The 126304-nt window shown below is 44.4% G+C and overlaps 4 protein-coding genes across 9 annotated transcripts; 3 read left to right on the top strand and 1 right to left on the bottom strand.

Annotated features, from left to right (window-relative positions):
• The first annotated feature begins 10725 nt into the window (after positions 1–10725).
• On the top strand, positions 10726–41978 carry LOC129818525 (dihydropyrimidinase-related protein 2-like). Its single transcript, XM_055874520.1, has 14 exons — positions 10726–11064; positions 22633–22721; positions 22921–23105; positions 23713–23877; positions 25416–25477; positions 26269–26349; positions 32143–32211; positions 32335–32455; positions 32609–32765; positions 32934–33075; positions 33237–33407; positions 34373–34552; positions 35324–35498; positions 36120–41978. The coding sequence occupies exons 1-14, from the start codon at positions 11017–11019 to the stop codon at positions 36209–36211; spliced, it is 1737 nt and encodes a 578-aa protein (XP_055730495.1). The 5' UTR covers positions 10726–11016; the 3' UTR covers positions 36212–41978.
• Positions 41979–44058: 2080 nt separating this feature from the next.
• adra1ab (adrenoceptor alpha 1Ab) lies at positions 44059–57482 on the bottom strand. 2 transcript variants are annotated; one of them, XM_055874519.1, is made up of 3 exons: positions 57311–57482; positions 51138–52508; positions 44059–46864 (listed from the first exon to the last, which is right to left on the bottom strand). In XM_055874519.1, the coding sequence occupies exons 2-3, from the start codon at positions 52063–52065 to the stop codon at positions 46314–46316; spliced, it is 1479 nt and encodes a 492-aa protein (XP_055730494.1). In that variant the 5' UTR covers positions 52066–52508; positions 57311–57482; the 3' UTR covers positions 44059–46313. The 2 variants fall into 2 exon arrangements, with proteins under 2 accessions (XP_055730494.1, XP_055730493.1); XM_055874518.1 differs by lacking the exon at positions 57311–57482 and adding an exon at positions 53973–54699.
• A 21090-nt stretch (positions 57483–78572) lies between these two features.
• On the top strand, positions 78573–86161 carry tmem230a (transmembrane protein 230a). Of its 4 annotated transcripts, none has more exons than XM_055874515.1 (4): positions 78573–78757; positions 82707–82821; positions 82985–83107; positions 85663–86161. In XM_055874515.1, the coding sequence occupies exons 2-4, from the start codon at positions 82720–82722 to the stop codon at positions 85801–85803; spliced, it is 366 nt and encodes a 121-aa protein (XP_055730490.1). In that variant the 5' UTR covers positions 78573–78757; positions 82707–82719; the 3' UTR covers positions 85804–86161. The 4 variants fall into 4 exon arrangements, with proteins under 4 accessions (XP_055730490.1, XP_055730489.1, XP_055730492.1 ...); XM_055874514.1 differs by lacking the exon at positions 78573–78757 and adding an exon at positions 78764–79188; XM_055874517.1 differs by lacking the exon at positions 78573–78757 and adding an exon at positions 79195–79326.
• A 1326-nt stretch (positions 86162–87487) lies between these two features.
• On the top strand, positions 87488–115578 carry igsf9a (immunoglobulin superfamily, member 9a). Of its 2 annotated transcripts, none has more exons than XM_055874513.1 (22): positions 87488–87955; positions 92068–92162; positions 92317–92511; positions 95941–96087; positions 96677–96825; positions 96944–97061; positions 97953–98094; positions 98262–98407; positions 98518–98660; positions 100531–100671; positions 101248–101364; positions 101761–101911; positions 106516–106627; positions 107473–107663; positions 107825–108039; positions 108360–108444; positions 108809–108979; positions 109346–109382; positions 109756–112443; positions 112623–112708; positions 113362–113527; positions 113757–115578. In XM_055874513.1, the coding sequence occupies exons 2-21, from the start codon at positions 92102–92104 to the stop codon at positions 113505–113507; spliced, it is 5241 nt and encodes a 1746-aa protein (XP_055730488.1). In that variant the 5' UTR covers positions 87488–87955; positions 92068–92101; the 3' UTR covers positions 113508–113527; positions 113757–115578. The 2 variants fall into 2 exon arrangements, with proteins under 2 accessions (XP_055730488.1, XP_055730487.1); XM_055874512.1 differs by having other exon boundaries at positions 87490–87955; positions 109753–112443.
• Positions 115579–126304: the final 10726 nt, after the last annotated feature.

The following is a 126304-nucleotide window of genomic DNA, read 5'->3' as shown; positions in this document are numbered from 1 at the left end:
GCATAATCTCAATGTATCAGATCAGAGCCAGCAGGGAGAAGGGAGGGTGGTATGGCTACTAGCCAGTACTCATACCTCAGCCTATAACATGCAGTCAGTTCTCATATTCCAGAGCCTCAAAACACAATGTTTAGCTGAGTGTGCCTGCACAGTCATTTGTCATGCAATGGAGCTTGTCCTGTCACTGAATGTCCCCAGGGAGGCCACAATCCTGGTTCGGCTGACTGGCACTTCAAATCAAACTTTATTTGTCACGTGCCGAATACAACAAGTGTAGACTTTACCGTGAAATGCTTACTTTCAAGCTCTTATCCAACAGTGCAGTTCAAGAATTAGAAAATACTTACCAAGTAGACTAAAATAAAAAGTTATAATAAAAAGTAACGCAATAACAATAACGAGGATATATTCAGGGGCACCGGTACCGAGTCGGTGTGTAGGTGGGGGCGAAGTGACTATGCATAGGTAACAAACAAACAGCGAGTAGCAGCCATGTACAAAAGGGAGGGGAGGTCAATGTAAATTGTCCGGTGGCGATTTTATGAATTGTTCAGCAGTCATGGCTTGGGGGTAGAAGCTGTTGAGGAGCCTTTTGGTCCTAGACTTAGCGCTCCGGTACCGCTTGCCGTGCGGTAGCAGAGAAAACAGTATAACTTGGGTGACTGGAGTCTCTGACAATTTTATGGGCTTTCCTCTGACACTGCCTATTATTCAGGCCCTGGATGGCAGGAAGCTTGGCTCCAGTGATGGACTGGGCCGTTCGCACTACCCTCTGTAGCGTCTTACGGTCAGATGCCGAGCAGTTACCATACCAGGCAGTGATGCTCTCGATGGTGCAGCTGTAGAACCCTTTGAGGATCTGGGGACCCGTGCCAAATATTTTCAGTGTCCTGAGGGGGAAAAGGTTTTGTTGTGCCCTCTTCACGACTGTCTTGGTATGTTTGGACCATGATAGTTTGTTGGTGATGTGGACACCAAGGAACTTGAAACTCTCGACCCGCTCTATTACAGCCCCATCGACGTTAATGGGGGCTTGTTTGGCCCACCTTTTCCTGTTGTCCTGGCACCACACTGCCAGTTCTCTGACCTTCTCCCTGTAGGCCATCTTATCGTTGTCGGTGATCATGCCTACCGCTGTTGTATCGTCAGCAAACTTAATGATTGTGCTGGAGTCGTGTTTGGCCACGGAGTCGTGGGTGAACAGGCAATACAGGAGGGGACTAAGTACACACCCCAGAGGGTCCCCAGTGTTAAGGAGCAGCGTGGCAGATGTGTTTTTGCCTACTCTTGCCACCTGGGGGCGGCCCGTCAGGAAGTCCAGGATCCAGTTGCAGAGGGATGTGTTTAGTCCCAGGGTCCTTAGCTTATTGATGAGCTTTGAAGGCACTATGGTGTTGAACGCTGAGCTGTAGTCAATGAACAGCATTCTCAGGTAGGTGTTCCTTTTGTCTAGGTGGGAAAGGACAGTGTGGAGTGCAATTGAGATTGTGTCATCTTAATCTGTTGGGGCGGTATGCGAATTGGAGTGGATCTATGGTGTCCGGGAGGATGCTGTTGATGTGAGTCATGACCAGCCTTTCAAAGCACTTCATGGCTATGGACGTGAGTGCCACGGGGCAGTAATCATTTAGGCAGGTTACCTTTGCTTCCTTGGGCACAGGGACTCTGGTGGTCTGCTTGAAACATGTAGGTATTACAGACTCGGTCAGGGAGAGGTTGAAAATGTCAGTCAAGACACTTGACAGTTGGTCCGAGCGTGCTTTGAGTACACATCCTGGTAATCCGTCTGGCCCAGCGGATTTGTGAATGTTGACCTGTTTAAGGTTTTGTTCATCGGCTACTGAGAGGGTTATCATACAGTCATCCTAAACAACTGTTACTTCTGCCTCTTCCTGGGGGGGTGTACTACAAAGCAGGACCAATGAGTTAGCTAGCTAACATGCTTAAATATTCATAAATAACTTTTGATTTTTTAGAGAGAGAAGCTTTCATGGTGTAATTGACTCAACAACCAATAACACATATGTTTAGCTTTCTGAATTTCTTAATGAACCAGAAAATCAATAATTATTTCTGGTTGTTTATTAAAGTTAGCTGCATAACTCATTGAACCTACTTTGTAGTTTGCCCCTCTGGGCAATATCCCACTCATGTTGTTTCTCATATCGCTGTGTTAATGCTTGTAACATGATTGTGGATCTCTTTATAAGCTCCATGACTATAAGGTGACTACCCTGAGACTTTCAAAACTCCGATACTTTCATGCCCCCCTTCTCTCTCTCACACACACATACTCACACACATCCTGTCTGTCACTAAAATGAGACTCATAGACTAGATGTAAAATATTTAATGTAACTCCGGGACACACAAATTAGTATGAAATGTAACGCTTGGTATGGTTACATAAGACAAAAGGAGGGTGGTTGGTCGAGGTGGATGAGTAGACGTATAACGCGAACGTCTAGTAGCAACTCAAGGTTGCGTGTTCAAATTTCATCACAGACAACTTTAGCGTTTTAGCTGAATTGCTACTTAGCATGTTAGCTAACCCTTTAACCTAACTCCAACCCCTAGCCTAGTTAACGTTAGCCACCAGTGGTGGGCCGTCAGGGCCAGCAAGGCCTTCTCTGCTGGCCTAAACGTCATCAGAATATAATTTTTTTTTAAATATAGTTTCCCACAAATATGTATTAAATTATTCCCCAGAGTAAGAGTTATACTCTTCATTTCATAGCTTTCCTCTTGGTTGCACTGCTTCCAGCCCCAGGTGGAGATTTGGAGGGCTGGTCTTTATGTTAGATCTTTTATCCAATCATATTCAGCCATCATGTGTTCCCAGGGGTCTAAAATCTGCCCTCAGGCCTTCAGAATCAACAGTGCGGGCGCTTGTAGCTTAAAGTGAATGGAAATTAAAATTTTGTGTCAACCAATCAGCTTTAGAGTTGGATATTGTACGCCTGCTGGCTGGCTCCAGTGTTACACAGGAGCCAGCTAGCAGGCGTAGTGCGTGCACGTCTTTTGATTGGATTACCAATATTGAGAGGCAGGTCCTATGGGCAGGTCTATGCAGAACCTCAGAACTAGCAAACTGAATTTGATAAACAAATTAATTTGCGTACTACTAAGCTGTTTTTTCAACCCACAATGGCTGAAGGAGGAGAAGATATCGATTTGGTCGAGGATATAATTATAACGCCATTCTCAAAACGAACTTTTCAAGAAAAGTTAGACATCGTATGGAGAGGTCGCCCGACGCCGACGCTACAAAGCCTGTCACAGGCGGGAAAGGGTGGCTAATTGAGTGTTACGAGAATTATGTTCTCAATGTTCAAAACCCAATTCAATTAAACTACTCAGTCTGCCACCCAGAATTTGTAAGATACTGGTTGAATGAAACAGACGGAGGCCCAGCTATGATAGTCAAAATGTTTATTCACGAGTCCGTTGTACAAAACCATTCATTTTATACTGGCTCCTTACGCACATACTTTCACACACAAACAGTAGATATCATACGCACATACATATCAATACCCAGCCGACAACGATTAGGGACCGTGAGAAGCACTCCCTGTCCTTTCCCAAATCTCTCAGTGGCCCCTAGCCAAGGTCGGCACCGAATCTTGCTCAGACAGTCTGTGTTTAAGATACTATAGAGACATATTGTACAGATATATAACTTTACTGACTAAAACTACACACATCATTAATACTCATTTTATGATTCTAATCAATTTCATACCATTATATGGTTTCAGGGTGGAATATTATAATCATTCATTTAAACATATAAATTCCATCAACAATGAGTCAGAATGCTGTTGAGCAGTATCCAAGAAGAGTCCACCCCCACTGCCATTCTTCTCTAACCAGTGGGACATGGGGCAGAACAGTAATTGATGGTAATCAATGAAGGGGGGATTTTGTTTGGCATTCCTGAGATACAAATAGAAATGATCCTAGAATTCAGTTCTGCATGCTTTGTAATGATGCACATCATACACATCATTAGTCATTCAAAATATGCATGTACATCCTCCATTTTTTAATTTAGATAATATCAGTAAAAACATCAATGAATGTAGTTTGAGTGTGTTGTATGAAGTCTGGCCTGTTGAGATGGGGAGGGTTATGTTTTTACTGGAGAAGGACACAGAGCCGGCCATCACCCTGTAACCCATGGTAACGCCACAAGCTGCAATAGGAGGAGCTGGGGAACTTGCCGCCTCTGGATTGGCTGGAAGCAGGTGTTCTGAGGTTCTGTGTGGGGAAGGAGGAGAAGATGGGATGGGTTAGGAGGCGGGATGGAAAAAGAGTGTGTGTGTGTGTGTTACCAAAAGAAAGCAGTGATCATTGCTGTGCACTACCTGTTAATCCAGACACATAAAATACATTCTCTAACCACTGGGGTAATGGATGCAAGTGCATCAACTTCAGAGTTGTGTTTTCTGTGACAGTGTAATTAGCAACAGTGCATAAAATGGATTTACAACTCTTTGAACCCCATCTGTTTCGTAATGCCAGGACCAGAAGGCAGACATGGATCCCAGTGGCTGTCTGTTTTTGGGCAACTTCGTTATTGACCTAAAAGTGGGAGGTGTGGTCAAGAAACACTGGCATATTTTATCATCGGACCCAGCTTTGCCGGCTGAATTTAAATATCCACCACCTATTGTGTTAAGGAGAGGTCCCAATTTACGCGATGAATTGGTTCATGCCAACTGCCAGCCACAAAAGAAAATTAGCCAAACTCTTTTACGCCCTCTTCCGAATGGTAGCTATAAATGCAGAGGATGTGCACAGTGCAACAATATGATGAAGTGTGAATATTTCTGCCACCCACACACAGGAAAACGGTTCCAAATAAATTACATTATTACGTGTTCCACCACCCATATTATTTACATTATTAAATGTCCATGTGGGCTCTGTTATGTTGGTAAAACCACCCGCTCTCTCAGAGTATTAGTGAACATAAAAGTTAAATCAGGAGAAATGACAGGGATTATCCAGTCGCTGTACATTTTAATGACCTAAAACATGACATTTCCACCTTTAGATTTTGTGGCATAAAGAAAGTTAAGATATCAGACAGGGGAGGAGATATTAGTAATACTCTGAGTAAAAGAGAATGTTTTTGGATTTTCACCCTCCAGACATTATTTCCTAAAGGACTTAAAGGGCCTATGTATGTTATGTTGTGAATTTGAACATGAAATATGTGTATTTTGTAGATTATTCTGACGTTTTTTGTGATGTACCCAATGACTAATGTGAAACTTGCTATGTCCTCATTGAGATTGTCACGAATATTACCGAAGGTGACTCCCCTTCCCGTTCGGGTGGCACTCGGCGGTCGTCGTCGCCGGTCTACTAGCTGCTACCGATCCCTTTTTCCTTTTCGTTTATGTCTGTCTAATTGTTTTCACCTGTTTCTTGTTTGGGTTTTAGTAGGGGTACTATTTAGGTTAGTTTCGCCCGCTAGTGTTTGTGCGGGCTTATTTTGTGTATTCACGTTTTACGTCGTGAGTGGATTATTTGTTTGTGGGATTTTCGCTATTCCAGCTTTATTTAAACAGTGGTCTGTGGGTTGTTTTGCGCCTGTGTTTTGGCGTCACCCTTTTGTACCTGTTCCTGTTTTATGCTGTGGACATTAAAGCGTTTTGTACCCGGAATATTTTGCTCTCTCTGCGCCTGACTCTGCACCCATCATTCACCTGACGTTAGAGATTTTAACGACGTGTTCAATACGCCTTATTTATACACTTTTGTAATATTTATGAAATGCATATTGTTATATTTGGTAGCACTTATTTGTTTTTCCTTTGCCTACAACCCCCTTCGATGTGTAGAACGGATGTGGGTGGGGCCAGGTCTACATAAGGGTGCAAATTTTAAAAAATCACAAAAGCTCTGACGAAGGCCGTGTGGCCGATACGTAAGCTTATTAAATATCGGTGATACTATCAGGAGCAGTGTGCGGTTTCCTTTTTCTTTCATCTTGAGCTAAAAGTTCAAATGCACTTCGTCTTCAGAATCTATTTGAGTAAAGTTTTTTTGACATGTGTGAGCAGGGGAGAAAGAATTCAGAACATGAGCAACTCCTGCCAGAGCTCTCAGCTCACCTGCCACTTGTGCGGCAGACTTGCCCAGTCACACAGAATGGGGTGGTGCTGAAAGGATAGCTCCCTTCATTGTTGAGCTGGGTGTAAAGTAGCAATCTGTGAGATATGCTCTGACTGCCTTTTGACCCCATTCTGCGGACTTGTTCAGAATTCAAATTTTCAGTAAGCCACAATTTAACCCAATACAATAGTTACATTTATTAAAGTTGTTTTCTCACCACTAACCTTTCAGGTGCAAATCATAGTAGGACCAGTGTATGAGGCTTTTGATTGACACCATAGTGACCATACCCCTCTAAGTAGTAGGCTACACTTCATTGATAGGGGCAACAGATGAGCTTTGATGAGATTTGATTGACAAAGCATTGTCCTATGCCAGTGAGTTCGCTGTTCATTTTTGGGCATGACTTCCAGACACATGGCTTTACTCTAATGTCCTCCAGCCATAGTCTAGTTTATATTTTCTATGTGGGGTTCTAGGTTGTTTTTTCTATGTTGGGGTTTTTGGTATGATTACCAATTGGAGGCAGCTGGCTATCGTTGTCTCTAATTGGGGATCATACTTAAGTAGCTTTTTTTCCACCTGTGGGTAATGGGATATTGTTTCTGTGTAGTTGCCTGTTTAATACTGCATTGTCATCACGGTTCGTTTGTTCTTTATTTAGTTTTTTTGTATTTGCTAAAGTTTCACTTTCATTAAAATTATGTTGAACTCTACGTACGCTGCGCCTTGGTCCGATCATTACTACGAACTTTGTGACAGAATATCCCATCACCAAAGGACCAAGCAGCGTGACCAGGAGGAGCAGGGATCCTGGGCCCGGGAGAAAGAGAGTGGAGGACATCATGGACATGGGAGGAGGTTATGGCAGGGGACAAGACCCTGCATGGAAGCAGGCGGAGGCAGCGAAGGAGGATCAACGGCGACTCTGGGGTTCGCAAGCGCAACGCAAGCACGAGAGGCAGCCCCCATCTTTTCGGGGGGGGGGGAACACACGGGGTGGTTGGCGGAGCCAGGTTTCCGACCAGAGCCAACTCCCCAGACTCGCTTTCAGGATCGTGTGACCGTTCAGGCACCAAGTTATGCAGGAGTAATATGTCCTTAACAAGTCGCATAATAAGTTGCATTGACTCACTCTGTGTGCAATAATAGTGTTTAACATGATTTTTGAATGACTACCTCATCTCTGTACCCCACACATCCAATTACCTGTAAGATCCCTGTCGAGCAGTGAATTTCAAACACAAATTGAACCGCAAAGACCAGGGAGGGTTTCCAATGCCTCGCAAAGAATGGCACCTATTGGTAGATAAAAAAGCTGACTTTGAATATCCAATTAAGCATGGTGAAGTTATTCATTACACTTTGGAATGTTGTATCAATACACTCATTCACTACAAAAATACAGGCGTCCTTCCTAACTCAGTTACCAGAGAGGAAGGAAGCTGCTCAGTGATTTCGCCATGGGGCCAATGGGAACTTTGAAACAGTGACAGTGTTTAATGGCTGTGATATGAGAAAGCTGAGGATGGATCAACAACATTGTAGTTGCTCCCCAATACTAACCTAATTGACAGAGTGAAGAGAATGAGTCCAGTACAGAATAACAATATTCCAAAACATGCATCCTGTTTGCAACAATGCACTAAAGTAATACTGCAAAGCAATTAACTTTTTGTTCTAAATACAAAGTGTTATTTTTGGGACAAATCCAACACAACACATTACTCAGTACCACTCTTCATATTTTCAAGCATAGTGGTGGCTGAATCATGTTATGGGTATGCTTGTAATCGTTTAGGACTGGGGAATTTTTCAGTATAAAAAATAAACAGATTGGAGCTAAGCACAGGCAAAATCCTAGAGGAAAACCTGGTTCAGTCTGCTTTTCACCAGACACTGGGAGATGAATTCACCTTTCAGCAGGACAATAACTTAAAACACAAGGCCAAATCTACACTGGTATTGCTTATCAAGAAGACAGTGCATGTTCCTGAGTGGCCGAGTTACAGTCTTGAGTTAAATCTGCTTGAAAATCTATGGCAAGACTTGAAAATGGTTTTCTAGCAATGATCAACAACCAATTTGACAGAGCTTGAAGAATTTAGAAAAGAATAATGGGCAAATATTGTACAATCCAGTTGTGCAAAGCTTTTAAAGATTTACCCAGAAAGACTCACAGCTGTAATCCCTGCCAAAGTTGATTCTAACATGAATTGACTCAGGGGTGGGAATAATTATGTAACTGAGATATATCTATATTTAATTTTAAATCAATTTGCAAACATTTCTAGAAACATGTTTTCACTTTATTATTGTGTGTAGATAAGTCAGATGTTTTTATTTTATAATTGTTGAATTCAAACTGTGACACAACAAAACGTGGAATAAGTCAAGGGGTATGAATACTTTCTGAAGGCACTATAGTCTTGTGAGTGTGCATAAAGTCAATGCAAGATCGGGTCAATGCAGATAGTCTGTGTAACCATTTAATTAACTATTTAACAGTATTATGGCTATTTTGCTGTCTAATGGCTTGGGAGTAGAATCTGCCAAGAGCCGATGCTCCAGTATCGTTTTCCGGGCGGTAGCAGAGTGAACAGTCTATGGCTTGGGTGGCTGAAGTCTTTGGTAATTATTTGGGCCTTCCACTGACACTGCCTAATATAGAGGTCCTGGATGGCAGGGAGCTCGGCCACAGTGATGTCTCTTTTCAGCCTCCTGAGATGGAAGAGGCGCTGTTGTGCCCTCTTCATGACTGTGCGGGTGTGTGTGGACCATGTTAAGTCCTTAGAGATGTGGACGACAAGGAACATGAAGCTCTCGACCCATTCCACTACAGCCCCGTCGATTTGAATGGGGTCGTGCTCTCGCCTCTTTCTCCTGTAGTCCACGATCAGCTCCTTGTTCTTACTGATGTTGAGGAAGAGGTTGCTGTCCTGGCACCACACTACCAAGTTTCTGACCTCCTCCCTGTAGGCTGTCTCATCGCCATTATTGATCAGGCCTACCACCGTCGTGTTGTCTGCAAACTTGATGATGGTGTTGGAATCGTGGGTGAGCAGTGAGTACAGGAGGGGGCTAAGCACGTACCTCGGAGGGGCACCTGTGTTGAGGGTCAGCATGGCGGAGGTGTTGTTGCCTACCCTCTCCACTTGGGGCTGGCATGTCAGGATGTCCAGGATCCTGTTGCAGAGGGAGGTGTTCAGACTCAGGGCTCCAAGCTTTGTGATGGGTTTGGAAGGGACTATGGTGTTGAATGCTGAGTTGTAGTCTATGAGCAGCATTCTCACATAGTTATTACCAATCTTTTCCAGGTGGGAGAGGGCAGTGTAAAGTGCAATTGAGATTGCGTCACCTGTGGAACTGTTGGGGCGGTTTGCAAATTAGAGTGAATCCAGAGTGTTCATGGATTATGGTGTTCACATGTGTCATGAGCAGCCTTTAAAAGCACTTTAAAATTACAGATGTGAGTGCTACAGGGTGATAGTCATTTAGACAAGTTACCTTTGAGTTCTTGAGAACATGGACAATGGTGATCAGCTTGAAACATGTTGAGATTGGTACAAAGAGATATGGAAAATGTCTGTATAGGCACTTGCCAGCTGGTCTGCGCATGCTCTGAGAACATGCCTTGGTATTCTGTCTGGCCCTGCAGCCTTACACGTGTTAATCTGTTTAAAAGCTTTACTGACATCAGCCACGGAGAGCAAGAGCCATCAGGAACAACAGGTGCTTTCATGTAGGATGGTTTTGTTTTCCTCGAAGCAAGCATTAGTCATTTAGCTCATTTGAACGTTTTTCTTCATTGGACATCTCACAGCTGGCTTTCATTTTGTAATCAATTATCATCTGCAAGCCATGCCACATCTGACGAGCATCGGAGCCGGTGTAATATGATTCCAGCCTTCCTCCTATATTGTCCTTTTGCATGTTTGATGTATCGTCGAAGTTCTAGCGGGCTTTCTTGTATGCGTCCATGTCCGTGTCCCGGTCTTTGTGAGTGGAAGCTCTACGGATATTGTTTGTAATCCATGGGTTTTTATTTGGATGAATTCCTATAGTCACCGTGCGAACAACTTCGTCTATGCACTTATTGATTAAGCCCGCGACTGATGTGCTCTCCAAATACCCTCTGATTTACCTTCCATTTCCTATGTAGACTAACACACTTATTTATGTTTATCCCTTATTGTATAGGCTGCAATCAATGGTTTATCAATATTATGTGATTTAATAAATCTAAAGTAAAATTCTTTATATTGTTCATTAGCTATAACGTAATGTTATAAATGTATGGTGTTTTTATACCTATACATTGCTTCAGGATTGATCTATGATTTTTGTATGGTTATCATGACGTTTTTAGGCCAAATTCTTCAATGATAAAATAACTCAAGGGAATATGACGTCATACCATAGAGAATCGACAGCTAAACCGTGGAATTTATATTCAGGGCAGGCAGCAGGGGTGTAGCTAAATGTGTAGCATACTGTACTCCCTAATTCAGGTTGAGAAATGCATAGCATAGTGCCTGATTTATCAATGGATCAGGGCGGGGCTCTGCGCATGCACGTAGGGCTTCGTCAAGAGTGTCTGTCCCTCCCTCCTTCGGTGTGTGAGTCCGTCTGGCAAGGTTTGGCGCATCAGCGGAGAACAGGAGAGAGAGAGGACGTGATTTGGAGCTGCGGTTCTTTCCCTAGATTCTGCGAGCAGTGGCCTCCCGCTTTAGGACGCCCGACTCCTTTTGGAATTGTACACTCTCTTTGCTGCTAACTTCTCTGCCTATTCCACACCGGCCTTATCCACCCGGCAAACCGCACTATTCTGAACACCCATTCCATTGATAGCGGTCCATTAAGCGCAGCAAGAACAGAACTGCGAAGATGTCTGGGCAAGGCTATCAGGGCAAGAAGAACATTCCCCGCATTACAGTGAGTTAGGAAAACATGTATTCATTCCATTGAACATTGTGCATCTATTGCTACAACTATCCGTTTACCAGTCAAGCAAAGATGTGCATCGCTAAAATGAGGCTTGTGATCCGAATTAGTTGAAGCTCTCTCGGGTAGCTTTAGAAAGCTACATCTCAAAGGTGAACGACCTGTTTGCATAAACTGTGAAATGCATTCTGCACGAGCTCTTGGTAATACATGTGTAATGAACGGGTCTTTAGGATTAAAATGGAGAGGCCAAATTTATGAGACTATGTAAAGAAATTATCTTTCAAATGACAATGGGCTAATTGGGCTACTACAGTTTTGCTTATCGGGTCAACACGCGTGATCGTTCAGAGCATAGGCTATCTTTCAAGGACTTAATTTATCTCAATTGTCTTTATTTGACAAGATGAGAGCCTGAGGCTAGCTGTCCACCTTTGGATAGGCCAAATCACATTTGGCTCTTGTAAGACTCTTCTTGAAATCAATGTTGTCCTTGAGTCATTTCCACATGTAAAATTAATTCAGTCGCACGGCTGTGGTTTCGTGGTCGCGCATTATAGGCGACATTTCCATGCCGATGTTCTTTGTTAGAGAACGGTATCTGGCCGGTTATCACCGTTCGCCAACGGGTGGAGCAAATGCATTAGCTTTCTCGCTTGTGCCCATCCGCTGCAATGTCGGGATAGTTTTTCTGGACAATTCCAACTCCGGTGAATTCGATCAAATTGTTATTTCTATGTAGGCGGGTTTAGGACATATAGCTCGTTATTGTTTACGGATTTTGTGTGACTCTGGACGAGGCAGCAACCATGTCTCGCACCAGATTTTAAATCATGGCGAAGAGAGAATATCATAGGATAATGAAATGAGAAGAAGAATGAAAGGGGGGCGGCAGAGGGTCCAGTTTCCTGCCTTGTCTCTCAGCCTGCACACTAATGAACGGAAAGGGGCAAACATGACTATTGGCTCCCGCATGTCTTTCCATATTTATTCGTCTCCAGTGGTCCATATGAACTCCCCAACTATTAATCCAACATTCATGCTTCCCAAACACATTGCAATGAACATATGCTTCAATACACATTTGAAAAACAAGTCTAGGCCTTTGTCGTAAAACCACAGACCTACTTCTCCATGTAATGGATGTCCTGAAGATCTATAACAGTCTAAGCTTTTATGGGGAAAGTGCCTCTCTCCTCATTGCGTGTGCATGTGAGCTTTTTTTGTGGACAAGAAAGCAATTTGAAAGGGGCTTTGGCTGGCACCCCGGTTGGTTACTCCAGCAGGCTGTCAGGCTGGCTGAGTCTGACAAAACTGCTGCAGGTTTGGCCTAAACCCTGTCACATCCCACAGCCTGCTCATATGGATAGGGCAGCCACCAGCCATGACCCGGTGAAGGGAGCAGGCTAGGGCTACCCCACCTAATGATCTATTCACATAGTCACACACACACACTATCATTCTGCGGCGCTCAGGCCCTTCTACTGAGCATGCACCCTTCCTGTCCTCATCCCTCTCTGAGCTCCTGTTGCTAAACTCAGCCATTGCCCAACATGAGGATGACGTGAGAGACAGAGAAATAATAGAGGTACGCCTAAAGTGGCCCATCTTTCATACTGTAAGAGCGAAATGGATAGACGGACAGATGAACAGGGGTGACTGAGAGCGCAGTACCGAGGGTGACAGAATGCAGTACCAAGGGAGCAGCCGCAGTTGTGGGTACGTGTGCCACACCCCTGTGGCAGGGAGCAGTGAGCACACTGTTGTCTGTCTGTCATGTAGACAGCCTGTCACACTCACATTTATGGAACCAAACAATCCCCCTCCCCTTACAGTCCAACAATCTTCTGCTTATCCAGGTCATATCCTTGTTATTTCATGTATTTATCAATTGTCATAACACAGGATCAGCAGCCAGTCAGTGTCGTCACTCTTTCAAGGTAGATGTATATCTATGTATATATCATATGTGTATGAATGTGTTTGCGGTTTTATATCCATTTATCATCCTCACGCTCCAGGCTTTGCTCTGTCTTCACCCAGTTCTGGAGTAGATTCCGTGAAGAGCGTAACAGTTAGTGTTAGATCTGTAACGGCTCTCTTTCGGTGAGTGAGTTGACCAAGGCGCAGCGGGTGATGAATACATAATGTTTTAATGACAAGACGGAAAAACACAAAACGAAATACACTTGAATGATTTACAAAATAACAAAACGAACTAGACAGACCTAAACTATGAACTTACATGAAACGAGGAACACAATAAACAGGAACGACCGAACGAACGAGACGAGACAGTACCGTGTGGTGCAAAATACACAGACACAGCGACAATCACCCACAAACAAACAGTGAGAACCTCCTACCTTAATATGACTCTCAATTAGAGGAAAATGCAAAACACCTGCCTCTAATTAAGAGCCATACCAGGCAACCCAAAACCAACATAGAAAGGGAAAACATAGACTTCCCACCCAAAACTCACGCCCTGACCATCACACACATACAAAACAACAGAAAACAGGTCAGGAACGTGACAGAACCCCCCCCCCCCAAGGTGCGAACGCCGGGCACACCAGCACAAAGTCCAGGGGAGGGTCTGGGTGGGCATCTGACCACGGTGGTGGCTCAGGCTCCGGACGCTGTCCCCACACCACCATAGTCACTCCCCGCTTCTGTATTCCCCTCCCAATGACCACCCTCCAACTAAAACCACCTAAATGAAGGGGCAGCACCGGGATAAGGGCCAGCACCGGGATAAGGGGCAGCACCGGGATAAGGGGCAGCACCGGGATAAGGGGCAGCACCGGGATAAGGGGCAGCACTGGGATAAGGGGCGGCAGGTCCTGGCTGAGGGACTCTGGCAGGTCCTGGCTGAGGGACTCTGGCAGGTCCTGGCTGAGGGACTCTGGCAGGTCCTGGCTGAGGGACTCTGGCAGGTCCTGGCTGAGGGACTCTGGCAGGTCCTGGCTGAGGGACTCTGGCAGGTCCTGGCTGAGGGACTCTGGCAGGTCCTGGCTGAGGGACTCTGGCAGGTCCGGGCTGAGGGACTCTGGCAGGTCCGGGCTGAGGGACTCTGGCAGGTCCGGGCTGAGGGACTCTGGCAGGTCCGGCCTGAGGGACAGCTCCTGACTGTGGGGCAGCTCCTGACTGTGGGGCAGCTCATGACTGTGGGGCAGCTCATGACTGTGGGGCAGCTCATGACTGTAGGGCAGCTCATGACTGTAGGGCAGCTCATGACTGTAGGGCAGCTCATGACTGTAGGGCAGCTCATGACTGTAGGGCAGCTCATGACTGTAGGGCAGCTCATGACTGTAGGGCAGCTCATGATTGTAGGGCAGCTCATGACTGTAAGGCAGCTCATGACTGTAGGGCAGCTCATGACTGTAGGGCAGCTCATGACTGTAGGGCAGCTCATGACTGTAAGGCAGCTCATGACTGTAGGACAGCTCCTGACTGTAGGGCAGCTCCTGACTGGCTGGCGGTTCTGGCAGCTCCTGACTGGCTGGCGGCTCTGGCAGCTCCTGACTGGCTGGCGGCTCTGGCAGCTCCTGACTGGCTGGCGGCTCTGGCAGCTCCTGACTGGCTGGCGGCTCTGGCAGCTCCTGACTGACGGACGGCTCTAATGGCTCGGGACAGACGGGCGGCTCTAATGGCTCGTGGCAGACGGATGGCTCAGAAGGCGCTGGGCAGACGGATGGCTCAGAAGGCGCTGGACAGACAGATGGCTCAGACGGTGCTGGGCAGACAGGCAGTGCAGAAGGCGTTGGGCAGACGGCCGACTCTGCCCTGCTGAGGCGCACAGTAGGCCTGGTGCGTGGTGCCGGAACTGGAGGTACCGGGATGACGGCACGCACTTCAAGGCTAGTGCGGGGAGCAGGAACAGGGCACACTGACCTCTCGAAGCGCACTATAGGCCTGGTGCGTGGTACCGGAACTGGAGGTACCGGGCTGAGGGCACGCACCTCAGGGCGAGTGCGGGGAGAAGGAACAGTGCGTACAGGGCTCTGGAGACGCACAGATGGCTTAGTGCGTGGTGCCGGAACTGGAGGCACTGGGCTGGAGACACGCACCATAGGGAGAGTGCGTGGAGGAGGAACAGGGCTCTTAAAACGCACTGGAAGCCTGGTGCGTGGTGTAGGCACTGGTGGTACTGGGCTGGGGCGAGGAGGTAGCGCCGGAAATACCGGACCGTGCAGGCGTATTGGCTCCCTTGAGCACTGAGCCTGCCCAACCTTACCTGGTTGCATGCTCCCCGTAGCCCGTCCAGTGCGGGGAGGTGGAATAACCCGCACTGGGCTGTGTTGGCGAACCGGGGACACCATGCGTAGGGCTGGTGCCATGTAAGCCGGCCCAAGGAGACGTACTGGTGGCCAGATATGTAGGGCCGGCCTCATGACATTTGGCTCAATGCCCAATCTAGCCCTACCAGTGCGGGGAGGTGGAATAACCCGCACTGGGCTATGCACCCGTACAGGAGACACCGTGCGCTCTACTGCGTAACACGGCGTCTGCCCGTACTCCCGCTCTCCACGGTTAGCCTGGGAAGTAGGCGCAGGTCTCCTACCTGCCCTCGGCCCACTACCTCTTACCCCCCCCCCCCCCCCCCCCCCCCAAGAAATTTTAGGGTAGTACTTGCGGGCTTCCAGCCTTGCTTCCGTGCTGCCTCCTCATAACGTCGCCTCTCCGCTTTCGATGCCTCCAGCTCCGCTTTGGGGCGGCGACACTCCACTGGCTCTGCCCAGGGTCCTTTACCGTCCAGGATCTCTTCCCATGTCCAATCCTCCTTTTCCCACTGCTGCTGTCGTTGCTGTCCGTTAACCCGCTGCTTGATCTGGGTTTGGTGGGTGATTCTGTAACGGCTCTCTTTCGGTGAGTGAGTTGACCAAGGCGCAGCGGGTGATGAATACATAAAGTTTTAATGACAAGACGGAAAAACACGAAACGAAATACACTTGAATGATTTACAAAATAACAAAACGAACTACAGACCTAAACTATGAACTTACATGAAACGAGGAACACAAACAGGAACGACCGAACGAACGAGACGAGACAGTACCGTGTGGTGCAAAATACACAGACACAGCGACAATCACCCACAAACAAACAGTGAGAACCTCCTACCTTAATATGACTCTCAATTAGAGGAAAACGCAAAACACCTGCCTCTAATTAAGAGCCATACCAGGCAACCCAAAACCAACATAGAAACGGAAAACATAGACTGCCCACCCAAAACTCACGCCCTGACCATCACACACATACAAAACAACAGAAAACAGGTCAGGAACGTGACAGATCAGAGGATCAGGAGCCATAGTAGCCCTAACAGTAATGAAGCTAACTCGGATATAGAACATAGACTCTGTACCAGAGAAAGAGAACATGAGGGCAGATAGAGAGAGATGAAGGAAAAAGAAACTGAGAGAGTAAGAACAAAGTACAGTCAATCTAACATACTAAAACAATTTACTACAGTGGGGAGAACAAGTATTTGATACACTGACGATTTTGCAGGCTTTCCTACTTACAAAGCATTTAGAGGTCTTTCATTTTTATCATGGGTACACTTCAACTGTGAGAGACGGAATCTAAAACAAAAAATCCAGAAAATCACATTTTATGATTTTTAAGTAATTCATTTGCATTTTATTGCATGACATAAGTGTTTGATACATCAGAAAAGCATAACTTAATATTTGGTACAGAAACCTTTGTTTGCAATTACAGAGATCATACGTTTCCTGTAGTTCTTGACCAGATTTGCAGGGATTTTGGCCCACTCCTCCATGCAGACCTTCTCCAGATCCTTCAGGTTTCGGGGCTGTCGCTGGGCAATACGGACTTTCAGCTCCCTCCAAAGATGTTCTATTGTGTTCAGGTCTGGAGACTGGCTAGGCCACTCCAGGACCTTGAGATGCTTCTTACGGAGCCACTCCTTAGTTGCCCTGGCTGTGTGTTACGGGTCGTTGTCATGCTGGAAGACCCAGCCACGACCCATCTTTAATGCTCTTACTGAGGGAAGGAGGTTGTTGGCCAAGATCTCGCGATACATGGCCCCATCCATCCTCCCCTCAATACAGTGCAGTCGTCCTGTCCCCTTTGCAGAAAAGCATCCCCAAAGAATGATGTTTCCACCTCCATGCTTCACAATTGGGATGGGGTTCTTGGGGTTGTACTCATCCTTCTTCTTCCTCCAAACAAGGCAAGTGGAGTTTAGACCAAAAAGCTCTATTTTTATCTCATCAGACCACATGACCTTCTCCCATTCCTCCTCTAGATCATCCAGATGGTCATTGGCAAACTTCAGACGGGCCTGGACATGCGCTGGCTTGAGCAGGGGGACCTTGCGTGCGCTTCAGGATTTTAATCCATGACGGCGTAGTGTGTTACTATTGGTTTTCTTTGAGACTGTGGTCCCAGCTCTCTTCAGGTCATTGACCAGGTCCTGCCGTGTAGTTCTGGACTGATCCCTCACCTTCCTCATGATCATTGATGCCCCACGAGGTGAGATCTTGCATGGAGCCCCAGACCGAGGGTGATTGACCGTCATCTTGAACTTCTTCCATTTTCTAATAATTGCGCCAACAGTTGTTGCCTTCTCACCAAGCTGCTTGCCTATTGTCTTGTAGCCCATCCCAGCCTTGTGCAGGTCTACAATTTTATCCCTGATGTCCTTACACAGCTCTCTTGGTCTTGGCCATTGTGGAGAGGTTGGAGTCGGTTTGAATGTGTGGACAGGTGTCTTTTATACAGGTAATGAGTTCAAACAGGTGCAGTTAATACAGGTAATGAGTGGAGAACAGGAGGGCTTCTTAAAGAAAAACTAACAGGTCTGTGAGAGCCGGAATTCTTACTGGTTGGTAGCTGATCAAATAATTATGTCATGCAATAAAATGCAAATTAAATACTTAAAAATCATACAATGTGATTTTCTGTATTTTTGTTTTTGATTCCGTCTCTCACAGTTGAAGTGTACCTATGATACAAATGACAGACCTCTACATGCTTTGTAAGTAGGAAAACCTGCAAAATCGGCAGTGTATCAAATACTTGTTCTCCCCACTGTATATAACCAAACACACGATCCCTATAGATACACACAAATAATGTTCTTGTATGCTACTTTCTGTCTTTCAAGTTAAGTAAATTGTGATTTTTGGGGGGGATTATGACAAACACCCCCACAGAAAGGCGTAAACACACACATTTGTTGAGATTGGAAAGTCAAAGGGCAGCAGGCAGGCCGCAGTACGAGGTTTTCATCACCAGCTGGAGTGGTCAGCTGCAGACTAGGAAGCAGCACACCTCAGAGACGCCTCATCAAGTATGAATGTCATTCTAAAATCACCACCTGGGGCTGCATTCAAAAGATGATTCATCCAACTCTCTCATGCATAGGATTAGGTTCATTTACAGTCACACACGCACTCACTCAAAGTTACCGTTGGAAAATGCGTTAACAGAAATAGATTTTGGGATTTATTGTTTTTTAAGGGGAGAACTCTAAAGGGTTCCTGTATAAAAACTGATGGACTTAACTGCAGGATGGACATATCATGAATAGTTTAATGAGAGAGGTCTTCGTGTTGTTCTCAGGCTCTGGGGTCAAGAGTTCAGGAGTCAGTGGAATACCTGGGATAGGCCACTGTGGATGCCATTTTATCCAGAAGCCTCTGGCAGTGTCCGAATACCCCTACCAGCATTCTAAATAGTATGCATTTTGGGTATGCGAAAATACAAGTTACAGTGTATAGAATGTGAAATTCAGTATGCTTTAAATGCCATGATTTCATACTAATTTCTGCTTTTAATTTAGTAGAATTCGCTGCACATTATTGAGGAAGAGCATCGTTTTTCAAGACTCGTGTGTTTTTGACAACCGCTGATAATCAGACAAGAGGACGCAATCTACCAAAATGAACAAATGGTGGGATTCAATGCAATTGCACATTATATGACAACTTCACAGTGTGGATGAGCCTAGTATTGATATTTGTGTGTACTGCATTAGTTTTTTACTAAACGGTATGCTCTAAATAGTATGTAGTTAGTACGATTAGTACACCGTATGCAATTGAAGTAAGCAGTAGGCAAGCCAGATTTCAGACACGGCCCCTGTATCTTCCTGTTAGATCAGTCTCTGTTACTAAAGACAGTCCAGCCTAGCGCTGCTCATCTCCAGCCCGCCATTCTCCCACAGTAATCTAATAATGCACTGTGGCCCGGGGAATTCCGTGTTCACACATTACACAAAGCACACTCTTAGTTCTAAGGGACACCGACTGCCTGCCAAGAACGCTTTTTTTCCTTCTATGCTGTGAGATATAATCCAGCAAATCCCCATTCATAAACCCTCCAATGTGAGATAGTGTTTATTTATGTCCACTTCAGCAGCTGGGCACAGGAAGATAGGGGAAGGAATGGTGCCCCAGTGCAACTTGGGATTTCTCCCAGACAAGCAAGGTTTCCTTTTTATATAAGAGGATCCGGCGACCGCTACACAGTACATATTCAGCCAGATTGTTGGCTCAACTAAATCCATGCTTCTAAACTGGAGCGTCTGTACAGTCGCAGTCATAGTCTGTGTGTCTTAAACCAGACAGCCACCCAGCAGCTCCTGCAGTCTTTGATCAGGGGGACTGTCTGGCTATTCCAATTCCAGGAGACATAGAGCTGACGGGGCCTGAGGGCGGTTTCCTGTTCACCCATCCACTGGAAAGAAACTATTGGATCAGTAACTATTTGGATTAGGCGTGCTTGATGCTTCTCCACTCCAGCTCATGTTCCCTGGGAGTTTTCCACTGGGAGAGAACAACACATGCTGTTCCTTGGTTACCTAATTTGACAGCATTTGTCTTCAATCGAGGAAGGTTGCTCAGGCCCAGTAGAAATGGGCCCTGTCTATTGCTTTCATGCAATGTGTGAATAACTTCTTTGCCTAATGGTTTCAATTTTAACGTTTGATGTCACGTCTTTAAGTACACGTCAGTAGTCTTTAATTCTAGCCCTCTAAAACATGATACATTGGATTGATCTGCCACACAGCGTGAAGAGAGGACGGTTCAATGCAACATCAATCCATCAGTCTATCTCTCTGGTTGACCTCTAACCTATCCAGGCTCTAGTCTGGTGCTGGGCTCCGTTCAGATTTGTTTTTTGCTGTTTAGGGAATTTCTGAAAACGGCTTCTACACTTAAATCTCAATTGAATAAGTTGTATTAGGGCCGTATTAGTTGGTCAGAGATGAATTACCTGTTGTTGATATTAAACATTGACCAACACCCTAGGCATATTATTCGCCTAAGAGTTAAAACCCTGTTCAATTGAGTCAACATCCTGTTTGTGTGTGGATAGAACTGGTTCTCCTCCAGGGAAGGTCACTGTCATGTTTGGCTCAGGTCCAGAACAATCAAAGAGAGATGCTCTCCAAAAACATGATGTCTGATGGACGATCACAGGGCAAGCAGATTGGGTACTGACTTTGACCTGCAAATGCTTCTTTAAAAACAAGAACAGCTAGGTAGGTTAAAATAAGAAGAAACATGAAATAGGCACATTTATAAACTAAACACCGTAGATTGAGTTTAAAAGCATTTGACTGTTGTTATCATTGGACCTTTACTAAGAGTGACAGAGAATGACTTTCATTGTAATCCTGACACAGTGCCACATTATTCTGTAACCTTTCTTGCCGTTTTTGGTAATGTACGAGTATCTAAAAATGTAATTATAGTTTTTAGATCATGGCTGTCTCACACATAGTTGTATGAATGTTTATGAATGCATTTCAGTAAAGGCCTCCAATTTACAGTGCATTTGGAATGTATTCATAGCCCTTGACTTTTTCCACATTATGTTACAGCCTTATTTTAAAATGGAATAAATCGTTTTTTCCCCCTCATCAATCTACACACAATACCCCATAATGACAAAGCAAAAACAGGTTTCTACACATTTTTGCTAATGTAAAAAAATATACCAAAGTATGTCAATTAGAGATGTGTTTTCTATTCTTTAGTCCAAATGCATTTCGGGCGGGGCATTGTGAACCCCGTTGGAAAGCATTTCTGCTTGAGGCCAGGGCTTCTAGCAGGGAACACGCTAGAGGCTGAAACTCAAACAGAGCAACCTTTGTTTGTGGAGGGGGCTAAATGCCTCGTGACCAGAATTGTGCCTCTCCACTTTTGGAGAGTAGGCCGTCACCACTGGGGCAACACAGGGAGGTGCCAGGGGGCCGCGTCTCAGTCTCGCACAGAAACAAGTGGCCTGGTGACCGAGGTATTGAAGACTGATTCCCAGTGAGGATGCCGGAGGGGCGTGGCGTGCTCTGCTGATAGTCATTGATTCATCAGTGCATTCCTCACCCTCATTTTGAGCCATGCGGGTATCATCCTACCTAGTCAATTATCAATTCGAAGATGCATATTCCGTATTTTGTTCCTGGTCACGACATGCTGTATTCAGCCATCTGTAATAAGCACACTGTACATCTGCGTTCCCTTTATCCCTTCCTGTATTAGAATGTGCATGAAGCATTGATCACGCAGTCTCTCTTTAAGACTCTGTCAAAGCAGTCGTCCTGCTTTCATTTCAGGCTGCTGCTCAACTCAGATCCTCCCCCGCTGCTGTATCTCTGTGTCTTTGGTTCCTATGTAACTCCTGTTCCCTCTCTCATATTGCTCTGCTTCTCGATCTAACTCCTTTATTCTTACATACCCAATCACTTTCTGTCCCGTTCTCTGTCTCACTCACATACTGTAATGGTTGAACAAGCTGCACCCAAGACCTGGTGCCGATCCAAACTATCCCTGCATGGAACTGCTTCTTCCTCTGTGGTGTGCGTGCGTCGTGTGTGAGAGAGAGAGAGACTTACAACACAAGCCATCCAGAATCAAATAGATCATGCCAGCTCAACACAATCAGTTGGGGCAACCATAAACATTGTGGGAGGATAAGTTGTTCCTTATCATCACAGAACTCACTTGGACGAAGCCTAATATCCCCATGACGCAACAAGGCAGAACATCAGATAATGCTGTGACAGTGACACATGATGTGACACTGCCCAATACAGCAGAGAGGCAGTCGGAACGTCCCGCCATGGTGGGGGGGATGGCAGGGACATGTAGGGGGGTTAAGTCTTTTGGCTTGTCTTTAGTATTTTACATGTCTGTATTTAGTATATTAATAGCACAGTGTTAGCTGATACTTCCTGTAAAGAAAGTGGCTGGTGCTGCGGTGGTGCCAAATACAATACTCACCATCATGAGCTCATTTTAATAAGGCCATATAAATGCCCAGGACATTTTTTGTGCGTTACATTCTGGTGTCTGCTTTCCCACACTGACATTAAAGGCTTTTCCTAAAGGAACGCTTACTTCACTGTGTTAACTCTGTGAGAATGAAGAGAACTGGACATGTGTATACTAACTAATGAATGAATGACAGTTGGCAACCCATCCCTTACAGGATTAATTGACACATAAAGAAACGTTACCATGATTCACAGTGAATTCTTCATCTAATAATACTTTTTTCTAAATGATCTTCTAGAGCGACCGTCTCCTGATCAAAGGGGCGATAATCGTGAATGATGACCAATCCTTCTGTGCTGACGTCTACATGGAGGATGGTCATATCAAGTGAGTTTCACAACGACGACTACATGCTCTACTTCTCAGAGGTTAACTACCTCTGCACCATCCTTACCATGCGTTAGACTTTTAACACCGGTCGTTGTTTGCTTTTACAGACTAAATTGCAGTCCTAGCGATAACTATATAACAACTCTCTCTCTTGCTTTCCCTTCTCTCTCTTTATCTCTCTTCCTCTGACTCCCAGACAAATTGGCGAGAACTTGATAGTGCCCGGTGGGGTGAAGACCATCGATGCCCACGGGCGCATGTTGATGCCAGGGGGCATTGATGTGCACACACGCTTCCAGATGCCCGACCGAGGCATGACCTCGGTGGACGACTTCTACCAGGGCACCCGCGCCGCTCTGGCAGGGGGCACCACCATGATCAGTATGTACACTACCACCTACCCACTTTCTGTCCTCCCCCTCTCAAGAGTCATGGGCAGGGCACAGTGCCAGCTCCATCTATGGCAGCACCAGGTCCTGACCCCATAAAGTCTCATCTGCTACAGACTAGCGTGCCACCAAGTGCTGCTGAGTGCTGTGAAAAGTGGACTAGGGAGGACGTTCAAAACTTTTTTCAAGTTGTTTATCCACTCTCCTCCTAATTGCTCAGTAACAGCAAGGCCTGCCTGTAGCGTCCCTAGAGTTCTACTGAATATCTTAGCTGCCTCAGTAAAGGTCAATCTCCCTGCTCAGCAGTTACACAGACTCCTGAAGAGTAAGGTGGCTTTATCACATCGTGCAGAATGCTGACTCCTGCTGACAGCACTGCGGAGTCCACAGAGCCATCTCTGTAAATGGGTCACGTCACGAAACAGAGGCTTACTGGGTCACAGTGCAGTACAGTACAATCTGGTGGAAAAAACATGATGCAAGATCCTGATCTAGGCTTTTAATCTGACCTACTGCATATCATAGTTGAATGCGACCAGAACAATAAGAATGAACCAATTTACGAAACAATTGTATGTGTGTGTGTGTGTGTCCACTAGTTGACCACGTGGTTCCGGAACCCGGGGTCAGTTTGCTGTCTGCCTTTGAGCAGTGGCGTGAGTGGGCGGACAGCAAGTCGTGCTGTGACTACTCTCTACATGTGGACATCACTGAGTGGCACAAGGGAGTCCAGGAGGAGATGGAGGCCCTTGTCAAGGACCACGGTACAGACACATCCACATTAACATCTCATAATGTCATATAGTACATTTTGATTGGTTGTGTTCATGTTTTCTATTTCTGTATGGTTGTTAGATTTCCTACATGTACAGTACCAGTCAAAAGTTTGGACACACCTTGGACACATTCAAGGGTTTTTCTTTATTTTTTTACAATTTTCTAAATTGTAGAATAAAACTGAACACATCAAAACGATGAAATAACACATATGGAATCATGTAGTATCCAAAAAAGTGTTATATTTTAGATTCTTCAAAATTGCCACCCTTTTCCTTGATGACAGCTTTGCACACTCTTGGAATTTTCTCAACCAGCTTCATGAGGAATGCTTTTCCAACAGTCTTGAAGGAGTTCTCATATATGCTGAGCACTTGTTGGCTGCTTTTCCAAACTCTGCTGTCCAACTCATCCCACACCATCTCAATTGGGTTGAGGTTGGATGATTGTGGAGGCCAGGTCATCATATGCAGCACTCCATCACTCTCTTGATGAAATAGCCCTTATACAACCTGGAGGTATGTTGGAACATTGTCCTGATGAAAAACAAATAATAGTCCCACTAAGCACAAACTAGATGGGATGGTGTATTGCTGCAGAATGCTGTGGTAGCCATGCTGGTTAAGTGTGCCTTGAATTCTAAATACATCACCTACAGTGTCACCAGCAAAGCACCATCACACCTCCTCCATGCTATACAGTGGGAACCACACATCCGTTCACCTAGTCTCACAAAGGCAGGACGGTTGGAACAAAAAATCTCAAATTTTGACAATTTATACTCATCAGACCAAAGGACAGATGTCCACCAGTCTAATGTCCATTGCTCGTGTTTCTTGGCCCAAGCAAGTCTATTCTTATTATTGGTGTTTTTTTGTAGTTGTTTCTTTGCAGCAATTCAACCATGAAGGCCTGATTCACACAGTCTCCTCAGAACAGTTTATGTTGAGATGTCTGTTACTTGAACTCTGTGAAGCATTTATTTTGGCTGCAATTTCTGAGGCTGGTAACGCTAATGAACTTGCCCTCTGCAGCATATGTAACTCTGGGGCTGCGACTGCACTTGAAGAAACTTTCAAAGTTCTTGAAATTTTCGTATTGACTGACCTTCATGTCTTAATGTAATGATGGACTGTCGTTTCTCTTTGCTTATTTGCACTGTTCTTGCATTCCAGGTGACTACCTTATGAATCTGGTTGAGAGAATGCCAAGAGTGTTTAAAGCTGTCATCAAGGCAAAGGGTGGCTACTTTGAAGAATCTCAAATCTCAAATATATTTTTATTTGTTTGACACATTTTTGGTTACTACATGATTCCATATGTGTTATTTCATAGTTTTTATGTGTTCACTATTATTCTACAATATAGAAAATAGTAAAAAATAAAGAAAAACCCTGGAATAAGTAGGTGTGTCCAAACTTTTGCCTGGTGTACTGTATGTCATAGGTTTCTGGTCTCTTTGCCTCTCTTTGTTTCTCATCCCAACTCTCTGTACCTTCTTTTGACACGTGCTCTCTTCCCTCAGGTGTCAACTCCTTCCTTGTCTATCTGGCTTATAAGGATGTTTTCCAGCTTGCTGACTCTCAGGTACGACTTACCTTATCATATGGTAGCTTTGTTTTTAACGTTGGCCCCCTGTTTGTCTTACAGGAAACACACATCGATCGCTACCGCCACAAAGGACATGAATGGTTAAAATAATCTTTAAGAAAAAAGTATGAAAGGAATTCACCTCTTTTCACACCGCATTAACTGTACTGTTAAAAGTTATGGGACAAAATCATGCTGAATGCTTAATTACATGCACTGTAAGACTTTATATACTGTAGGTCTCCAGCCCTTCCCACCCAGCATATCCCATGGCCTGCTCTGGGCTGAGTTGAGGAGGGAGGGTGGGGGAGGTTGAGGCATTCATTGTGTGTGTCTCCAGTGGGAGTAAGGGATGATGAAAGAATGCACCAGTCCAAGTCTTTGTGTCTGACTCATGGTAAAACAGATTCATCTTGGACTGGAGGCTCCTTTGAAAAGGCCCGCGTTGGTCTTTGCACCTGTGTGAGGAATGCGTTCAGGCTGCTTGGCCAGAGCGTTTCATTCTATTTTGTGCAGGTCTCCCAAGGCAACCTATGGTAGCTCTTTATTATATTTCTGGCTTTTGGGAGATGACTCATACAAGACTCACACATCGCTCATACATCAGTAACAGGTTCCCCTCTACCACTGTTGTATTTGAGACCTTCAGAGTGAGTTTTGCATGGTGTGAAATTGGCATTATTGTTCACTTTGCTCAGCTATCAGAGTATCCTCAATGAACTTTACCTTGTCTGTTCTATGATCCATCTGTGGTTGTCTCAGGCTGCTGACATGGTTATTTCCTGTAGGTCTATGAGGTGTTCAGTGTGATCCGGGACCTGGGGGCCATCGCTCAGGTCCATGCTGAGAATGGAGACATTGTGGCTGAGGTAAGACCTGAGGCTAATGGGGTAAGGCGGTTTTCTCTCTCTAAAATGGCGCCGGAAGAAATGGCAGCAGTTTTACGGGCGCCCAACCAATTGTGCTATTATGTTTTTTTGGGGCGTTATTTGTAACTTATTTTGTACATAATGTTTCTGCAACCGTATCTTACGGCAAAAAAAGAGCTTCTGGATATCAGGACAGCGATCACTCACCTCGGATTAGACAGATATATTTTCTTCAACAAGCAGGACGCACAGGACATACTCCGAACACCCGACAAGGCCAACATTCCAGTTACTGGCAAGAGGAAGAGACGCAGGTATAGAGGACACAGAGCAGGGGGCCTCGTGAGGATTCGCAAAAGGCGTGTGGGAAAGCTGCCGTTACCGTCAATATTACTCGCCAACGTGCAATCATTGGACAATAAATTAGACGAGGTACGATCACGAATATCCTACCAACGGGACATCAAAAACTGTAATATCTTGTGTTTCACGGAATCGTGGCTGAATGATGACATGGATATTCAGCTAGCAGGATATACGCTGCACCGGCAAGATAGAACAGCACACTCCGGTAAGACGAGGGGGGGGGGGGGTCTGTGCATATTTGTAAACAACAGCCAGTGCACGAAATCTAAGGAAGTCTCTAGATTTTGCTCGCCTGAAGTAGAGTATCTTGTGATAAAATTAAGACCACACTATTTGGCTAGAGAGTTTTCAGCTATACTTTTCGTGGCTGTTTATTTACCACCACAGACAGATGCTGGCACTAAGACCGCACTCAGTCAGCTGTATAAGGAAATAAGCAAACAGGAAACCGCTCACCCAGAGTTGGCGCTCCTAGTAGCTGGAGACTCTAATGCAGGGAAACTTAAATCAGTTCTACCTAATTTCTGTCAACATGTTAAATGTGCAACCAGAGGAAAAACAATTCTAGATCACCTGTACTCCACACACAGAGACGCGTACCAAGCTCTCCCTCCATTTGGTAAATCCGACCACAATTATATCCTCCTGATTCCTGCTTACAAGCAAAAATTAAAGCAGGACGCAACAGTGACTCGGTCTATAAAAAAGTGGTCAGATGAAGCAGATGCTGAACTACAGGACTGTTTTGCTATCACAGACTGGAACATGTTCTGGGATTCTTCCGATGGCATTGAGGAGTACATCACATCAGTCACTGGCTTTATCAATAAGTGCATCGATGACCTCGTCCCCACAGTGACTGTACATACATACCCCAACCAGAAGCCATGGATTACAGGCAACATCCGCACTGAGCTAAAGGGTAGAGCTGCCGCTTTCAAGGTGCGAGACTCTAACCCAGAAGCCTATAAGAAATCCTGCTATGCCCTCCGACGAACCATCAAACAGACAAAGCGTCAATACAATGCTAAGATTAAATCATACTACACCGGCTCCAACGCTCGTCTTATGTGGCAGCGCTTGCAAACTATTACAGACTACAAAGGGAAGCACAGCCGCAAGCTGCCCAGTGACATAAGCCGACCAGACGAGCTAAATCACTTCTATGCTCGCTTCGAGGTAAGCAACACTGAGGCATAAATGAGAGCATCAGCTGTTCCGGACGACTGTGTGATCACGCTCTCCGTAGCCGACGTGAGTAAGACCTTTAAACAGGTCAAAATTCACAAGGCTGCGGGGCCAGACGGATTACCAGGACGTGTGCTCCGGGCATGTGGTGACCAACTGGCAGGTGTCTTCACTGACATTTTCAACATGTCCCTGATTGAGTCTGTAATACCAACATGTTTCAAGCAGACCACTATAGTCCCTGTGCCCGAGAACACGAAGGCAACCTGCCTAAATGACTACAGACCCGTAGCACTCACGTCCGTAGCCATGAAGTGCTTTGAAAGGCTGGTAAGGGCTCACATCAACACCATTATCCCAGAAACCCTAGACCCACTCTAATTTGCATACCGCCCCAACAGATCCACAAATGATGCAATCTCTATTGCACTCCACACTGCCCTTTCTCACCTGGAAAAAAGGAAGACCTATATGAGAATGCTATTCATTGACTACAGCTCAGTGTTCAACCCCATAGTACCCTCAAAGCTCATCACTAAGCTAAGGATCCTGGGACTAAACACCTCCCTCTGCAACTGGATCCTGATCACCAACAACGACGAGACAGCCTATAAGGAGGAGGTCAGAGACCTGGCCGGGTGGTGCCAGAAGAACAACCTACCCCTCAACGTAACTAAGTCTAAGGAGATGATTGTGGACTACAGGAAAAGGTGGACCTCAGCATGCCCCCATTCTCATCAACAGGGCTGTATTGGAGCAGGTTGAGAACTTCACGTACCTTGGTGTCCACATCACCAACAAACTAGAATGGTCCAAACACACCAAGACAGTCGTGAAGAGGGCACGACAAAGCCTATTCCCACTCAGGAAACCTAAAAGATTTGGCATGGGTCCTCTGATCCTCAAAAGGTTCTACAGCTGCAACATCGAGAGCATCCTGACTGGTTGCACTGCAATTGCTTGGCCTCCGACCGCAAGGCACTACAGAGGGTAGTGCGTACAGCCCAGTACATCACTGGGGCTAAGCTGCCTGCCAGCCAGGACCTCTATACCAGGTGGTGTCAGAGGAAGGCCCTAAAAAATGTCAAAGTCCCCAGCCACCCCAGTCATAGACTGTTCTCTCTACTACTGCATGGCAAGCGGTATCGGAGGGCCAAGTCTAGAACAAAAAGGCTTCTCAACAGTTTTTACCCCCAAGCCATAAGACTCCTGAACAGGTAATCGAATGGCTACCTGGACTATTTGCATTGTGTACCCACCCCCAACCCCTCTTTTACGCTGCTGCTACTCTCTGTTTATCATATATGCATAGTCACTTTAACTATACATTCATGTACATACTACCTCAATTGGCCCGACCAACCAGTGCCCCCGCACATTGGCTAACTGGGCTATCTGCACTGTGTCCCACCACCCCCCACCCGCCAACCCCTTTTTTACCCTACTGCTACTCTCTGTTTATCATATATGCATAATCACTTTAACCATATCACATTGTACATACTTCCTCAATCAGCACGACTAACCGGTGCCTGTATATAGCCTCGCTACTGTATATAGCCCCGCTACTGTTATTTTTCACTGTCTTTTTTACTGTTGTTTTTATTTCTTTACTTACCTATTGTTCACCTAATACCTTTTTTGAGCCGTTGGTTAGAGCCTGTAAGTAAGCATTTCACTGTAAGGTCTACACCTGTTGTTTTCGGCGCACGTGACAAATAAACTTTGATTTGATTTGATATTGTCATACCGACCTTCTCAGTATTGCCGGCTTAGTACACAAGGGGGCGCCAAAAAAACACAGAATGCTAACAAAATTAGCACAATTAGTAACGAATTTCCAAGGGGGTTGCTAGCTAAATATGCTAACGAGCGAAAACGAAAATAAGCAATTTGCAAAGACAGTCAATCCAGCTCATATATATATATAGATGTAATTTTTGGTAAGTTTGGACATTTACAAGCGAATGTGAACGAGAGACATTGTGCAAATTGTGGCAGCCCAGGGGAGTCAGAGGTGAAACACACAATAAATAAGACAGCGAGAGTCTGTTTTGCGGTGCTTAAACAAAAGTTGTTCTTTAATAAAGGTTGGGGGGAACGAGGAGGGGAGAAATACAACTGAAAGGCTTCGCATGTAACGGGTGGGTCACTGTGTCCAGTGTGGCTGTTCCTTGGACCGCCTGTGTTCATTTTTACATTTTACATTTTTATTTCACCTTTACTTAACCAGGTAGGCTAGTTGAGAACAAGTTCTCGTTTGCAACTGCGACCTGGCCAAGATAAAGCACAGCAGTTCGACACATACAACAACACAGTTACACATGGAATAAACAAACATACAATCAATAATACAGTAGAAAAATCTATATACAGCATGTGCAAATGAGGTAGGATAAGGGAGGTAAGGCAATAAATAGGCTATGGTGGTAAATTAATGACAATATAGCAATTAAACACTGGAATGGTAGGATGTGCAGAAGATGAATGTGCAAGTTGAGATACTGGGGTGCAAAGGAGCAAGATAAATAAATACAGTATTGGGATGAGGTAGATTGGATGGGCTATTTACAGATGAGCTATGTGCAGTGATCTGTGAGCTGCTCTGACAGCTGGTGCTTAAAGCGTCCATATGAACAAAAAAGAGAGTGAGAGTGATGAGTCTGGGGTTTCAATACTTGCGCCAGGAGTCGTTGTGTCTGGGAATGGGTCCTCTTGCTTTGGGCCCAAAGAAAAGGAAGAGAGAAAAGTTGAGTCAAACATTACCTAGTATCTTCTTTGTCATCTGATCGAGGTGCTTATCATACTCACTGCTGTTCTTCTGGGGTATAGGAGTACCCTCTGCCTATCTACCCAAGCGCCCGAGTGACCGCACCTCATTTGGGGTAACGAGGGAACGGTGGGACCAATTCCAGGTCCAATTGGTTGCAGCACCTGGACTGGGTAGTATGGGTGTTGAATCTCCAGCCCCAGTCGGTGCCTGTAGAGCTGTCCATGGTGCTGACTCACCTTGGCCTCTGTAGCCCTCTGGAGCTGACTAAGGTCCTGCTCTTTCCTTGTAGCTCCCTGCTGGCCAGCTCATATATATATATATGTATTATTTGGTAAGTTTGGACATTTGCCACAAAATGAACAACGTTTTGACACATGCTTGTCTAAAGGACAAACTGTACTTGTGTACACACTGTCTTTGGAGTCTGGAGTTGCTTGGGCAACGGGCCTGCCTGCTCTGCTCAGAGAAGGGGTGGAGCAAACGGAGAGGATAAAAAAAATGCAAGGAAATCAAGATAGCACTGGTACCGTCAGCTGTACAGATAACTCATCCAAAGGATTTTGACTTCTCAAACACGGCAGAAAGCTAACAAGAGGACCCATGATGCCCCGTCACCTTATTAATTCAGCTACTTACTTAGATAACTAGAAAGTTAAACTCAGAATTCAGCATTTTTCACGCAGAAAGAAGATATAAAACACAATAAATATCTAGCTGCGTTTTGTAAGCGCACATCTAAAATGCTTCTTATTCTAATTTCTGCTCGGCATCTGACAAATGTTGTGTTTTAGTTTCACTTCTCTACTCGGATGAGAATTCACAAACAGGCATTCTATCACCAGACAGCACTGACTGATGTGTAGCTACTTTTCTCTGTGTAGCCAAGTTTCACTTCAAGCAAAACATTAGCAAATGTACCTGGCTACATTCTTTCTATGATAAACATTAGAAGTATAATGGCCATGCATTGTTTTTGCAAAACATAACTTGTTTTTTCATTGTAAGCTTATTTACTTGTGTGGCTGCCAGCCAAATAACTTTGCACTTGTGTTGTCATCTGATGAAAATTAAGCTATTTTCTGCCGAATGTGTTGCACTAATGTATTTTTTGTGAAGGAAAACTATAGTTGCACGTCCCTGATCACTCTATTGAAGCAACAAAAACACTGTTGACTTTCAAAATAAAACGCGACCCCTGTCAATACACAGCCGGACTGCACAGCTGGGCTCACCTGCACCCACTTTATCCCGTTGTGCTATTTACAAACAAACAGGTGACTGGCTTTCAACAGTATTGACGGTATGGAAAAACCATCGCGTGGCTATTCCCAAATACCCCGGTATATGGTATATACAGTATACCGCCAAAGCCCAGCTAACAATACACCATTTACTGGACTATCAAAACCCGATCTAAAATATCTACCACTGGACATTTCTAAATCGTGCCTGTTCTGTCCATTCAGGAGCAGCGTCGTATCCTGGAGCAGGGCATCACTGGACCTGAGGGACACGTCTTGAGCCGTCCTGAAGAGGTATAATGCATCTGCATTTGACCTCAAAGTTCTTTACCTCTCTGTTTTTATCTTCCCTTTATATTTTCAAAATGCGTCCTTGCATGGTCACCTTGACCTCTGAACCCTGGGTGTGTCTTTCAGGTGGAGGCAGAGGCTGTCAATCGTTCTGTGACAGTAGCCAATCAGACCAACTGTCCCCTCTACATCACTAAGGTGATGAGCAAGAGTGCTGCTGATGTCATCGCTCAGGCCAGGAAGAAGGGTGAGAGACTGTTGCTAGGCTGTTGCTAGGGTACAAACATACAGAAAGATGAAGGGAAGATGCATGTGAGCCAAAAGAAGGGAGAGGCACGATAATAGGTCAATAACATCATTCATATTTGTAATCACATGATGTTTCTGATTGGCCTTGCAGGCACGGTGGTGTACGGGGAGCCAATCACTGCCAGCCTGGGCACAGACGGCTCACACTATTGGAGCAAGAACTGGGCCAAGGCCGCCGCCTTCATCACGTCCCCGCCCCTCAGCCCAGACCCGACCACGCCCGACTATCTCAGCTCCCTGCTCTCCTGGTGAGAGCACTAACTCAGCACCATTACACTGGATTGGGCCATTTGGACAAATATCCATATTCATATGGTGTAAACTGTTATCATGGTGACAATTTAAAGTAGGACAATCATCCCACTCAGACTCCAGGTGGCACAGTCTAATCTCTTGTCCTGTGTCTTCCTCACCAGTGGAGACCTTCAGGTGACGGGCAGTGCCCACTGCACCTTCAACACTGCCCAGCGCGCCGTGGGCAAAGACGACTTCACCCTCATCCCCGAGGGTACCAACGGCACTGAGGAGAGAATGTCCCTCATCTGGGACAAGTGTGTGGTGAGAGACTACATGTTATATATATAGAACATACAGTATACTCATATACAGTACATAGTATATACAGTATAACCTACAGTGTACATGTGTAGAATTTGTATGCATTGTGTGAATTTGCACAATGAACTGCCCCATTCTCTGTGTTCCCCTGGCTCATTCAGGTGACAGGTAAAATGGATGAGAACCAGTTTGTGGCGGTCACCAGCACCAACGCTGCTAAAATCTTCAACCTGTACCCCCGTAAGGGCCGCATCGCTGTGGGCTCTGACGCCGACCTGGTACTCTGGGACCCAGACGTCACCAAGATCATCTCAGCCAAGAGCCACAACTCGGTCAGTCAGTCACACACACACTACGCACAAATATTATACCTTCAGAAAAGCGCAATCTACTGTATATCCAGCCATATGGTATTACACATGTGGTATTACACCACAGATTCATCTTTGGGAAACTGCCCAAAATTAAATAGTTAAACTTTGAACATTCAAGTGAACTTGAGGTTAAATTGCAATGGTTCTATGAAATTACCATATTGGTATTTTTATGGTCATCTGACTCCTGACCACATATGATTGGTTGGGTTCCCCAGCTCTAGGGCGTGGGCCTTATGGTAACTCAGAGGAGTTATGTCACCCCCAAACTCTGCCAGAGTACGGAAACGTGTCATTTCTGATTGTTAGCAGCCAAATCACAGTGTGCGTGTGTATGTCCATGTGCGTGTGTGTGCTTTTGCAATCTAATTGCTCTACCTCTCTGTGTTCTATGGTTTCTTTCTTTCCATTTGGTCAAGAAATGGACTAATGTACATGGGGAAAATTGGTAATTCAGAGAGACATAGTGTGTGTGTGTTGGGTGGTCCAGCCTCTTGGTGATCTCATGCTTTTTCTAAGCCCTGTGGAGCCCACTAAATTGCCATGACCTCACTCCTAGTCGGCCAGTAGTTTTTACGAGGGTGGTCACACTCCACACTGCTCTCCACTGCCCACACCATCCTTGTAAGTGCCTGGTAACTCTGCTCCTCGCTGCCTGGCTAAATCAATGGTCTGTGATGATCAATGATGCTATCTCAGGAGGGTTTTCAATTGCCATTTATCTAACCTTTGCAAAACCCATAGGGGACACTTAATGATTTGAACATTGGCCCACTATAAAACAGCAGCTCACTGGCAAAGGATGGAGGAGGAGGGAGGTCCACCACACTAGTACTAAAATCAATCAACTCACACAAATCATAAGAAAAATAATATTTTGTACTACATTCTACCTCTCCTCTCTCCCCCTGTCGCTCTTCCAGAATGTGGAGTACAACATCTTTGAGGGTGTGGAGGTGCGTGGCGCCCCCCTGGTAGTGATCAGCCAGGGTAAGATCGTCCTGGAGGAGGGGAACCTCCACACCACCGAGGGGTGTGGCCGCTTCGTGGGCCGGAAGCCCTTCTCTGACTACGTCTACAAGAGGATAAAGGCCCGCAGCAGGGTAAGGCACTGTTTTGGAACTGTGTCATCGTGGTGTGCTGTCTTTTGCATTGATGTGTTTTATTTCCAAGGGAGTGGGTTCCCTTTTCAAATACCCTGTATCATGTTAAGTTGTTGACTCATGATAAGATGAGGGTATTTGCTGACAAGTTGGATGTTGCGTTCCACTATAAGTAGCAGGGTAAAAGTTCTGTCACTGCAACGGATTTCCATCATATGGATTTTTTGGTTGTACAGTAGTTATTATATATTTTTTGAGGTGTATATATATATATATATATGTATGTATGTATATATATATATATATATATATATATATATATATATATATATATATATATATATATATATATATATATATATATATATATATATATTTTTTTTTTTTATCAAATTGAAAAGGACTGGAGCTGGTCAAACTCGCAGTTTAATGTACAAAATGATCCTCTTTCCCTAAAAGCTTTTTACATGAAAGGGGAAGTTAATTTACTAGAAAGGGGAGGTTAATTTACATGAAAGGGGAGGTAAATTTACATGAAAGGGTAAGTTCATTTACATGAAAGGGTAAGTTCATTTACATGAAAGGGGAAGTTAATTTACGTGAAAGGGGAAGTTAATTTACATGAAGGGGGAAGTTAATTTCGCCCTGCAGACAATCGATCTGAGATCGACTTAAGTTTTAGTCATGGTGTTTTTTCGGGGGTTTAACCCATGCAGTAGGTTCGGGTTGTTTGATCTTGACTCTTGATTCTGCCTCCTCCCTGTTCTCCAGCTGGCTGAGCTAAGGGGTGTTCCCCGGGGGCTTTATGACGGGCCTGTCTGTGAGGTGTCAGTCACACCCAAAACTATGACTCCTGCCTCCTCTGCCAAGACCTCTCCAGCCAAGCAGGCAGTAGCCGGCGCCCAGCCTGTCCGCAACCTGCACCAGTCAGGGTTCAGCCTATCTGGTGAGGATCCATGAATCCATTCACTAGAGATATCTGACATTATACCTATCATAGTTTGTTACCCCCTTTTTCTCCCCAATTTCGTGGTATCCAATTGTTAGTAGTTACTGTCTTGTCTCATTGCTACAACTCCCGTACGGACTCGGGAGAGGCGAAGGTCGAGAGCCATGCGTCCTCCGAAACACAACCCAACCAGGCCGCACTGCTTCTTAACACAGCGCGCAACCAACCCGAAAGCCAGCCGCACCAATGTGTCGGAGGAAACATCGTACACCTAGCGACCTGGTCAGCGTGCACTGCTCCCGGCCCGCCACAGGAGTCGCTAGTGCGCGATGAGACAAGGATATCTCTACTGGTCAAACCCTCCCTAACCCGGACGACGCTAGCCCAATTGTGCGCTGCCCCATGGGCCTCCCGGTCGCGGCCGGCTGCAACAGAGCCTGGGCTCGAACCCAGAGTCTCTGGTGGCACAGCTAGCACTGCCGATGCAGTGCCTTAGACCACTGCACCACCCGGGAGGCCTATACCTATCATAGTTTTGATGATAAACTATGATATGTTCATAACAATGAAAATGTCATAATACAGTGATATTGACTTCCTCCTCTTCTGTACTTGTAGGTGCTCAAGTTGATGACAACCTTCCTCGGCGTAACACCCAGCGCATTGTGGAGCCACCTGGTGGCAGGGCCAACATCACCAGCCTGGGTTAACCCCTCCCATTGGCCACCAGGGGAAACGAGGGCTTGAGGAGAGGGCCATCAGGGACTAGGGGCCATTCCACCAGGAGCCAAACCAATTCTCCCCTCCTCAATCTCTCTCCCCCATCTGCCGCTCCCCACTCTCTCTCCCCCGACACCCCACTATAAAGGAGACACCTATAAAAAAGATTTGCCTCATTTGAAGAAAAAAAGAGAGGAAAACAACAGCCCTTATTTGAGCACTTTTGACTCTATTATTTAGTGTTCTCTACTGTACTTTCTTCCTGCCATGTATCATTTAGTTTAGTCAAGACAGTGCATGTCGCATTTGCACGGAGGAAGTCCAATCTGCTTCCGTTCGTCTTTTTTCATTTTCAATGTAGTGTAAATGAAGTATGGAGACACATGGGTAACATGTTCTACATCAGATTAGTTGCACTAACATTATGTATTGAACAGACATGGAAGAGATAAGTTGCTTATGCCTTCCTCAATATTGATCTTTTCCTCTTTTCACTGGTTTGTGTTTGTTCTCTACTGTTTATACAGCCTTGCCCTCCACTGTGCTTGTCATCTCCCACACTGTTAGGATCAGTACAGCACTGGCTACGATCAACACAATTTATTGACTTGTCCATTGTTATTGTTTAAAGCTGGTAGTATGCTATCCTCGTCCTCAGGTTACGGGATGAGGCATGAGATTAGTAGTAAGCTGAACCACTGTTGAAAACCTTAAAGGAACTTCTCACGGGTGCTCATCTCATGTCATCCCACCAGTAGATTTGTTTGAAGGAATAAATGGAATGAAAAAACATGGTCCATATTTAGAAGCTGCTGGTGAGCCAGGAAAGTCCAGTAGATTAGGAGGAGTTTTGGCGGGCGGTGGATAGAGCGCTGTCTCCCAGGGAGAAGCCGGCATGGAACTTAACGGCCCATGAGAGGAGATGTGACTCAAATTTAGGATGTTGGGAGGAGTGTAACCGGGCGGCAGCGAAGGAAGGAAGATTTGTCAGAATACTAGGGAATGCCCAATTTTTCATAGCCTCATTCAACTCACCCTCTCAGCTACGCTATAGTACAGTATGTGCCCATATACCTCGCCTGAAGGGGATTGTAATCTATCACTGTAATGGGATCTTTGAGATTCATACACCATTTAATTGACAGTGTTGCAGGCAGCATCCCTCCCTCTGTTCTAGAATGTCCCAGTACCAAACAGTACATTCAGAAGACTGAACGTTTTTCTGCTCCCGGCCTCCTCTTTTTAATTCATGCACTCCCCCTTTTCCTTTTTAACTCTTTATGTGCCTGAACCCACAGAAGTTGTACTGATAGTTCGATTTTGTATTATTCTTATTATGGTAAGCGAAGGATGTAAGATAAAAATGTAAAATAGCTGATGTTAACCGATACAAAGGTGCCAGATTTTTGTTATTTTGTATTCCACTGATAGTGCTCCTTTAAAAACAACAATGCTTACGTAATATGTTCAAATGTTTTAGTTTTTAACTGTTGTTATATTTAGTGTCATTCTGTAAGCTGTGGTCTGAGGCTGAACACTATTCATTTGAGCTTGAAAGTAGACCTGGAGTAATGCATATCTAACTAATGTGCAGTGTTAATGTGTAAGGGATGGGACACACACTGGTCCCAGTGCACCACTCCTTGGGTCTCAGACCTGGAGTGCTGGTAATGGCCCTTTGTTTTGCATGGTCTGGTTTTCATTAAGGCAAAGCAGTCTGGCAGCTGTTTTCTACCTTCACTCGCATGTCAGCGAGATCCTGGCCTAAAAGTCGCTGTTCTTTCAGTGTTCGCATTTTGCAACACACTCACTCACACTGTTACAGACACACTCACCCACACCGTGACAGACACACTCACCCACACCGTGACAGACACACACACTCACACTGTTACAGACACACTCACCCACACTGTTACAGACACACTCACCCACACTGTGACAGACACACTCACTCACACTGTGACAGACACACGTACTCACACTGTTACAGACACACTCACTCACACTGTGACAGACACACACATTCTCGCGCTGTTACAGACACACACACTCGCACGCATGCACTCACAGAACAAGTGGTGTCTGTATGTCCTTCCAGCACTGTGCTGTGGCTTGGACCCTTGGTTTTCCTGGCTGTGTTAAGGTCTCATAGGAAGCCCTTAGAAGGTAGAGTCTTTTTCAGGGTAGTAATGGTATCTGTGTTTAAGGAATCCATAGCAGGGAAATGAAAGTTTGACACTTCAGTGTGACTGCCTACAAGGAATGAGATTAGACAGGGATGGGAGGGAGGTCTGCTTGTTAGTGTTCAATCACTCAGGTGAAAGGGTCACTCCAGTCAGCGTTTGGATGATCTAATGCAGCCAGATGACTATATCTCAGAATTGTGCATATGCATACAGTACCAGTCAAAAGCTTGGACACCCCTACTCATTCAAGGGTTTTTCTTGATTTGTACTATTTTCTACATTGTAGAATAATAGTGAAGACATCAAAACTATAAAATAACACATATGGAATCATGTAGTAACCAAAAAAGTGTAAAACAAATCAAAATATATTTTATATTTGAGATTCTTCAAAGTAGCCACCCTTTGCCTTCTTGAAAGTTTTGCACACACTTAGCATTCTCTCAACCAGCTTCACCTGGAATGCTTTTTCAACAGTCTTGAAGGAGTTCCCACATATGCTGAGCACTTGTTGGCTGCTTTTCCTTTACTCTGCGGTTCAACTCATCCCAAACCATCTCAATTGGGTTGAGGTCAGGTGATTGTGGAGGCCAGGTCATCTGATGCAGCACTCCATCACTCTCCTTATTGGTCAAATAGCCCTTACACCGCCTGGAGGTGGGTTGGGTCATTGTCCTGTTGAAAAACAAATGATAGTCCCACTATGTGCAAACCAGATGGGATGGCATATCACTGCAGAACGCTTTGGTAGCCATGCTGGTTAAGTGTGCCTTGAATTCTAAATAAATCACAGTGTCACCAGCAAAGCACCATCACACCTCCTCTTCCATGCTTCACGGTGGGAACCACACATGCGGAGATCATCTGTTCACTTACTGTGTCTCACAAAGACAGGACGGTTGGAACCAAAAATCTCAAATTTATACTCCTCAGCCCAAAGGACAGATGTCCAACAGTCTAATGTTCATTGCTCGTGTTTCTTGGCCAAAGCAAGTCTCTTCTTCTTATTGGTGTCCTTTAGTAGTGGTTTCTTTTCAGCAATTCGACAATGAAGGCCTGATTCACGCAGTCTCCTCTGAATAGTTGATGTTGAGATGTGTCTGTTACTTGAACTCTGTGAAGCATTTATTTGGGCTGCAATTTATGAGGCTGGTAACTCTAATGAACTTATCCTCTGCAGCAGAGGTAACTCTGGGTTTTCCTTTCCTGTGGCTCACATGAGAGTCAGTTTCATCATAGCGCTTGATGGTTTTTGCGACTGCACTTGAAGAAACATTCAAATTTCTTGAGATTTTCCAGATTTACTGATATTCATGTCTTAAAGTAATGATGTACTGTCGTTTTCCTTTGCTTGTTTGAGCTGTTCTTGCCATAATATGGACTTGGTCTTTTACCAAATAGGGCTATCTTCTGTATACCCACCCCTACCTTGTCACAACACAACTGATTGGCTCAAATGCATTAAGAAGGAAATAAATTCCACAAATTAACTTTTAAGAAGGCACACCTGTTAATTGAAATGCATTCCAGGTGACTACTTCATGAGGCTGGTTGAGAGAATGCCAAGAGTGTGCAAAGCTGTCATCAAGGCAAAGGGTGGCAACTTTGAAGAATCTCAAATATAACATACATTTTTATTTGTTTAACACTTTTTTGGTTACTACATGATTCCATATGTGTTATTTCATAATTTTGATGCCTTCACTAATATTCTACAATGTAGGAAATAGTAAAAATAAAGAAAAACCCTTGAATGATTTAAACTGTACTGTCTGGCATGTAAGATTAAGGCCGGGATAAGTCTCCGTCCTCACATGTGAAGAGTAGGCTACATGGCTGGGCAAAAACTCTTTATTTTCTCTTTGCCTCTTCACTTTTTTATCATTCTCATTGAGATATTATGGTCATCATTATTCAGATTTTGGTTATTATTGTGATTATTTTTGTCATTATTGTTTTACTATGATGACTAACAATATTTTAGATTTTAGATTGTCCAGTTGTTCTTCTCATCCCATGGAAAACCCTGGCCAATGTATTGATATTTTTTCAGCGTGAGTCTCCCACTTGCTTGCTTGGTTTTGGAATGCATTTCTCTCAAACGGAGGGGGATGCAGGGTTAAAATGATTCATACCTCTATTCCCATAGACTGGAGGGTGGAGCAAGGGGCCTGCCAAAGCACAAATAAGATCTGTCAGCCAGAAGCGCATGAGTCCTCCTGAGACTCAAAGTATGTCTGCTCGTTTCTACCCCTCTCTCCCTCTTTCTCTCTCTCTGGCTCTTCTATTGTTGCCCTCTGTTGCCTTGACTACGAGGCCCTTGAGTCACCCTAGGCCCTGATTTTTGTTTGTCATGGCAACGGTTGTAAGATCGGAATTTGCCCATAGCAACCCCTCCGGACCTGGTGCTACTAGAAGAGCATGTAGTCTGTGGCAGACTAGCTGTATGGAAGCCATGCACTCTGTAGAACTCTGTAGAACTCCTTCCACACCAACATTTTCTTCCCTACCCTGCCTTTCTAAACTGAACTGCTGCTGCAGAACCACACTGTTTCAGTGTGTCACCGTCTGTATATAAGCTTTTGGTTAGTTGGGTGGGATCCACATACCTCTGCTGACCCAGGATTCGTTGGCCCTTGAATTGTGTCTTTAAGATTGCACCACAAGCTTCACATCACAGCAATTACACAGAGCTCCTCTACAAGGCCACAGATATCTACCAATCACCCAACGCTGGTTGTGGAGCACCCATGCCTAAAGCATTGACTCAGAAATTGTAAACCAGCTGTCAACGCTGGCGCTGCCATCGTGTCCCCACAATATACTGTATACACACAAGCCCCTTTTATACCTGGTTCTAACTTTTGTCCTGATCTTGTACACATTCACATTGTGCTCAAATTTTTTGACAAGTGTCTGGATATCTTACAAGTGTAGACAGATCTAGACAGGGAAACCATTGAAATAATTATTCCTCCCTCTAAAATCATTGACAGTTGGCAGCATTGACTGATTACATCAATATGTGTCGTAAAATACATTTTATTTTGAAAGAATAGCTGTGGAATAATTTGCATAAAGTAAGGGACCGGGAAATCTTGCCACAATGCAGACACAGTGGACAGATAACAGACACAAGGTAATACCATGTGTAGACACATGTCTGGAAATGTGGGCACAATCAGAATGTAGACAAGATCAGGACAAAGCACCCATGTTAGCTCCAGGTATAAACAGGGCTGTAGACACACACATGCAAGCATTCCTTCTTCTTGCTCTGTCAGTTTGGATGTTTTTCTTTTCACATCGCTAATAGGTGATGTAAGCGAAACACAGATTGAGAGTTTTAGGTTGGAGGTTGATAATGCTGTTCAAATCCCACCCCACACCCCATGTCTCCCCCCTCCACCTAACCCCCTCGGATTGTGAAAGTGAAACTGTGTGATGGTGTTTGTCTTGATGGCTGTGGGGTTTTGAGGATGCTTGCTCTCTATGGAAAGTGTCAAATCCCATGGATGGTGATGTAAAAACAATAACCAAAAAAAATAAAGATCAAAAACAAAACTCAGCCTCTGGCTTTTTTGGTGATTGTTGTGTGCTGACCTTAGGAGGTAGAATGTGTTCCCTCTCTCCACTCCTCACCCTTGGTAATAGCGCATCACATGGCCACTGATCATGTTTGACAGAATTTTTTTAATGTTTTATTTAACTAGGCAAGGCAGTTAAGAACAAATTCTTATTTACAATGATGGCCTAGAGACTTGTTCTTAGTCTCTCAAAGAAAATAATTTGTTTATATGCATTGTTACTTTTTTCTAAACTCCTCTAATTGTCAGAAAAGTGTTTTTATGTAACTTCAACAGATTTTCAAGAATTTTCCTGAAATGCTTTGTGCTATGTCTACGTGGGTTAAATGCCAGGGATTCGATCTAGGAACCTTTCGGTTACTGGCCCATAGCTCCAACCACTAGGCTACCTGTCGCCCCGACATTTGATTTGTGTGTAGTGTTTAAGTCTAGCCCTATAGTGCCCTGTGTATTAAGGATACTGTGCCCCCCAATATTAACAACAATATTACAACCTTTGTGTAGGAAAGACCATATGAATATGAATAGTAAGGCTAAACATCCAAATCGGTCAAACAATTATACTGTAAATTAAACTGCATACAGAAACATTACTGAATGTTCAATACTCTCCAATGGGCCTCTTGCAAAGATAGAGACGTCAATGTTGCCTCTCTACTTATTCAGCTCATGTAGGACGGCATTGTAAGCATTAATTTGTTCTTAACTGACTTGCCGAGTTAAATAAAGGTTCAATAAAATAAATAAATGTAATGTAGGCCAGGTTTTCCCAAAGTCAGTCCTGCCCCCGTGCACGTTTGTGTTGTTGCCCTAGCACTACACAGCTGATTCAAATAATCAAAGTTTTGTGATGAGTTGGTTATTTGAATCAGCTGTGTAGTGCTAGGGCAACAACAAAAACGGCCCTGGACAGACTTTGGGAAACTGCTGTAGGCTCATCAAATCCCCACAGGAAAAATGGTCTGCTCAGTCCTATGAGCGCAAGTACACTCTCATGACACAAGATGGCAGTATGTCCCCTAGTCTGTTTAAAGGAGTAAAATACCTATCCAGGCGTTGTCATCCTATTGTGTTGTTTTGTTTGGTATCATTTAATCTATTTTTATTTGATAATTGTTGTGTCATTTTGAGTTTACCTTTTCCATATCACTTTAGAATCTGTTATCTGAATTAAAATCTCTCCTTCATTAACCAACCCTGGAACTGTGTGACTAACAACCGGACTGTGTGACAAACAACCGGACTGTGTACCTAACAACCGGACTATGTGACTAACAACCGGACTGTGTACCTAACAACCGGACTGTGTACCTAACAACCGGACTGTGTACCTAACAACCGGACTGTGTACCTAACAACCGGACTGTGTGACTAACAACCGGACTGTGTACCTAACAACCGGACTGTGTACCTAACAACCGGACTGTGTGACTAACAACCGGACTGTGTACCTAACAACCGGACTGTGTGACTAACAACCGGACTGTGTACCTAACAACCGGACTCTGTGACTAACAACCGGACTGTGTGACTAACAACCGGACTCTGTGACTAACAACCGGACTGTGTACCTAACAACCGGACTGTGTGACTAACAACCGGACTGTGTGACTAACAACCGGACTGTGTGACTAACAACCGGACTCTGTGACTAACAACCGGACTGTGTACCTAACAACCGGACTCTGTGACTAACAACCGGACTGTGTACCTAACAACCGGACTGTGTGACTAACAACCGGACTGTGTGACTAACAACCGGACTGTGTGACTAACAACCGGACTGTGTGACTAACAACCGGACTGTGTGACTAACAACCGGACTGTGTACCTAACAACCGGACTGTGTACCTAACAACCGGACTGTTGGAACCTCCCTGTATTTTGGTGTCTAACAAGTGGCTATATGGATATTTGAAATCATAACATACTAAATAAACTGAGTGTACAAAACATTAAGAACACTTGCTCTTTCCTTGACAAACTGACAAGGTGAATCCAGATGAAAGCCCTTATTGATGTCAGTTGTTAAGTCCACTTCCATCAGTGTAGATGAAGGGGAGGGGACAGGTTCAAAATATATTTTTAAGCCTTGAGACAATTGAGACATGGATTGTGTATATGTGGCATTCAGAGGGTGAATTGGCAAGATTAAATAATTAAGTGCCTTTGAACAGGGTATGGTAGTAGGTGCCAGGCGCACCGGTTTGTGTCAAGAACTGCAACGCTGCTGGGTTTTTCACATTCAACAGTTTCCCGTGTGTATCAAGAATAGTCCACCACCCAAAGGACCTCCAGTCAACTTGACACAACTGTGGGAAGCATTGGAGTCAACATGGGCCAACATCCCTGAGGAATACTTTCGACACCTTGTAGAGTCCATGCCCCGACGAATTGAGGCTGTTCTGAGGACAAAAGGGATGAGGGGGATGCAACTCAATATTAGGAAGGTGTTCCTAATGTTTGGAATACTATGTATTGAGGGCTGACTGACAGCTAAAAAGGCCATGCATTCTTGATTATAATTATTCATCACACAGGCAAAACAACAGGTGACATGTCTAATGTTTCATTGAGAATTGGTGCAGATACAGTGAAATATTCAACTATGATTGGGGATAGGCATAATAATAAAGATTTTCTGTATTTTACACAATTTCCATTGCATTTAAGATTGAAATGGGTTACACAGACTCTTACGGACTTTATTTTTACTGATCAATGAACTATAACATCCCACAATACATAGCAGGTATTTGGCTCATTCTCTGGGTCTAGTGTGTCGGACTATCTAGCTGTGCATGTGTTTGACGGACATGTTCTTCTGCTATTTGAGTAGGTAAAGAAAGAGACCACTGTCACAAGACACAAGCATACACACCAGCAGCACAGTAGCTACTTTACATAGTAAGAACCGAGCACGTGTTACATTTTTCAGTACAAAGCACTGTGAAAACTGCAGTGGTAAGCTTGTCATAAATATTGTCCACAAAAACGTAGCAGTATGAACTGTAAATTGAACCTATGTATGGACATCATCCTCAAATAATCATCTTCGGTGACCTGAAGCACGTTTTCATTCAGTCTCTGTCAGGGTTAGGTAGGTTACTTTCTAAATGTAATCTGTTACAGTTACTAGTTACCTGTCCAAAATTGTAATCAATAACGTAACTTTGCGATTACCCAAACTCACTAACGTAATCTGATTACTTTCAGGTACTTTTGGATTACTTTCCCCTTAAGAGACATCAGAACAAGACAAAAAGGATCCATCAAACACATTTGGTGTGTCATCATAGTGGTCTCTAACTTGTGGTCAGACTCGCTCAGTTGGAACAATCTTAAACTTGTACCTTTTTTATCAATGCTGAATGTCAGAGGAAGGCCCTAAAAATTGCCAAAGACTCCAGCCACACTAGTCATTGACTGTTCTCTCTGCTACCACATGGCAAGCGGGACTGGAGTGCCAAGTCTAGGTCCAAAAGGCTTCTTAACAGCTTCTACCCTCAAGCCATAAGACTCCTGAACAGCTAATCAAATGGCTACCCGGACTATTTGTATTGACCCCGCAACTCGCTGTTTATAGTCTATGCATAGTCACTTTACCCCTACCTACACGTACATATTACCTCAATTACTTCGACTAACCTGTACCCCCGCACATTGACTTGGTACCAATAGCCCCTGTATATAGCCTCGTTATTGTTACTCTTGTATTTTTTAAACTTTAGTCACCATTTTCTTAATTCTTATTTTTCTTAAAACTGCATTGTTGGTTAAGGGCTTGTAAGTAAGCATTTCACGCTAAGGTCTACACCTGTTGTATTCGGCGCATGTGACAAATTCGATTTTATCTTGATTTGAGAAATCAGAAAGGTGTCAATGTATTTTTTCGCAAACAGCCTTTCTGAATTTTAAAGTAATCCAAGAAGTAATCTATTTTTTCTAAAGTATCTGTAATCTTACATGTAATCAGCTACTCCCCAACCCTTGTCTCTTTACTGACTCAGTACTCTTTATTCAGTTTCTGTACTGACACTGTGTATCCTTCTGATTCACACTGTACATCGATCTACAGTGGAGCACATACAGTACAGTACATCTCTATCTCCAGGTGTGTTACAGTATCTTCTTCAGTGGGTGTACTCGCTCCCATTTCCCAAAACATGAAGACACATCAGCTTTATGTGAATAGCTGTACTGACTGATTCCAGCAGATCTCGAGAGAGATGTCTTAACTTCATGCCAATAAGTGCCACATCTCTTCCCAGAACTTGGGGGAATTTTAATTACCCAGAATCCTTTAGTGTTCCCAGTCAGACAGCCTCTCCTCTTGCTCCCAGGGAGTGGCAATGGACTTTCGTTTGACATGTAGCACCAGGGGCTGAGGGGCTCTGACAAGCAGCACCCTGTTGGGACGGGTTCTCCCCCGCTGCAAAACACCACACCTTCAGCAGGCTTTTACTGTGGACCCGGGTACTTTGGGTATGGCCTGGCACCCCCACTGAGGAAGAGGAGCCAGAGAAGGTCTTCCAGCAGCCAGAGGAGGAGGCGTGAGAGGCTGGGGAGGCTGCTCGGCGTGGCTGGGTGGGGGGAGTGGAGGAGCTGGAGGAGGAGGGGTGAGGCTGGGATCTAATAAGAGACGATGGATCAGGACTGGGACTATAGGAAGGAGAAAACCCCAGAGACTTGGAGCTCCTGCCACCCTGTCTGAGGCAGCGTCCATGCAGAACGTTGAGGAAGGCCCTCTGGAACTCCTGGCTGAAGCAGGGATAGATAATGGGGTTGATACAGCTGTTGAGGTAGCCCAGCCAGAAGGTGATCTTAAATATGGTGTCAGATGGTCTATACGATGGGAATATGGAGCCTGTGGAAAGAACACAGACAGAAATCACACACAAACGGATCTGTCAATATAGCAAGTACAGTAGTTCAACGTCTATATGAATCATGAATCATTTGCATGACCTATTGACCCCTATCTGATTTGAATACAGCACTAGGATGAGCAGAGGCAGCTCAGACATTCTGGTGTTCACTGTGTACTTACTTCAAGGTTATCTGATAAGATGGATGTAAGGCCAACATACGCTATCAGTCAAAAGTTTTAGAACACCTACTCTTTCAAGGGTTTTTCTTTATTTTACTATTTTCTACATTGTAGAATAATAGTGAAGACATCAAAACTATGATATGGAATCATGTAGTAACCCAAAAAGTGTTAAACAAATCAAAATATATTTTATATTTGAGATTTTTCAATTAGCCTTCCTTTGCCTTGATGACAGCTTTGCACATTCTTGGCATTCTCTCAACCAGCTTCATGAGGAATGCTTTTCCAACATTCTTGAAGGAGTTCCCACATATGCTAAGCACTTGTTGGCTGCTTTTCCTTTACTCTGCGGTTCAACTCATCCAAAACCATCTCAATTGGGTTGAGGTCGGATGATTGTGGAGGCCAAGTCATCTGATGCAGCACTCCATCACTCTCCTTATTGGTCAAATAGCCCTTACACCGCCTGGAGGTGGGTTGGGTCATTGTCCTGTTGAAAAACAAATGATAGTCCCACTAAGTGCAAACCAGATGGGATGGCGTATCGCTGCAGAATGCTGTGGTACCAATGCTGGTTAAGTGTGCCTTGAATTCCAAATGAATCACAGTGTCACCAGCAAAGCACCATCACACCTCCTCCTCCATGCACCATGGTGAGAACCACACATGCGGAGATCATCTGTTCACCTACTCCGCGTCTCACAAAGACATGGTAGTTGGAACCAAAAATCTCAAATTTATACTCATCAGACCAAAGGCCAGATGTCCACCAGTCTAATGTTCATTGCTCGTGTTTCTTGGCCCAAGCAAGTCTCTTCTTCTTATTGGTGTCCTTTAGTAGTGGTTTCTCTTCAGCAATTCGACAATGAAGGCCTAATTCACGCAGTCTCCTCTGAATAGTTGATGTTGAGATGTGTCTGTTACTTGAACTCTGTGAAGCATTTATTTGGGCTGCAATTTATGAGGCTGGTAACTCTAATGAACTTATCCTCTGCAGCAGAGGTAACTCTGGGTCTTCCATTCCTGTGGTGATCCTCATGAGAGTCAGTTTCACCATAGCGCTTGATGGTTTTTGCGACTGCAAGTTCTTGAAATTTTCCGTATTGACTGACCTTCATGTTGTAAAGTAATGATGGACTGTTGTTTCTCCTTGCTTATTTGCACTGTTCTTGCTATAGTATGGACTCGGTCTTTTACCAAATAGGGCTTTCTTCTGTATACCCCCCTACCTTGTCACAACACAACTGATTGGCTCAAACACATTAAGAAGGAAAGAAATTCCACAAATGTACTTTTAAGAAGGCAGACCTGTTAATTGAAATGCATTCCAGGTGACTACCTCATAATGCTGGTTAAGAGAAAACCAAGAGTTTGCAAAGCTGTCATCAAGGCAAAGGGTGGCTATTTGAAGAATCTCAAATCTAAAATATATTTTGATTTGTTTAACACTTTTTTAGTTACTACATGATTCAATGTCTAAACTTTTGACCGGTAGAGTACCTGTTTCTCTCTATCTGAAGAGCGTTGTCTCTAAAGGTCTAAAACATTCAACTCTTTCATTCCTATAGTCTGAGAATCTCAGGGGCATTAGCTTTGACATTGAATATTGTGCTCGCAGGTCTGAAGTTCTGCTTCTATTGAAATGCATGACTCCAGTAATGCTTTGCTGCCTTGGAAAGATGAAGGGTGATTGTGGGGCGCCGGCTTACTGCGCACAACACCATGCCCTTTATGGTTGTTGTTTATAATGGCTTTGGAATAAAAGAATGAATAGTGTTTTTGTTCATTTCATTTCTTCCCTGAAGTATAACCCTATTCGTTTGAGCACTGGTATTTCATTTGCTCTGCTTCTCCATGGCGGTAATTGAATTCCTGATGTACAACTAAAGAAAACACAGACAAGTATACGGAGCATTCAAGAGCGGAGACCAGGGTCGTAGACTCTGTTGCTATGTATACAATAAAAGCCCAATAAATCAAAAGGCTATTCCAACATCGGACTCATTGAATTACCATCAAGAAATTGTGTAGAAATGAATTCTAAAGTAGGATTAGAAGTGCACAGAATCTGAATGGATTCAGCTCCACTTCCCAAGACCAAAGGAGGTGTATTCGGAACCAAACCACCAGCAGGCCTTTTGATAACCTGTTAATTTACAGTAAATTAGTTCAACCCCAATCTCCATATAATCTTGAATTACAGATCTGTCGGATCCTTAATCAAGGATATTAAAGTCTGCGTAGCCATTATATGGTATTTCATTAATCACATTCTCACAGGCTTGTGGGGGGTATTAACGATGTTGATGACAGCTGTGAGGCAACGTTGGGTTTGACTACATCTATCATCACATGATCATATGTACTGAGTGTACAAAAACATGTTTTTTTTTACCCTCAGTTCAGCCTCAATTCGTCAGGGAATGGACACTACAAGGTGTCGAAAGCGTACCACAGGGATGCTGGCCCATGTTGACTCCAATGCTTCCCACAGTTGTGTCAAGTTGGCTGGATGTCCTTTGGGTGGTGGACCATTCTGTGGAAACTGTTGAGCGTGAAAAATCCAGCAGCATTGCAGTTCTTGACACAAACCGTTGCACCTGGCACCTACTACCATACCCTGTTCAAAGGCACTTAAATATTTTGTCTTGCCCATTCACCCTCTAAATGGCACACAAACACAATCCATGTCTCAATTGTCTCAAGGCTTAAAAATCCTTCTTTAACCTGTCTCCTGTCCTTCATCTACACTGATTGAAGTGGATTTAACAAGTAACATCAATAAGGGATCATAGCTTTCACCTGGATTCCCCTGGTCAGTTTACGTCATGGAAAGAGCAGGTGTTCTTAATGTTTTGTACACTCAGTGTATAGCTCTTATCTTTCAAATCACTGAACAATTGTTATACATGACTCATCCCATGGCTATGCTAACACCAGTGTTTTTGTAGCTGAATTTCTATAATAGAGGGTTGCATTTGTTTACGGCTCCTAACATTGTTTTTGGTGTACTGTAGCAGGAAATATGCAGAAAATAGGTCCTGTGGCTTAGTCTCCCTCTTTCAGTCTCAAAAACATTCATTTCCATTCAATTTTGTGCTTTTCCATTGAGAGGTTAAGATTTACATTTCACAGTTGAATAGAGTTGAGTGGTGGGGTTGATTTTTAAGAGATTTGGAAGGGAAGCTTCCCTGACTAGAAAATGACACATTGTGAGTCAGGCATTGGCAATCACACTCTATCCAGTAAGGGGGCTTTATATGCTGCTATGGGAAATCAGTTCTAGGGATTATTTTCTTGAGAAAAATGCAAATTCATTCAGTGATGTTATTCTAGTGATGGGGGGAAAAATCTATACAGTAGAGTATCGAAAGATTTTTTTTTACGATATTATATTGATTCTATGACCAAGTATCTACAAAAAAAAGAGGTAGGTAGTTAACATTAGCTAGGGTTAGTCGGCTGTACAGATGTATGATCATAATTTGATCTCCCTGTTGCAGGAGAACTTTCCTGCAATGCAGGACACCTAAAACTTGTAGTGTATTTGAAGTTTAAGGTTTATGAAGTTTGTGATTTTCATTTTTAAATTTCAGACTTGATTTTCCCTTACGTATCAATTTCAAATCTCAGGCATTTCTTCTTCTCTAGCTTCTCATTCATCTTCTTTTTAAATGGTGAGCCAACATGTTTTTAGAGCTTTTATTTCCACGACTGATCAAAACTTGTTTTCTCGTGACTCTCTCTTGTCCCGCTGCAGCAGACATGGTGAGCACTATGTTTGGAATATCAAATTGCATAAAATCGTAGTATCAAATCGCAATGCATATAGAATTGTGAGAATCATATCGGCACCTTAGTATTGTGATAATATCGTATTGTGAGGTCCCTGGCAATTCCCAGCCCTATGTTACTCCCTATGATACTGTTATTCAACAGTTGTTTAGACTTATGTTTTTCATATTAAACGTCTCTGCATCTGCTTTCATTTTCATATCGCATTCTCTTTTTCATTTCCATGCAATTCAAAACAAAGGCATGTAGCAGCACATAGGGAGAGCAAGGAAAGGCATTGTGGGATACCCACCAATGGGCATAACCAGGAAGAAGGGCAGCCAGCAGAGAACGAAGCAGCCAACCACAATGCCCAGAGTCTTGGCTGCCCTCTTCTCTCGGGAGAATTTCAGCAGGTGCATTAGGGCGAAGGTGGTGCGTCTCCGCCTCATGATGCACTTCTCTCCCTCCTCCTCTTGCCCCTCTGGCTTAGCAGGGGCATTTCCCCGATGGATCCTCAGTGTCACTCCCTCTCCCTCCGTGTCCATCCCCCCCTCCCTCTTCCTGCCCTCCCTCAGGTCTCGAGTCTTCCGCTTGGCCACCACATACACCTTGCAATACATGGCCAGGATGACAGCTAGTGGCACATAGAACGACCCCAGGGCAGAGAAAATAGCATAACCCGGTTCCTCTGTGATCCGGCACTCAGTCTCGTCCTCTGGGTCGGGCTCCTTCCAGCCGAAGAGTGGACCTACGGATATGGCTGCCGAGAGGCCCCAGAGAGCTGCCACTGCGACCAGGCCGCGCCGCCCAGTGGCCATGGCAGGGTAGTGCAGCGGGTAGCTGACTGCTAGGTAGCGGTCAACAGAGATGACACACAGGCTTAGGATAGAGGCAGTGCAGCAGAGAACATCCAGGGCGGCCCAGGCACTGCAGAAAGACCGGCCAAACACCCAGCGGCCTAGGACCTCCGAGGTGGCAGAGAACGGCAGCACAGTGGAGCTCAGGAGCAGGTCTGCCGCCGCAAGGTTGGCGATGAAGTAGTGTGTGACGGAGCGTAGGTGGTGGTGGCACACCACAGACAGAATAACCAGGATGTTACCGAGAACCCCGAAGATGACAAACACCCCCATCACCAGGCCCAGGGTCACCGCCTTACTGATATCCACCTCAGCGAAGGAGGAGGAACTGCAGTTGGGACAGCTTTCTGGCACAGTGATATTCTCATCTGAGGGAACCATTTTGAGTATATTTACGGTTCATTCACTAGTTGAATGTCTTTGGGATTGACTGTCATGTTTTGTTAAATCAGAATTCAGCCATGCAAACTTCAGCACAGGCGTTGGGAGTCCACCATTTGTATCGCCCCTTCTTGTGACTCAAGACTGGAGAAGTTGGTACCTCGTCAATCACAGGTCTTTGATGCTAGGAGGCATGAGCCCTTGCCAATGCCTGCACAAATCACATGACTTTGGCAGTAACATTAAAAACACTGACAGGTCAGGATAGTGAATCTTCAGCATTGTCACTGCTTGTTGCGCCATCTGTCTTTGGAGTTTGGCTGCAGGGCTTTCTGGGTCATAAAGTCAAGATCCAATATGTTTATGGTGTCTCTTTCGCGATGGGACTGAAATGGCATGATAGAAACTTGCTGGAGGGATGTTTTCATTGAACAGAAGTCCCACTAAAAACACAGTAGAAAGAGAGCAGTTAATAAAAAGGCCATCCCCCAGGCTCCATCCCTGTTTTACAGAATGGCAAAAGCTATATGTATTCACTGTTGCAAATAAGACTGAATAAGCCTGAGACTGAGTAAGCATTCGTCATAGCACAACCATATGCCAGGCATCCATTACATAAAAGGATATTCAAGATTTTGATAATAATCCTAAATAAAACCACAACACAGCAATATATATATATAGATATATATATATATATATATATATATATAAGATGATGGGAGTGCTGTAAATATGGATCAGACTGCCAAATATCTTCTTCCTCAAGAGTGAGGTTCTCTGTAAAGATTTCCTCACTTCACACATCATTACAATGCCGCCAGAGTAAACAAGAGGTCCCGCTTCAAGAAACACAGCATTTTCTATTTACTTTTCATCCAAATAACATTACTGAAATGTATCTGTCGATTCGCCTCCTGATACATAAAAGCATTAACTTCAAACACCAGCTCCACTGACACAGAATCATTGGTAGTCAAGACATAACTTATGAGGGAAACCAACAAAGCATAGAGGTTAAAAAAATAAATAGATATATAAAACAAAAGCACATTTTCATAAATCAGGCAACACGTGCTGGTCTCTGTAACGGGCTGTGTGTGAGTACTGAGACAGGCTAATTTTCACACACAGCTCCTTATAGTTACTCAGCAGCTAGATGACAGGCCAGGGATTGAACTGTACAGAGGGCAGTGCATTAAAGTTCTGAAGGCAGCGGACTGATAATTCCACTCGATACCACTCTGGGTGTACGTGTTGGAGATTTCGCATGTCATTGGATGAGATAAATGTTGGTGTAGCAGGAAAGGGGATAGTGATAGAGCCATCGCAAATTAATGCCAGTCAAATGGACCAGCAGGATCAAAGACAAGCAAAGAGATGAGTTGTTATGCCAGGTTCACTAATATGGAATGAGTATTGTCATTTTTCTTTGAGCTGTTGGACTTAATAAGTGTCCAGTTCTGACAGTTCGGGGAGTTGGTACAGTATGCCTGCCTGCTCCTTAGAAGCCTGGGAGGTGGGCCAAAATAGGTTATTTTGATGCCCAGAGGGTTTGATATGAGATAAAAAGCACTGGCTGGGGATCTAAAGCTGGCTGTGCCTTAGATGGATGATTACATGACCATACGTATGGGAGACCTAACCTACCTCTAGGTGTGTGTATGACTCAGTATGACTCAATACGAGGATGACTGTCATGATCATGAAGCAGTCTGTAGAGCAATACATACTATTGGTGTATCCACAATGCACCCTTACATATACGGTACAGTATATTTAAAGAACTGGAGTTAAAACAGCTAAAGGACAACTAAACATTCAAAGACAGTTGATGTACAGTAAAGATGATTGATTAACCCAAGACCCACAAACACTAAAGACCATTGAATGTAATCTCTACTCACTAGAGAAATGCAACCTTATTTCTTCAGGAGACTTCAGGGCACCACCAACCAAAGACCACTGAAACGTCTAGTTGTGTCCTGTTCATTGCTCACAGTCGCAACATTTCTTCAGTTATCTGTGAACTTCCAATACATTTCATAAGGCTGTCACATATTGCTGAATTCTCTTGTGCTATAGTAAGATTAGAAGATAGCATTGAGCTGGTCTCAGAGCATCTCACATTATTTTTGACATAAATCTAGGTTAGCTAGCTGGCTAATGTTTGCTGGGTTATGGTTAATGTTAGGGTTAAGTTTAGGAGTTAGGTTAAATGTTTAAGGTTAGGGTTAAAGTTAGGGGAAGGGTTAGCTAAAAAGGTTACATTTAGGGTTAGGGGTAGGGTTTGCTAACATGCTAAGAAGTTGCAAAGTAGCTAAAAAGTAGTAGGTAGCTGGAAAGTTACTAATTAGCAAAAATGCTAAAGTAGTCCGTGATGAGATTCGAACTCGCAATAGGTCTCATAGGTAGTAGCCTACAACTGCAAGGTTTTTTTAGGACATTCAATTTACTGTTGGATGAATACATGGCTGCAGCAGCAGATTAGCGATCTAGTTATGTGTTTTAAGTGTCCACTTCCTCAGGTGTTAAACCCCAACATAAATGTACATAAAGATGTAATTCATCTCGATTGAAGAAAAGAAATCTGGAATTGATGAAGTCCTAAAATATAGCATCTATAGTCTAATTGTTAAACCAACATTCCTGACAATCACTGGATCAGGTTCCATATCAAAATATTTTGAACCATGCATTCCTGCTTGGAAGTGTTCGATGAAAAAATGTATTTCTTGAATAAGATGATTAGTCATGATTTGGGTCCAACCAAATCATGGGCTGGTGCCACCAGCTGTAAAAGTAAGTGGCACCAGTGACACCAGGGAAAAATGTTAGTCTGGAGCCCTGTGATATTAATAATGCATAGGGGAGGTGTTGATTCAGGGGAACACATACGACAGGCACTACTTTGCAATATAGCAAAAGTCGCTTGGCTTTTATAACGTATAAGGCTTAAGCGGCCAGGCAGATAAACAGAAGAACAAGAAGAAGCACAGAGTGACAGCAGAGAAGATGCTGAGAGAGAAGACAGCACAATAGGAGGCAAACAAAATGGCTAGAGCAGAGTTGTATCTCAAGTGGTGTTTTTACATGTTGTATTTGTTATAGTTGACGGTGCACTGTGACGTGGGCTGGTGTGGATAAAATGCCAGGGCCAAATTCTTGTCCCAGTCCGCCCCTGCTAGTATGTCAGCAATCTATATCTTGAAGTCCTAATCAGTATGACTCTTTTTGAAGCAGAATATCAAACTCTGCTAGACAGCTAGTGCTGACCAGGGGGCAACCTCAATCTCTAAATAATTATCCTTAGACACTACCTGAAAATACATGCATGTTCACAAAATATGTGTCCTCAGTATCATTTGTATCATTTGAGTGCCAATCTGTTCTATCATGTTAACTCTTTGTCACTCATAGTCATGTAAAATGTTTGACATGACAATTCCATAAGTAGTTGTCAAGAGAACAGAAACAGACTGGCGCTGCACCCAGGCTTTATAGAATTTAAAGTTATCATCATGGAAGTTAATATTATAGGCCTGTTTCATTTTCCTGTGGCCATATGTTGTTTTGTCAGCTTCCTTTGTCCAGGCCAGCCTAATGATAAATGATCCCTATGCAATAAGTGCATATTCAGCAAGCTTCATTTATACTAAGCGTCTAAGTACACGCACCTGGCACTTACGAAACACTTGGCAAGTCACTTTTTGGTGCTCTTTAAACTGTTTGGAGACGCACATTTCCTTTGTTCTGTAGCCTACTACTTTGTCTTTGACGCAAGGTGAAATATTAAATCAGAGCCTGATCATCAATTGAGCCTTCCCACTGGGCACAGAAGTCAATTCAACGTCTATTTCATGTTGGTTCAACGTAATGTCATTGAAATACATTTTATTGGCATGTATTTCATTGAAATTACATGGAAACAACATTGTTTCAATCAGTGTGTGCCTAGTGGGTTTGAACTCTCATTGATTGGGATTGTTATCATTGATTTGACAGATTTTCCCACTTTAGTCTCCATAAAGAAAAATATTAGCATGTCAAACAAGCATCAGGTGTTTTGCTATTCTGCACATGCCTATCAGTGAATATTGCAGCCTTCATATGCTACATTTACACAGGCATTTACACAGGCAGCCCAATTCTGATATTTTGCCCAAATATTGGCAAAAGAGCTGATCTGACTGGTCAAAAAACCAATTTGTGGAAAAAGATCAGAATTAGGCTGCCTGTGTAAATGTAGCCTGAGACTATTGTGTGCACAAACAATGGTTTGAGCTATTCAGTGCTATTGAAAAATGATTGTTTTGGTAATGCCACAAAAGCTTTCTCATAGCACAGGAAGTCCTCATAGTTGACTGATTGTGCCCCGTGTAGCTCAGTTGGTAGAGCATGGCGCTTGCAATGCCAGGGTTGTGGGTTCATTTCCCACGGGGGGCCAATACAAAAAAAGTATGAATGTATGTACTTGTAAGTCGCTCTGGATAAGAGCGTCTGCTAAATGACTTAAATGTAAATGTGATTGTCTTGTAGAAATATTACATATTGAATTTTTTTATGGTACATTATAATTGATTGATTTATTGCATGTTTTGAGGAGCAATTGTGAAACAAATTCCACATATTGGAGGAGTAAGGAAAGTGATGTGCTTCTTAGGCAGTGTTCTGATTGTTTATACTCTACTAATGTCATGCCTATCTCATAGCATTTTCAAAGGTTTTTGATTGGCTATTTGTAAAAGTCTCACATTTTTGGGAATTTTAATTGAAAGCAAGTAGATGTGAAATGATGCAGGACATTTGAAAAGGCAAATGACTGAGGGCAGACCATGCATTCCAATTATAGTCAACAGTTCTCATTACATTTCCTCTCAAACTGTTAAAAGAGAAAAACGAAAGTTATAAAATCTTTCAATAATATATAACCATTATATTTACTTGTTACAATATAATAGACAAAAAGTAGACTCATTTAATAGACAAAAAGGACAGCATAATAATTAAACATTAATAAGTAGGCTATAGACATAATTAAAGCAAATGTTAGGTACATTACTTTTAATGTATTTATCTGAGACTAGTCTCTGCACTAGTCTCAAATATCCAATAGGTACAGGCAATTGTTGAATTTAGTTAGAAATAACAGAGTTGACTCACATTCCCACCAGCTCGTTTTGAAAAAGAATTCAAGAACAATATTTCATCAAATTAATTTCATGCAAAAATGGGAATGGCTTACCTTGTTATCCCTAAATGCCTCCCAAACGAGTACCGTTCTTTGACAGTACAAGTATGATCAAAGCAAATATATTTTTCGTATGGACTGGACAAACTATTCAGACGGTAGGCTATTTATGGCTGTTATGTCGAGACGCCCACACCCGGTGTAGCTCCCTGTGGAATCTGTCTGCTGCTGCTGCCCTCAGAGAAATGCACCAGCTAGAGACGCGCTTCACCTGATATTCAACACTGTGTGAGACAACACCCTCCTTTCTTTCCCACCCCTACACTCCACCACCCAACATCTCCTTTTTACATTTCATAGTCTACAGTCAGTAGCATAGGCTATTTAACTATTTTTTTTAGGGAGTCATACTGAGACCAAGGTGTCTTTTACAGATGTGCCTTGGATTACATAAATTACAGAAAATACACAAATCAATTTAAAAACAAAATGGTCATAAAAAGCAAACACATTCATCAGGGGCAGCAGGTAGCCTAGTTAGAGCGTTTGGCCAGTAACCGAAAGGTTGGTGGATCGAATCCCCAAGCTGACAAGGTAAAAATCTGTCATTCTGCCCCCGAACAAGGCAGTTAACCCACTGTTCCTTAGCCGTTATTGTAAATAAGGATTTGTTCTTAACTGACTTGCCTAGTTAAATAAGGTCCTCAATCAGCTTTCTGAATTGCCCGAGAGGCATCAAATTAAAGAACATTTTGAAGATTTTTCCACAAATAAGGTGCAAGAACTCAGTAGAGACCAAAGGAATTTCCAGAGTTAACCATCCCTGAGACCGGGGGTGGTAACTCCTATGTCTAAAGTAATGATGTTACATACAGTGGGACTTTTTGTAAAAGGACTTTATAAATGAAAATATAACAATGTATCAACCTATGTGACATCAAAGAGGGCCAACCAACTTTCTGGTAGAGAATGCAGTGATGAGTACAACAATTGTTGCTTAAAATAAAGAGCCGTGCGTTCTGATAAACTGCATCTAATCGCTTTAATGAAATGGCAGCTGCGTTCATACTGATGATGTCAACAAAGTCTAGGACCGATAGGAATGTCGACTGAATAATCTGCTTTCTACTATTTATCGAGAGACAGGACCTATTTCTATAGAATAAGTACATTTTTATTCTCAGCTTCTTAACTAACTCATCCATATGCTTTTCATAAAGACAGCTTTTCATGTATCCAAATGCCCAGATATTTGTAAGCAGAGATACGATCAATATGGACACCATCCAAAGTACATTGTTATGCGGGCTAGAGATCAACATATGCTTAGTTTTACCTGCCTTCAATACTAATTTCAGGTCAATAAAGTAGTTCAGATAGAGCCTGGACAACCGGTGGGGCAATAGCATACACAACAGTATCATCGGCATACAAGTGTAGGTTACAGTTTGTTTTACAGACATGTCGATATTGTTAATATAAACAGTAAAAAGTACAGGACCCAGAATCGACCCCTGCGGGACACCTTTTGTAATATCCAGGAAACTTGATTTAACACCATCAGAAGATACACATTGAGTTCTATCTGTCAAGTAATTTGTAAACTGTTAAATGCAGCCTGGTCTAGGCAAATTGAGGAAAGCCTCTGAATTAGCAGTGAGGGATCAACAGTATTGAAGCCTTTGACAGGTCAATGAAGAGGGCAGCACAATGTTACCTTTTATCCATATACGTAGTTAACCACATCATTTATAACAAGGGATCCAGCAGAGATAGTGCTATGACCTGGTCTAAAACCCGACCGATATAGAGTATCAGTCAAAAGTTTGGACACCTACTCATTCAAGGGTTTTTCTTTATTTTTACTATTTTCTACATTGTAGAATAATGGTGAAGACATCAAAACTATGAAATAACACATATGGAATCATGTAGTAACCAAAAAAGTTTTATTACAAATCAAAATATATTTGAGATTTGAGATTTTTCAAAGTAGCCACCCTTTGCCTTGATGACTGCTGTGCACACTCTTGGCATTCTCTCAACCAGCTTCATGAGGTAGTCACCTGGAATGCGTTTCAATTAACAGGTGTGCCTTGTTAAAAGTACATTGGCGGAATTTCTTTCCTTCCTAATGCATTTGAGCCAATCAGTTGTGTTGTGACAAGGTAGGGGTGTTATTCTGGATGTTCCACAGCGCTACTGGCAGAATATTCTGTGGACAGATGAAACTACAGTTGAGTTGTTTGGAAAGAACACACAACACTATGTGTGGATAAAAAAAGGCACAGCACACCAACATCAAAACCTCATCCCAATTGTAAAGTATGGTGGAGGTGTCACGGCCGTTGTCTAGGTGGAAATGACCGGACCAAGGTGCAGCGTGGTGAGCGTACATTTTCTTTTATTTAGAAAGTTGCCAACAAAACAAGAAACAAAGAAACGACCGTGAAGCTTAACAGGGCTATAGTGCTACTAACAAAGTCAACTACCCACAAACACCAAAGGAAAAAAAGCTGCCTAAGTATGATTCCCAATCAGAGACAACGATAGACAGCTGTCCCTGATTGAGAACCATACCCGGCCAAAACATAGAAATACAAAACATAGAAATAAACTAGAATGCCCACCCTAGTCACACCCTGGCCTAACCAAAATAGAGAATAAAAGCCTCTCTATGGCCAGGGCGTGACAGGAGGGAGCATCATGGTTTGGAGCTGCTGTGCTGCCTCGGGGCCTGGACAAGCTTGCTATCATTACCGGAAAAATGTATTCGCAAGTTTATCAAGACATTTTGCAGGAGAATGGAAGGCTATCTGTCCGCCAATTGAAGGTCAACAGAAGTTGGGTGATGCAACAAGACAACGACCCAAATCACAGAAGTAAATCAACAACAGAATGGCTTCAAAAGAAAACAATACGCCTTCTGGAGTGGCCCAGTCAGAGTCCTGACCTCAACCCGATTGAGATGCTGTGACATGACCTCAAGAGAGCAGTTCACACCAGACATCCCAAGAATATTGCTGAACTGAAACAGTTTTGTAAAGAGGAATGGTCCAAAATGCCTCTTGACCATTGTGCAGGTCTGATCCGCAAAGCAGAAATGTTTGGTTGAGGCTATTGCTGCCAAAGGAGGGTCAACCAGTTATTACATCCAAGGGTTCACATACTTTTCCCACCCTGTACTGTGAAAGTTTACACGGTATGTTCAGTAAAGACATGAAAACTTGTTTGTGTTTTATTAGTTTAAGCAGACTGTGTTTGTCTATTGTTGTTTGAAGATCAGATCAAATTTTATGACCGATTTATGCAGAAATCCAGGTATTTCCAAAGGGTTTACATACTTTTTCTTGCCACTGTAGGGCACAAGGGTCACCAACTTTGTGAAGGGGGAGTGCATGGGCCGCCTTCCAAACCTTGCGGATAGTATCAGATATAATTGTCAGGCTACAACTATGGGTTAAGGATTCAGAAATCAGAGGGGCAGAGTGCTGCAGCAAAAATGGATCAAGCATATCAGCTCCAGTGGATTTTGTTTTTACAACAATCTTAAGCAAGGCATCTATCACATAATAGACAGTAAATTGTTTAAATGAAAACAAAGATTCAATAGAATTTGACGGGTTAAACGTTGAGTCAGCTAGAGGCTGGCAGAGAGAAGAATAGTCGATTGACTGACTAGGGCCAATTAAACCACAAGTTCTCTCAAATAAAAAGCCAGCCAAGATAAAATGATTATTAAAAACATAACTTATTCTATTCTTCTCAGTTATGATGCCAGAGTCAGAAAGAACTTGCTTAGGCAGGGAAGAAGATACATTTGTACGCTTCAGTGCATTTACTGTTTTCCAAACTTTAGAAAGATCACCAAAGTCAGAGATAGAGCTTAGCAATAGCTTGATTTAGCTTTCTTAATCGAGATACAACATCTGTTTCTCAATTGTCAGAAAGATTGCCAATCCACTATAAAGTCAGTTGTCCTTGATGTCTGTGATGTCTGTGAGTATAACAGAACTCATATGCAAGGCAAAAACCTGAGAAAAAATCCAAACAGGAAGTGGAAATTCTGAGGTTGGTAGATTTTCAACACAGCCCCTATTGAACAAACAGTGGAATATGGATGAGTTTGTACCCCCTACGGCTTCCACTAGATGTCAACAGTCTGTAGAACCTTGTCTGATGCCTCTACTGTGAAGTGGGGCCGAAGGAGACAGGAAATATTCAGGTCTACCATGACCTGGCCATGCTCTGACCATGCGTGTTCATATGAGAGGGAGCTCTGTTCCATCGCATATCTGAAGTCAATGTAATTCTCCGGTTGGAACGTTACTGAAGATTTATGTTAAAAACATTCTAAAGATTGATTCAATACATCGTTTGACATGTTTCTACTGACTGTTATGGAACTTTTTGACATTTCGTCAGCTTTTAGTGAACGTGCTTTCTGACTTTGGATTTGTTTACCAAACACGCTAACAAAAATAGCTATTTGGACATAAATGATGGACATTACCGAACAAAACGAACATTTCTTGTGGAAGTGGGATTCCTGGGAGTGCATTTCGACGAAGATCAGCAAAGTTAAGGGAAGATTTATAATGCTTTTTATGAGTTTTGTTGACTGCACAATTTGGCGGGTAACTGTATGGCTTCCTTTTGTGGCTGAACGCTGTACTCAGATTATTGAATATTGTGCTTTTCCCGTAAAGCTTTTTTAAATCTGACACAGCGGTTGCATTAAGAACAAGTATATCTTTAATTCTATGTAAAACATGTATCTTTCATCAAAGTTTATGATGAGCATTTATGTTATTTGACGTGGCTCTCTGCAATTTCTCTGGATATTTTGGAGGCATTTCTGAACATGGTGCCAATGTAAATTGAGGTTTTTGGATATAAATATGAGCTTTATCGAACAAAACATATATGTATTGTGTAACATGAAGTCCTATGAGTGTCATCTGATGAAGATCATCAAAGGTTAGTGATTCATTTTATCTCTATTTCTGCTTTTGTGACTCTTTTGTGACTCTTGGCTGGAAAAATGACTGTGTTGTTCTGTGATTTTGCGGTGACCTAACATAATCGTTTGTGGTGCTTTCGCTGTAAAGCCTATTTGGAATCGGACACTTTGGTGGGATTAACAACAAGATTACCTTTAAAATGGTATAAGATACATGTATGTTTGAGGAATTTTAATTATGAGATTTCTGTTGTTTGAATTTGGCGCACTGCACTTTCACTGGCTGTTGTCATATCATCCCGTTAACGGGATTGCAGCCATAAGAAGTTCTAAAAGGGGCGTAGAGGAACAAATATGAAGGAGAAATGTTCTAAAACCAACTCAGGGTCAGGAATATAGGAGCTAATGGCTAAATCAGAGTAGAACATGTAATGTAAAACCCCTTTTAAAATGTATCTTCTTAATTAAACGAGGATTAGTATTTTTCTGTTTCGTATCTCTAATACATACTATGCAAATACTCCACTAGACAAATATTTATGGGGGTTATTTGTAAGAATTAAATCAATCAACAAGGTGTCAACAGGGTTTTCCACATTTAGCCGTGTGGATTTTGAGAACAATTGAGTCAGATTAAAATCAATGCATATGCTCTTAAATTGATCTGAGGCCGTGGATAGCCAATCCAGATTCAAATCCCCTTAAAATGACCAACTCTGAGGATAAAAAAAGGTGTTAAACACTCAGATATTGCACCAATAGCATCCACTATGGCAGCTGTGGGGCGGTAAAACCTAGCAACAAATAAACGTGCATGCTGGTTTATGGACACATCTACAACCAGGACCTAAAATTTCTTGGGAACAGAAATATTTAAAGATTGGGACGGCATGCAATTATATTTTACATACTGTATATGGCCACTCCTCCCCTTTTCTGTAATCTGTCACATCTAAACACATTCTAATCATCGACTTCAATTTCTTTATCAGATACAGAACCAGTTAACCATGTTTCAGAGAGAACCAGAATGTCAGGACACGAGACCTGCACCCAATATAAATTGTGTTCATTGAATTCATACTTGGCACATATAGGTGTGTTAGCCCAAGCCTCCTATGATATTTAAAGTCAGAGAGGGTATTCAGCTCAGTCCCATAAGCGCTAACAGGCATAGAGTCATCTGCAGCTATTTGTTGAGTGAGCTGAGACTTTGCCTTGGGTCCCTTGCCAACCACATGAGAGCAGACCTCCCTCAACTGGGAGAGCAGTGTTGGCAGAGTTCAGTCCGCCCTAATGAAGCTCCCACCAAAGGAATGGAGCTGCTGGAGGGGATCGAAGTGGCTGCCATTGCTCCATTCAGGATGTGCACAGGAGGTCTTGGTGTGGCTCCTGTTGCAGGGTTGGAGCTGCCATGGTGGGCAGCAGTGTTCCAGGCCTGTCCTGGGTAACCAAAACTAGACTGGGATGGTTGTGGGGGGAATTGAGGAGGGTGGTGTGGAAGGCAGTGTGGCTGACAAAGCTCCAAACTCTCAGCATATGTGGGCTGATGATGAGAAAGATGTGGTGCACTACCCTCAACAGTATTTTGCCAGACTCTAGGGTAGCGGTTGGTGCTGTGTAGAGCTGGGCTGTACTGTGATTGGCCGGGTCTGGTTGAGCTGTGCTGTGATGGGCCGGGTCTGGTTGAGCTGTGATGGGTCAGGTCTGGTCTGGTTGAGCTGTGCTGTGATGGGTCGGGTCTGGTTGAGCTGTGCTGTGCTGTGATGGTTCGGGTCTGGTTGAGCTGTGCTGTGCTGTGATGGTTCGGGTCTGGTTGAGCTGTGCTGTGATGGGTCGGGTCTGGTTGAGCTGTGCTGTGCTGTGCTGGGTCGGGTCTGGTAGAGCTGTGCTGAGGCGGGTCTGGTTGAGCTGTGCTGTGCTGTGATGGTTCGGGTCTGGTTGAGCTGTGCTGTGCTGGGTCGGGTCTGGTTGAGCTGTGCTGTGCTGGGTCGGGTCTGGTTGAGCTGTGCTGTGCTGGGTCGGGTCTGGTTGAGCTGTGCTGTGCTGTGATGGTTCGGGTCTGGTTGAGCTGTGCTGTGATGGTTCGGGTCTGGTTGAGCTGTGCTGTGCTGGGTCGGGTCTGGTAGAGCTGTGCTGTGCTGGGTCGGGTCTGGTAGAGCTGTGCTGTGCTGGGTCGGGTCTGGCTGAGCTGTGCTGTGATGGTTCGGGTCTGGTTGAGCTGTGCTGTGATGGTTCGGGTCTGGTAGAGCTGTGCTGTGCTGGGTCGGGTCTGGTAGAGCTGTGCTGTGCTGGGTCGGGTCTGGTAGAGCTGTGCTGTGCTGGGTCGGGTCTGGTTGAGCTGTGCTGTGATGGTTCGGGTCTGGTAGAGCTGTGCTGTGCTGGGTCGGGTCTGGTAGAGCTGTGCTGTGCTGGGTCGGGTCTGGTTGAGCTGTGCTGTGATGGTTCGGGTCTGGTAGAGCTGTGCTGTGCTGGGTCGGGTCTGGTAGAGCTGTGCTGAGGCGGGCCTGGTCTGGAAGCATGGAAGGGAGGTTGTAGGGAGAATTGAAGAGAGTGGTGTGGAGGGCAGTGTGGCCGGCGATGCTCTGAACTCTGCACTCTTTGATTGCGTACGGCTTGGGCATAGCTCATTGTATCTGCATGCTGTTCCTGGTAGAGAAGTGGTGGAGGGTGGTGTGGGGGGCAGTGTTGCTGGCTGTTCTCCAGTCTCTGTGAGGCGCCACCAGATGCAGGTCTAAAGGAGCGTCTGATTTGTCTCAGGGTTCTGTTGCTACTGTGGGGTGAGGTGGACTGGCCACCCAGAGCAACATCCTTTAACGTCCTGGCAAAAGTGGGGACTGCCTCTTTGTACAGCTGTACATTGTCGTAAAAACAGTCCAGGCTGAGGATGGGATGATGGGCCAGGTATGCGTTAGGCCATACTCCAGGTGTCACGTGTGAGAGAGTCATGCTCATGGCTGTGTCTGCTGCAGGCGAGGGAGGGAGAGGGACACTGGAGACTACATATTGGGGCACAGAGGGAGTGGAGACTGTTATATGTAGTGACAGTGGAGAGGTTTTAAGTTCAGCAACAAATTGTTCCAGACTGGCCTCTGAACATTGAACCATCACAGTGTCGTTATTATAAATATAAATGTTACATTTGGATGTGAAATCAATGTACAGCTGCCTAAAATGTCAGAAAAAAAGAAAAATGTCAGAAAAACAAAAGTTTTCTGACATTTTAAATTCATTTTTGGTCTTGTGGAGAGCTGTGTGCTAAGCATTAGGATCATCCGTGTAGAACACATTGCCTTGTTTGCTTTTAGGATGAAGTCAGCCCTCAGAGTCTCTGGGGAATCTCTTTGCAATTGATTTTTGAATTGATTTTTCCTGACTCACTTGTAACATTTTCAGGATACGTGACGGCAAGGTCTCTGAAACAATGCTTAGAGAATGCATCCGTCTTCATCTCCATGGTGACCTCTAAACCATGCACTCCGCTCTAGAATGATGTTCATGTGTCTCTTGATGAAAGCACTTACTAAAATAATGCACCTATAGATAAATACACTTTTTAAACAATGCACTTTTATAAATAATACAATTAAAAGGTATTAAATGTGTTAATGAAACAAAACATTACCATAAATTAAGATACTCTCAACGTTAAGAATGTTTCTACCTCCTTTCCACGTGCTCTTCTGCTTGTTTGTTCATCTAAATACTTGTTTCACTAGCAATGCCTAAACTATCCTCCATAAACCCCTCCTCTTTCTCCCTCTGTTGGTTTATCTATGTCCTAATTGTTATTGTTGTCCTTGTTGGGTTTATAGTTTCCCTATCACATTCCTTCCTTGTGCTGCCTGATGGTTTAGCAGATGAGTCTTGCAAGAATGTAATGGTGGGCGCTGGGAGTCGGGAAGCAAGTTCAGAGAGTGAGTGTTTTAATAAAATAAACGAAACATCACACAAAAAAAGATTATAGGGAAGGTAATCAGGGAAGTGATGGTGTTCAGGTGAGTCTGATGATGCGCAGGTGCGCGTAACGATGGTGACAGGTGCACGCTATAATGAGCAGCCTGGTGACCTAGAGACCGGAGAGAGAGCACAGGTGACAGTAACCCGTCCCCGACGAGCAGCTCCAGCCGCAAGACACCGGGGATCAGGAGCAGACCGGTCACCTCTGCTGAGATGCGGGAGCATGGCGACCTAGAGCGCCGGAGAGAGCATACATGATGGTACCCCCTCCCAGGCGTGTTCGGCTCCAGCCGCAGGACACCAACCAAAGGGATGATACCAGGGATCAGGAGTGGACCGGTCACCCCTGCTGATGCGCGGGAACCAGTCTCCGGCTTGGGCGCGGGAACCTGACAGACCAGCTGACGGGCATGAGTGCCTGACCAGCCGGTGGAAACAGGGGAGCCTGGCGAGCAGGTGAAGGCATGAAAGCCTGACGAGCTGGCTGTAGCAGGAGAGCCTGGCAATCCGGCTGAGGCATGAGAGCCTGAGGAGCCTGCGGAGGCCGGGGAGCCTGGCAATCTGTCTGAGGCATGAGAGCCTGTAGCGGCTCCCGGACTCGACGTCATTACCACCAAAAAATAAATAATAATACAACTTTTTTTTTTTAAACACTACCTGATGCTTCCCTTAGGTGAGGTTAATCTTCTCCCAATTTATATATTAGTTTAAATTCAATTTTATGACAACCTGCTGTACTGTCAACAAAATGTGACAAATGTAATTTTAGCGACCAACTCTTTTGTTTTGTTTGCTATAGCTCCAATATATTTTTTCGAGTGATATGCACTGCAAATTGATATGTTTTGACTAATGTTTATTTTACTAGGCAAATCAGTTAAGAACAAATTCCTATTTACAATGACGGCCTACCCCAGCCAAACCTGGACATTGTACGCAGCCCTATGGGACTCCCAATCATGGCCGGATGTGATTCAGCCTGGATTTGAACCAGGGACTGTAGTGACACCTCTTACACTGAGATGCAGTGCCTTAGACTGCTGTGCCACTCGAGGTATTCAGTTAAAAATACATTTCAGATTTCCCAGGGTAGATATTCTGATCCTGTTAGCAACTTTCACTCAGGGCAAATACTACTAAAGTTTACAATTGGCTCATTCATCCCCCTCCTCTCCCCTGTAACTATTCCCCAGGTCGTTGCTGCAAATGAGAACGTGTTCTCAGTCAACTTACCTGGTAAAATAACGGTAAAATAAAATAAAAATACTGAAACCAAGCCATAATAAATTACTTCATCCACAGAATGAATTGACTGAATAACCCAACCACAGACTCTGGCTCCACCAATCCTGAGACAACCCTCCTTAAGAAATATATGTATATTTTTTCACATTTCCAAATGTCTGTGCTGGCAAACAAAGTGTTCTCATTTAATGTCATGTCTGCCCTGAAGGTAGGTGTGTGTGTGTTTTGGTGTGTTATGTGACAGAGAGAATGTTTACATGAACACATGAATAGCGTTATGTAGATGACACATGATCTGACAAATGGCACTGACTGGTGAAAATGAAGATGGAACTTGAATTGGAAGGTCATAATGTCCATTTGTCATTTCTAAATTTCATTTCTCAATGCAGGAGGAGCAAAATGGCGTTGTCCTCTACCAATTGTGTCATTTCCAGATTAAGTTTGAATCAAATTGTAAAGTTTGAGACCTGGTCAAGACCCCAATCGGTTACATAACCCATGTGAGTCACCATAGATTTAGGAGAAAAGTCATGTATATCTCTGATCATTATACAGAAGGAGTCTCATTCTTAATCTCTCTCTCCTGGACTGAGAGGTCATGCTGAGGTTCAAGACTTGGTGTCTACCTCCTCTACCTCCTACGATTGTCTCCACTGAAGGCATTGTGAAGGCAAATCTCTGTCCCTTGTTAAGCCTCCACTATACATTTGTATCTCGTATGGTGGTCCTTTGACATTCATTTCTGCCCGTGGTTAAAATGATACAATGTTAAGGCATTGGCTGAATGGGTGTGTCATTTATGCAGGCTTCAATAGAGTCCAGATGGTTTTTGTAAGGATAACATTGCTAATTGTATGTTTTAATTGGCAAGGCTGTCAGCGTTAGTGGTGTATAGGTGAGGATGGAGTCAAGCGCAGGAAACAGAACTGAGTAAAATACACTTACTTTACTCTGGAAAAATAAACAGTACAATAATCCACGTAGGGATAACAAACCCTAACACACAAGACTAACAAAAAACAAGAACAATCCCGCACAAAACATGAGAACGAGAGGGTTAAATAGGGAAATAATAATAACGTAATGGGAACCAGGTGTGTACAATCAAGACATAACAAATGGAAACAGAAATGTCGATCGGTGGCAGCTAGAAAGCCGGTTATGACGACCGCCGAACGACGCCCGAACAAGGAGAGGCACCAACTTCGGCGGAAGTCGTGACAGTACCCCCCCCCCCCCCCCCCCCTTGACGCGCGGCTCCAGCAGCGCGCCGACACCGGCCATAGGGACGACCCGGAGGACGAGGCGCAGGGCGATCTGGGTGGAGAGGATGAAATTCCTATAGTAAGGAAGGGTCCGGTATGTCCTCCACCGGCACCCAGCATCTCTCCTCCGGACCGTACCCCTCCCACTCCACGAGGTACTGAAGGCCCCTCGCCCGACGCCTAGAGTTCATGATGGCCCGCACAGTATACTACGCCGGGGCCCCCTCGATGTCCAGAGGGGGTGGAGGCCTTCTGTCGCCTGATGGCCCGTTGCAGGCGTACATGCGCTGCGTCCCAGGTTTCCTCCGAGCGCCGAAACCAATCATCCACCGCAGGTGCCTCCATCTGGCTCTGATGCCATGGTGCCAGAACCGGCTGATAACCTAGTACACACTGAAACGGAGACAGGTTAGTGGAGGAAAGAGTTTTGGGCCATCTCTGCCCAGGGGATGTAAACCGACCACTCCCCCGGCAATAAGACCGCAGAAACCTACACACATCCTGGTTAACTCTCTCCACCTGCCCATTACTTTCGGGGCGAAACCCTGAGGTAAGACTGACCGAGACCCCCAGACGCTCCATGAACGCCCTCCAGACCCTTGATGTGAACTGGGGACCCCGATCAGACACTATATCCTCAGGCACCCCGTAGTGCCGGAAGACGTGAGTAAACAGGGCCTCCGCAGTCTATAGGGCCGTAGGGAGACCGGGCAAAGGAATGAGACGGCAGGACTTAGAAAACCAATCCACAACAACCAGAATCGTGGTGTTCCCTTGTGACGGAGGAAGATCCATCACGAAATCCACCGATAGGTGGGACCACGGCCGTTGTGGAACGGGTAGGGGTTGTAATTTCCCTTGGGGTAGGTGTCTAGGTGCCTTTCACTGAGCGCACACCGAGCAGGAGGAAACATACACCCTCACGTCCTTAACTAAAGTGGGCCACCAGTACTTCCCACTAAGACAGCGCAGTGTCCGACCGATGCCAGGATGACCAGAGATTTGCCCAACAAATCAATCGATCACGAACATCAGACGGAACGTACTTACGTCCAACTGGACACTGGGTGGGAGTAGGCTCCGCATGTAACGCCCGCTCGATGTCCACGTCAACCTCCCATACCACCGGTGCCACCAGGCAAGAAGCCAGAAGTATGGGAGTAGGATCCGTGGACCGCTTCTCTGTGTCATACATGCGAGACAATGCGTCTGCCTTAGCGTTCTGGGATTCTGGTATGTATGATAGAGTGAACACAAAACAGGTGAAAAACATGGCCCACCTTGCCTGGCGAGGATTCATTCTCCTCGCCGCCCGGATGTACTCCAGATTGCGGTGGTCAATCAAAATGAGAAAAGGGTGTTGAGCCCCCTCAAGCCAATGCCTCCACGCTTTCAGAGCCCTGACAACAGCCAACAGCTACCGGTCCCCCACATCATAGTTTCGCTCTGCTGGGCTATGCTTCTTCGAAAAGAACGCACGGGGGCTGAGTTTTGGTGGCGTACCCGAGCGCTGAGACAGCACAGCTCCTATCCCAGCCTCAGATGCGTCCACCTCAACTATGAACGCTAAAGAGGGATCAGGATGAGCCAACACAGGAGCCGAGGTAAACAGAGCCTTCAGTTGACAAAAAGCTCTGTTCGCCCCAGCTGACCACTGCAGTCGCACTGGTCCCCCCTTCAGCAAAGAGGAAGTGGGAGCCGCTACCTGCTCAAAACCCCAGATAAACCTCCGGTAGTAGTTGGCAAACCCTAAGAACCGCTGCACCTCCTTTACCGTAGTTGGAGTCGGCCAATTACGCATGGCTGAAATGCGGTCACTCACCATCTCCACCCCTGACAGGCGGTACCCTAGGAAGGAGACAGATTGTTGGAAGAACATACATTTCTCAGCCTTAACGTACAGGTCATGCTCCAAAAGTTGACCAAGCACCTTGCGCACCAGAGACACATGCTCGGTGCGTGTAGCGGAGTATATTAGAATGTCATCTATATACACCACTACACCCTGCAGGTCCCTGAAAATGTAATCTACAAACGATTGGAAGACAGATGGATCATTCATAAACCGGTACGGCATGATGAGGTTCTCATAGTGCCCAGAGGTTGTATTAAATGCCGTCTTCCACTCATCCCCCTACCAGATACGCACCAGGTTGTAAGCACTCCTGAGATCCAATTTTTGTGAAAAAGCGTGCCCCATGCAATGACTTGGTCACACTGGCTATGAGAGGCAGAGGGTAACTATACTTCACTGTGATCTGATTTAAACCCCTATAGTCAATGCACGGGCGTAAACCATCATCCTTCTTCTTCACAAAAAAAGAAATTCGAGGAGGCACGTGAAGTGGAAGGCCGAATGTATCCCTGTCCTAGAGATTCAGTGACATATGTTTCCTTAGCCGCAGTCTCCTCCTGTGACAGAGGATACACGTGACTCCTGGGAAGTGCTGCGTCTACCTGGAGATTTATCGCACAATTCCCCCGTCGATGGGGTGGTAGTTGAGTAGCCTTCTTTTTACAGAAGGCGAGAGCCAAATCGGCATATTCAGGGGGAATGTGCATGGTGGAGACCTGGTTTGGCCTTTCTACCGTAGTTGCACCTATGGAAACACCTATAAACCTCCCTGAACACTGATGTGACCATCCCTTGAGAGCCCTCTGTTGCCACGAAATAGTGGGATCATGATGGGCCAACCAGGGAAACCCCAACACCACAGGAAACACAGGAGAATCAATCAGGAATAGACTAATCCTTTCCTCATGACCCCCCTGCGTTATCATACATAGTGGAGCCGTGACCTCCCTAATCAGACCCGACCCTAAAGGACGACTAATCTAAGGCATGTACAGGGAAGGGCACATCAACAGGAACAATAGAGATCCCTAATCTAAGTGCAAATGAACGGTCAATAAAGTTCCCAGCTGCACCTGAATCTACTAGCGCCTTATGCTGGGAATGCGGGGAAAACTCAGGAAATGCTATAGATATAAACATGTGCGCAACAGGAGGCTCTGGATGAGTTGGGTGCATACTCACCTGGGATGATCCAGCAATGCCTGCTGTCTCGACTTCCTGGGAAACTTCTCCAGCACCGACTAGCAGTGTGTCCTCTGCGGCCACAGGTAGTGCAGGAGTCAGCCCCCCCATCCGGCCACCCTTAGAGCAGCATCTCCGAGCTCCATAGGTGTATCTACGGAGGTGCTGTGGGATGGAATGGATGGACCCCGATCCGGACGTCCGCGGGTGGCCAACGGGTTATCCAGCCGGATGGATAAATCCACCAGCTGGTCGAGGGTAAGGGTGGTATCCCTGCAGGCCAGCTCCCGATGAACGTCCTCACGTAGACTACATCTGTAATGGTCGATCAGTGCCCTCTCATTCCACCCCGCGCTGGCAGCCAGGGTCCTGAAGTCCAGTGAGAATTCCTGTGCGCTCCTCATCCCCTGACTGAGATGGAAAAAGCGTTCCCCCACCGCTCTCCCCCCAGGTGGATGATCGAAGACCGCTCGAAAGCGGCGGGTGAAATCCTCATAGCAGACCGACGCTGCATCAATACTTCCCCATTCAGCTTTTGCCCACTCAAGTGCCTTCCCAGACAGACAGGAGATGAGGGCGGACACGCTCTCGTATCCAGAGGCAGCCCGGGTGGACGGTTGCCAGGTAGAGTTCCAACTGGAGCAGGAACCCCTGGCACCCGGCAGCCGTCCCATCATATGCGCCCGGGAGCGAGAGCCGAATCCCACTGGGTCCAGATGACGGAGGGGTGGACAGCGGTGTGGGTTGTGGTGTAGGTTGGAGTGAAGTTGATGAGGTTGTAGGAAAACCCCCTCTTTCCCATCGCTCCATGTTGAGCAGCACGCGATCCATGGCTGTGCCAAGATGTTGAAGCATCGTCGCATGCTGCTGGACTTGTTCCTCCACTGGTACTGGAGGACTGGGTGTACCTGCTGACTCCATCATTTAGGTGCGTGATTCTGTCAGCGTTAGTGGTGTATAGGTGAGGACGGAGTCAAGCGCAGGAAACTGAGTAAAATAAACATACTTTACTCGGGAAAAATAAACAGTACAATAATCCACGTAGGGATAACAAACCCTAACACACAAGACTAACAAAAATCAGGAACAATCACGCACAAAACATAATGAGAACGAGAGGGTTAAATAGGGAAATAATAATAACGTAATGGGAACCAGGTGTGTACAATCAAGACATAACAAATGGAAACAGAAATGTGGATCGGTGGCAGCTAGAAAGCCGGTGACGTCGACCGCCGAACACCACCCGAACAAGGAGAGGCAACAACTTCGGCGGAAGTCGTGACAAAGGCATTTATTTAATGTCCATGTATTTAGCAGAATAAATGCAAATATGTTCACCCTGTTAGTTCTGTCTCACCCCATGTCCGTAATTATTCTGCCACTGTATGCCTACTGATAAAATTGTATTTCCTGATTTTTATTTTTATTTTCTATTTATTTATTTTGTTTTGGGAGAGAGAGAGAGAGAGAGAGAGAGCGTGATGAAAATGAAAAACACAAGAGTAATTGGCTCACCACTGTGCTGTTTCTCTTATGGGTGTTGAGACAGAATGCTGTGCAGGGAATATTAAAAGCATGGCAGAATCGTTTTCCTACAAGTTAATGTAATTACAATTAGTCTTGGATGAACTCAAACTGAGCCCAAGTACGTGCCTACAGTAACAATTCGACAAATATTGAAGGACAACAATTGCTTACCAATCCATCTAGAAACGTTATATCATAGACAAACTGTGTGACTCATTGGAGAAGGTCTTGGCAATGTCTACACAGATTAGTAGCCTTTCTCCAGTCAAAAGGCCACGACAATGTGCACATCTACTTGGTTACTTGTTGAATTTGATTTCAGTTAACCCCCTCTTCCCATTCAGTTTTAGCAAGTCATTTGATTCAAACACTGTTGTGTTCAAACAAACAACAGTATAAGAAAGGTTGAAATACAGCAACACATATCTATACAGATAAATGCAGGTGGGTAAGTCAGAATCAAAGCCCCAAGAGAAGCCTCTGGTGGTAGTCCTCAGCAGGCAGTGATTACCCTTTGCTACTGCTAAACTGGAGGCAGCCTCTCACAACTGAACTTTCCTAACATAGCACTTAAAACTTCAGACATTATAAACTGATTACGTTTGGGTAAAACTCAATCTCCATTGCCAGGCAAATGCAGACATCCTCTTCTCCTACCGCCACTCAGTGGTGGGAAATACAATTTCCTCTTATCAGCTCCAGGTGGATAATTGTTAAATTATTCATAGTGGGGTGAAGGCTGGGTGCTAAGAGATTACTGTGTCTAATTGTTCTGCGGGTTACTGTTAAAACGCAGGAAGAAGTTTGAGTGTGCACAGCAGTGGAGGCTTCTGAGGGGAGAACGGCTCATAATAATGGATGGAACGGACCAAATGGAATGAATGGAAACCATGGAAACCATGTGTTTGAAATTGTTGATACCTTTCCCCCTATTCTGCTCCAGTCATTACCGTATGCCCATCCTCCCCAATTAAGGTGCCACCAACCTCCTGTAGTGCGCAAGTACCCAGAATGGAACTAACAGGAAACAGAGACATGATGATGTTCATAAACCAAATAAAATTAAATCTCATAAAACCATTCTCAATCTTCTATCTCAAAGTATGCAATATGGTGACTCATCAAGACCTGAGGGCTGTGGTATTTTGAGATGCCAGGAAATAAAAATTTAATAAGAGGAGGAAAAAGTAATACATCACTTCAGTTTTTGCTATCCTGAGGATCTTGGAAGCAATTTGTAATTTCATTTTCATTCACCTCGTTCATTCCACTGTCAGCATCTTGTCTTGTCACAGACATTGTATCTCCCATGACATTGGCCCACATCATGGTTGCTGTCAATCATGTTCCCTCCACACTAATTGATGCACTCACTTTCTTTCAATCACTCACAATCTTACACAAATACACATGCTCAGTTATACTTGCCGAAGCACTTAATGCCACATCAAGTCATTTCATTAACCACTCAGCAGCATTACTTACTTTCTGCAACAATTATAGTAAATACAAACTGAAACTACAATGAAAACTAATCATGGAAAAATTATGTAGTAAACTGAAATAAAATAATTAACAAAACTATACTGAAAATGTTATCTTTGACTCCCAAAATAAAATAAAAACTAATGAATAATGTTCAGTTTGGGGTTTTCAAGCTTCTGAATCTGGCAGGTAACATTAAGATTGACATCATAATTTAAAGGTAGACTCAGCGATATGACGTTGCCACGAGCAGCACCGCAGATATTGGGTGCGTTTGAGTGGTAAGGCTAAAGCAACTGACTGTGGAGGAAAGTCGAAGTAGTGAAGTCGGGGGAGGTGCATCTGCGACAGCCAAAAGTCACACACTAATGTGGTTTTCCAACAGCAAAGCTCAGATCAACAGGGCAGTGTTGCAATTGTTTATTAAATGTTTTCTTTATAATGTCGAAATAAGCATGTAACTAACACCCATATAAAACAAAAACTGAAATCATAATTTAATATTATTAGTGCACATTGAACAATCATTAGTGAGATAGACCCTCAAATATCACATTTGTATGTATATATCCACTGTATACAAATCCTGTTTCAGTCATTTCTTTGGTCACGTTCACATGGGTCAAACAAAAACACCCTAATGATTGGTTGACAATAGAGCATCCTACAATACAGGCGATGGCTGCAGGATGAATTTGGTAAAGGCCAACTGCAAAAACTTGCAGTCGACTGCAGGCAAAACTTCATGACCTTCGATCACATCATTTTTGAGAGGAGCACACTGCAAGACTTTGCTCTCACACAGTGACACAGAGTATCTGTGCATGTGCACGGGTACGCTTCACACTCCCACAACGTAGTAGCTATGGGACCAAAACAGCTGAGAAGTTTAGCCTCGCACTTCAACTCTCCTGGTTGTTTGTGTATCTACGTCATCTTGCGGAGTCTACCTTTAAACTTAACCTAACCTATTACCTGACCCATCACCATATGCATTACTGCCCCACAGTGGCAAGAAGTGAATTCCCCAAAAACTATACAACATATACAGTGCATTCAGAAAGTATTCAGACCCCTTGACTTTTTCCACATTTTGTTACGTTACAGCCTTATTCTAAAATTGATTAAATAGTATTTTTTCCTCATCAAATCTACACATAATACGCCGTAATGACAAAGCAAAAACTAGTTTTACAGGCAGCGATTACAGCATCGAGTCTTCTTGGATATGACGCTACAAGCTTGGCACATCTGTATTTGGGGAGTTTCTCCCATTCTTCTTTGCAGATCCTCTCAATGTCTGTCAGATTGGATGAAGAGCATCGCTTTGGGTTCAAGTCCTGGCTCTGGCTGGGCCACTCAAGGACATTCAGAGACATGTCCCGAAGCCACTCCTGCGTTGTCTTCGCTGTGTGCTTAGGGTCGTTGTCCTATTGGAAGGTGAACCTTCGCCCCAGTCTGAGGTCCTGAGTGCAGGTTTTAATTAAGGTTCTCACTGTACTTTACTCCGTTCATCTTTCCCTCGATCCTGACTAGTCTCCCAGACCCTGCCACTGAAAAACTTCCCCACAGCCTGATGCTGCCACCATCCTTCAATCTTGGTTTCATCAGACCAGAGAATCTTGTTTCTCATGGTCTGAGAGTCTTTAGGTGCCTTTTGGCAAACTCCAACTGGGCTGTCATGTGCCGTTTACTGAAGAGTATCTTCCGTCTGGCCACTCTACCATAAAGGCCTGATTGGTGGAGTGCCGCAAAGACGGTTGTCCTCCTGGAAGGTTCTCCCATCTCCACAGAGGAACTCTGGAGCTCGGTCTGAGTGACCATCAGGTTCTTTGTCATCTCCCTGACCAAGGCCCTTCTCCCACGATTGCTCAGCTTGGCTTGGCAGCCAGCTCTAGGAAGAGTCTTGGTGGTTCCAAACCTCTTCCATTTAAGAAGGATGGAGGCCACTGTATTCTTGGGGACCTTCAATGCTACAGAAAATGTTTGGTACCCTTCCCCAGATCTGTGCCTCGACACAATCCTGTCTCGGAGCTCTATGGGCAATTCCTACGGCTTGGTTTTTGCTCTGAAATGCACTGTCAGCTTTGGGACCTTATATAGACATGTGTGTGCCTTTCCAAATCACGTCTAATCAATTAAATAAAGGGGTTTGAAAACTTTCTGAATGCATTGTACATGGCTCCTAGCCTCCCACGCATAGGCGACTTTCTGTCCCTAACAATAAAACTGAAACTAAAGCTAAGTAATATTTTTTAATTGATATAGAAATGTTGTTATAAAATTGAAGTAAATAAAAACGAGTCAAGTTTATCTGAAAACTAACAAACTAAACTGAATTTCAAATAAAAAACAAATATATAAACACAAGACTATAATAACCATGGTCTGCAACACACATCAACATAAAAAAAAGCTTCAATCAACCATCATTCCATGCAGCCAGCTTAGTACTGAACCAGCCTTACGGTACACCCACACACTATGCAGGGCAGCAAAATGACGGCATCTAATAGCTTAGCTGTGAAATCAATTGTACCCCTCTTCTAACACTCACCACAGACTAAAACTGATTCTATCAGAAAAACAACAATATTATAAAGGGAGTAAATTATATGAACTGGCAAGACATAAATCCATCAACTGAATGGCATTGTTTTTTTCTTTCTTAACTACAATAGCCAGGTTAGCATTTCAAAGAAATTGTGTCGATTCTAATTGGATTCTGCATCTCATTAGAGTGGACTTGCAGACTAGTAGCCACTCATATGGCTTCTTGCGTCTCTACATGTGCACTGACTGCTAATGTTATTGAATTGAAGCATCTACTGTACTATAGCATCAGGCAAAGCTAGGAGCCTGGGACTGAACCCCTCCCTCTGCAACTGGATCCTGGACTTTTTGTATTATTATTTTTTTAACTCTGCATCGTTTGGAATCGTTTGTAAGCAAGCATTTCACTGTATAGTCTAAGCCAGTTGTATTTGCTGCATGTGATAAATAACATTTGATTTGATTTAGTTTAGTTTGCTATGATCAGAGATGGTTCATAAACCATATAGTAATACAACCGAATATAACTATTTATGCTATTATATTTGGTTTGTCTCCTAATCAATCAAAATATCCAGGTCTGATTTTAATTACCCCCTGTCTGAGGTCCTGAGTGCAGGTTTTAATTAAGGTTCTCACTGTACTTTGCTCCGTTCATCTTTCCCTCGATCCTGACAAGTCTCCCAGACCCTGCCGCTGAAAAACTTCCCCACAGCCTGATGCTGCCACCATCCTTCAATCTTGGTTTCATCAGACCAGAGAATCTTGTTTCTCATGGTCTCATGGTCTGAGAGGCCATGATTACTTATCATACATTTAATTATCCAACTGTACATCATTTTCCGTACGTTTTTGTACGTTTTTGTAGGTGCAAAAAAGATTTATTTCCATTTCTCAGGCAGGAAAGTTAAGGTGTCTGTATAGCATTTCAAACCAAATAATTGGTTTGGAGATCACCAATGCATGTAGAGGTTTTCATAACAGCTACCATTTTAACAAGCTACAATGATAGCTGATAGTGAGTGAATACTTATTATTTTATTAATATAATCACATATTAGAGTTAGGAAAAAACATGTAGGGCTAGTCACCCAAGTTATTACAAAAGTCATTCAGTTTTGTTTGCCATATTGCTTATTATACTACTAGTTGTATAAAGAGGAGCCAGGGGTAGCATGCCTACCAGTCTATTTACTGTGCCCTTAACAATATGGCCGCTCGAGACTGTCTGTGAACCGTAGAAGGCTGTATGTTGGTGACCAACTCTTGCGCGCGCAGCCACGAATACGGGAAAACAAGGAAGCGGACAGAGGGCTTGGTGAAGTTCTGTAGATAGAAAACAAGTGAACAAAACACTGTAGCTATTTGAAAAGTATATCACTACCGCGAAATGAGCATTTATTGGGGAAAATAGTATTACATTGATGTCACTTATTATTTTGCGTCCAGCAGTAATACAGGTGAGAGGTAATGTTTATTTAGCTAGCAAGCTATGCCAGCTCATCAGGGGTGTATACCGCCGATTCGGTTATAAAACGTTTCTAAATCGGAAGCAAACGAAACGGGGAGGGGCCTACCTGAATTTTGTCGAATAGAAGCAACCGTTTTGCGCTGTTTGCTTATTAATTGATAAACGGTTTCCGTGATGAATACACCCCCGTTGAATGTAACGTTAGCTAGCTAACGTGACTGTCAATAATACGGCCCAGTTTCCCAAAAACATTTTAAAGGCTAAATTCATCTTTATCACCTTAGTAGTAGCATCGTTAAATCTCCGAGCTGTTTCACAAAACCATCGTTATTAACGTTGTACTAGACAATGATCGTAATCTAGCGCCTGTCTCTAACATGCGTTAGATGTTATGTTTCACTATATTGGGATACATCCGAGGTGAGAATTTACAGATTTACAACAGCGTATACCTGTGTCACGGCTGGGTCCGACCCCATGGCCGCGACACAAGTTCTCTTTAATTTTCTCGGCGGACGTCCGTATGTTTTGAGGTAGCAACTTTCAGAATTTCGCTTGGTAAGTCACTGATAAGTTTAATATCTTGCGTTGAAGTATACTCACTGGCCACATGGCCAGACCCTCTTGAGTGCTCGACTCGCTGCATGCGGTTGAACTGTCGTGCTTGTGTTTCGTTAGTGTTACACTACGACTCCATGTGAATTAATATATTGATGGAACTTGCTGCCACAAACTAATTTACCTTACACAACTTGCCGACTGGCTTGTTCTATATTTGTGTTGTGAATTGCTTTAACATGCTGCACAGGTTCTCTGCTAATTATCCTGCAGGGTTTTTACTTGTTCTTTCCCTTGCAGTTTGTGATTGTCGTGGTGGGCTTTCCACTACATTGGGACATTAACTTTGGAGTTCCTTAACTGGCGTAACTCTATGTGGTGCTGTTTTTACTGCATAGATATTAAACCGGCTAGGTAGTATTGCAGTTGTCATAAAACAAATAAAAAAATCTATTACCTGGTTGCTGTTTTCTTTTGTCTGCCTGTTTTTCCCACAGGGGTCTTCCCCTGTGTATGCAGAGGTACTGGATAATTTATAATTTCTCCAAGCGGGTCACGCCATAGCTCTTCCAGGGTGTCGGACCCCTGCTTCGTGGCCTTGTTGGCTTGGCTGAGCTTATGGCTTCCCTTTGTGACCGGTGTGATGGTGCCATCCCCCCTGGGGATCCGCATACCTTATGTATGCACTGCCTGGGTATGAGCCACACGGAGAGAGTGGTGGAGCTCCCTACTGGATGCCTGTTTTGTGTGGTGTTCTCAGAACGCCTGCACAATTGGAGGCCATGCGCGAGTGGGTTTGCCGGGCTCAGGCTGGGGACGAACTTCATCCATCAGGAGTGGTGCGGCAACGAGGTGTTAGTCCCTCTACTGGGCCCAGTACCCCTCCCAGGAAGCATGGCAGGAGCCACTGCAGGCAGAGCCCATCTGTTGCCAGTCCTGGATGGGGGCATGAGTCGGACCACTGGGACCACCTTGAATGGAGAGTGCATGCCCTGCGTCAGGAGGTTGATAGCTTCGATGGCGATGACAACTGTTCCATGTTGACCAGTAATAGGCTGTTCCTGGGGGACGGTGCTGGCACTGTTCACTGTGAGTGAGGCTGACAGGCCATCAGAAGCCGCCAACGGGGCTTCATCGCCCCCAGCGGCTCGAGGCTATGAGGAGCCTACTCACTTGGGTAACCACTGCACTGGACATCAACTGGTGGATGGAGATGACTCCATCTGTCCCCATCTCTGCTGAGTTCTGCGAGACCTTGCAGGAGAGCTGGGCCTCTGCCAGGGCGGAACCTGCGACTGAAGGCGGGACCCCCCAGAGTCTTTGATGCGGACTTGAAAGCCACATATGGGTCCCACTGCTCTCTTGGCCGCCTTACCAACTGCTGCTGCAGATTCTGTTTTCCCGGCTGCAGGAGGGCACATAAGAGCTCCTCCAGGAAGAGATTGAGGTGTCTTGCCTGCTTTCCCTGCTCCAGAGGGATGTGGCCTGTGCCAATGGACGGTGCAGGTGGTTACCTCCCTGCGCCATCTCTGGCTGGCTCAATCACATCTGCCAGCTGCTCTCCAGAGCACATTTGCCACTCACCCCATCACCCCAGGGCTGATGACATTCTAGAGCAGACTGATAAGTTTCTTAGGGACCGGGAGACCCTGAGACGGTTCATGCCGCCGCCTCAGGCCCTGGGTCCAAGGCAGACGGACCGTCGCCACCCACCTGCACCCGAACGACGGTGGGGCCCCTCTCCTGCCCAATCGCCTCGTGCTAAGGGACACAAGCGGGGAGTGGCACAGCGTGCGGTGAAGCAACAGCCCGGTTTCCCCACACAGGTCTTCCCTGTTTTTTGCAGAGGTACTTGGTAATTTATCCCTCACCGGGTTCCTATTCCTCCAAGCGGGTCACGACATAAGCTCTCCCAGGGCGTCTGACCCCTGCTTCATGGCCTTGTTGGTTTGGCTGAGCTTATGGCTTCCCTTTGACAGGTGTGATGGTGTTAACCATCACTACCATAGGGATGTGCCTAGGAGACGCAGGCGCTCAGGGCGCCAGAGGAGAGGCAGGACCCCTGACACAGGAGATCTCCTCACTCCTGGACAAGTGAGAACAACAGACCAGCTCTTTGTCTGCTATGGTGAGAGAGTCCTGGGGGCTGGGCTATTAAAGCAAAGGCTCTCACTGGATCATGGACACGATTACAACAGCGTACTGCCTGGCTGGCATGCCAGTGCTGGGATCTGTGGTGGCACATTCAACACGAGGTGTGGCTGCGTCCTTGGCTCTACTGAGAGGAGTGCTCCTCGCTGAGATCTGTGTTGCGGCCAGCTGGGCTTCCTCTTGCACCTTTGCTAGGTACTATTGGGTTGGTTCAGCGTACTAGTTGGTTGGTTCAGCAGTCCTGGGCATCGCCTCCCTTTCGGGGGACTGTGGCGGGACCGCGGGACCCCCCCACATTGATAGCCCCTGCGGCTCAGTCCCACTCTGGGACTTTGCCGCTGGCTGGCCAGGTCTCTTTAGCACTGACTAATCTGGTACGGGTATACCAATATATATTGGAGTGATCCAATATAGTGAAACATAACGAAGGTTACATATGTAACCATGGTTATGTGCGCTATATGGATCACTCCAATCCTCTACGGCGCTACAGCGCCTCAAATTATGTAGAGAACGTGTGTTGCGGCCATAGGGTCTATATATAGGGGTGGACCCCAGCCGTGACACTGGTGTACACAGGAGTAAATATCAATATATTGGAGTGATACATATAGCTCACATAACCGTGGTTACATACGTAACCTTCAATTTGTGCCCTCCCGCGTCACTTAATACACAGAAGATCTCCGCTAAACATAAAATCACATGGTTTCTCCGCCTTTCTGTGACCACCGATAACTTCAGAACAAAGTTGACTACAAATACAAAGCTTTCATATTAGTTCTCTATTTTATTTCTCTCTGTATTGTTGGGAAGAGCACGTAATTAAGTATTTCACTGTTAGTCCACACCAGTTTTTTACGAAGCATGTGACAAATACATTTGATTTGAAACGGGGAGGGATCTACCTGAATTTGTCCCAATAAACTTGTTTTCGTTGCAAAACGTTTTCTGTTTGCAGTAATAAGCCGTGTCTGATGAAAAATGTTTTACAACAGAGTCGGTGTAATGAATACACCTCTGTTGTGCAGTGCCTTTGCCTCCAAGTTGTGTGCCTGTAGCGACTAGCTAGTTGCTCTGTCTGTACAGTACTTAGCTAGCAATAGCTACTTATGTAAGTTATAACTAGCTATGCATATATCGCTTTCTGGACTCTGTTATATAGTCTATATGAGTTTGCATGTTATTTGAATGCCATTCAAGTTGTCGCCTGCTCCATCCTGACACAGCCCCTGTCTTGTAATGATGCCTGCACGCAGCACTGTTGCTGGTGGTGGAGTATCCAGTAACAAAGTTAAGTACTCAAGACTAGCTGGCGATGAAGATGGCTACATTGACTTGCAGGTGAGACACAGACAACCGGATGTTGCATTACATGCATATCTCTAACTCCCAACTACCTATAGTTGAGCCTTTTTGGGTAATCTCTGTCATATCACATATCATTGTAACCTGTGGTTGTCTTGGTTATTATGAATCCAATCTTTTTACCTTTTATACCAAACAGTTCAAGAAAAGCCCTCCCAAAGTTCCCTACAAGGCTATTGCCCTGGCTACATTCCTCTTCCTGATTGGCTCCTTACTGATTGTAATCGGTGCGCTTCTCCTTGCAGGATCAATAGAAGTTTCGGTGAGTAGCTCACAGACATACATACGCTACATAGCCAAAAGTATGTGGGCACCTGCTCGTCAAACATCTCATTACAAAATCATGGCCGTTAATATGGACTTGGTCCCCCCTTTGTTGCTATAACAGCCTCCATTCTTCTGGTGGTAAGTCTTTCCATTAGATGTTGGATTATTGCTGCGGGGTCTTACTTCCATTCAGCCACGGGCATTAGTGAGATCGGGCACTGATGTTGGGCGATTGGGCCTGGCTCGCAGTCGGTATGCCAATTCATCGCAAAGGTGGGGTTTAGGTCGGGGCTCTGCAGGCAAGTCAAGTTCTTCCACACCATTCTCGACAAACCGTTTCTGTATGGACCTTGCTTTGTCCATGTGGGCATTGTCATGCTGAAACAGGAAAGGGTATGGCTGAATTAGCTGAATCCACTCATTTGAAGTGGTGTCCACATAATTTTGGCCATGTAGTGTATATGACGTCATTGCAGTAGCTTGACTACATAAAACAACGGTGCCCTTTGGTGGGCTGATATCCTGGCTTGAAAGAAACAATCAGCAGCAACATCACCTACAGTACTACAGTATTATGTGATGACTTTGAAATTGTCCGGCTCCTCTATAAAAACAAAGTAATCTATCGCTGGCCCAGATTCACACACTGAGGCAAAAAAAGGTTGATCAAAGTGGAATGAAGGCAGGATCTTCATTGAATAGCAATGAAGAGTGGGCATTCATTTCCTGATTCCGCTTTGTTCAAGTTTATTTGCCCGCTAGTCTGTGAATCTGTTAGTGACAGTAGGCTGTTTGAGATTGCGCAGATTGAACATGTGCCAGCCTGAATTGCATGATGCGCTGTTCCAAGTTGTCAAGTGAGGGTCTGTAAGGTCATTGAAATTAATTTCAGAATTGTTCATGTAATTCATGAAAACACTTAAATATGATCAATCAATAAAAAAACTACATATCAGCCATTACATCTTTTAATTTAGTCAGTTAAGAACAAAGTCTTATTTACAATGACGGCCTACCCCATCCAAACCCTCCCCTAACCCTGACGACGCTGGGCCAATTGTGCGCTGCCCTATGGGACTCCTGATCACGGCCGGTTGTGATACAGCCGGTATCGAACTAGGGTCTGTAGTGACGCCTCTAGTACTGCAATGCAGTGCCTTAGACCGCTGCGCCACTCGGGAGCCCTTATTTGAATGACCCTTCAGTGCCTGTCTGTGGTGCTGCTATTGCCCATGGAGACAGAGCGCGATATTTCAGCAGCAAGTATAAAATGACAGACAGACTAACTAGATCACCAATTCAAAACATAACTTGTAGCAGTTCTCACTAGTTAACTATAGCTAACTAAGCATTAATTTCATTGTTGCCTTTCCACCAGCACTGTAGAGCCTAAATAAAAGCTGGGATTCCCCTCTATTACACAGTAGCCATGTAATTACGACAACGTAAAACATATTCTAAGAATAGCCTAATTGACAAATAACTTGCTGTGCATAAACATGTATAGTTAGATACATTGCTTTGAAGTAGCATACCTTATCCATTTGATTCCTGATTTGTTGAATGAGGGAATCATTTTATAAAGACAAGTATTTGTTTGTAATGTTGAAAAAGCCAAGCCTGCACACCCAGGAGCTCTCCAGATGGAGGGTTGACCACATGCTGACAACGTGTGACTAACAATGCAGATCTATGTGGGGTGCTAAGTGCCTTGATCAAGGTTAAAACGGCAGGAGGTGGTAGGTCTACATGGGATCACACAGCAGCTTTCCATTCAAAATGCTTACTTGTTCATGTAGGCTATAGTCGTGAAAATTTTGAATAATCAGAGGTCTCTATAGTATAATGTAATTTGTGAATTTTGGTGGACATAGTCTAATGGACCGACTTGGAAAAAGACAGCTCCTGCACTTCTTCCATCCCAAGTCATGCACTGTACAATACTATAATGTTATTGTAAATGACAATGGCAGGCTATTCATTGCTTTCCTCTTCAGTAACATCCTAAATGGGATCAATGTATCAGTTCTCCTAGGTTCCTCCACCACCTGGTTGATTGAGCTTGAGGTGTACTCCTTTCCTGGGTGTCTGTGCATTTCACATTCCACACCCATGTAGATCAGTGACCATTCAATTTCAGATATTTCAAGAGTTCTCATCTCAACAGTGTGTGCGCATAACATCAAAACAACCCCCTAAATGAAAACCGATTTACATCTTTGCATGCCATGAAACATGGACACTGACCAACTACAGTACTACATTTCTAGCACACTCCCTCTAGTGTGACATCACTTGGAGAATAAATGCTGTGTGTGTTGACTGGCCATGTGGGGGTCAGTATGCCTACTAGTACTTCCTCTTACAGCCCTGCCTTGTCAGAGGGTTGTGGTGTTGTATGATACATTTGTGCCAAATTGTAATTTGATGGATAGAGTGCCTGTATCTGTGTGTGTGCGCGCTTTTCTGTGAAAGATACTGAAACACAGGCTAATTTGTTAATCGGGCACTGATTGTGATACATAGACTAAATAGGCTATTATTTTTCAGCACCCGGACCGTACAGTTCCAGTCCTCATCATTGGGATCCTTGTGTTCCTTCCTGGATTCTACCATTTACGGATCGCCTACTACGCCTCTAAGGGTTACCGCGGATACTCCTATGACGACATTCCAGACTTTGACGACTGAGCCACCCTTTTGCCCCTCTTAGCTGCATGAGAGACTTTCATTTACCTCGAGTATCTCCCAGACTGAGAAACAGCATCACCAAGTGGCTTAACTTTACTCTCTTTGTTTTATTACATATCACATGTGTGCAATGCGACTGTGGCTTTCAATTTAACAGTATTTATTACTGATAGAGCATTATAGATTATGCAAGAGTATTTAAGATATGCAAGGCCTGTTATATATTTATGTCATGACTATCTGTTTGTAATGCTCTCTAAAGATGTGTGATTGGTTGTAAAAGAGACTATCCAGTTTACGTTACATATTTATGATAATAATGAAATAAACGATCCAATGGCATGGCTTTGTACAAATATGTAATTTTTTTGTATCTTTATTTTTTCTATTAAAATAGGAAAAATGATACTTACATTTCTTGATCAACATGCTACTTGTTACTTCTCTGCAGGATACATAGAGCGTCTTGCTAGATTGCACTAATGCACCTCATTTAGTCTTGTTTGAATGTCCTTTTGTTTTCAAGATTTTAAGCTGCAAGTAGCTCGTAAGCGTAGACACTGAGTGTACATAACATTATAAACACCTTAATGTTTCATGACATAGAATGACCAGGTAGGTGAAAGCTATGATCCATTTATTGATGTCACGTGTTAAATCCACTTCAATCAGTGTAGATGAAGGGGAGACAGGTTAATGAATGACTTGAGCCTTGAGACAATTGGGGCATGGATTGTGTTTGTGCCATTCAGAGGGTGAATGGGTAAGACAAAATATTTATGTGCCTTTGAGCGGGGTGTACCGGTAGGTGCCAGGGTAACCGGTTTGTTAGAACTGCAACGCTTCTGGGTTTTTCACTCAACAATTTCCTGTGTCCGCCACCCAAATGACATCCAGCCAACTTGACGCAACTGTGCAACTCAACATTAGGAAGGTGTTTTGTACAGTCAGTGTCGGTCTTTGCTGTTATCTTTGCAATAACAGGGTTTTACTGATACTATCATTTGTCGAAGTGCCCCCTCTTGTGGTCTCAATTCAAACATGTTTTTTATGACCTGCCCCTGTTCTGGAATAATAGCTTAAAGAAATATTCCCATATCATCAATTGAAATATTTTTGGGCAAAATCTTTGTAATAGAATGGGAAATATTATTTACAATCATCGGTAATGGGCTATAATGCATTTGCACCAGGCTTCATTACTGTCAGGAAACTGGAATAGCCTGCAGTTGTTTTTCCAATGGAAATATCATTTTCATAAGATAAAAGCATACATTTTGTGTGGATATTAAATTATTCTACTATTGTAGACTATTCTACATTTTCATTCAGTCTAATTTCAAATATCTTTAATTGTTTATTTGATAAGTTAGTTTTAGTCCATGCAGGAAAGCAACAGGCTGTATCACAACCGGCGATGATTGGGAAAGCCATAGGGCGGCGCACAATTGTCACAGCGTCGTCCGGGTTTGGTCGGGGTAGGCCGTCTTTGTGTAAATAAGAATTTGTTCTGAACTGACTTGCCTAGTTAAATAAAATAAACATTCAGTTCAAAGAAGGCCTACAAAATACAATTTTAAACCACACACAAACGTGCTAAAGAGGTAAATAGATTGGAAAGTAGAAAGCACAATTGGTTCAAACCTTTTTCCAAAATTGTGCGTGCGTGCGAGCGCTTGCCTGCGTGTGTGAGGGAGAGCGGGAGAGGGAGGGGGAGGTGATTGGTCAACCAAGCGGCTCAATGAAGAGAGAAGAGGTGAGAGAGTAGAAACCTTCGCCACGGAGCATCAAATGGGCAGGGAAAGTTATTCGCTGCTTTTTAGGGGGCTTTCTAACATTGGGAGTATCGTGAATCTTCGTATACATGTTGGATATTACAGAGGAAATATGATGGATATACAACGCGTCTAGCAATTGTGTTTGAGAATTCAGCGCAGAATGCGCCATCATTGACTTGGTTTAAATTGCATATACTATTCGATATTTCAGTAAGGATCAGCAAACCTGTTGAAACCTAAAACAACATATTTGCCACCTGAGAATAACACGGTGAAACACCTGTAACTTTTGCACTGAGGACTAGAGGAATTACTTCAGACTGACGCACTAAATGGAAATACAACCTGCCTTTATTTGCATTAGTGTAAAACAGGTAAATTGTATTTTGCTAAATCAATTTGTTCCCCGACAATTTCAAGATAACATTTTTTTTATCTCTTCTGTATGGCTTTTTAAATATTTATTACTAAAACCTTCTAGGATTTAACCTGTTCAATGACTCAAATGTGGATCTTGACCTATCTCAAGTTATTTTACAAGCCAGTTCTTTTTGAGCATCTTTTTTTTTAGACTAACCTCGACACTTGTACCTGCTCTGATGTCGCAGACATGACAAACAGGGAACTGGGATACTTGTTTAAGAGATCACTGGGTTCATTGTACTCTGAGCCAGTGTTTGCAGTTGACTACCATGCCACCCTCATATTTATTATTTATGCTCAGGTTTAAAGTCCTCCTGAATCACTGGAGTCACGTGGAGTGAGGTGACATTACTCTTGCCTAAATAATTTAGGACACACAAGAAAAGTAATTGTATAATAGCCAATTGTAAAATATGTGCTAGCATTGCTGTGAATAGGGGTTGTGGCGGTTATGTTAGTTTACTGTAGATTTAAACCACATACTCCAATCATATACCATTTGATGCTTTTAAATTGAGATTGTTATCACTATTGGGTGAAAAGGGGTAAAAATAGGCTATTAGTGTGAACTGCATCGGTCGTGATGGGATTCCAGCCCACTAGCAAGAGATCTAGTGGTAACTCTCCTCCAAACAGATATGTGAGAATGTAATCATTTCCCTGATGATTTCTAGGTTCAGGGAAAACCGTCCCTTTTATTATGCTATTACTCAGAAGATGCCCTTATACCTTGAGGCTTAGAGAATGAGAAGCCTAATTTGTTCTGAACGGAGCACAATATCTCACCTGTGGGGTTCTGAGTGCTTTGTTATGACTAGGACAACCAGTCCTCATTACCTCAGTCCTCAAACCACGGCTGGCAGGATCAACCTGCATTAACAGGTGTATAATACACCTGCTTATCCAGTCACCTCTGTGTGATCATCAAAGACACCTTTAGAATCTATTATTTTGCTTGTAGAACATTTCTACATCTCTGCAACAAACACACACACATTCACAGAGCTTCTAAAAATACTTTCAATCACGGCATCACTCAGAGGTGTGGGATCTTTGTGACCTCTCTTAATATTACGGCCAATGCCTCACCCCCAAAACCCACATGTGATAGGCCTAACCCGTCTCTTCCATTTCACATGAATAGAATAAGAGTGAGAAAATCTCTCTCGCACCCATGGTGCCAATGGATGAGTTGGAATCTTTCCTTCTTAAATGCATATCTGGCTAAAGCCTCTATTTTAACATCATCCAGAGCTTCCTCTCTAGCCAGTGTCCAGGCAGGGTTATAGAGCTAGGTGAATGGGTAAGTATTCTCTAGTGGCTACAAATCAATCGCTGCCCATTTCCCTGATTAAATGTAGTAATGCACATAGTATTTCACCAGTAACATTCTCACTGCCCTCCCTGCTTTCCTATATGCTGATAAATCAAAGATAGGCATTGCCCGTTGACTAGGGCTGTTGTTTTTGCTCTACAAACATTGCAGGAGCGTTGTGTTAATGTCGTCAGTGTGTTTGTAAGGCAACACTGCTTATTGGAGGCAGGAAGTGTACTGAGGGAATTGCCCAGAGACCAGACCTAGGTTGCCACGGTTAAAGAAGCTTCACAGCTCTGTCTGGCTCTGTCGCTCTCTCTCTGTCTCATTCTCTTAGTTATGGTTCAATAATGAGTAAACACCTTTATTGATTAGGCCTAACACTTAACCAAATGAATAAATCAACAGCCTTTTCCCAATGTTTTCGGACCTTTCCCTAGTCTACAACTTCCACCCCCCCCCCCCCCCCTCTCTCGACTATCCCAGTATTGACTATTGCTCTGGCTCTGTTTTTCCTCACCCTCTTTTATTGCTTTATTGCAGTGCTGTTCCTTTGAAGAGAGAAGCAATCTTTGCTTGCTTTAACAAATCATGGTCGTAAAACTGTACATTCACTATGTATGGCTATTGCACCACCCAAATCACCTCCATTGTCACAGTCCGATTGTACACTCAGGGCTTACTTTGCATTTAGATTAGGATTCAGATTAGGACATCTTAGAATGAGACAGACCTACAGCACAGATGGATTATGTCATTGGTCTCTTTATGAATGCTTAGTTGTCTCTTCTGTTTGGCTGGCCTCTAGAACAGATTATTCTATCTACCTGACCTCCATGCTGGAGAGAGACGGACATTTAAAAAGCACTGGGAGTAGGGTTTCTTGGAGTAGGGTCTCTTGGGTATTAGTCCTTGTTCATTGTGAGCCAAATGCTAGGACAGTAGGTTTGCTGCTTATCCACAGTCAGCCCTGTGTGTACACACCAAGCCCTTCTTACTAACCAGTCAAATCTTTCATCCTTTCTCTGTTTTGGAGGATAGATAATAGGCAGGTTGCTTAGTAATGCAATTGAAATAGAGTAACAACAGACGAACACACTCAAAATGGTTATTACTGTAGTACTAGAGACTTCCTCATGATACTCAATTTACAAGACAATAATATTTAATTGCGTTTGTCATCTGGACTTTGTGCAAGAGAGTCCTATAAAGTTTTATGGTGAGTGTCAATTTATACGTAGCCTATGACCTATTTGCAATTGTGTTACCAGGGTGAGTCTTGCTGCACATATTCAGTTGGTCATTCAGGGAGTGGTCACTGTTGACCTTTTGCTCTCTCTCTAATACTGACAGTGAAGACCCATAGAAAATTACTTTCTATACATACTCAACTGTACTTATGCACTATTTACTATTGATACTTTTTTACATTTCAATGCATTCAATATTTTTCATTGAAGTTAAAATGCATTTTGAATTGCTATGAAATCCTCTTCAGCTTGATTGCAGCTCTCTTTGGTGGACTTGTTGATTTGTGGGTGTATGCGTAGGATGACACGTGTCCGTGGGATTTGGTGAGTGCCGCTGCTCCCTCTAAGAATAGCCTTTGCTCTTGCGGTCTGCAGTGGCTCTAATTAACTTAGCGTAATAAGCTGGCATTAGTGGTGTGTGGTAAAGCGTGCTGGGGATGAAGTGTTGAGTGGAGTATTAGCCCGTTAAATCGCTCCCTCACACGAGCACACCACACACGTCTTATGTGGTCAAGGTCTCCAGCAAAGCAATCCATGTATCTCTAGCTTTATGGAGGCATACTGTAGGGCAGGGGTAGGCCTCTAGATACAGCCCTGGGCCAATTTTATTCAGAGTGGATGGTCGTCGGGGCAGAACATAATTATAATAATTTATACACTGCAAATTGACCACAACTAAGCCCAAAAATAGATTGTATTTGAAAATAACAATAACTTCATACCTTGATCACATTGAGACATGATCATAGATTAATATTTTTTTATTAGAGGGGATACTTGGGAACAAATATCCTAAATGAAACAATTTCTTTGCACAATTCCAGGTGATTTGACCAAAAACTGGGGGGCCCCCCAAAAATTGTTTGCAGTCCGGTTTTGGCACACAGGCCGCCTGTTGCCGACCCTTGCTGTAGGGTTACTGTATAGGTTATAATAGGAGAGGTAAGCTCTGACTTTTCCCCCCTTAACTGGAAACCTTCATCCTGGATTTATGGTGGATCATAAACACATGCACAATATCGTCTTTGACCTGCTTGAAGTAGTCTACTGCCAGCTTTATGCCACCAATGACTGATGCACCACATGGAGTACAGTTCTGCTGGCTGCTGTTTGTCTGCTGCAGCCCAGATTATTTCTGTCCTTGACTGCTGACAGCCAACAAGTTCACTAAGCTCTCTGAGAAAACCACACTGATTCTTACTGGAGCTGGTCAGGTGCTCTGCTTATGTGACATTTAATGGGTATTGAAGTTATGAGAACCATGTAGGGCTGGGAGGGGTTTGGCAGGGTTGTCTGTTGGATATCTGTTTGTGAAATGATATGGGGTGAATTCCAATCTTGAGAAAGGTACTTGAAGAAATCTAAACACATCTTCCATATGTCTATAAGCTAGACACAACTGTCAGTTCTCTCTTGCCCGCTAGTTCGGAGAGAGGTGACAGGTGTCTGTTTTGTTTGCAAGATGCAATGTGTGACAAGTGTGTATTTTTGTCAACAGATCAGGTATGCTGGAGGCTGTTTGACTGGCAGCTATGGGACCAAAAAGAGACTATTTTTTGGATGTTACCATGGTGATGGCACTGTGCCTTCTGTGTGAGTAGAGTACTTAATGCTTTCCCTCTGTAATGAACTCTCTGTCATTCGCTTCCTCCACAGCCACATCCATACCTGTCCCTACATTCAGCCATTTCCCTCAGCAGGATTATAATAATGCTTATAATGTATTTTTTGTTGTTGACCCTCATAGGGGTCACTCACGGTCAGAAGCCAGAGGTGCGTGCCAAGGTAGGGGGTGTGGTGGAGATGGCGTGTAGACTGCCACTCCCTTACGCGGGTGCGTCTGTGCCCCTGCACGTGGTGGAATGGGTGCGCCAGGGATTCGACATCCCAGTCCTGATCAAGTTTGGAGTGTATGCTCCTCGGGTGCATCCCAACTACGAGGGTAAGTCCGTATTCAGCCCATCAGAAGCTCAACTGGGATCTAATCTTACAGTGAGAGTGTTTCATTTCAGCCCCCTGTCAGGTCCGTCTCAGCACTTTGTTGCCCAAGGCCGAGGTTTCCAGACCCCAAACAGTCTTTTCCAGAGGCCTTGTCCATTAACACTGTCAAGCCCCTTTTCCTACAGTAAAAGTCCACCCATACTTCATCCCACCTATATCCTTCCTTAACAGCTATCTTCACTCAAAAAACAACAGTAACTCATCCCTTTGTCAGCTTCAGTCCTCCTAACTGCACCACACCCCAATGGGCTGTGTGAGCTGGGGGCTTTGTGTTCGTTGGTCCTCTCAGATTGCATCATGGTCTATTGTCCCCATTCTGCCCTAGGGTCAGAGAACAAAGGCAGTCTATGGGGGAAAGGGATCTTCAATAGAGCAGAAATACCTTTTGTGACGGCTTCTGTCCTTTAAAGTCTCAGACAAAGGGCTTGACGTGGACAGAGGAAGAGCATGTCTGTGTGTTTTAGGACGAACCTAACTAGAGGAAGATCTGTCTTCCAACGGTCCGGAGGGAGTGAGATTTGACCTGTCTCTGATCATTGAATTTGTGCACGGGTGCAGTGCATCCATATGTGTGTATTGGCTAGAGCTCAGAAATCACACTATACACCTGTTCAGCCAATTCGTATTAGAATGTTAGAAAGCCAGATGACACACCCATGCCAACCAGACAGGGAAATACGATAACCGTACATGCCTCATTGACACTGGTGTAGAGCAGACCTGCTATAAAGCCATTCAGAGTAATATGACTTGGTGATGAGAGATAACGGATGCCTCAATCTTCAGTGCTGCTCTTGCCAAAGAAAAAGCAAGAAAGTCAATCACTCAAATGTATCTATAAAGCCCTTTTAACATCAGCAGATGTCAGCAAGCAATGCAGATGTAGAAGCACGGTGGCTAGGAAAAACTCCCTATAAAGGCAGGAACCTAAGAAGAAACGTAGAGAGGAGACTAATGTCCTCTGGGTAGGTCAGCCCTCTCCCCTCTATTACGGAGGAGGAAGAGCTGAATGGGTATTTTCAGTGTCTGTTGTGTATATAGAGCAGAGGAGAGGGAGAGAAGTGATCCGGAGAAGAGAGCAGGTTGTTAGTTCTGTACACACAGAAATGCTGATTCAGACCCCAGGAGAGAGAATAGTCAATGCTTTGGGAAATACAGCTGTATAAATGCTGTGTAACATAATGATATCCTGTACTCTACATTACTACCAGATTGTCTACAAAGCAAATCATGAATACATAAAGAATATCCCCACTGTACTGGCCTGTATATTTTTCACCATCTACGGACCAGCACTGGATCATATTACGATTATTAGGCTACTGACTGTTATATTGAATGACTAATATTTCATTAAGGCATGCCTACGGCTCCATAGCAGTTTCCTAGTCTCTGAGTTGGTAGCCTTTAGCCAAACTGTGATGATTAAAATGTCAAATGATCACAGCGTCTCTTAACAGGAGAACAACATTCAGACATTAGGAACTGAAGGGTTTCAGGAGGTAACTCTATCTGCTTTCTTCTCTGACCGAAACTAGAATACCAGCGCCTGGGAATCCTTTGCCAAAGGGTGACGACATGTCTCAAGGAAGAGATAGGGACAATAGATTCTGAATGTTATATCTGTGGGCACTTGGAAAGTCCCATCAGCAACAAAACATATTCAGATATTTACACAAATGCAAAGCTGTGATAGTAGATTGAAGGCAGCCTGTGTGCACGTTTAGCATAATTTAGTGATCCTGATCTAATCTGTTTGATTGTTGCCATTCGTCTACAAATGAAAACATAATATTATATTGGGTTGTAGTGTATTGAAATAAGTGCATTATTTGAGCAGAGCCATTGTCATGCGTCTGTGCTGTTAGTGTAGATGCTTTTCCGTTGGGCTGTCACCTGAGAGCTGAGGCCATTGAAGGATCAAACCTGGCTGGGCTTTGTCTAGTGATGTATTCAGAGCAATGGGGTGTGGTCCAATTTTTTGAGTTGCGGGACTGGACACCCAATGGAAACATATTATTATTAGTTACATCGGACTCAGATGTCCCACACTTCTATCTGTACTAATGGGTGTGGAATAGAGCGTTGTCCTGGATTAAACATACAGAGACTGACATGGCGGTCAACAGAAATACTTTTTTGATCATTAGAGTGCCAAAGGAGAGGAGGGACCGGCAAGTGGAGAACGAGAGAAAGAGGGGGAGGAGTGGTAGCCTCACGAGCTGCTTGATCCCGCGAGCTTACGTGAATGGTTCGCTGCAGCGTTAATAAGTCTGGTATATACGAGGCTAGAGGAGTGGTGGAGGGGAGTGACATTTGGTGGTTGCAGAGAATGCCATGATGTGGGAGAATGGCTACCAAAGAGGAGGCTCACTGGGCCAGTCTTGTGATTGTATTTAAATCAACAATGCCTTCACTGAAACCCCACACTAAGCCCCACTAAAATCATTACAGAGTTGATTTGTTTGCATATGCAATACCGTGCCTGTGTTAGTGCATACGTGCGTGTCTCTCTCCTTGTCTCTCTCTCTCCTCTTGCTTTCTCAATTTACATATTATTCAAATCTAGAGATGCATTTTTTTCATGTGAACCTTTTCAAATCACAACAGTGGTAGGTGATCCAATCCCTAGTGGGTGTGTGTGAATGGGTATTTTGCTCTGACCGTGACACATGTGGATTTAGCCCCCATTCCATTTGGAAAAGTAAACAGCATGTGCTGTCATAGTCGGTTCCTCATCTGTTATCACAGCCACCACCCCTTTAACTGCAGTAGCTTCCTGATCCCCACTGTGGGCATAGAAACGGTCCCTCCCTGTCACTGGAGACAAGGACTGGCGTTAATGATTAGCTCAACACACCTCAATGACTCAATGTCACAAACACATTAGCACTACAGAGTGAGGCATGCTCATGTTCTTGTATGTTTATGCAGCAGCTGTATGTGTCTGGATAGTCTCCTCAATGCTTCACTGTCTGTGAAGACCAGGCTTATCACGCTGCTGAACTGCACTGTTTCAGTTATTTAGTTATGACAACTTAAGAGAAATGAAGTGAGGGAGATGAGACACGTCACAGGGAAGGAGGGAGGGGTGAGTCAGCAAACACCATTGCCACAGGGTGCAGTCACCTGGCAACCAGGAGATACCATTTCAAAGCTCTCGATGACGATCCCAGTGCGTGTGTGCTTGATGTTTGGAAGTGAATGCTTTATCTGTAGGCAATTGAAGTATCATAGAACATTCCTATCAGTTGTAAAACACATTCTTTGTATTGAACCTCCCTGAAATTCCTCATTATTTCCAATGGTTTGATTGGTTCTGACCCTGTCTCGTGCCCTCTCACCCCTGTGTCCTCCCCTGTGTCTCCAGGCCGTGTGTCTCTGGTGAGGAATACTGTCTTGAGGGTGAAGGGGCTCCTCATAGAGGACCAGGGCCTGTATGAGTGTCGCATCCTCCTGCTGGATAAAACCACAGATGAGACCCGCAATGGCTCCTGGACCCTGCTGTCTGTCACTGGTGAGAGGAGGGGCTTGTGATGCGGAGGGGCTTTATTTTAAGGCCATACAGTCCTACTATCCTCATCGTACCCTATCATGTCATATACACACACTCCCTCTGTCTCTCTGTGACCTCTCTCACCAAAACATGACTGCTCAGACAAACGCGCCCATATAGGACACTTTCCTGCTAGGAAGACTTTTGGTGGGGTGAGAGAGGAGCAGGAGAGGCGCAGAGGCATTAGGACAGATTAGCCAGGCACATGGCCTGGTCAACGGCAGGGTCACGTCTCAGGCTCATTGTCTAATAAGGTTAAGATGCCTTGGCAGGAGGGCCTGGAGCACACAGCCAGGCAGAACATCTCTCTCTGTCTCCTAAACAAACACATGCTTTACTCATGGTGAGCTGTACAGTAAATGACTGGCCTCTAAGGGATGTTTGCTTACCCCAGGTCAATCGCCTTCAGCCAATATGACTTTAAACTATGTCAAACCTGCTGATTCTGCTTTGTTTTTTGTGAGATCTTCACCTTTACAACCTGTTTAACTCTCTCTGTGGAAAAGGGATAGAGGATGTTGTGTTGACTGTCTTTGCTGTTGTTCTGTAGCTCCTCCTATTTTCAGCAAGACCCCTCCCCCTGTCATGGAGGCTCTAGTGGGGAATCCTCTCTCTCTGGCCTGCGTTGCCCGCGGTAACCCACCACCCACCATAACCTGGGCTAAAGATGGTACTCTCATTGGAGGAGACAAGGTTGAGGTGAGGAATCAAAAAAAAATAAATCACCCCTACAATCCAACATTGCAATCTATCTCTCTCTCAATGCAAACTTTATTGTCCCTGCAGGGAAATTCATTGCTCTCTCCCCCTCTCTCAGGTTCTGAGTGGGACGCTGTCTCTCAGAGCAGTGGACAGGGAGGCAGGAGGACAGTATGAATGTCTCGCCTCCAACGCGGAGGGCAATGTGACTCATGTGACAAAAATTAAAGTCAAAGGTCAGTCGCTATTTTTCTGTTTGTTTGTTTAGGAGTTCCCCTTCTACAGTTTCCCCCAGGGTCATACTGGAAGAATAGAAAAATTCAGCGGAATACTCTGTCCTTATTTTCTTCCAATGGTAATCTCCCAACACCTTGTCTAGTAGGCTTCTACCCCCAAGCAATAAGATTACTGGACATCTAATCAAATGGCTACCCAGACTATTTGCATTTCCCCACCCCATCTCTCTTTTACACTGCTGCTACTCTCTGTTATTATCTATGCATAAGTCACTTTAAACTCTACCTACATGTATATATTACCTCAATTACCTGCCCCCGCCCATTGACTCTGTACAGGTACCCCCTGTATATAGCCTCGTTATTGTTATTTTACTGCCGCTCTTTAATTATCCTCTGAGTGTCGAGAGTTGTTATCGCCATCTGGTGGTGGATGCGTGATGTTCAGTTACAGGTGACCAAAGGGTTTATATGGTGTGTCCTTACTGTGGATATTTTTCCTCATAAATTTCACTTATGTAATAAAATATTTTCCATTTATTTTTAAGTCACACTATGTTATGCCGCATGACGTCAATATGTCCAGGATATGCCGTTTAGATTTTGGTGTGTTTTTGGCAGTGACACCTGTTTGGATTATAATAAGGCTTTGATTTCTGGCTGTAGTCACTTTTTCAAATCCTTATGTAAGCCTATAAAACAGGCCTTCAAACAAATCCTCCAAGTATTTATCTCAATCAGCCATAATCTCCCAACATGAATGTCACTGTCATGCTGTGCAGCGTTGCTCTTACCAGATAACTGATTGGAGTTTAGATATCTTGCTAATCTGCCATGTCCTGCTGAGTTTTATTATAGAATAGATCAGGGATTTCTTTCCATCTCAAACAGGTCCTCCAGTCATTGTTATCCCCCCGAAGGACACCTCCCTCAACATGACCCAGGATGCCCAGCTGCAGTGCCAGGCGGTGGCTGATCCTCCCAACATGACCTATGTGTGGCAGAGAGAGGGAGAGAATGTCTACCACATAGAGTGAGTTTGGTGTATTTTGACCTGGTTTCTTTATGTTGGATTTGGGTATTTACATGGGATTTTGCAAATGTTGTAATGTTTCTAATGAGGCGTTTGCCCCATTTGAATGTCCTTTACGGGTTGTGTGTCTGAATGTGTTTTAAGTTGAGTCTTTTTTCTGGTGATAGGGCTCTGAAGTCCCGTGTGAAGATCATGGTGGACGGCACCCTTCTCATCACCCGCATTACCCCAGACGATTCTGGGAACTATACCTGCATGCCCACCAACGGACTGTTGACTCCGCCTACTGCATCTGCCAATCTCACTGTGACACGTAAGTGTCTATGTGTTGATGCGTTCCTCTCCAATCCTCAGTCCCCACTTAATGACACAAATCCTATCTGTCCATAAATCCCATCCAACCTTCAGTTTGTTTCCTCTCAGACCCTGCCCAGGCTCTCCTGATGCCACCGCAGACATATCTCCCCACCGGCCTGGGAGGTCTGGTCTCCTGCCCTGTGAGAGCTCAGCCACCCCTGCTCCGCGTCGACTGGGCCAAGGATGGACAGCCACTGGATCTGGCAATGGTGGAGATCAGCCTCATATCTCCCCTCATAGAGATAGCCATTAACTGTGTGATGCTGCTGATTTGACCATTTCCATTAGGAATCAATATGCCCTGTATGCCTACTGCTCAACAGAGAATACGTTTCCATTTAACAGAGATATATACAGTGCATTCTGAAAGTATTCAGACCCCTTGATTTCTTCTCCACATTTTGTTACGTTACAGCCTTATTCTAAAATTGATTAAATCGTTTTTTCCCCCTCATCAATCTACACACAATACCACATAATGACTAAGCGAAAACAGTTGAATTTCTTTTTGTAGCAAATTTATATTAAAAAAACTGGAAATATCACAGTTTACTTAAGTATTCAGACCCTTTACTCAGTACTTTGTTGAGGCACCTTTGGCAGTGATTACAGCCTCAAGTATTTTTGGGTATGACGCTACAAGCTTGGCACACCTATATTTGGGGAGTTTCTCCCATTCTTCTCTGCAGATCCTATCAAGCTCTGTCAGGTTGGATTGGGAGCGTCGCTGCACACCTATTTTCAGGTCTCTCCAGAGATGTTCGATCGGGTTCAAGTCCTGGCTCTGGCCACTCAAGGACATTCAGAGACTTGTCCCAAAGCCAATCCTGCGTTGTCTTGGCTGTGTGTTTTGGGTCATTGCCTTGTTGGAAGGTGAACCTTCACCCCAGTCTGAGGTCCTGAGCGCTCTGGAGCAGGTTTTCATCAAGGATCTCTCTGTACTTTGCTCTGTTCATTTTTTGCCTTGACCCTGACTAGTTTCCCAGTCCCTGCCACTGAAAAACATCCCCACAGCATGATGCTGCCACCACCATGCTTCACAGTAGGGATGGTGCCAGGTTTCTTCCAGACGTGACGCTTGGCATTCAGGCCATAGAGTTCAATCTTGGTTTCATTAGACCAGAGAATCTTGTTTCTCATGGTCTGAGAGTCTTTAGGTGCCCTTTGGCAAACTCCAAGGGGGCTGTCCTGTGCCTTTTACTGAGGAGGGGCTTCTGTCTGGCCACTCTACCATAAAGGCCTGATTGGTGGAGTGCTGCAGAGATGGTTGTCCTTCTGGAAGGTTCTCCCTTCTCCATAGAGGAACTCTGGAGTTCTATCAGAGTGACCATCCGGTTCTAGGTCACCTCACTGAACAAGGCCCTTCTCACCCAATTGCTCAGTTTGGCCGGGAGGCCTGCTCTAGGAAGAGTCTTGGTGATTCCAAATTCTTCCATTTAAGAATGATGGAGGCCACTGTGTTCTTGGGGACCTTCAATGCTGCAGAAATGTTTTGGTACCCTTCCCCAGATCTGTGCCTCGACACAATCCTGTGTCGGAGCTCTACAGACTATTCCTTCGACCTCATGGCTTGGTTTTTGCTCTGACATGCACTGTCAACTGTGGGACCTTATGTGTGTGCTTTTCCAAATCTTGTCCAATCAGTTGTATTTACCACAGGTGGACTCTAATCAAGTTGTAGAAACATCTCAAGGATGATCAATGGAATCAGGATGCACCTGAGCTCAATTTTGAGTCTCATAGCAAAGGGTCTGAATACTTATGTAAATAAGATATTTCAGTTTTTTTTTAAATATACATTTGCAAACATTTCTAGAAACTGTGTGTAGATTGATTAGGATTTTTTTTTAAATTTGATACATTTTAGAATAAGGCTGTAACGTAACAAAATGTGGAAAAAGTCAAGTGGCCTGAATACTTTCCGAAGGCGCTGTATATCATTTTTTGGGCTTAGCACACTTAGCTTTATCCTCAGCTAAGATATTAGTTGCTATTCATTGTTTACATAATTATTCACATTAAACTGAATTAAAAAACTGTTGAAGTTCTCTGACCCCTTGCTCTGTTTTATCTAATCAGTACCCAGGATGGACATTGACGTCTGAAGGCTCGGTGTTCATGGCTACTGCCAATGATGATGCAACAGGCGTATACACGTGTACCCCCTACAACAGCTACGGGACCATGGGCCAATCAGGGCCCACGACAGTCATCCTACAGGTCAGGGTACACCCAATGTTCTCTAGCAGTTTATTGTACAGGAAATACAATACCAGGTATTTACTTAGAAATGACGTGGTAAAATGGTAATAGCATAATAATAACAACTTCTGCAATATTGGTTTGTTTCTTTAAAAAGTTATTGTTCCCAATTTGGAAGCAAGTAGTTGGTTACTAATTTTGTGCAATTTAACTAGACTAGAATATCCCATTTTTACCACTTAGTTTCCTTGTAAATTGCAGGTAAATTCCTATGAAAACAGCACTGTAAAATAAAATGCTACCCAATTAAAAGTCTCTCTCATACTGAAGAGAGAGCTCTTATCTGAGATAGCCAATGAGCATTTGATGACCTTCTTACACTCCTCTACTTGTCAGCCTGTTACATGAATTGAGTTTAATGTGGTCTGATTACAATAGCTCCTCAATATCAAAGTTAATTATGGATCTAATCCTTTAGTAAATAGAATAATCTTGGCTAAAGCTGAAGGTAATCAACTGTTTCACTCACTTTCTCTAATTGCGATAAACTCCTTGTCTAAATGACACGGCTGGTTGTTTCGTTATGACCCACAGGACCCCCCGTCACTCAGCGTGTGTCCCCGTAAGGAGTATAGACAGGAGGTTGGGAGAGTGCTTGTTATTCCCTGCCAGACCACTGGAGATCCAGCCCCTAGTATAACCTGGAGCAAGGTGAGAACACTCCAACAGACCCCACAGCAAATGACTGTACTCTACTGACTTCTTCAGTCAACAAGCCAGCACACAGGGCTGTCAACATGTGAATACGATAGTATGAACTGTGGACAAACCCTGAGGCAGAAATAGATATTATTTAACACACACCTGCAAGCAAGCACCCCTCTCTCGACAAACAGAGACAAACAAACACTTCGCTGATTGCAGATTGCCCTTCATCAGCAATCAGCCCAGCTTGTATTTCTGATCTCTCTATCCTCCCTGTCTGTAGGTTGGACCTGCCCTTCACTCTCAGGACTCTGTAGTCTGATCTCTCTATCCTCCCTGTCTGTAGGTTGGACCTGCCCTTCACTCTCAGTACTCTGATCTCTCTGTCCTCCCTGTCTGTAGGTTGGACCTGCCACACGCTCTCAGTACTCTGTAGCAGCTAACGGCTCCCTGCTGCTGCTTCCTCTCAGTAAAGACCACCAGGGGGAGTGGGTGTGCAGTGTTACAAACCGCGTGGCCACTGTCAAAGCCAGCACTCTCATCTCAGTGCTGGGTGAGTGGAACAGACTGACTGACTTACTCATCTTTATTAATGTAGCTACTATGTAAAGTGTTCATTACCAATGTTCTCTCTGTTTTTCAGCACTGAGCAAATTTCAGGTCTGCTCAGTGCAAACTTGAATGTTGTGAAAATTTTGTGCAACTTCCAGCGCGCGTTTACTGCTTTAAGTTACAGTTTTATCAGTGGCCAAGTAGGCTACTGTGGCTATTTGGTCATCATGTAGGACTACCAGAGTGGCCTACTATCAAAAACAATGGAGAAAATGCATCCCATAACATTGTAACATGGAAATAGCTGTTCTATCATGCAACCAATGTGTGGTGTTCAATGTAGGTTTACATTTCATGAGACTTTAGGAAAAAAACATACAGGGCTTGACATTACCCTGTTTATCCACTTGTCCGTTTAGACCTAGGAGGTGACTAAAAATGTTGTTGTATTGTTTGATGAAAGAAACCACTTTACAAAATAATATGCATTATTATTTCCATACCATTATTACAGAGAACCAGACAAATTATGCTACCCTCTGCCTATTGACTACTTCGCTTATTCAAGCCTGTCTCAAAATACAACACTGTCCCTTTAAGACAAAAAAAAGCTATTTAACTGACTCGCTTTTCAAAGATGTCTAGAAATGTGCACGTTTTGTGCTCTTGCAGGAAGCAATCACTCCCCTATTGCTGACTACAAATCTATAACTGGGCTAATAACTCACTAACTAGTTAAGTATATGAACAAAATGTGGCTACATGCAGCTCTCACTTTGATCTCAAAACAAGCGCATCTACTCACGACCACTCGTGCTGTAAACACAGTCCAGTTCTAAGTAAATGGCACAGATCCATATATGGCAATGGTCTATTTGCATATAGGTCTACTACGGGCTGAGTCGTGCATGTTAGTGCAATAGTATCATACTCCGATGCAAAATCTCTTGCATAGTTTGTTTTGTTTCGGTATGTTGCATTGAAAGTGACTAACATTGCGTTGATTCGATCACAATTGCCACAGTAAAGGGAAACGTTGATAGTGTTAATAGGGAAAACTCTAGAACAGTGGTCACCAACCTTTTCTGAGTCAAAATGCAAGCCGGGGATCTACCCATCAGATGTTTATTTTGCATGACTTAAAAAACGTAAGCCTATGCAACATTTATCTATTAAAAAGAGTACTGTAGAAATTAGGTTTGTGCAGTAAGCTATAAACCCAATACATTATCACTGCATATTGGCTTTGCTGGAATTGCCCTGCCAATACATTGTTGTTCTGGCCATAAAAAAAATAAAATAAAAAAAACAGCAAAATTTGAGGTAGGCTATATGATCATTAATCAAATTTTATTAGTCACATGTGCCAAATACAACAGATGTAGACCTTACAGTGAAATGCTTACTTACAAGTCCCTAACAATGCAGTTTAAAAAATGCAAATAAGAAATAAAAGTAACAAGTAGTTAAAGAGCAGCAGTAAAATAACAATAGCGAGACTATATACAGGGGGTACCGGTACAGAGTCAATGTGCGGGGGCACCGCTTAGTCGAGGTAATTGAGGTAATATGTACATGTAGGTAGAGTTATTAAAGTGACTATGCATAGATAATAACAGAGAGCAGCAGCAGCGTAAAAGTTGGGGGGGGGGGCAATGCAAATAGTCTGGGTAGCCATTTGATTAGATATTCAGGAGTCTTATGACTTGGCGCTCCGGTACCGCTTTCCGTGCGGTAGCAGAGAGAACAGTCTATGACTAGGGTGGTTGGAGTCTTTGACAATTTCAAGGGCCTTCCTCTGACACTGCCTGGTATAGAGGTCCTGGATGGCAGGAAGCTTGGCCCTTGATGTACTGGGCTTGATGTACTGGGCTGTACGCACTACCCTCTGTAGTGCCTTGCGGTCGGAGGTTGAGCAGTTGCCATACCAGGCAGTGACGCAACCAGTCAGGATGCTCTCGATGGTGCAGCTGTAGAACCTTTCGAGGATCTGAGTATCCATGCCAAATCTTTTCAGTCTCCTGAGGGGGAATAGGTTTTGTCGTGCCCTCTTCACAACGGTCTTGGTGTGCTTGGACCATGTTAGTTTGTTGGTGATGTGGACACCAAGGAACTTGAAGCTCTCAACCTGTTCCACTACAGCCACGTCGATGAGAATGGGGGCTGGCTCAGTTCTCTTTTTCCTGTAGTCCACATTCAACTCCTTTGTCTTGATCACGTTGAGGGAGAGGTTGTTGTCCTGACTATTGTGGTCTGCTTAAAACATGTTGGTATTACAGACTCGGACAGGGAGAGGTTGAAAATGTAGTGAAGACACTTGCCAGTTGGTCAGCGCATGCTCGCAGTACACGTCCTGGTAATACATCTGGCCCCGCGGCTTGTGAATGTTTTTTTATTTTTTATTTTTTTTTATCCCATTTTCTCCCCAATTTTCGTGGTATCCAATCGCTAGTAATTACTACCTTGTCTCAGCGCTACAACTCCCGTACGGGCACGGGAGAGACGAAGGTCGAAAGCCATGCGTCCGCCGAAGCACAACCCAACCAGACGTACTGCTTCTTAACACAGCGCGCCTCCAACCCGGAAGCCAGCCGCACCAATGTGTCGGAGGAAACACCGTGTACCTGGCCCCCCTTGGTTGGCGCGCACTGCGCCCAGCCCGCCACAGGAGTCGCTGGAGCGCGATGAGACAAGGATATCCCTACCGGCCAAACCCTCCCTACCCCGGACGACGCTATGCCAATTGTGCGTCGCCCCACGGACCTCCCGGTCGCGGCCGGCTGCGACAGAGCCTGGGCGCGAACCCAGAGACTCTGGTGGCGCAGTTAGCACTGCGATGCAGTGCCCTAGACCACTGCGCCACCCGGGAGGCCCCGGCTTGTGAATGTTGACCTGTTTAAAGGTCTTACTCACATCGGCTGCAGAGAGCGTGATCACACAGTTGTCCTGAACAGCTGGTGCTCTCATGCATGTTTCAGTGTTATTTGCCTCGAAGCGACCATAGAAGTAGGTTAGCTCGTCTGGTAGGCTTGTGTCACTGGGCAGCTCTCGGCTTTGCTTCCCTTTGTAGTCTGTAATGGTTTGTAAGCCCTGCCACATCCGACGAGCATCGGAGCCGGTGAAGTACAATTCGATCTTAGTTCTGTATTGACACTTTGCCTGTTTGATGGTTCGTCGGAGGGCATAGCGAGATTTCTTATAAGCTTCCGGTTTGGAGTCCCGCTCCTTGAATGCAGCAGCTCTAGCCTTTAGCTCAGTGCGGATGTTGCCTGTAATACATGGTTTCTGGTTGGGGTATTTACGTATGGTCGCTGTGGGGACAACGTCATCGATGCACTTATTGATGATGCCAATGACTGATGTGGTGTACTCCTCAATGCCATAGGAAGAATCCCGGAACATTTTCCAGTCTGTCCTAGCAAAACAGTCCTGTAGTTTAGCATCTGCTTCATCTGACCACTTTTTTACACACCGATTAATAGATCCATTATTGCATTACTTGTGAGGCACAGCTGAGTGAGCATACATTTAAATAAATAGCTTTTTATTTATATTATACTGGGCTGATGGTGCCTGCATCCGATGGTCAGTCTCAGCGGAGGGAGAGAGCAGCAGACTGAGGGCCCTTCTCCCTTTCCTCCACTGACACTGACCAAAAAGGGACACCGTCTTCCAGCTGATGGCAAAACCACATTATTTCTGCCTCATGCACAAATTCATGCTGTTACTCATATAAACAGGGAAAGGGAAATATTATTGATATTAAAAAAGACCCAAGCTGGTAATAATACAACAATGCAGTCCTATAGATACATTTTCCTACTCATTCATTACTGCTGCACTGCTTGTTGTAGCGCTGATTGGAAATAGGAAGGACGTGCATTTTATGGCTTATAAAACTGTTGAATACAAAGTGTTGACAGTGCTGAGTAAGAACTTAAACATGAACTCACTCATAAAAACAGCAGCTCTTTGCTGTATTGATTGACAGTTTCTCTCTAGTCATGGTTTTAAGTCTCACAGTATCAATTTTGCTGTAGTTTTCTTTTATGCTTGCTACGTTTCCGCAGACACGGTAATCTGAGCCATCCGATTGGACAGCGGTAGGCCTATTAGGTGCACTTGATTTACTCTCCGGGCCCGCTGGGTAGACAGAGTTTGTACCTTCAGATAAATGAAAAGGTTAAAAATGGCAACAATTCACCTACTTGGCATGCAGGGCAGCTGAATCGGGTGCACCTATCGCCAACAGCATGAGACGAATAAAAAAAAAATAGGAACGCAAGGCGTTATATATTTATTTTTTACAGAAATGTTTGGCGATCGACTCGGAATGCCTTGGAGATTGACTACTGCTCTAAGAAAGTTGAGTGAAGGTCAATCTCGCGCTTCTCTCCGTGGGTTGATATTTATTCTGCATGGCAGTCCCCGGGGAGCTGCGCAGTAGTCTAGGCTACTGCGAACATTGTCCATGAAGTTATGTAACCCCATCAGTATGTTACGAATCAATGTAAAATAATGACGCAACGCTCATCTTATCACTATTCTTCCCCATCTCACTTCTCTTTCCCTCTTTTCTCGCTCTTCTCCTCCTCTGTCTGTCAGGCACCAGTCCCCATGCTGCCACCCTGGTCTCTGTCACTCCAGGGGCGAAGCAGGCCAATGTCTCCTGGGAACCAGGCTTTGATGGGGGATACACCCAGAAATTCACAGTCTGGTGAGTCATCTACTCTTCTAGTCTATGTTCTGTCTCCCTCTCCATGGCCTTGTGCTGTGTAACCATATTAGCAACATATTAATATATTGCATTGAACGTTAGTGGAGGACAGCGCATCATCAGCGGCAGCAGAGGTAAACGGTCACAAACGGAGAAACATACTAAGTGTATTGACACAGACAGGAACAGAAACCCACCAGTAATTACTGATGCCAGATGGAGCAGTTTGAAAGACAAACCGCTTGACAAACCAGTGTCCTTCACCATGCTTTTTCAAGCTGTTTCTTTTACTAACATTGCCCCATCTCTTGAAAATAATGCTATTGTATAGAATCTCTATGTTATCATATAGATTGTGCATAGAATATGCGCACACACACACTCTCTCTCTATCAATTCAATTTTCAATTGAAGGCGATTTATTGGCATGGGAAACATATGTTAACATTGCCAAAGCAAGTGAAGTAGATAATATACAAAGTGAAATAAACAATAAAAACAAAATGTAATGTAAACAGTAAACATTCCACTCACAGAAGTTCCAAAAGAATAAAGACATTTCAAATGTCATTATGTGTATATATACAGTGTTGTAATGATGTGCAAATGGTTAAAGTACAAAAGGGAAAATAAATAAACATATATATAGGTTGTATTTACAATGGTGTTTGTTCTTCACTGGTTGCCCTTTTCTTGTGACAACAGGTCACAAATCTTGCTGCTGTGATGGCACACTGTGGTATTTCACCCAGTAGATATGAGAGTTTATCAAAATCGGGTTTGTTTTCTTTCTATCTCTGTCTCTCTCTCCTTTCTCTCCATTCACTCTCCTTCTCTCTCTGCAGGTTGAAGCAGATGTCTGTGGGTGACAGTGGGGAGAAACAGGAGTGGCTCTCTGTGACCGTGCCCTCCTCCGCTGGCTCCAGTCTGCAGGTGACGGGGCTGTTCCCTGCCACAGAGTACCAGTTCAGTGTCCTGCCACACAACAAAGTGGGCACTGGGCCTTTCAGCGAAATCGCCACCATCCGAACTCTGAGTCAGTACCCGTTGTGTTGAAGTGTCTTCTGTTTACAATGTCTCTTTAGAGCCTGAATTACATTGTCTACTCTAAGGCTGCATGCTTGAATATTATTCTCCAAATTATAGTTCCTAAGTGGTCTATTTTTTTCCGAAGTGTGTTCTGTCTTACGCTTTCAGATCCACTCCCAAGGAGAGCGAAACTAGAGCCACCCACATCGCTGTCAGCCAATCAGAGCTTGGCAGGTATAGTCCTGCAGTGGTCCCCCTTGTCTCAGTTCCTGCCCATCACTGGATTTGTCCTCCAATCGCGCACTGAGCAAGGGGAGTGGTTCAATCTGGACGAGGACATCGGTGCCAATAGGAGTGTGATGATCGTTCCAGGTCTGCGCAAGGTAACCACCAGTTCCTGTTCGTCACTCCCTCAGAGACCAGTCAGCAGACATCAGTCTTAAAGACTTATCTCAGTTAGACACCCCAGTGGTATTTAAATTAGGAAGCCTCTCTCAGGCTTATCATATGACAGCGATCATCTTTCTTCCTTCTTTCAATCTATGTCCTTTCTCCTCTCTCTGTCTGCCTCCTCTGTCCCTCTCTCCTTCTCTTCCCTACATCTGAATTCAGATGAGCCTGATTAGCATTGCAGGCGCGATCCTATGTTGACAAAGTCTGGTTTCATCCCCACGTCCCTCCGTCCTCCCCTGTGTGTGTGTAGGACTGTGTGTATGAGCTGCGGCTGCTGTCCCGGCGAGGGGAGTTGCTGAGCGAGCCCAGTCCATCAGTCAACGTCTCCACCATGGGTTAGTGTTTCAGGCTGGGGAGCCAGGCAAAACCAGACTCTGTAACATTACCACAGGCACCACAGGCCCATTACAGAATTAGAACAGCCCTCTGGAGAATACTGGTCTTTTAAGAGTCTGAATTATGAAATATTGCAGCTAATAACTTATTTAGAATTTGACCATATCTGGCTTTTTTAACATGATATTAATATTTCACCATGGGACTTATTGAAGACGTATATATCAGCGATAGTGTCATGCTTTTATCATGCTGTGTGTTGGACAAGCTGCCCTAGTGTATTTACTGTACGGAATGCATTGTTAACATTTGATTGTGGTAGAGTTCTGTGTTATGGATGCTGATGTTGCGGTCATGTCACAGGGATGGATATGTACCCTGCCACTTCCCGCTTCCTGGAGTTTGTTCCCGAGCCACTATTGGCTGGAGTGATGGGCGGCGTGGGCTTCCTGTGTTTGGCCCTCATCCTGGTCCTAGGGACAGTGTGTATCTTCAGTCACAAGAGAGACCAGCGACGCAGGAAGATGAAAGATGGTGAAACATTATCACTTACTGATCACATGCACTATGAACACCATTATACAGCATGTAGATGGCTTCCAATACACTTTCCTAAATCATAGTTCAGTGCATAGACACATCGTCATGCTTGTCAACCCCATTCCCCTTTCATTGTAAAATAAGTTAATTTAGTTTACATTGCTAGCTAATTAGGGTCATTCCTCATTAATGTGGCTGATTAATGTGAGTGTAATTAACTTTGAGGCACGGCCCATTGCTGTGCCTCCGGCCATTTTTGTCTGCTTTGATTGGGCTCATATAATTGGGCTTGATTTTGTTTTTGAATTTATTTCCTTTCCATGGTGACTGTGTCATTGTGAATCATCATCCCCCCTTCAGATCTCCCTTCTGTCATCTATAAAAGCCCCCCCTCAACGTAAGTACCCTTCCTCCATAATATCATTAATTGTTCTCCCTCTCGCCATTTTGTTTTACTTACTTTAGGCAGATTTTTTTTCTGACTTTTAGGAGATTTTAATTTGACCATACCCAGGATCGCCTTTGTTTTAATATCTTTTTTTTCTTCAAGACTGATATCTTCAAGATAGCTTAAGAAGTCTTCATGACTCGCTATTGACACATTTTCATTTTTTCGAAGACATGTCTTAAGATGACTCAAGATTTCTTAACAAAACATCTCAAGACATGGTGATGGCTCAGCAAAATGTCTCTCGCTCTCTCTCTCTCTCTCTCGCTCTCTTCCTTCCTTTAAACACCTTCTCTCTCTCTCTCTCTCTCTCTCGTAGCAGGTCGCTTGCTAGCAGTCCAGACAGTGTGCTGAAGCAGAAGCTCCTCCCTCCCCACTGCCACCCCCACTATCCCGGCTCCCAGTCCTCCTGCTCCTCCTCCCAGTCGGACCACTCCTCCTTTGGCAGACCCAGCCACAGTGAATACAAGGACCAGCGCCAGCAGCTGCTCTCCTGCCCCCCACCTCCTTCTCACTATGCCGTCCACCACCATCACCACCTCCCCAGGATAGGCTCTTCCCCCTATTCCCCTCTAGAGTTTATCTCTAGAGGTCCAGACGGTCGCTTCATTGTGCAGCCCTACGACCAGTCCTCCGTCCCCTCCTCCCACACCATGAGATCCCTGAGGAAAAACTTCCCACAATCCACTGGGGTCCAGAGGTCAGTGTCCCTTCGCTCTGAGAAGAGCGTGGGGAGGGAGCCGCCTTTCGTCCTCTCAGTGGACCTACCCCCCTGTGGTGGAATTGACCCCAACCCCACGACCAGGGTACGGGCCATGGCCAAACACCTCTCCCTCCACGGACGCTTCTACCTGGATGAGGAGCAGGACAGTTGTGCTGAACATCCAGACAAGAGTAGTCTCTACTCAGACAGTAACTCAGACATGTCCCCCCAGCCAAGCCTGGAGGAGAGCAATCCAGGATACCCATCCCTAACGCGGGCCGTCCAGCCAGCCACCGCCAGCACCCTGGTCCTACAGATGGAGCATGAGAAGGAGACCGGCAACCTGAGCAGGTGTCTGAAGCTGGCCCGGGAGAGAGAGAAGCTGGAGAGAGAGCTACGGAAGTACACACTTGATAGTAACGCTACTTTAGGCGGGAAGAGAGAGGGGCCAGGCAGCGACGAGGAGAGGTGGAGAGAGTCTGAAGAGTGCGATCCAATATGGAAACCTCAGGACAACACTTCACCACACAGTCACACCCATCATCTCAGTCACCCCAATCATCTCAGTCATCCCCAGGTCAACAGGGGGTGCTCAAGCATGGCCAAAGTCCCTTCACCCCCATCCTATATTCACTGGGAGGCCAGCCCTTTCACTTCAGCCACCAGCCTTGTCCCAGCACATCAGACCCCCTCTGAGAGGACAGCGGCCCTCCACTGTGACCCTCCACTAACCCAGTGTCCCTCTCTGTCACCTGTCACACAACACCCCTTCAGGTCAGAGAGAGCAGAGTGTCACTCTAAGAGGAGGGTGAGCCACCAGCCACTAGACAGGCAGGAAGGGATGGAGACTGCAAAGGTCAAGACACACACAGGGCTTTGTGATGAAACTCACATGTCAACAGAGTTGAAGAGAGGTGACTTGGAGTCACATGAATGGAACAGCAAGAGCAATCAATTTAATGTCAGCATTTCACACAAGTCTAAGCCAGATGTCTCTGTCAACAAAGTGCCTGGTTCAGGGAGAGTGGAGTTAGCAAGGTCACAGCCATGTGAAGTGTCATCTCTACACACAGCGGTTGACCTCTCAGAATGTGTAGAAATGAGTGTGGATGAACCAGAGGATGAAGGCTCAGTGGATCCTCCTACAAATCCCATAAGGCACCAGAGACATGCCCCTCAGGTAAACAATGAGTCCCCATTGGCTGAGAAAGACCACAGAGGACCACAGACCATGAAAGACCACAGAGCCCATCCATTGGCCCACAGGAAGAGCCCAGTGCCTAGGGAGGAACGGGAGAAGTGGCACAGAAGGTCATCTCGGAGCAGAAGCCCAGCTACCATTCAGCCTCCTAGGCCGGCGCTCAGGAAAGCTATCAGTCTAGGAGGCTTTCAGAACAGGAACAGTGGCAACCACCAGCGCAGCCAGAGTCTAGACTCCAGGAGACAATCCCTGGGTAACTTCCTGACGCCTGACGCCTGGGTCGACTCTCTCAGCCAGGAGATCTGCTCCTCTCCCTTCTCCTTCCGCCCAGACTCTATCTTCTTTGAATCCGAAAACACCTTAACTCCTGAGACCCCCATCCACACAGAGGCCCCCCTTGCTTCTCTGCCTCCCGCTCCCCCGCCACCTCCCCCCCAGGACCCCCGGCCTCCCAACAGGGCCCCACAGCAGCTCTGTGAAGCATATGGGGGTGATATGCACATCCAAAGCGTAAGAAAACCGGTGCTGGAGAGACAGACGCAGCTCCCCCCAACCCCTCCTTCAGTGCCTTCCAGCCCAAGTCATCCCCCCCACGACCCCAGGAAGAAGGCTTCCATCTTCCCAGACGCCTACAGGTGGCCCATCACCTACCAGGAGGCCCTGAGGTCAGTGCAGCGCATTGAGGCCAGGAAGAATGCATCTCTCCCCAGGGACCACAGAGAGCACCCCAGACCCCCAGACTGTAGAGGCAGAACCACAGCTCCCTCCCTGCTCAGGGGTTACAGCTGGCCTGCACCTCACCACACCCCTCAGCCACCCCAGGAGGAGGAGAAGAAGCAGGAGGAGGTAGTAGTGGAGGAGGAAAAGGAGGAGCGGTATGGGGGACATGAGGTGGAGATTGGGAGGTATCATCGGGGAGTGCCAGACTCGGGGGGGAGCTACAGTAGCTATGCCAGCCAGAGCAGTGGCAGGGGGAGTCTGGAGCCTCCAAACGGGCGCCTGTCCATCTGCCTGTCCCCAACCCTCACCAGCTCTCCTGAGTCCACCGAGGAGATGCAGGGAAACACAGTGGAGTCACACCTACAGGACATGGAGGCATTGAAAATGTGAGTCTGTCTCTTGAGCTAGTATGTACTTCAGTCTCCCTTTATTTAGTGTCTCTAATGCTCTCTTTCTACATTGTCCCTTTGACATTGAGCAACATGCAACATAATGAATAGCTGATGAGAGAAAATCTTCAACTTTAGCCATTACAAACTTTCCGCTTGTGCGTGTATTTCTTCAGGAGAAAGGCCTCAGTGGATGAGAATTATGAGTGGGATTCAGCTGATGTGTCCATTCAGCTGGGAGATCAAGATCTTGAAGGCAGAGGTATGAGAGCTATAATGTTCTTTTAAGACTGGCATGCCGCTGTCTGAGCGAAATATGTTCAGAGCTGAGTTTAATAACACTAGCTCTGTTGCTTAAGAACAGGCATGTCAAAATAATTTTGCCCTCGGGGCCACATTCTGTCTTCACCGAGGCTTCATGGCAAATTGGGTATATTGCCTTGTCAAGATCTGCAAAAAAACATGATTTCTATCCAATCTTTTGGGACTTTTTGATGGTTCCGGACTGTCGACACTCTTAGGAGAATAAAACGGCTCTATCTAGATCTTAAAAGGGTTCTTCTGCTGTCCTCATAGTAAAACCCTTTGAATAACCCTTTTTGGTTCCAGGTAGATCCCTTTTGGGTTTCATGTAGAACCCTTTCCACAGACTGTTCTACATGGAAACCAAGAGAGTTCTATCTGGAACCAAAAAGGGTTATCCTATGGGGACAGCCGAAGAAGCCCTTTGGAACCCTTTTTTCTAAGAGTGTAGCTTTTGTTTTGAGGATTGTTAGCGGGCTGAACACGGTGAAGACACTTAGGTCTTTTTTAAAACAATGTCCTTCAGAAATTCTTCAGTTTGATTGATTGACACCCCTGCTTTAGATTATGTAAGGATATTTCTAATCCCTATCCAATCTTCTCCTGCTTTAGGCCTGTTCTCCTCAGTTAGTCTACTGAAGTCTACTCCCAGCCTGCACCATTCCAGGGAGGGCCTCAAAGAGTCGGTCCACTTCCAGGGTCATCGCCATGTGACCACCCGCCACTCAGAACCCGAACCAGAGACTGTGATGTTCTGACAGCCCCATCCATCGCGAAGGTCAGCTCAGAGCTCTTATCTCTGTTATTGTGTGTCTGCACAAGAGCATTGATCTGTGTGATTGGCTGTGTTTACCCATGTCTATCCCACCTTATGTATTTAGCTTTACTCTGTGGCTCTTATTGTGTTGGTGTTCATCTTTTTCTTATCTCTTTGTGTGCATCTGTCAGTCTTCTTCTCCTGTTGCTTTCTACTAATATCTCAGTGAATGTTTGTTTTATTTATACAGACTTCAACAAGGAGGTGAAAATAGTGTGCCTTCATCGACAAATCAGCATGGGTGTTCAGTTGTCAAAACTCTCATCCATGGGATAACACTGACTGACTGGACTGGTGGACGCTCAGGGCTGAGTAAAGTCTTGGCTGGTGTTGTTCAGAGCTGTACCCACCAAAGAGGACTCTTACCACTGATTCACACAACTTAGTGGTTTCATTGATTTCTCTCTGCTACTTCTATGGGATACTTGTACTATGAAACTTGTTACCAAGTAAGTGAAAAGGCAGGTACAATCTCTGGTCTCGCTTGCCCGTCATCATGGCACTGTGTACGGAAATACATAATTAATACTCTTGGACTCACGGAAGAACAGTTGGAGGCACTTTTTATTGCTTTGAGAAAAAGCAATCCACCACTGGGCTGTCACTTTGTCCACTGCTACAACACTTTCAACTTATGACAGAACTATGACGTATGATTGATTTTTCTGTGAGATGGAGAGAGAGCATTTGAGAGGGCAGTATGACAGGTCCTTAAAATTAAGGAGGACTGATGGAGAATGTGCCGAAGTAGGCTGCATCATGCCTTTTTTCACGTCGTTTTGTTCCTGGTCTAGTGTGACCGCTTCTGCAGTACAACTATGATCTCTGAGTAGACGATCAATAATATTACCCAGGAGGTTAACTCACTCGGGTTAATCAGATGTAGCTCTATGAAGAAGGATTGCTTTCTTTTCTACCCATATTCTCAATGTGTAGCTAATCGAATCTCTCATTACTCTCTATTTTTAACCTCATTGATGTTGTGCAATGTTTGATCTGTCTAATGATTTTTTTTGTACCCAGAGTGCAGTCGTTTTTTTGTTTGTGACTGAGGAGGGTGAGCGTTTGGCTGGTAATGATCACCTGTTGCTGGGATAAGTGAAGGCCGTTTTTTCACCAACCATGTGTAAAATGAGTGTTATTATCAGTGCACATTATCCGGTGAGATTTCTTTGCTGTGTCTAATTTGGAGATGGAAACCTAAATGGTATTTTTTCAATAAGTCAATCTCTGAGTCATCCTAGTCAGGGAGGGAGATGGGAATTTACAGCTTGTCTGAAGAGTTAATTATGCCCTAGAATGCCTTCCAGCACAACGTCTGGTGATAGAGGAGAGAAAGGAGGGGCACCGCGGGTGTGAATGCCTTTTGAGCTGTACACACTCTGTTATCAGCTTACAACACCAGATCACCCCACTTACCCTCCATTTTAATTCCATCAAACATTTGTACACAGAAATGACTCCCAGAGAAATGTCAGTTTGTCCACTTTGGGTTTTATATATGTGGTATGGTTCTCAATAGCAATACACTGCCAATATACATGTAATATTTTCTCAACAGTTTGTTCCGAATCCTCAGACTGAATGCAAATGCAGTTAGATGAATGACTAGCCTAATCATTACTGCTACTGTGCTTTTGTAAACATGCATTGTGATTGTATAAGGATAAAGGTGAACTATTTTCAAGGTTTTTGTGTACGTTGTACTTAAATATATCCTTTTTTATACAGAAAATTATTAATTGTTTTGTATAGTAAGACTAGTGTATTTCTTTGTATGGTCTGTGCTTTGTTTGCTGATGATGCGTCGTACAAGCTATCCTTATATAAACATATTTTCCATAGAACTGAAAAATAAATACTGGTTCTATGCATGTTTTATTCAGTAAGTCAAAGCCATTAGCTGTCTCTTTTTATAATCCAAATGAGCATTTACTAACACATCGGCATGAGCAACGAACCAGAAGTTGATGTGTTTACCTGAAATAATGAATTAGTAGCAACATCTTCGACCCTGTCTATCCCTCTTCTATTTCCTTGATATCACTTCTCACTTTTTCATGCAGTTGTGTTTTTTCTCCCGCAGAAGCATTCCCGTGGTCTCATTAACAGTCAGGAAGAGGACATCATTATGAAGCCATTAACAGCGTCATGATGCAGCAGATAACACTTCAATGGGAGAATCTCATTTGCTTACTCCTCTTGTCCCCTCCTTGTCTCCTCAAAAACCAATGGAGGAGAAGAGGGGAGGGATTTTGAGAATGAGTTTTGAGAAGGAGGCGAGGAGAGAGGAAGCGAGGAGTATGCAATTGAGATTCTCCCCATATGTTAGGTCCATTTGTCTGAAGGACCTTCAGTACCTTTTCCACTAGAGCATGTTGTTACTCAGCATATTGAACACCTTGTTTATGCACCGACTCATAGAAAAATAACGAACAATCAAAGGTATCAACGTTTGAAGTTTATCAGTAGGTGTGACATTTGAGGCCGGATGTTTTATAGAATTCTTTTAAAGAGCCATGCTTTAGACATGAAATTGAACAGAAGAAAGGCCATGTAAATGATGAAGCAAACAGATTATTCTTTTAAAAACAAAACTTTTCAGAGAATGTTATTGTCATAGATTCAAGACCGACTCATTCCAGTCTCTTCAAAAATACCCAGAATGTTTCAGGTAAAACAGTTAAAAATACATGATTTAAGATATAGATCAAGGATTGTGGGTTGACCATGGTTAGTTAAGTATGCTGTTGCCCTGGTTATGGATTGATGTTATGAATACATACGGTCGATTATAAAGCTGCCGCAGTTGAAAAATTAAATGACACAGATTTCCACTTCAACTTGCCCGGGTTATATGCTGTTCCTTGTGAAGAAGACACTTAGCTTGAAAAAGGACTAGACATACTGTGATGGATGTCAGATGATACTAAATTAGGTTTCTCATAGCCTATTTCTTCCCTCTCTCACTCACTTCACACAGCCTATTACAATTGACTGGGGCCTTGAACCCAGAGAGAAGCACATTGACTTGTGCATTGTTCCTTCATTAGCTGGTCCTCAGTCAGGCTCACGGAACGACGCCATGCTGCATTAGTGAAAGGTGATGAGCATGGTTAAAGAGAGGACCCTGAGTGAACCCCCAGGAGCCAGGGGCAGGCAGACAGGCACACGTGCACACTCCGCAAGGACAAAAGCACACACGTGCACACACACTGACACGTACGCATGCCTGAAATCTCTCCCTCTCTTTTTTATAAACTCTTCTGCCCTACAGAGAGAGTGCTGTTTAAACCTTCAACCCAAAGTGTACTTCCTCTGTGAGTTCCTCTGTGAGTTCCATGTCAGTCATGGAGTTGTTTGCCATCCGTCCCTTTCAAGTTCAAGTTTTGTTAGTCGTGTGTACGGGATAGTCATGGTATACACCGTCCAAACAAATGCTTGCTTGCAGGTTCCTTCTCGACAATGCAGCAACAATAAGAACTAATAAAATATCAGTAGAATAGAATAAACATTTTAGCATATGTATAATACAGGCACAATTTATAGTCCAATATTTACATGTGTATTGGGGAAGTGGGGATTGGGGGCATGTGTTATTGTGCAGTATTTAACAATATAATAAGAGTCTGCTAGCAGCAGTTGTGATGTGTGTGTGCATGTGTGTTAAGGTGCGGAGGATCAGAGCAGGTGATCAGTTCAAGTGTTCAGCAGTCTGATGGCTTGTAGATAGAAACTGTCTGGTATCAGATCTCATGCTCCAATATCATCTGCCCGATGATAAGTCTGTTGAACAGCTCGTGGCTGGGGTGCGCGGGGTCCTTGATGATGCTGCCGGACTTACTCAGGCACCGTTTCGAGTAGATGTCCTGGATGGGTGGGAACACGATCCCAGTGACGTACTGGGCCGTCTTCACCACCCGCTGGAGGCCCTTGTGGACGGAGCAATTTCCGTACCAGGTTGTGATGCAACCGCTCAGGACGCTCTTGATGGTGCAGTGGTAGTATTTGGAGAGGAATTTCTTCAGCCGCCCAGGACGTAGATACGCTTTTGCACCCTCTTGACAAGAGTGGTAGTGTTGTTGGTCCTTGTCAAGTCCTCTGTGATCTGGATGCCGAGGAACTTAAAACTACTGAATCTATACTGCAGTTCCAGGTCCCAGGTCCTGTCCCCATGGTTCTCTGCAGCCCGGGATCCTGGAACCCTCTGAATGATTTCCCTTCACTGGCCCTGTCTGGGAAGAGCACATCCCTCATTGGCAGATTGTAATTGGTTCAGAAAAAGGCATCCCTGCTTCTATCACTGTGACTTACTCAGTATCCCTCCAGGTCCCTCTCTCTCGCTCTCTCTCTCTCTCGCTTTGTCTTTCCTCTCTCTCGCTCTCTTTCTGTCCCTTTCCCTTCATGCACCCAATCTATTTTAGTCTCTTTTTCTCCCTCAGTCCTTCTTTCACGTCATTCCTTCTGTCTCTGTCTCTCTCTCCCTGTCCTTCTGTGTCACTGTCTCTCTCTCCCTGTCCCTCTGTGTCACTGTCTCTCTTTCCCTGCAGCATGCCTGGCTGCGCGGAACATTTCCTCGCGGTTGAAAGCTTGTCAAGCAGCACCTCTCTGTCATCGCCTGATCTGCTCACATCTCACAGCCACTAGTGAAGTGTCTCTGCCATTAAAGGTCAGCTTGTTGCCATCTGCCACCCACCACCATGCCAGTCTGTTACCTCCTGATTGGACAGGGGGAGGACAGAGAGTGGTACCTCCTGATTGGACAGGGGAAGGACAGAGAATTGGTCAAAGTGGGTGAAGTGCCCCAGGATGTTTTTTCCTATGGATGTTAAGGGTCTTTCCTACTGACCCTTAACATCCATAGGAAGTATCAGAGAGGCTATTATCTATAACTATATACTATCTCTCTCTTCCTCCAGCCTCTCCTTCTCAAGAATCCCCCCTGCTGTGCCGTTATCCTTCCTCTTTCACCACGACACAACTGCCTCTCTCCCCTCATGTCAACCAGATTTTCAAACCAATAACAATTTCTCTCCTGCTCCCAACCCCCCACCCTATCACTCCATTATTACTCTGCTGCATTTCCAATTTTCTCCCATTCCCAGGCATCTCCCCCAAAGCTCCTCTGTTGCTAGCTTGCGTCAAATTGCTGCAGAGTTGAGACAGGCAGGGGTTTTGTTGGGCTCGTCCCAATGCTCCTACACCTAAGAGACTCTTGCTGGGGCCGCCAAGTGCCAATAAACTTCAGAGAAACCTTCCCTGTGCCAGCCAATTATCCTCGGCCATTGTTGCCTCCGTATGCAGAAGTTGTGCTGCAGTTTGAGTGTGATGGGGTACAGCCATAGGAGGGAGACGGAAAGTGTTGTTATTGATAAGAAGCTTGCCCTTGAGATATGAAAGACTGTGCAGTACCTTTTGCAATGTTGATTGTTGTCCATAGGTCAGATGTTATGTAGTAGGTGAGTTGAATGACCTGGTAGCATTCGTGGTTACACAATCTTACCATCACAATAGCTAACGACACATAGATACGGTAGGGGGTCTACCTTATGCCTTGTCTTTTTTCATAATTTCTTGCTTGGCTGCAGGAATTACAATATGCTATTAGTAAGGCAATCAAGCAAGTTCCTGTGGCTGTCATCAGAATGCATTGAACTCTCCATTATTAATGAAAACCTCAATGTATATTAATGGTCATGCATGTTAATGGTATGGATTTTACAGTGCCTGAATTCAAAATGGATTAAACACATTTTTCTCTCACCCAAGTGAAAACAAGTTTTTAGACATTTTTGCACATTTATGGAAAATTAAATGCATAAATATCTAATTTACGTACTGTAATTATTCACACCATAAGTCAATACTTTGTAGAAGCACCTTTGTCAGTGATTACAGCTGTGAGTCTTTCTGGGTAATTCTCTTAAGAGTGTTCCACACCTGGATTGTACAACATTTGCCCATTTATTCTTTTCAAAAGTATTCTAGATCTGTCAAATTGGTTGTTGATTATTGCTAGACAACCATTTGTAGGTCTTGACGTAGATTTAAATCAAAACTGTAATTCGGCAGGAGGGCATTCACTGGCTTCTTGGTAAGCAACTGCGGTGTAGATTTGGAATTGTGTTTTGGGTTATTGTCCTGCTGAAAGGTGAATTCATCTCTCAGTGTCTGGTGGAAAGCCGACTGAACCTAGGATTTTGCCTTTGCTTAGCTCCATTCCATAAATGTTTATCCTGAAAAACTCACCAGTACTTAACAATTAACAGCATACCGATGACATGATTCAGCCAACGCTATGCTTAAAAGTATGGAGAGTGGATTTGTCACAAACATACCACTTTGTAGTCAGGACAAAAAGTGAATTGCTTTGCCACACTTTTTGCAGTTTTACTTTAGTGCCAAACAGGATGGATGTTTTGGAATATTTGTATTCTGTACAGGCCTCCTTCTTTTCACTCTGTCAATTAGGTTAGTATTGTGGAGTAACTACAATGTTGTTTTGTATATATAGTATATTTTACATAGATCCAGTTTTTAAATGGATACTTCGAGATTTTGGCATTGAGGCCATTTATCTACTTCCCCAGAGTCAGATGTTTTCCTGGATACCATTTTTGTCTCTGTGTGCAGTTTGAAGGAAGTTGCTAACCAGCATTAGCCCAATGACTGGAAGTCAATGCGTATCCACCAGATACCCATAGATACCCATGTACTTCCAGTCAGTGTGCTAATGCTAATTAGCATTGGCTCGCAAAACTACCTCAGTCTTCCTTCATACTGGACACTGAGACATAAAACTTGTATCCACGAGTCCGTTTGAATCTGGAGAAGTAGATAAAAGGTATCATTGCCAAAATCCGAAGTATCCCTTTTCTAAACTGTGGCTCGATCAGCCAAGGCCAATGTAAAATACACTATACACACAAAGTATGTGGACACCGCTTCAAATTAGTGTATTCAGCTATTTCAGCCACATCCGTTGCTGACAGGTGTATAAAATCGAGCACACAGCTATTCAAACTCCATAGACAAACATTGGCAGTAGTTGAAGAGCTCAGTGGCTCAATGTGGCACCGTCATAGGATGCCACCTTTCCAACAAGACAGTTTGTCAAATTTCTGCCTAAGTGCTGTTATTGTGAAGTGAAAACGTCTAGGAGCAACAACGGCTCAGCCGCAAAGTAGGCCACACAGGCTCACAGAACGGGACTGCCGAGTGCTGAAGCGCGTAGCTTAAAAATCGCCTGTCCTTGGTTGCAACACTCACTACAGAGTTCCAAACTGTCTCTGGAAGCAACGTCAGCACAAGAACTGTTCGTCGGCAGCTTCGGGAAATGGGTTTCCATGGCCGAGCAGCCGCACACAAGCCTGAGATCACCATGCGCATTGCCAAGTGTCGGCTGGAGTGGTGTAAAACTTGCCGACTCTGGAGCAGTGGAAATGCATTATCTGGAGTGATGAATCATGCTTCACCATCTGGCAGCCCGAAGGATGAATCTGGGTTTGGTGGATGCCAGGAGAACGCTACCTGCCCCAATGCATAGTGCCAACTGTAAAGTTTGGTGGAGGAGGAATAATGGTCTGGGGCTGTTTTTCATGGTACGTACTTGGCCCGTTAGTTCCAGTGAAGGGAAAACTTAACGCTACAACATACAATGACATTCTAGATGCTTCTGTGTTTCCAACGTTGTGGTAACAGTTTGGGGAAGGCCCTTTCCTGTTTCAGCATGACGATACCCCCGTGCACAAAGCGAGGTTCATACAGAAAAGGTTTGTTGAGATCGGTGTGGAAGAACTTGACTGGCCTGCACAGAGCCCTGAACTCAACCCCATTGAACACCATTGGGATGAATTGGAGCGCCAACTGTGAGCCTGCCCTAATCGCCCAACATCAGTGCCCAACCTCACTAATGCTCTTGTGGCTGAATGGAAGCAGGTCCCTGCAGCAATGTTCCAACATATAGTGGAAAGCCTTCCCAGAAGTGTGGAGGATGTTATAGCATAATAATGCACATGATTTTGGAAAGAGATGTTAGACGAGCAGGTGTCCACATACTTTTGGTCATGTAGTGTAGATTTAAAAATCAACCATCCCTTTGAAACATAAAAATCGTATTTTTGTTAGAAAATAATTACCTGTATATGTTTGAGGTTTTGGTTACGTATTATTGACTGGCCGGATTACAGTCCACACAATAACAGGTTGGCCTTAGTCTGGTCTTTGACAAAGAAATATATATACTTTCATTGACGTAGACAGGAAGGAAAAAGCGAGTGATGTGGACTGTTCACAGTGGGGTTTTCCGCTTCCTTCCGTTCCACTCTATTGCTTTCTCTCTTTCGCTCTCTTTCTCTGTGAACTCACACATCCACACACACACAAACAAATTCTCAATAGGCATGGTTTCTCTCTCATATTTTTCAGTTACTCTGTCACCATTGTCCCTGTTATCCCTGTTATCCCCATTGTGCTCCTAATTAGAAAGAGATTGTCACCCCCAGCCTCGTATAGTTTTACCAATATTATGTTCCCCACCATGCCCTGGCACCTGCCTGTGCATTCTATTATAATGGTTAGAATTTACAAAGTGAACAGGCATCCCTCCCCGTTTCACAGCTTTCATGTCAGAGCTCACTCAGTTATAATTGAGGCAGGCATGGTCTGAAATGCAGAGTGCAGTCTGATCTGGAAATCTGTTGCAGTTGTGTTATGAGTGTGAATATTAGAATGGCTTTGTCTTTCCTGGTTTCACATGTTGCCTTACAGCTAGAGCCAGAAATGGTGCCTGCATACATATGAATTAATAAATAAATACTGGCATTTCTTAACCAGGGGGAGGTTGGGAAGGGAATCAAAATGCCGTCATGATTTGGCTTAACTGACAGCTTAATGCTTCTATTTATCGAAAGGTATTCAAAGTGTATCACGAGCCAGAACACAGAAAAAATTAGCTGCAAATGCATCCAACCAATTTGTAGTCACAAGCTTGATGTAGTCATTGCTTGCAAGGAATATGGGACCAAATAATGAACTTTTGACTACTTTAATACCCTATAAGTGAATTTGTCCAAATACTTGTGGCTTTCCATGGGGGGGGGACTAGACACAAAAAGTGATTTCATTTCTAAAAGGTTAAACAGATGTGTACGAAAATCACCATCTTTGGGGGTATTTTCATCTCTAATCCAAAATGCTCGATTATAGAGCCAAAGATTTTTTTTTTGCTTCACTGTCCAAATACATATGGAAGGGAGTGTACATTTAGGATGCCTCGATCCCTACACCCTCCTTTCCAGATCCGTACACCTGGCTATTGCGCCCGGCCCGCCACAGGAGTCGCTAGAGCGCGATGGGACAGGAACAACCATGCCGGCCAAACCCTCCCCTAACCCGGGCGACACTGGGACAATTTTGCACCGCCCCGTGGGTCACCTGGTCGCGGCCAGCTGCGACAGAGCCTGGACTCGAACCAAGATCTCTAGTGACACAGCTAGCAGTGTGATGCAGTGCCTTAGACCACTGTGCCACTCGGGAGGCCCCGGCATGGTTTAGTCAGTTTGTGTCCTGATTTCACCTTCCTCCCTAACGTGGCCTCCTGCTGTATTCCAGCTGCTTGACATTCCCAGCAGCACCCCGAGCTGTCACCTGTAGTCAGACCTCATCCACCCTGACAGAACAAAATGGAGGGAGGGGGCCGGGGGATGTAATGACTAGGGGGCTTGACAGCTGGGACTCAGAAGGGGGGCGTCTAGTGACATTGAAACGCCATCCTTTTGCGAGAAGATGAGACGGGAATGGATGCCCTGACAGACAGACAGACAGAGAGACAGAACGACCGACGTGTGTACTAGAAGGGTTTGTGCTGCCTGTTAAATCAGGTTGCACGGTGCACCTGAGTGTTTGTCTCAACATCACTACATTGGCAGAGTGACAGGGATACATCAGTGATGTTTATTACCACCCTGTTGTCTCACTGCTGCTGCTGGAACATTGTTACTTTGTGTTAGTTGTCACTGTCTGGCTTTATTCAAGCCACATTATATGGTGAGTTCTGGGATAAACAGTATATCTAAGAGGATATCAACTTTTGGGTTATTCATCCAGACCATTAAAACCCCCCCATGTGGTGACAATCGTGCATCTCCCACATGGTTCCGATCAACATAAGGCTAGAGGTTTGTTAGGTATTATTTTGCTTTCTTTGTGTTTGGTTTCTATTACAGCAGGTTGTTTCAGAACTGGAATAGTGAGGAAAGCAATCAGCTGATTACTTTCTTTTCCTGCTGTTTTGTCTGGCATTCGTCTATTCTATTCCTTACTCAGTATTGCTCAGTGTGTTGCCTGAACGTCTGAGACAGTTCTGTTGACATAAGCAAAAGAGTGGTTCCTTGGTAATATTTTTAAAGTATGTTTCACCATGTTAGGGGAAAATCACGTGCTGTAGTTTAAACACTTTTATATTCTAGTGTGTTTCCCATGGGGGCTTTGAATTTATTGCATAATTAGTTGTGTAAAATAAACCTACAAATTTACCTCAAGCTTCTTTTCCTTTTCACTCCATAGTTAAGTTTACATTTGGTAATGAATTAAACAGCTCTATGCTATTAAAATGAGCTTTTGCTGACATCTTTATAAACTGAGGATAAGCTTAATCAGAGGATTGCAGACCAAGCACATTAGCCTACGTCCAACAAAACAAGGTGAAAATAAGTTAATTGTATATCAGGTTTATTTTTCTATTGCTCTACTAACCAACTAGACTTCTCTGGATTTTACATCTGTTTTTGTAACAATTATTTGAACAGGTTGTAAAAAACAAGCAAAAGAAAAGGAAACAGGAGACGTGTCACAATGTTTAAATAACATTGAGATGTAAATCCCGCGAATCAACATACGACTTATGTAACACTGCATGTACAGTAAGCTATTGAAACCAAACCACACTAGCTCCAGTAATCACTGTAACCTTTGCCAATAGAGAAGGAGAATTGTCAACATAGAGTGTATGCATGTATTCCCTCTAGTCCTTTCGGATTTGTGCGGACTGATGAACTGTCTCCACACCTTCTCATCACCTCGTACACACACTTACCCACTTCTCATGCTTACTCCCCCATAGTGTTAGTTCATGTCTTCAACATGGCATGGCCCACTCTGACAGCATTACTGCTATCAGTCAAATGCTGTGGGGGTACTGGCGTTACTGCCGTTATGTAACCACCCAGCCATCCTGATGGCTTCCTCATCCTCATCCCATCGTGGTCTAGGGCCCCAGGGAGAGCACAGTTCCTCGTTTCTCATGCCAGCAGACAGGAGGGTAAATATGACAGTCATCATCCGTGGGTGTCAGTTCTGTTTTTCCCTGTTATTTTTTGCATGTCCCTAGCCCAACAGTTTGTTCACATCCCATTGGGAGGCATGCACAGAGCTGAAACTCAATCTGTATGCCAGGAACTTTCTCCCCATCAGATCAAATGCAGAGTGATTTGATTATGCTGCCTATGTCCTTGTCCCTGGAGAGAGGTGAGCTTTTATGTACAGATGAGTCGAGTGCATACAGTTCGCATGCAAAGACGGTACGTAACCATGGTCACACTAGCCTCCCGGCCCCATTCCCTATGTGTGCCTCTGCCAGCTGGGATTATGTTTGCGTGTACACAGGTTCTGTAGACTAAATTGACAATGCATTTACTAATAGTAGACGTGACATGAATAACAGATGTTTAGAAGTAACATGAATGTCCCTTTTAAAGCTCTCTGCGATATAGAGAATGTTGCATCTATCTTTATGATCTGCGTCCTCATGTCACCTAGCCAAAAAGGAAAATATATGTATTTTATATGTGAGTGTTTCACCTCAGGTCAGTTGATTCTAGGGAGAAGAGATGATTCAGAGAGGCAAAGTCTGTCCATGTGAGGTCTGTCCCTAATGGACTGTAATTAAGCTTCTTGCTTCCTGCCAGACCATTTAAAAAACATGTGGTATATGATCACACTGGTAATAGATCATTTGTTGCATTACTTGTGAGGCACAACTGAGTGAGCATACCTCACCATCCCTCCACTGAGAAAAGGGGATACAGTCTTCCAGCTGATAGCAAAACTCAAGTTGCACTGCATTATTTCTGCCTCATGCGCCAGTTCATGTTGTTACTGCTATGACCAGAGAAAGTGAAATATTCCTCAATATGTAAAAAGCGGCAAACCGCTAATAACAACAACGCAAGCTTATCGGAACACTTTGCGATTGTCATTCATTGCAGCTGCACTGCTCGTTGTATCATGAGTGGCTTATAAAAGCGTTGAACAAATTGTTGACAATGCTGAATAACAACTTAAATGTGAACTTACTCAAAAACAGCAGCTCTTTGCTGTATTTGTTGAGTCTCTGGTCATGGGTTTAAAAGTTTTGAAATCTCACAGTATCAACTTTGCTGTACGTTCAAGGGTTCTTTTTACAGTCTATGGCTCGAAGAAACTGTGCACACACAAGAATCTGAGCTATCTGATTGGCCAGTGGTAGGCTTATAGTTGCACTTGATTTGCTCTCTGGACCTGCTGGGTAGGTGGAGTTATACCTTCAGACTAGTGGTGCAACGGATCACAAAACTCACAGATCGGATCGCGGTTTTGAGTCACGGATCGGATAATTTTTCCGGATCTACAAAAAAGAAAAAAAGAAAGGGAGACAAATATAACTTTGCTTTCCATGTATTACCTAAAGAACACTTAAAG

The sequence above is a fragment of the Salvelinus fontinalis genome, chromosome 21 (genome assembly GCF_029448725.1).
Source record: "Salvelinus fontinalis isolate EN_2023a chromosome 21, ASM2944872v1, whole genome shotgun sequence".
NCBI classification, from domain to species: domain Eukaryota; kingdom Metazoa; phylum Chordata; class Actinopteri; order Salmoniformes; family Salmonidae; genus Salvelinus; species Salvelinus fontinalis.
This window is presented reverse-complemented; position numbering and strand designations above follow the sequence as displayed.

Bases quoted from the DNA above. Each gene is read 5' to 3' on its own strand.
- adra1ab (XM_055874519.1), bottom strand. From the start codon at position 52,065: ATGGTTCCCTCAGATGAGAATATCACTGTGCCAGAAAGCTGTCCCAAC. The intron at 46,865-51,137 runs GTGGGTATCCCA...TTCTTTCCACAG, and splicing joins CTTCCTGGTTATGCCCATTG to GCTCCATATTCCCATCGTAT.
- igsf9a (XM_055874512.1), top strand. From the start codon at position 92,102: ATGGGACCAAAAAGAGACTATTTTTTGGATGTTACCATGGTGATGGCA. The intron at 96,088-96,676 runs GTGAGAGGAGGG...GTTGTTCTGTAG, and splicing joins GACCCTGCTGTCTGTCACTG to CTCCTCCTATTTTCAGCAAG. The intron at 101,912-106,515 runs GTGAGTGGAACA...TCTGTCTGTCAG, and splicing joins CACTCTCATCTCAGTGCTGG to GCACCAGTCCCCATGCTGCC.
- LOC129818525 (XM_055874520.1), top strand. From the start codon at position 11,017: ATGTCTGGGCAAGGCTATCAGGGCAAGAAGAACATTCCCCGCATTACA. The intron at 23,878-25,415 runs GTACAGACACAT...CTCTTCCCTCAG, and splicing joins GGCCCTTGTCAAGGACCACG to GTGTCAACTCCTTCCTTGTC. The intron at 32,212-32,334 runs GTATAATGCATC...TGTGTCTTTCAG, and splicing joins TCTTGAGCCGTCCTGAAGAG to GTGGAGGCAGAGGCTGTCAA.
- tmem230a (XM_055874514.1), top strand. From the start codon at position 79,160: ATGTTTCACTATATTGGGATACATCCGAG. The intron at 79,189-82,706 runs GTGAGAATTTAC...ATCCTGACACAG, and splicing joins TATATTGGGATACATCCGAG to CCCCTGTCTTGTAATGATGC. The intron at 82,822-82,984 runs GTGAGACACAGA...TATACCAAACAG, and splicing joins ATGGCTACATTGACTTGCAG to TTCAAGAAAAGCCCTCCCAA.